The 144,179-nt window shown below is 42.2% G+C and overlaps 2 protein-coding genes across 10 annotated transcripts; one reads left to right on the top strand and one right to left on the bottom strand.

Moving 5' to 3' along the window:
- The first annotated feature begins 7,857 nt into the window (after positions 1–7,857).
- ATF7IP2 (activating transcription factor 7 interacting protein 2) lies at positions 7,858–65,765 on the top strand. Of its 8 annotated transcripts, XM_087449616.1 has the most exons (14): positions 7,994–8,590; positions 9,110–9,139; positions 9,321–9,471; positions 9,553–9,668; positions 24,904–25,754; positions 27,032–27,156; positions 31,402–31,536; positions 32,112–32,210; positions 37,185–37,345; positions 53,280–53,353; positions 54,462–54,523; positions 54,969–55,038; positions 63,518–63,603; positions 64,224–65,765. In XM_087449616.1, exons 5-14 carry the CDS (start codon positions 24,914–24,916, stop codon positions 64,635–64,637), a joined length of 2,067 nt encoding a protein of 688 aa, XP_087305742.1. In that variant the 5' UTR covers positions 7,994–8,590; positions 9,110–9,139; positions 9,321–9,471; positions 9,553–9,668; positions 24,904–24,913; the 3' UTR covers positions 64,638–65,765. The 8 variants fall into 8 exon arrangements, with proteins under 8 accessions (XP_087305743.1, XP_087305745.1, XP_087305739.1 ...); XM_087449617.1 differs by lacking the exons at positions 7,994–8,590; positions 9,110–9,139 and adding an exon at positions 7,858–7,926; XM_087449613.1 differs by adding an exon at positions 7,868–7,926 and having other exon boundaries at positions 8,457–9,471.
- Positions 65,766–100,601: 34,836 nt separating this feature from the next.
- Positions 100,602–136,577, bottom strand: EMP2 (epithelial membrane protein 2). 2 transcript variants are annotated; one of them, XM_087449621.1, is made up of 5 exons: positions 136,353–136,577; positions 113,346–113,480; positions 111,115–111,205; positions 106,586–106,732; positions 100,602–104,051 (listed from the first exon to the last, which is right to left on the bottom strand). In XM_087449621.1, exons 2-5 carry the CDS (start codon positions 113,421–113,423, stop codon positions 103,864–103,866), a joined length of 504 nt encoding a protein of 167 aa, XP_087305747.1. In that variant the 5' UTR covers positions 113,424–113,480; positions 136,353–136,577; the 3' UTR covers positions 100,602–103,863. The 2 variants fall into 2 exon arrangements, with proteins under 2 accessions (XP_087305747.1, XP_087305748.1); XM_087449622.1 differs by lacking the exon at positions 136,353–136,577 and adding an exon at positions 113,604–113,623.
- Positions 136,578–144,179: the final 7,602 nt, after the last annotated feature.

Genomic DNA, 144,179 nt, shown 5'->3' on the forward strand with positions numbered 1-144,179 from the left:
CATCAACGTACTGGAGACCAGAGACTTATGACAGCATCTGGTAAATGGGCAGATATATAAACCAAGTCTTCCCTCTAGTGAGAAGGAATAACTGTATAAAGACTCGCTCAAATCAGGAGAGGGAAAAGCTTCTGTAGCCTGGCAGAATCCTCACTCAAGTTGGACCTTATCATCAATAGCCATACACCCACTGGGGAAGTCCAGGGAACCGGAACCTGGCATCTTCACCTGTTTGCATAGTTATCACCCTGTGGATGTTCCCATAAACTTTGCCCTCAAAGACACCTTATATGCTGTAACACTATCTGTAGACATCTTTTAACCACATCACTCTCCCCAACTCTGATACCCACGTGTTGTGAATCCCCAAAAGCTAAACCTTTGATGAGAATGGAATAATTTCAGAGTTGGCAGGCTAAGTGCATTCTAAACATATATAAGCTCTATTTTAGTTGCTAAACAGACAGAGAATCCTTTATCAAGTTTAGACTTGAAATATGTATGCTTCATTGTCTGCAAATTCAGTAGAAAAGCATAAAGTAGGACAATCTCATGGTCCTAATAGCCTTCACCAGCTTCTATTTTCTCACAATTCTGGAGGCTGGGAAGTCCCAGATCAAGGCACCGGAAGATTTGGTGTCTGGTGAAGGCCTGCTTCCTGGTTCTTAGATGGCTATCTTCTCGCTGTGTCCTTACATGGCAGAAAGAACGAGACAGTTCCCTGGGGATTGTTTTATAAATATCCTTTATCATGTTGAGGGTTTTGCCTTCTATTCCTAGTTTGTAAGGGTTTTTATGAGGAGAGGATGATGATTTTGTCAAATGTCTTTTCTGCATCAGTTGAGGTGATCATGTGGTTGGCTGGTTGTTTTTTCTTCATTCTATTAATGTGATGTATTATCTTCATTGATTTTCTTATGTTGAACCACCTTTGCATTCCTGGGATAAATGCCAACTGGTTATGGTGTATCATCCCTTTAATATGCTGCTAGATGCTGATATTTTATTGAGGATTTTAGCACTTATATTGATAAGGGATATTGGCCTGTAGTTTTCTTTTCTTATGATGCCATATCTGACTTTCATATCAGAGTAATTCTGGCTTAGAATGAATTAGGACATAATCCTACACGTTCTTTTTTTTTTTGGAAGAGTTTAAGAAGGATTGGTGTTAGTTCTTTGAATGACTGGTAGAATTCATCATCGAAGCTATCTGATCCTGGTCTTTTCTTTGTTGGGAGGTTTTTTATTACTGATTCAATTTTTTTACTTCTTGTAGGCCTGTTCAAATTTTCTATTTCTTGTTGAGTCAGTTTTGGTAGTTTGTGAGTTTCTATGAAGTTGTGCATTTTATCTAGGTTATCTAATTTGTTGGCATACAATTTTTCATAGTGTTCTCTTATAATCCTTTTTATTTCTATAAGGGCAGTAGTAATGTCCCCACAATCATTCCTGATGTTAGTAATTTGAGTCTTCTCTGTTTTTTCCTTGGTTAGTCTAGCTAAAGATTTGTCAATGTGGTTGATCTTTTCAAAGAACTAAGTTTTTGTTCTGTTTATTTTCTCTATTCTCGTTTTCTATTTCATCTATCTCTTCTCCAATTTTTATTATTTCTTTCCTTCTGCTGTCTTTTGGTTTCATTTAGGAACTTTCTCTAGTTCCTTAAGGTGTAAAGTTTGGTTATTTTTTTGAGATCTTTCTTCTCTTTTTTTTTTTTTTTAAAGATTTTATTTATTTATTTTTTCCCCCCAAAGTCCCAGTAGATAGTTGTATGTCATAGCTGCACATCCTTCTAGTTGCTGTATGTGGGACTCGGCCTCAGGATGGACGGAGAAGTGGTGCCTCGGTGAGCGCCCGGGATCCGAACCCGGGCCACCAGCATCGGAGTGCATGCACTTAACCACCAAGCCACGGGTCCGGCCCTCTTCTCTTTTAATGTAGGCATTTACAGCTATAGATGTCTCTCAGAGCACTGTTTTTGCTGCATCCCATAATCTTTGATATATTGCATTTTCATTTTCATTTGTCTCAAAGTATTTTCTGATTTCCCTTGTGATTTCTTCTTTGGCTCATTGGTTGTTTAAGAACATGTTGTTTAAGCTCCACATATGAATGAATATCCCAGTTTTCCTTCTGTTATTGATTTCTAATTTTATTCCATTGTGGCCAGAGTAGACACTTTGTGTGATTTCAATCTTTTCAAATGTTTTGAGACTTGTATTTTGGCCTAACATATGGTCTATCCTGGAGAATTTTTCCTTGTGCACTTCAGAAAAGTGTCTATTTTGCTATTTTGGTGTGGAATGTCCTACATATTTGTGTTAGGTCTGGTCGGTTTATACTGTTCTTCAGGTCTTCCCTTTCCTTATTAATCTTCTGTTTACTTGCTCCAAGCATTGTTGAAAGTGGGGTGTTAAAGTCTCCAATGATTATTGTAGAATTATCTATTTCTCCCTCAATACTGACCATTTATGCTTCATATATTTTTTAGCTCTGTTGTTAGGTGTGACTATGTTTACAATTGTTATACCTTCTCCAGTTATCCTGGATATCAGGATATCAGGATATCAGTTATCCTGATAAAAGGATTGACCCTTTTATCAATACACAATGTCCTTCTTTGCCTCTTGCAACAGTTTTTGACTAATGATCTATTTTGTCTGATATTAGTATAGCCACCCCACCTCTCTTTTGGTTACTATTTGCATGGAATATCTTTTTTAGTATTTTTATTTTCAACCTACTTTTGTCTTTGAATCTAAAATGAGCCTTTTATAGACAGCATATAGTGATATCATTTTTTTTAATCTATTCTGTTAATCTGTCTCTGCTTTTAATTGGAGAGTTTATCCATTTACATTTAAAGCAGTTACTGATAAGAAAGGCCTTATTCTGTCTTTTTGCTGTTTTCTCTTTTTTTTTTTTTTTTTTTTTTTGGCTAGGAAGATTCACCATGAGCTAACATCCACTGCCAATCTTCCTCTTTTTGTATGTGAGCTGCCACCACAGCATGGCCACTGACAGACGAGTGGTGTAGGTCCACATCTGGGAACTGAACCTGGGTCACCGATGCACAGAGCACCGGACTTAACCACCCTACTCTGTATTTTTTTTTTCTGGTTGTTCTTCAACTGTTCCATAACTTCCTTCTTCTGTGTTTACATCTTTTTTTGTAATAGTGTATCATTTTTACTCCTTTCTCATTTCCTCTTCTGTGAAAATTTTAAAAGCTATTTTCTTAGTGGTTACTCAGGGGGGTTACAATTAGACTCGTAAACTTGTAACAATCTATTTTGTATTAATACCACCTTAACTTCAATAGTGTATAGAAACCTTGCTCTTATACAGCTCCTTCCCTCCTCCTCTATGTTGTTATTACAAATTTCATCTTTACACATTGACTGTATTTAAACTCAACTGATTTGTAGCTTTAATCACATCTACAAAATACCTTCACAGCAACATGTAGAATATTGTTTGACTAAATAACTATGTACCATAGCCTTGCCAAGTTGACACATAAAATTTCCCATCACAATAATCATACCAAAAGAAATCTTCAAGATAATACTTTTATCCTATAATTTAATGTTGCATTCATAGTCAGCAATTATGTTGTTGTCTGTAATTTTCCCTTAAATAATATCCAGTTGTTCTATTTTGATATATGCTAGTGGAAATGATACCATAAATGACATATGTTGTAAAACTCTTTCTGAATGAAATCATTCATTCACTTTCATTTTATGAACTTTTATTGAACACTTATTATGTATCAGATAATGAAGGGAAATAACGATAATGAGAGGTGGCAATGATGATTTTATTAGTAATAAACTTTTATTAGTTACACACTACTTACTATCAAATTAGTTATAAACTTTTATTAAGCACTTACTATGGGTCAGGAACACCTTATTTAATATAATACATACAAGATGAGTCACTGCTCTCAAGATGCTCATAATCAGTGGGAAGAGACACACGAGAAAAGAGGCAACACAGTATAATAAGCATTATGCTGTGGGTAAAGGTAGAGTCACTTGACTTAAAGTGTGAGTAAACATTAGCCAGGTGAAGAAGAAGAAAAAGATTTTCCCAAATAGTTGGAGCAACAAATGCAAATTCCCTAGTCTTGATATAATATGGTATTACTATATCAGTAATAACATAGCTCTGGAGAGGCTGGAGACCAAGGGACTAGAAATGAGAATGGTAAGCTAGGCAGGGGTGATTTTCCAGAAAGTTACCATGAAAGTATTTTTGCTCTCTGCAATTGCTGTATTTCCAGATTTCTCATATGGCTTTTGAAAAAGATCCAATAAAGACTAGTATAAAATAAACTGCCTAACCCCAGAGTTGTTTTTCACAGTTGACAGTGCTGAGAACTGTATATAATCATGACTTCTTACGTTATAAAGTATTTTGTGGCTGCTAAAACTCCCCAATAGTAGTAACAATGTGTATGTGTTTTCAAGGTAGGAATGTCGATGATAGGTTAAGAAAAATGTAGAATGAACTGGCATTTGGTAGCGCCAATTTGTTAATCACATGAATATAGCCCTTTAGAAAAAATAGTAACAAACATTTATTGAGCACCTGCTGTGTGTTAAATACTCTATTAAGCACTGTACATGGATTTAATCCCTGTAACTTAATCCATGCAATAATTCTAAGAGGTTACTTTTTACTCTGTGTCATGCATCATTGGTAATTTCACTTTACAGATGAGGAAACTGAGGCATGGAGAAGTCTATCAGTTAGGATGCAGTCATGAAAAATAGAAACCACTCCAGATATTTCAAGCATAATGGTATTTAGTACAGAGAATTAAGTGCTTAAAAGCCTTTGGCAGGGTTGGAGGAGCTACTGTCACGTTGGTTTTCTTTTGTGCCACTGCTTCTGTGGTCCAGAGAATAGGGAAGATGATGATGATGGTGACGATGACGATGATGATGATGACAATGTCACCACTCAGAGGCCAGAAAAGTTCAGAGAAGCATTGTGGATTGTCACAGCAGCCTTATATCCTGAGGCAGGGACTGACAGGGAAGAATGCCAAAGCCCAAGCAAAAAACACAGAACAATAATTTATGTCTTTCTTCCACTTTTCAGATCTCAGAATGTGCAGCCCACTTGGCAAAATGTAAATGAATTCAGAACACTGGCCATAAAGGCACCCGGGAAATTTGGTCCCCAGGATTCCATCCTGCCTTAGGGATAGCTGAGAAGAGCATGAGAATGAATGCTAGTATTAGTTTTCTATTCTTGCCATAACCAAGTCCACAAACTTAGTGGCTTAAAACAACACCTACTTACTATCTCACACTACTTACTATCAACACCTACTTACTATCTCTTATTATCTTATCTTCTATAAGTCAGAAGCCCAGTGGACTCAGCTGTGAATTCTGTTTAGGGTCTCAGAAGGCTGGAATCAAGATGTCAGCCAGCCAAGGCTCTGAGGAAGAATTTGCTTGCAGGTTTGTTCAGGTTGTGGGCAGAATTCATTTCTTTAGTTTGTTTCCCACGTGGTCCCTTCCAGCTTCAAGCCGGCACCCATGGGTTGAGTCCTTCTCATGCTTCAAATCTCTATGAATTTCCTTTCTGCTGTATCTCTCTGACCTGCTATTTTGCCTTAAGGAATGCATGTGATTACACTGCGATCACCTGGAAAATCCAGGCTAATCTCTCTATCTTAAGGTCAGCTGCTTGGAAACCTGAACTACATTTGCAAAGCTGTTTTTGCCACGTAACATAACATAACCATGAGAGGCATACCAGGGGACAAAGATCATGGGGGGGGTCAAAATTCTGCCTACCACAATCCTCATTGGAAGAAAACAAGAAACAAAAAACATTCCAACACAAAAGGCTAAGAGATTTGCTCAAGATCGTTCATGTTACTCAGCTTTATCAATTTTAATAATAGTTACCATATACCAAGTGTTTACTATAAGGCTGGAAATATACAGGGAATTGTATCTCTGGTATCTCTTCTATTTCCTTTAAAAAAATCAAATAGAAAATGGAGAGACTTCGTAGTAATTCATGTAGTATGTTAAGAGAATTAATTTATATAATATGGATAAATGCTTAGTGCGGTGCCTGAGACAATTAAAAACTCAATAAATCATATATTGTTGTTATTACGATTTTAGATATAAGATCATTGTGGCTCTGAGAGGTGACCTAACTTGCCCAAGACCACATGGCTAATAAGGGGCCTAACATGGCTCCCAATACAGATTGTCCAACTTCAAATGTGGAAATAAATAGAAAATATTGCATGCAATGAAAGTGGTTAACACAATGCCCAGTAAATATCATTATTATTGTTAATATTAAAATTACACACAAGATATCCTGTTACCCTAAATAGACATGACATTTCTAAAAGCTACTTACTCGTTGACTGAATTAAGCCCAAATCCCTTATCTGGCTCCAATTTACTTGCCTCCCACACCATCTCTCTCTCAGCAACCCTTATATACCGATCAATTATAATCAAAATTATTTTCCAAAACAAAACAAAAAATGTGTGTAAAGATTGTCATTACTTTACATTTTTACTAATTTCCTTAGTGTTTGACTTAAGACAGCTGTATACTCATATCTGTTTTTGCATTCAATCTGTTGCAATATCACATGTCAATTTTCCAGAAGCTTCTGGAAAATTCCATTGAACACTCCTGAAACTATGAGAATGAAAAAGTCAAACAACATCTTCCTATTATTATGAAAATAGTACTGACCTCCCAGACTCCAGGGATCCTTGGACCATATTTTGGGTACCTACTAGGTTAGAGTATGTTATTCTGTTAATGACCTAGACTTCTGGATTGTACTCTTTGTCTCAGTTTTCTCGTAGCCAGTAGTTACCAACACAAAGCAGGCAGCTCTACCCTCCGTGATGAGGAGGGGTTCGATGAACTAGTTGACGGTTATATTTCCTGTGCCTAGTACAGAGGAGGCACTCAAAAACTATTGAGTGAATGCACGATAATCACCAAGAGGGCGACTATCTGGCACCAGGGTAGGTCTCATAAAATCTGACCCAGCCTAGGGTGGCAAGTAACTGGGACGATTTAGGAAACTCAAGAAAACACAACTGGGCCAGGACCACTTGCCTGTGGAGCAAAATTTGAGGAGCTGTCAAAAATACTCTTTAATCAAGATAAATGATATTTTCAGGAAATATTTTAAAAATTCAAATGGGGACCACCTGTTTTTGTAAATAATTTTGTGTGTGTGTGAGGAAGATCAGCCCTGAGCTAACATCCATGCTAATCCTCCTCTTTTTGCTGAGGAAGAGCAGCTCTGAGCTAACATCTATTGCCAATCCTCCTCCTTTTTTTCCCCAAAGCCCCACTAGATAGTTGTATGTCATAGTTGCACATCCTAGTTGCTGTATGTGGGACGCCGCCTCAGCATGGCTGAAGAAGCGGTGCCTCCGTGCAGGCCGGCGATCACAACGCAGGCTGCCAGTAGCAGAGGGTGCGCACTTAACCACTAAGCCACTAGCCGGCCCAATAAAATTTTATTAATGATGATTTTCGAAAATTTTCCAAATCTTTACACGAGTCCCTCAAAAGAAAAGCCTAGCTCAGGCTCTTGGTGGCGCGACCTGGCGGGAAAGCCCAAGAGGCTGACGGGAAGAAGCGCCCAGGGAGGCGAACTCTCGGTGTCCCTCAGTTAACTTCCATTTCCTTGCCGCCCTTCTCCCCGCCCACTTCACCCGCTCGTCTCTGATTGGCTGGGCTGCCGCACGTTCGTGCTGCCATTGGCCCGGAATCCGTCGGGGGTGGACGCAGGGCGACTTACCCCCGCGGGTCCTCCCGGGAACGTTAGTGTGCGCAGCGGCCGCGGTCTGAGGAGGAAGTGCCGAGAGTGGCCGGGGCCCGGCGCGCGCCGAGCCGCTGTAGGTACGTTGGGCCGGGTGGGAGCCCCACGCGAGCGGCGGTTGGCCGGGTCGGCGGTTGGGCGGGCGCCGCGCGCCGCTCTGAGGGCCAGTCGCGGAAGCCTCGGAGCGCCGCGCGAGCAGGGCGGCTGCGGCGGGGCTGACTGAAAGGCGGCCGCCGAGTCGTTAGCGCTCCGAGCCGGCCGGGAAGACGCCGCTGAGGGCGAGAGGCGCGTCTCCCCCTCTTCGCTGGCGGGCCGCGGGCGAGGCGGGCTGCGCAGGGACGTCGCCTCAGGGTTTGTGTGGGCCGGGGGAGGAGATGCTTCGGGCCGGCCCGACGACGTTTACAAGGTAACGGGTGAAACGGAGTCCGCAGCCCCGACTTGGGGATTCCGTTGCCACTTTTCCTTGAGTGGTTTTAGTCATTATCTCTGAAGAAACCAGGTGCCACAACAGTTAAGCGCGTTTCGCCAGGCGGCGGGGAGGCTTTCCTTGATATCTATGGTCTAGAGCATCGGGGGTAATATGAAGTGGAGTAATACGTCAATTTTACAGTTTTTAATGAAGGGACCTGGAGCGCAGACGTGTAATGCACACTTGTTGAGCTTACCGGTACAGGGATGCTGTAAGTTAACGTGACAGCCGTGTGCAGAGAGCGAGTCCTTGAACGTAGAAGTTCCATTTTAAGAGTAAGTTTAAAAAAGAAAGAAAGAAAAAAATTTCCTTCCCATCGCCCCTCCCCGTTCCTCTTTCTCCGATTTTGGCGAATTCAAGAACGCCGCCAGTACAGAAGAGGTAATTATTTTTGCTTCGTCTCTGACTAAAGCCGTGCTGTACTTGAAAAGTTGACTTCCGCCTCTCCCTGTGACTGTGTTGAAGATGGAGTTGCTAGCGTTATCAGCCAGCACGTGTGGCTCGCTCATGATAAGCTAGCTTTACTGCTCTGAAGACTTATGTAGTCGTCCCTGGTTGTCCTCAGGGGGTTGGTGCCAGGACCCCGGCAGATACCAAAATCCGCGCGTGTTCAAGTCCCTCGTATAACACGGCGTGGTATGCGCTTATGACCTCTGCGTGTTCTCCCGCATACTTGGTCAGCTCTTGATTTCTGATGACATGTAATACAATGTGTATGCTACGTAAAGAGTTGCTATATTGTAGTGTTTAGCGAATGACGACAAGAAACAGTGGTATGTACATTTTCTCTACAGGCGCAACCTTGGTGGGCCTTCCGATTCGAGGTGGGTTGAATCCACCCAGCAGATACGGGGTTCCAAGTGTATATGGGCAAGATGATTGTGTGACTAATTCCTTAGAAATGAAACATTAGAAGAATTATGTCATATCAGTTTAAACAGACGTATTCTAGTTTGGGATTTAATACTCTTTTCGTTTTTGATTTTGTCATATATTTACTTGTAGCCAGTAAATGCTCCGCGACATAACTATTTGCCAAACAAATGGGGAAGAACATTCAAGATAAAGATAATTTATGTCACAGGAAAGCTATTGAAAATACAAAAATGAAGCATCTGTGTGAAGGACTAATTACATTGAATTCAGCTTTTGTGAAGTATGCCGCCTTTGTTTATCTTTCAATTCGCTTTTAGAAATGTTGTCTGACCCTAATCAAATTAATCTACTTAACTCTCAGTCTTATCTGCAGATTTGCACAGACCACATCCTAAGATTGACTTCTGCCTCAACAGAAATGCATGAACAGTGTTTTATTGGAAATGATTTGCATCTTTTAAGAACTGGTATATCTAGGTACATCTTGAATTTTCTGCTCTGCTTATCTTATTGACTTTTGTACTTCCCCTCAGCCTTCAATTCCGCTGTATTTCGTTGCTACTTAGTATCTTGAATTCTGGTATGAAAATACGGCATGTTCCCTGCATCTTTGTCACTGCACATCATGTGGTTCTCTTGTAGTGGGCATGTACAAGATGTATTCATTTGATGTAATCAAATTTTAAATAACATATTGGATAGTTGTTAAAAATAAACTATAACTTTAAATACACAAGAGTATTAGTTCTCATTAAGTTGAATGAGATTATATTAAATATAAAATACAAAGAACCATATTCTATCATATTCCATCTCATATTCTTGCATTATTTAGATACTTACAGTCATGCACCGCATAACGACGTTTCAGTCAACGACAGACCACATATAGGATAGTGGTCCCATAAGATTAGTACCTATAGCCTAGGTGTGTAGTAGGCTATACTATCTAGGTTTGTGTAAGTTCACTCTGTAATGTTTGCACAAACAACAAAATTGCTTAACGATGCATTTCTCAGAAGGTATCTTCATTGTTAAGTGACGCATGACTGTATTCTGTTCTCTGAGGCTTAGTTAAACCTTGACTGATACCTTTAAAATGCATTACCATAGACTCAGGTAACTTCTTATCGTCTTTTAGCTTTACGAATCTAAGTAGGACAGAAAGACTGTAGTCAGGCAATATCTAGAGAGAAATAACCATGTCTTTCTGGGTAGGGGAGATGATAGGATATAATTTGAATTTTTAAACTCCTGATTAAATTTCTAGGGATGTAAGGGATGTTTATAAACAGATCTTACTAAATTTAACCATTAATTATGTAGAGTCACTATATGTATCTGCTCAATGTGGTGCCATTTGTATACCTCTGAGGCTCTACTGTGTATAGCGCTGCTGATGTGAAATAGCTTATGGGATAGCTGTGGCAAAAGTTGCCGAGGCCTGTTCTGGTATAAGGAAAGAATAACCCTGAGTGGTTTTCCAGGGGTTCATTTTTATAAATTGGTTATCCATATAAGCAGCATTTTTTTTTTTTAAAGATTTTATTTATTCATTTTTTTCCCCCCAAAGCCCCAGCAGATAGTTGTATGTCATAGGTTCACATCCTTCTAGTTGCTGTACGTGGGACTCGGCCTCGCGCTGGACGGAGAAGTGGTGCCCTGGGGCGCGCCCGGGATCCGAACCCGGGCCGCCAGCATCAGAGCGCGCGCACTTAACCGCCAAGCCACGGAGCCGGCCCTAAGCAGCATTTAATAAAACTTCTATATGAAAGGCATCTTGCTGAGGATATAAAAGTGAATAAGACATATCTCTGCCCTCAAAGCTCATGACTAAAAATAATATATTTCTAATGGGAAATTCAGATAAGGAAGTAGTTCTCTTGGGGGAAGGCTTTCTTGAAGAGGTGATCTTTAAACGTGACCTTGAAGGAGTGGAGAATAAGGGAAAATGTTGATATGTGACAGTTCTGATGAATTTGAAAAAGAATGAAGGATAGGTTTATAGGAAATTAGAAGATAAAATTTGATAGCGTCAAGAAAAAATATAACCAGATACTCTGTATCTCATTATATAGAGAGTATTTGCCTGTAACAACTTAAGTATTGATTTAACTACAAATGTGATGAAAAGGCATATAGGATATAGAAAAGAGCTAAATCCTCATCTGTGAGTATAAGAACTTGATAGATAATGGCTAAAATTTGTAACTCAAGAGAGAGTAGTGAGAACATATTGTTTTAAAGTACTGAGATTTAAAAAAAAGTTATTTTAATTAGTTAAAACTGATTGCCACTTGGCATTAAGGAGTGCTGACAAGCAGCTACTTTATTATGAGCATTTTATACTGCTTTGTTTTATGCTATTACATTGATAGTTTTTTAAAGTAAAGGCAAAATTCTGCCAGCACTTAGAAGATGCTGATGCTGCTGGTCCATGGACTACAACTTGAGTAGTAGGATTAGTTCATGCTCATTATGAGATTGTCACCTGGCACAAGTTGGTCACATTTTTTCATTTTATTGACCACTATATACCCCTTAAGGTTATCCTATCTCTTCATAATACCTTATCCAATTTGTACTTGTAATGTGAGATTTCTTTGAGTCTTAAGATCTTGGGTTTAAATACTGGCTCTGAACTGCGTTTCCTCGAACAAGTTAAATAACTTAGCGTAGATTCTTTTTTTTTTTGTTTTTACTTTTTAGAAAAAGTAGAGGTAAAAAAAAGATTTGCTTCAGTGGATTTTAAAAATATATAACAAGAATTGCCCATGAGTGTTTATAATGTATTAAGATACTGTCTCAGCAAGAAGCATTGCTAGAAATAGAGATGTTTTGTAAGGAGGAAAACCAGTCCACTCTCAGAAATAGAGAAACTCAATCAGTATGTACTCATAGCTTCAAACTATGTAAGAGGAAAAAACAATTAAAAGAAGTAGACAAATCTACAATCATAGTAATCATACACTCTTAACACTGCTGTTTTAATAGCTGGAAGATTGTGAACAGCACGACTAAGAAATTTGAACTAGCTAGTACTGACATATAATAACACTGCACCCAACAGTGTTCGAATACATGTTCTGCTCAAGTACACATGGAGCTTTTGGCAAAATTGACCATGAAGCTGGCCTCAACAAATATTACAGTATTGAAATCGTTTAGAGGATATTCTGATCACACTGGTTTTAAACTAACATTCAGCAACAGAAATATAACTAGATCTGCAATTGCCTGGAAATCAATCAATATATTTGTAAATAATCTATAGATCATGGAAGGAATTACAATGGAAATTTAAAAATATTTTGAACCAAATGATAATCAAGATAGCGTTTATCAAAATTTGTGGAACTCAACTAAAGGAGAACTTAGAGGAAAATTTATAACTTTAAATACAAGTTAGGGAAAAAACAGACTGAAAATTATCATCTGAGTTTTCATCTCAAGCTGGAACAAGAACAACAAATCAAGCCTAAAGAAAATGGAATTATAATATAACAAAAAATGGTGCAATGGACCACTACATACAATAGCAAGTCAGCAAAGCCAAGTCAGTGCTTTGAAAGGATTGATTAAATGGATAAATTTCTAGTAAGAATGATCAAGACAAAAGAGAAAAACATGTCAGTAATATCAAGAATAAATAGAGACAGCACATATCTTGTAGATATTACAAATACAATTTTAAAGAACCTTTTAAATTTAAAATTGTATTGAAATGGAGAAACAGCTAAAATTAACAGAAAAAGATATGGAAAATATGAATGGTCCTATATCTTTTTAAAAATTCATTAATTATGGGGAAAACCTTTATCACTAAGTTAACTCCAAGCTCAGATGGCATTGTGGTGAATTATTTCTAACATTTAATGAAGAAGTGATACCATTTGCAAACACAAACTCTTCAGAGAGAAGAAAAAGACTTTCTGGTTTTATGAGGCCAGCATAACCTTGATCTCAAAACCTGTTAAAGGAAAATTACAGACTCGTCTCTCTCATAATATTGATACAAAAGTCTTGAACAAAATATTGGCAAATTGAATCCAGAACCATGAAAAAGAAAGGCATGTTATCACTAAGTGAGGTTTATTCTAGGAATGAGCTAGATTTAATATTCCCAAAGATGAACCAATATGATACAAATTAATTGGAAAAAGTGAGATTATATGATCATCTAAATAGATATGAAAAGGCATTTGAAAAAATTGAAAACACATTCATGATAAAATCTTTAGCTAGCAATAGAATGGTAATTCATTAATCCAGTACAGGGTATCTACAAAAAAGTATAGCAAAAATCATATTTAGTGGTGAAATAGTGAAACCTTACACCAAATCCAAGATTGGTAATGAGAGAAGGATACCCACTAACAGCATACCTATTCGTATCATACTGGAGGTTCTAGCTAATGCAATAAGACAAGAAAAAGAAATGAAATAAAGATTAGCAAGGAAAAAATTACGACATTATCTACATGGAAAGCTCAAAAGAATCTATAATTTATTAGATTTAAGTGAATTTAATAAATTCCTAGTTGGAGATGTGCTCCATAAAAAAGCACTGATTATATTTCTATATAATAGACAGGAAAATGAAATTTTAAAATGATGCCATTTACAAAGCATTAAAAAACTAATACCTATGGCAGTAAGAATAGAGGAACAAAGACATGAAACATATCAAATAAAAAGTAAAATGGCAGACGTAAAGCCAACTATATCAATATTAATGTCAAATTTGAATTGATTAAACAATCCAGTCAAATAGCAGAGATTGTCAGACTGAAGGAAAATCAGCATCCAAGTATATGCTGTCTCCAGGAGACACACTTTAGTCTGAAAGATACAAACATGTTGAAAGTAAAAGGATAGAAAAAGATATATCATGCAAACAGGAACCATAAGAAAACTAGGCTGGCTGTAGTGATTTCAGACAAAATAGACTTTAAAACAAAAAATATTAGAGGTAAAGAGGGATGTTTTATAATATAAGGGCCAGTCCCTCAGGAAGTTATAACAATTGTAAACATATATGCACTTAATAACAGCACCAAAATGTATGACACAGATATTGACAAGAATTGGGAGAAATAGATAATTCAACAATGATAGTTGGAGACTTATTCTAGTACTTTCATATTGGATAGAAAACTAGGTGGAAGATCAATTTTAAAAGACTTGAATAACACTACGAACCAACTAGACCTAAGAGACATCTTTCAAATACTCAATCAAACAACAGCAGAATATACATTCTTCTGAAGTGTACATAGAACATTCTCTAATATAGACATGCTAGGCCATAAAATAAACCTCACCAAACTTAAAATGATTGAAATCATAACAGTACATTCTCTGACTACAGTGAAATGAAATAGAATTCAATACCACAAAGAAATTTGAGAAATTCACAACTATGTGAAATTAACATACTCTTCAATAATCAGTGGGTCAAAGAAGAAATCACGAGGGAAGTTAGAAAATACTTCAAGATGACTGAAAATGGAGACATAACATACCGAAATTTTCGGGTGCAATTAAAGCAGTTCTGAGGAAATAGGTAGTGATAAATGCCTATATAGTCATGTGTCACTTAACAATAAAGATATGTTCTGAGAAATGCAGCGTTGGGCAATTTTGTTGTGCGAACATCATAGAGTGTACTTATACAAACCTACATGGTATAGCCTACTACGCACCTAGGCTATGTCGTATCGCCTAGGCTACAAACCTGTATAGCATATTACTATACAGAATACTGTAGGCAATTATAACACGATAAGTATTTGTGTATCTAAACATATCTAAACATGGAAAAGGTACAGTAAACATACAGTATAAGATAGAGAAAAAATGGTACACCTGTATACGGCACTTAACATGAATGGAGCTTTCAGGACTGGAAGTTGCTCTGGGTGAGTCAGTGAGTGAGTGGTGAGTGAATGTGAAGGCCTAGGACATTACTAGACACTACTGTAGACTTTTTAAGTACTGCACACTTAGGCTACACTAAATTTATAAGAAAAAGTCTTTCTTCAATGATAAACCTTAGCATACTGAAACTTTTTTACTTTATAAACTTAAATTTTTTTAACTTTTGACTCTCGTAATAACACTTAGCTTAAACACAAACACATTGTACAGCTATACAGAAAAATTTTCTTTATATCCTGATTCTATAAGCCTTTTTCTATTTTAAAATTTTTAATTTTTTTTGCTTTTTCAGCTTTTTTGTTAAAAACTAAGACACACACATTAGCCTAGGCCTACACAAGGTCATGATCATCAATATCACTATCTTCCACCTCCACATCTTGTCCCACTGGAGGGTCTTCAGGGACAGTAACATGCATGGAGCTGTCATCTCCTATGATAAAAATGCCTTCTTCTGAAATACCTTCTGAAGGACTTGCCTGAGGCTCTTCTTGAGGAGGTGTCACTCTTTTCAGAAGTATGTCCTTGGTGGTTTGCTTGGTTTGTTTCTTTTTTCCATCATAGATTTGCTTGTAAGCAGATAATGTACCGTGAACTTTCCTCTCTGTTAATGAAAACCTTTCAGTGTTGGAGTCCATCTTTTCAAACTTTTTAAGGAGCTTGTCGAGGTCTGCAAAAGCTTCTGCTAAAGACTTCACTGTGAATTTTCTTGGGGGTTCTTTTTTTCTTCTCTTGCAATTTCCTTTTTCCTAGCCTCTATTTTAGCTATGCGTTCCTGTTCCAGTTCCAACAATTCCTCATTAGTCAATTCCTCAGGAACCAACTCTAGGAGCTCCTTAATGTCATCCTTATCCACACCCAGGTACAAGTTTGCTGTTTCAACCACAATCTTGTTGATTTTTACAATCTCCTCACCCTTGGCAAATCCTTTGAAGTCACGGATGAACCTCTTGATTGGATTCTTCCAGGTGCCATTCATACACTCCTTGGTGACATTACCCTAAGCAGGCTTGTTGATGCAGTCATAGACGTTGTAATTGTTCCAGGTTTACATCAGTCCTTGCAGGTCTTCTCAGTGTCATCCTCAGTTGAAGCAATAGCCTGGGCAAAGGTCCTCCTCAGGTAGTAGGCCTTAAAAGCTGCTATAACTCCTTGATCCATTGGTTGGGTCAAAGAAGTGGTATTTTGAGGGAGAACATGGCTTTGATATTGGAGTGAAGATTACCAGTAAAGGGTGGATGTCCAGGAGCATTATCAACAATAAGCAAAATCTTGAAAGGTATGTTATTCTCCAAACAGTACTTCTCTGTTTTGTTGGCGTAGCAATTCAGGAGGGCATCTTGGAAGAGGAGCTGGGTCATCTGTGACTTCTTATTGCTCCTGTAGTACACTGGCGGTGTGTGCTTATTGATATGCTTGAAGGCCCTGGGGTTCTCACTGTGCCAGATCACAAAGCATTTCAGTTTGTAGCCTGCAACATTGCCCCCAAGCAAGATTGTTATTCTGTCCTTAAAAACCTTGAAGTGTGACATTGACTTGCCTCCTTATGGATGAAAGTCATTTCAGGCATTCGTTTCCAGCATAGGGAGGTTTCATCCGTATTGAATATTTGCTCTGGCAAGTAATTTTCCTCCACAATCAGCTTATCTAGAGTTTCCAAAAATTCTCCAGCCACTGTCACATCAGCACTCACAGATTCACCACTCACTTCCACATTATGTAATGAATAATGATTCTTGAATCATTTAAACCACCCAGAGCTAGCAGTAAATTCAATATCATAGTCGAGTCCAGGCTTTTCTTTCAACATTGTAAACAGACTTTTTGCTTTGGCCTTGATTGTCGTGGTGCTGAGAGGGATACGCTACTGTGTGTGGTCTTCAGTCCAGGTCATTAGAAGTTTCTCCATGTCTGATATAGGCCCTTCTCGAATTTTTGTTAGTCTCATTGCCTTAAGTGAAGCAGATCCTTTAACAGCTTCCTTCACTTGGTTCTTGTTCTTCAAGATCATAGCTATGGTGGAATGGGGCATGTCTAACTGGTGAGCAATAACCATCACTGATTTTCCACCTTCATAGTCCTTAATCACTTTTAATTTTGTCTCCACATCAGTCACTTGGTGTAGCCTCTTACTGGCAATATTAGCAGTGGGTTTTGTATACTTAGGGTCCATAATAAACAAAACAACATGAGATTAAGTAAAGCACCAGAGAAAATGATGCAATCAAGAGATGTGGTAAACATGAGATGTTTGAGGCTGCTGCCAGTGTAACGCAGCACACTTTTTTACAGTAAACTTTTTTTATATATAAGTAAAAAGAGTACGTTCTAACAATAAAAAGTATAGTATGTTAAATACATAAAACAGTAACATAGTTGTTTATTATCAAGTATTATGTACTGTACATAATTATATATACTATACTGTTATACGACGGGCAGTGCAGTAGGTTTGTTTACACCAGCATCACACAAACATGTGAGTAATGCGTTGTGCTACAGTGTTGTGATGTCTAGGACATCACTAGGTGATAGGAATTTTTCATCTCTATTATAATCTTATGGGACTATCTAGTATATGTGGTCCATTGTTGACTGAAATGTCATTATGTGGCACATGAGTGTATTAAAAAAGATCTCAAATCAATAACTTTTAGCCTTAATACAAAAAGAAGAGTAAAGTAAATCTAAGCAAAATGAAGGAAATAATAAAGATTAGAGTAAAAGTTAATAAAATTGAGAAAGAAAAAAATAAAGTCAGGGGAGCAAAAAGTTGTTTTTTAAAAAGATCAACAACGGGGCTGGCCCGCTGGCATAGCGGTTGGGTTCACGCACTCCGTTTCAGTGGCCTGGAGTTCATGGGTTCGGATCCCAGGCGTGGACCTATGCACTGCTTATCAAGCCATGCTGTGGCAGGTGTCCCACATATAAAAGTAGAGGAAGATGGGCACAGATGTTAGCCCAGCGCCAATCTTCCTCAGCAAAAAGAAGAGGATTGGCAACAGATGTTAGCTCAGGGCTAATCTTCCTCACACAAAAAAAAAATCAACAAAATTGACAAACCTTTACTTAGACTGACCATGAAGAGACTCAAAGTACTGAAATCCAGAATGAAAGAGCATTTCTACCAACCTTCCAGAAGGTAAAAAGATAAGAGAATACCGTAGAACAATTGACTGTATACCAATCAATTAAATAGATGAAATAGTTAAATTCCTAAAAAGCCCTAAATGAACAAAATTGACTCAAGAAGAAATAGAAAATCTGAACAGGCCTATAACAAATAAAGAGATTGAATTAGAATGCAAAGAAAAGCCCAGTATCAGATGGTTTTATTGTTGAGTTCTATCAAACATTTAAAGATACCAATTCTTTACAAATTCTTCCAAGAAATAGAAGAGGAAGGAACACCTCCCAAATCTTCTGTGAGGCCGGTATTATTTTGATAACAAAATCAGACAAAGACATGACAAAAAAAGACAAGGAAAAAAGTACAGAACAATGTCTCTTATGAATATAGGTACAAAAATCGTCAACAAAATACTAGCAAATTGAATCCAGCAACATATAGAAAGGATTATACACCATGACTAAGGGGGATTTATCGCAGGACTGCAAAGTTGATTTCACATCCAAAAATATATTAATGTAATGTACCATATCCATGGAATAGAGAACAAAACCATATGATTATGTTAATAGATGCTGAAAAAGCATTTTCTGACAAAATCCAATGTTCCTTCATGATAAAAACATTCAACAAAGTAGAGATATTTGGGAAATTCCTTAACCTGATAAAGGGCACCTGTGAAAAATCCACAGCTAACATCATACATAGTGGTTGAAGACTGAAGGTTTTCCCTCTAAATCAGGAACAAGACAAGAGTGACAAGGATGTTCACTCTTGCCACTTGAATTCTATATTTTACTGGAGGTTCTAGTCAGGGCAATTAGGTAAGAAAATGAAATAGAAGGCATAAAGATTTGAAAGGAAGGAATAAAACAATATTGACAGAGGACATGATACTTGTATGTAGAAGAGCCCAAGGAATCCACAGAAAAACTATTTAGAAATAAAAGTCAACAATGTTGCAGGATGAATATACAAGATAAATATACAAAATTCTATTATATTTCCATATACTTGCAATGAACAATTCAAAATTGAAATTAAGAAAAAGTTTCATTTACAGTAGCATCAAAAAGAAGTGAAAAAGTTAAACTCTGACAACTACAAAACATTACTGAAAGAAATTAAAGACCAAAATAAATGAAAAGACATCACATGTTCATGAATCAGAATATTTGATAGATTTAAGGTAGCCATACTCCTTAAATTGATCTACGGATTCAACACAATCCCTATCAAAGTCCCAGCTGGCTTTTTTGCAGAAATTGTTAATCTGATTCTGACATTCATATAGATATTCAAGGAACTTAGAATAGCCAAAACAATTGTCAAAAAGAACAAAGTTGGAGGACTCACACATCCTGAATTCAAAACTTACCAGAGAGTTACAGTAATCAAGACAATGTGGTACTGGCATAAGGACAGACCTATATATCAGTGGGATAAAATTGAAAATCCAGAAATAAACCTTCACATTTATAGTCTGTTTTTGACAAGAGTGCCAGAACAATTCAATGGGGGAAAGAAGGGCCTTTTCAAATGGTGCTGGAACAACTGTATGTTCACATGCAAAAGAATAAATGTGGACCTCCTACCTCACACTATATAAAAATTAACTCAAAATGGATCAGAGAGGTAAAACTTTTAAGTAGGGGTAAATCTTCATGACCTTGGATTAGGCAGTGATTTCTTGGATATGACATCAAAAGCACAAACAACAAAGAAAGAAATAAATTGGACTTTATCAAAATTAAAAATTTGAGTTTTCCAAAGCATGCCATCAAGAAATTGGAAAGATACCCACAGAGTGTGAGAAAAAGTTTGCAGATCATATCTGATAAGGGACTTAAATCTAGAATATATAAAGAACTCTTACAAGTAAGTAATAAAAAGGCAAATAACCCAGTTTTAAAGTGGGCAAATGATCTGAATAGACATCTCTCCAAGAAGATGTACAAATGGCCAATAACCACATGAAAAGATGCTCAACATCATTAGCCAAGGAAATGCAAATTAAAATGACAATGAGGTACCACATTACTTGAACCAAGATGGCTATACTAAAAAAGATAATGAGTGTTGATGAAGAGGTGTTAAAATTGGATCCCTCGTATACTCCTATTGTGAATGTAAATTGGTCCAGGCCCTTTGGAAAACAGTTTTAACTGTTCCTCAAAAGATTAAATATAGAGTTACCATATGACTAAGCAATACCATCCTTAGGCATATACCCAAGAGAAATGAAAACGTGTGCACACAAAAACTTGTACATGAATGTTCATAGCAGCATTATTCATAATAGCCAAATTTTTCTCTATAGCAGAATGTAAATATCCAAAATTATTCTTGAAAGTGTATATAATGTAAAAGTAGGGTAAAATCTGGAATGTAAAATTCTGAATTCAGTGAAAAAAGACACTAAAAGGGGTAAAGATGAAAGTAAGGAAAAAACTCTTTAGATAAGGTATACTCAATATTGTTTCACTCTTGACCTCAGTGGTTAATGAAATGTTGGCTGAAGAATACTTTTAGAAAATCTTTAAATATTCTAGAATCCATGGAATTGTGAAGCATATGTTGTCCTTAAAAAATAAAAAGGACATTTTCATATTAAAGTAATATGGAGATAACATAACAAAAAGTTAAACATAACAGCAACAAAGTGTAAAAATCAGAAAGCATAAAACCAAATGTAAATTAAAGCTTTAATATGTCATTTATAATAAATGTAATTGGATTAAATTCTATTAAAAGACATTCATTAGGTTAAAATATTTTAAATAAACTTTACAAGAGACATCAAATAAATTGATGAGATAGACAACAGTATATATCAGCAGGAGTCTAATCTAAAGGACAGATTAGATTTTTTTTTTTAATTTTTTTGTTTATTGCAGTAACATTGGTTTATAACATTGTAAAAATTTCAGGTGTACATCATTGTACTTCTATTTCTGCATAGATTACATCATGTTCAGATTAGATTTTTAAAGTTTAAAATTAACAAGATACTGTCAAACAATTATACAAACAAAATTAGATCCCTTCTCACTATAGGCTAAAATCAATTCTAGGTGGATTAAGGACTTAGATGATAAAAGACATCTTTACAACTTGAGAAAATATAGATGACTTATCTTTCTGACTTTGTGCTGCAGGACAGTACCATGATTCCAAGATCTCTGTGAAATGTGGCTTGACAGCAAAGGATTCAAGCTGGTTGAAGAGAGTCAAGAGTTCTGGTGGTACTGGGGATCCCCCAATTAGACTGAGCTGTTGCTTTTTATATTTCAAGTAATAAATTTCACTAAACCTCTCTACAACACATAAACTATCCCTGAGACTTTTAGGCAGTTACTAGTACTTAACTTCCCTGAGCCTTTTACTGGCAGTTTTACTTGCTTTGCCTAAGCATTCCAATGCAGAGGTTTTCCAGGTGAAGTACCTCTCTTCAGTGCCCTTAGTTTTATCAACTAGCAAGTTGCACAGTTATGACCAATTATCTCATGTTGTTTTTAAACTTTAAGAATAATTCACTCTGAGCAAGCATTTACTCTGATTTCTGCATTTCTATTATATATTTTTATCATTGCCCAACCATGGTACAGCTCCATGTCCTCAGATAATCTAGATCAGAAGAAGGCTTCTCTACTACCAGTAGGCCTCACTATTTCACACATTACCATGGGATTAGGGAAGGATTTCTCAAGACAGATTAAGCTTTAGCTGTAAAAGTAAAACAATGGATAAATTTGTCTGTATTAAAATTAGGAGAAGACAAGGCACAGAATGAGAGAAGATACCAGTAACTCATATAACAAAGGATTGACAAAGAATTATTCTTCATAATACGTTTTTCTCTTAAGAAATGAGAAAAGACAACACAATAGAAAAAATGAGCAAGATATAATCAGGAATTTTGCAGACAAGGAAACATGTATAGCCAGTAAACATGAAAAGATGCTAGTAATTAAGGAAATGCTAATTAAGATAGTGAGATATACATCTATATCCAGGTAGATTGGTAAAAATTAAGTCTGGCAATACCAAGGGCTCAAGAAGATGTGGCTAACAGTAACTCATTCACATTGCCCATAGGGATATAAATTGGTACAACTGCTTTGGAAAATAATTTGGCTATCCTGAAAAGTTGAACATTTGTGTACCTTATTGCTACCCCACAAACCCACTCAAGAAATGTTTACAGATAGGGACCTTGAAACAAAAATATTTACAGCAGCAACGTTAGTAAGAAAAAGAAAAAGAAAATTGGAAATGACTCAAATATACTTCATAGATAACTGCATAATCAAGTTTTGTTATATTGACCCAATGGATTATGAATATGCCATGGATTATGAACATAATGCCATGAAAATGTATGAACTATTACTATACACAACCACATGGATGAATTTTGAGAATATGAGTGAAAAAACAAGTATTAGAAAACTGTATAGTTTGCTCAAAAACAAGCAAAATTAAATCGTATATTGTTTACATATGACAATATAATAAACACTATAATTTACAAAAGGCAATGGAAGTGTAAACTCAAAATTTAGGATACAGATTACCTCAGGACAGGGGAGAGGAGGAGGGGGTGTGGTATGTGGAAACATAGGTAAATGCAAGTTTCCGGTAGTATCTGGTTGAATGGTGGGTGGTTCAAAGATAATCAGTATTTTTAGTATGTTGTTAAACTCATGATGAATGGATATTACATGTCTTTTATATGCATCAAATGTAGAGGCATATTAACCCTAAAGTTTTCAGGGCCTTTCATTAGTTTAGGCCTTTTCCAAAGGCCCCGAGAAGGACTATAGCAATGTGCTCACATGGTTGGATGTTTTTCTAAGATTCACAAAAGTAAGATATTTTAACTGTAATCATTTAAGACTGCTGTCTCTCTTCATGTTGATTTCTCCTTACCTTTGTGTCACCTGGTGGTAGAATGGCTTCAGGCATTTTGTGATTGGAGATATACTTAGTGTAGGTTTAATAGGATACATTTGTGGTTCACAGTCACTTTTGAGTGTAGCAATTATTGCCTATCAGCCTGATTGTGATGGGAATGTGGTTTGCAGTGCCTGGCACCTGAAATGTGTGAGTAGTGAAAAGGCCAAGGATTAAAATTTATGAAGCCGGAAGGTAGTCAGGAAAAAATTTTCCGATTATCTGTGTTAAAAATTGTTAGAGGATTTAGTTCTCATGATTTCAGTCAAAAGAGAATTTTTCTCTTGTTAGAAATACTCAATAGCACATTCAATTAGAAATTCACCCTACATTTTTTTTGATAGGAATTCTGTCTTTGGAATAAAATAAGAATTTTTATGTTTATAGGGCACAAAGCTGTAACAGTACCAAGAAGTGTGTCTTTAGGTGAAGCTGATTGTTTTATGCATCCTGATTATCAATTTTAAAAAATTAATGAACCATGGTAGAGGAAAGACTTGGTTTGTCCATTCTCTCTATGGGAAATATTACAAAAATTTTACTCATGAAGAGGCAGTCAAAATATGCAGTCATATAGGAAAAGTAGAATTCTGTATTGTATGGGAGCCCTTAATGAAAGTATGCCATTTTTCTGGATTTTGTGATGTTTATATATAAATGACAGATTTTTAAAATTTGAAGTTGATTTCTTGTTCTAAATAAATATTCAACTCAACCTTCAGGTCTCACAAATTCTGGAACTGTTCCTGCAAATGATATATTGAATCAAAAGAATATAGTAAACGAAAGCTTCAAGTAAGGAAATAGATAATGATAAATGAAAAAATTATTCAGGTAGCTTTGACTGGGTTATTTGTGCCTTAAAAGATCCTACTTTCTGTCTGACCTTGAGTTTAATAAGTGCTCTATAGTTTATTAGGTAACTGGTCTATCATGTCACTATAATTCTTTTTTTTGCTCATATTATGCCTTTGCCTTGTAATCCATCAGTATTCTTTTCTTTTAAACCATTTACCTACCTACAGTTCAGATCAAACCTGATGTGGATACTGAGGGATGAATACTGAAATATTTTTCTTTGCAATCCTATAGATTCTTCTTAAATTATGAGAAATAATTAAGTGTTAAGTATTATAATGCCTAAATTGGCTTTCTCACTTGAACTGGCATTATGTGTTTCTTAGTGCTCATTTTATACTCATGACTATTGGGAATTACTCCTGCAGTACCATTTATTTTGGAAATTTGAACACTAGGAAAGCTTTAGAAAGCTACCACTATGTGTAGAAAATAGAATGTTCTATACAAAACATTGTTTTTTGTTTTTATGAAGAAATGAAATTTAATTTTTAGATTATCTAAAGTATAGCTTGTTTGGATGATTTAAACCAGAAGTTAATGGTTATAGCAGTGAGGTGATATAACAAAAAGTGGCCAGATAGATTATCAGGCTTAGTATCAAGTAGAGGCTCACTGGCAATATAAATTTTGAATTCATATAGTTTAAGTTTATAGAAAAGAAATAAAATTATTTGTACATTTTCAGTGACAGATGAAAATGGATGTAATTTTCAAAAAAAAATATCTAAATCTGGAAAGATAGTCTCAAGATTATTTTAATATTGGAAATAAGTTAGCTTTTGTCTGCTGGAGAAATGCATTTAAATATGGTATCTTAAATTCTAGGATATGAAAGATGGCAAGTCCAGATAGAAGTAAACGGAAGATACTAAAAGCCAAAAAAACAATGCCTGCAAGTTGCCGCAAGCAGATAGAGATCCTGAATAAGTCAAAGAATGTTGAAGCACTAAAAACAGCTGCAATTGGGAATAATGTGTTAAATGGTAATCAGAATTCAAGTACTGGTGTCATAAGTAGCAAATGTAAACATTCTGAAAATGATGCTTCCTCATTGGATGCTAACAAAAATTCAGTATGCTCACAGAAAAGTAAAATATTTTCTCAGAATTTAATAAAACCACTAGAAATTGTGGATTCGGAAACAAGGTTGGACTACATTGAAGAACAAGTTGTGTGCCCTTACCAAAAGCCAAGTACAACAATAGAGTCTTCCAGGAAACTCTTTACACAGGAGGTAAAAGATTCACAAAATGCTTGTGAAAACCATCTTGAATGTCAGGCAAATATAACAAGATCCTTTTTTGAACAACATGAAGAGAATTGTAATCTGACATCCATTTGCCATCCATCCGGTGTATTGAGTGGTATAGTTCAAACATCAAAGTTTACAGTGATCAATACCTTGGATGATAAGAGAATCAACAAGATCATTTCCTATTTAGAAACGAACTCCAATTTTGAGTCAAATGATAAAAGGCAAAATGACATTTTAACTTCAGACACCTGTACTGTGCCTCTTGATAAAATACCTAAAGTGCTGAATTCAGTCATTTCCAGTAACTGTGCTGCTGACATTTTGAAAAGTGAAGAATCCTGTGGAACCTGTCATTCCAGCATTGATTGTGAAAGTACAGGCTTAACGTGCTTGTCCTCACTTGATACTGATTGTGATAACAGTAAGTGTATACGCATCTTTTGGAGAAATTAAAATAGTCACTTTCCTTTGGAGGATTTTATAGTCTCAGATATAGAAACAGTAGAGTACATATAGACAGGAGAAAAGTAAGTGATGACAATAATTATTTCAGAGTATCTTGTTTCTGAACCATTCTTGGTGGGGAGGGGGAACAGAATCACCATTTGCAAAGGGAAGTAAATTCTGGCAAAGAAGGGATCAATCACTTTCCCCTGAGAGTACAAAAAAATCAAAAGGTGGTTTATGGCAATTATTTGGTTTATTTCATCTATATTTCTTCTTATTTTGGAGTTTTGTTTATTAGATTAATAAGGAGGCTAGTTGAAAGTGGGTTTTTTTAATTGTTGGTGAACCCATTTCTTTCCAAAGAATTGACCCATAAGTCACATGACGAGTATAAGCTGATAGATAATAAGAATATATATACATATACATACATACATGTGTGTGTAGAGTGAAAAAGAAACACATCAAATAATTAACCAATGAAATTCTGGGGTTATAAGATCTTTAAAATAGCAAAAGTGAATTTTATTAAAAGTGGGTATCAGTTAATGAAATCTAAGAAAAAACTGATTTCATAGGATAAATTTTATTTGTGTTCTTGTCTAGGCTACAGAGTGATCATTTAACAAGATGAATTTAAAATTGCTTAAAAATAGGGGGCCGGCCTGGTGGCATAGTGGTTAAGTTCGCGTGCTCCTCTTTGGCGGCCCAGGGTTCGCGGGTTTGGATCCCGAGCGTGGACCTACACACTGCTCATTAAGCCACGCTGTGGTGGCATCCCACATACAAAATAGAGGAAGATGGGCACAGATGTTAGCTCAGGGCCAATCTTCCTCACAAAAAAAAAAAAGATTGCTTAAAAATAATAATAGGATCACCTATTAAAAATGTGGAGGACTGCCTAAGTAACTGTTTATAAAAATGATGTAAGACTACTTAACTAACTGTAAATAGAGGATTAAATGCTATTATTTATTCAGTTTTTGTTGCTATGAAATAGGTATTAAATGTGTATTAAATAAGATGGAAGGGAAAGTGATTCTGAGACCAGAATCCTACCTAAAATATACAATATACATTGTTTTTTAAGGTTTAGTTGTTGGGATTTTTTTAAACTACATTTTCTAAAAAATGCTGCCATTGTCACATTTTAGGTTTTCCATTGGCTTAGAGGGTCCCTATATTAGAGAATTCCCCTGTTTCCTTCATTAGAAGGAATATTTTTATGTCTGATCTTTTCGTCTCCCCAAGGCCATAATGAAAAGAAGAGGATGTTTTCAGAAAACAAAGAAAATGTTAAGCGCATGAAAACGTCAGAGCAAATTAATGAAAATATTTGTGTAGCTCTGGAAAAGCAAACAGCATTGCTGGAACAGGTAAAATATTGGGGCTTAAACATTCGCTTCAGAAACTTACTTTTGATAAATAAAAAATGGTAAAAGTTAATTGATCTCCACAATGACTTAGTACAGATAACTTTGACTTGATGCAAAGCTGGTATATGAAAACTGAATTAGCAGATGGGCATATTAGGGAAAGGTAATTATTTACATTACCAAAACATCTCTAGTTTCTTGAAAATGATCCTATGCAGAGTAACCTAGAGAATCATGTGTCGGTAGAGTGCTGTGGTAGAAAGAGAATGGGCTTTTCAGTTGATATTATGCTCAAATCTCTTAGTGAGTCAGACGCTGCATGACCTTGAGCTTTGCAGAGCAATCCGGTCTCTTGAACTGGTCATGGGGTTCTTTGATCTGCAGCTATAGCTGTTTGTAGACCTCATCACAATTGACCACTACATCATAGACTCAGACAACCCAGAAGTCTATTGCAAAGTCCTGCTGCATTCAGGTTTACTTGCCCTAATTTCCAATGGGGCCAGCCTGGTGGTGTAGTAGTCAATTTTGCACGCTCTGCTTCGGCACCCCGGGGTTCGCAGGTTTGGATCCTGGGTGCGGACCTATGCACCGTTTATCAAGCCATGCTGTGGTGGCGTCCCACATATAAAGTAGAGGAAGATGGGCATGGATGTTAGCCTAGGGCTAATCTTCCTCAGCAAAAAGAGGAGGATTGGTAACAGCTGTTAGCTCAGAGCTGCTCTTCCTCACACACACAAAGATTTACACAGATATGCTGCATTTTCTGATATTTTGCTTTATAGCATCTTAAATGCATGTTTTGCTTTCATTTTTGCCCTATTTTCATCTCCTTGTACTAGAGTTTCCCTACATGTTTGATCAACTCTGAGTTTGTGTAATGAGCTTCAATTTTAGTAGGTCCTGTAATCAGGACCTATTTTGATGATCATATTTTGTTATTTTATTATCACTAGAATGCCACAACCAAAAGTCATTATGTGATAGATTAATGTCTGTCAGCTGTAATGGACCAAAATGTCCCAATCCAAGCTATCATGCTATTTCAGAAACAAAAACACTACTGTTTTCTAAAACAGACCGTTACAATTATATAGTTACATATTACATGAATGTGTACTCACATAATAAATGGAAACCTTTTTGAAAGACTCATGCAGAACCAGCTTAAAAGGTGAGTCAACAGTTTTCCCCTTTCTATCTCGTTTCCTTCCAGGAAGACCAAAGGAGACACTAATAAAAATTATGTAAATGTTCTGTTGTTTGCAGGGAAGGGGTAGCAGAATTATGGTAAGCATGGATGTAGCTTAAGAAAAAAGTTGGAGATTCCACCTGTGTCTTATTCCCAATAATTAGTAGCTGAGTTCAGAAATAAGTTCTGATATAGACATATAAAGACAAAATTTAATCTTTGAACATTTTGATTTCACTGGCATGGAAAAATCAGGGTTTTCATTTACTACGTTTATCTACCTCACAAAATACTTGGTCCAAGTTAACACAGAAAGTGGTCCTTTAATAGGAGCCTTTAAATAGGAGGTTTACGGAATGCAGTTTATTTTGTTATTCCTCCCCACCACTGGAAGTGTCTTGCACATTCTCCAGAGACAACTTGGGTTTTACCTAATTCTTATCTTTTTACCTATCTCTAAATAGCTAGCTTTCCCTCACTTGATGTTTTAGTTCTTGTTCAGTTAGTTAACTCTCTCCGTTTGTTTTTCTTGTTTGAATCCCAGTGGAATGGGGCTTCCCATTCTGAAGTTGTTCTTTCCTACTGAGAGAGTCCCAGAGCTGTTGACTCTTATCTTTTGAGGTTTCATAAGGATTTTGGCCTAGCTGATTCCAACTAAGTTACTCAAGTAGAGGGGCTTTTCTTCCAAAGTCCAAGTTATTCACTTACCCATCGTCTTAGAAAGTTGAGGCAAATTGGGGATATGTAATTGCCCATCTTTTTCCAATCTGTAGGCCACTTTGGCTGCCATCTGTAAATCACAGCTAGGATTTACATCTGGTTGCATAAATTTGCACACGTTACCATCAGCAGAAGATATTTATGAGGTATTTGGTGGAAGTTACCATGTCTTCCTTCTGTATGAGAGACATCACCACTAAGTGAGAACAAATGTTGACTCTAACCAAGAGGAATCACCCATTGGTGGGCGTTTAATCCAAAATAATCAAGCTTTAAGAGTCTGCCTCTATCTGAATCACCAGGAGTACTTGTTTAAATTATGGTTTCTTGAACTCACTAATAGTTGATGACTGTTGTTTTAGGCTAGTCTTTTCTCAAACTCACCTGATAAGACTCATTTGTGGTGCTTGTTAATTATACAACTTTCCAGGAAATTCTGTTTTGTGAATCCATGGTAGGGCCTAGGAATTTGCGATTTTAACAAGTATCTCATGTGATTCTTCCTCACCAGGGAAGTTTGACAAACACTGTGTGGCCTTTGCTTGTTAGTAAAACAGTATTTCCATTTTCAAAACACTTAGATATCTTTCTCCAGGCTTCATCTGGCTATGAGCTTCGCATATTGACCCCAGCCAGTGAACTAGCAAACATGCAATAATCCTTAAAAACCGCACATGGGTGGCAGATAATGGCTGTCAGTAAAAACAGTATGTGTTTCTGAGCATATATTTACATAATCTATTTTGAGCACATATTAATTTAATTGAATATTTAAAAGTTGTGAAAGTAAAAATGACAGTCATGTTTAATGTTGAGAAACCACTGAAGAAATGTTAGTTAAGCATTACAGAAGAAATGAGGTAGATGGTAATGCTGCAGAGCAAGAACAATTGGAAATGAGAAGGAAAAACCTTGGGAATGATCAGATAAAATTACTGAATATGGCTAATCATCCAGATGATATTAGTATAAAAGAGTTTAACATAGAAACTATGTGTTCCAATTTTGAGCACCAAGAAGCGAGATATTAGAGGAAAGATATAAATATCACTAATAAATACTTTAAATGTATCATGAAAGGTTTCGTTATTAAGAGAGACCACCTACTCTGTTACACAAGTTGCTTACAGGAGGATACACATTGAGTAGAAAACTGGAGGATGTTTCTGAATGTATGGCTCAGCAGAGCTCTTCATATTAGTGGGCACTGAGATTCATTATGCTCTCTGCAAATAGGCCAGTCTATTTTCAAAAAAACAGCAGATAATGAAATGCATTAATGTTTTATGTGATAGCTACTACAGTCTGTTAGAATAGCATGCATTAAGCCAGGTAGCCATTAGTCGCTACATAATTGTCCTTTGCTTCTTTCAATTTTAACAATATGAAAGTCACCCCCTAAAAAAACTATGCAAGTAAAGGAGATTATCTTGCATATTTATTTCCGTCATATCAATTCAGTGTTTTCCATTTTGTGGAGCTCTTTCACATGTTATCTTTTTATGTTCTTTTTTGTGTGTGTGTGAGGAAGATCAGCCCTGAGCTAACATCCATGCCAATCCTCCTCTTTTTGCTGAGGAAGACTGACCCTGAGCTAACATCCATGCCGATCTTCCTCCACTTTATGTGGGACGCCACCACAGCATGGCCTGACAGGCGGTGTGTCGGTGTGCGCCCAGGATCTGAACCCGGGCCTCCAGCAGCAGAGCGCGCTCACTTAACCGCTACACCACAGGGCCAGCCCCATCTTTTTATGTTCTTATAAAAATCCTATGAGCATCAGTTTTCAACATTGTATCACCCATTTGTGGACAAGGGAAATGAAGCTCAGAGATGTGACTTCCCAAAGGTCATACAGCTTGTTATTGACCAAGTCAGGGCTCAAACTTGCATAATTTGTTCCATATCTACTACAGACTAACCATTTTCATTGAGCTCTGGTTTTCAGATAAGCAGAGTTCCTTTTTATGGAATACTAGGTTTCAGTTATGGTCATTGAAAAATATAAATGGGATATAGGCTTTTATTGTTCTTTTATATATATGTCTTATGGAATTCAGTTGAAACTATAGGAAACTAAAATTAGCACTAGGAGAATAAATTTAATTTCTAAGATTTGTATAATTAAATATTAGGTGTGTTCTGCTGAATTTAATATTCAACTTTTATAAAACTTACCGGTACAGTAATATAAACATAGACATATAAGTAAAGTATATTTTATTAGTTACAATAAACCCAGAAAAGAGCAAAGCTATTTTTAAGAAGTAGAAAATAAAATTGCTTTTAAATTTGAAACGTGGGGTGTTTTGGTTTTTATTTTAAAATTCTAGGTCAAACATTTGATTCGACAGGAGATCTGTAGTATAAATTACAAACTATTTGATAACAAACTGAAAGAGTTGACTGAACGCATTGGGAAGACACAGTGCAGGAATAAACATGAAGCAATAGCTGATGAACTCTTCGTAAGTTTCTAATTTCATTTAATTTCATTTGAGTCCTCTTAAAAAGTAGAATTTGGTGATATTTTACATATTAGGAAAGGAAAACAAAGGCAGACCCAAATCTGATCCCTGTCCACAAGCCTGATATACTATATAATAGGTAATAAAATTCATTACATCTCAGCAATATTGGCCTTTGAGAAATACTTTTAGAAATATCAGCCATTCTGTGTCAATTGACAAACTTAGTACATAGGAAGTTTCTTTTAATTCAAAATATATTCTGTATTAGAGCTTGTACAACCTGTCTCAAGCTTTTTGGGGTTTTTTCTTTTCTAGGGTTACTTACTGGTTGGTGTTTCTACCAACAGTTTTATTGTGGACCAATTGAAAGTTTGATGTTGCTATTGTCCATTCTTGAATGTCATACTAGCATCAAATGTGATTTATATCTTTGGCTTATTTAAGAATTTCTTATTTATTTGGACGGATGCCTAAGTCTCACAAAACTACTTTGCGAATAGTTTTCCCTCCATCTCTATATGATATTTAGTACCCTGGTTTCGTATGTATTTGTTTTTCTCTTTTTCTTCTAGGCAAAAATAGCAAAACTTCAAAGACGTATTAAAAGAGTATTGTTATCTCAAAGGAATTGTTTGGAACCAAACGTGTTATCCAGTAATATAGCCTGTAAGGTTGGTATAAACACACAGGAGTTTTAATAACTTAGTTGACCCCCATTATAAGTAGTTAGATTGTAAGAAATGAATATATTTCCAAACTAAGACAGAAGGCTTAAAAGACAGTAAATTTATGTTTAGAATGTTCCTGTGACTGTGTCTCTGGAGAAGACACCCTTAGGTAGCCAAAAGTAAATGCCACTTGCATTTCTTTCATAAAGTAAGTATAGAGAGGTGACTTGTGATTACCTCCCCACCATTGTGTCATGATGAAAAGTTTCAAACATGCAGCAAAGTGGAAAGAATTTTACAGTGAACACTTGTATACTCAGCACCTAAATTCTGCCTTTACTATTGTAATATATTTATTTTTGTCATATATCTGTCAATCTACTTATCTCCTAAGCCATCTTTATATTTGATACATTCATAAGTACTAATATATTGTGTATCAAAATACACTTTGCAATGCACACTTCCAAAATATTTCAGCATGGGTATCATTAAGTATCTGTTTATATTTTTTATATAAAATTTAAGTATAATCTTCAGTATACGTTCACTGAATTTTTTTCTTGTAGTGTCTTTATTCACTTTGGTATCCTATTTATGCTAGCCTCAATAAATGAATTGGGAAGGATTCCCTCCCATTTTCTGAAAGTTTGTGTACAATTTTTATTACTTCCTTAAAAATTTGATAGAATCCACCTCTGAAAACTATCTGGGCAAGGAGCTTTCTTTGTAGGAAGACTTTTTCTTGAAAATTAAATTCTTTAATAGGTATAGGGCAATTAAGATTTTTCTATTTCATCTTGTATCAGTTTTGTAAGTTATCTTTGCAAGGAATTTGTTCATTTTATCTAAGTTGAATTTGTTGGCATAAAGTTATTGATAAAATTCCCTTGTCCTTTTAATATTTGTAGTTCTGTAGTGATATACTCTATTTCATTTCTGATACAGATTTCTGGTAATCTATGTTTTCTTTTTTTCTTGATCAGTCTTGCTAGGGTTTTTAAAATATTGTTAGTTTTGTATTACTTGTCTCTTTTATATTGATTTCTCTTTTTTATTATTTCCTTTCTTTTACTTACTTTGGATATAATTTGTTCTTTTTTTCCCAGCTTCTTAAGAGAAGGAGCATTAATTTTTAACCTTTTCTACTAGAAAACATTTAAAGCTATAAATTTCCTTCCAAGCACTGCTTTTTCTAAGCACCTTCTCTGTGCTTAGGTTATGCACTTCTTTTAAAGATTATTTTATAAAAATCTTTGATATATTGCATTTTTGTTTTCCATCAGTTCAAAATAATTTCTAATTTCCTTTGCAGTATTGTTATTTTGACCCATGGGTTATTTAGATGTGAGTGTTTAATTTCCAAGCATTTAGAACTTTTTAAGTATCTTATTTTTATTGATATTGAATTTAATTTTATTTTAGTCGGAGAACATACTGTGTAAAATTTCAATCTTGAGAGTTGTTGACACTTATTTTATACAAGCATATACAAGATATGCTTTTCCTTGGCAAAGATTCCATGTCCACTTGGAAAGAATGTTGGGTGTAATGTTCTGTAAATGTTACTTGTGCCAACATGATTGACAGTTGTAAATAATGACCTCCAAAAGATGTCTGTGACCTAATCCCCAGAACCTGTAAATATGTTACTTTACATGGTAAAAAGAAGCTTGTAGATGGGGAGATTATCCTGGTGGGCTCAATGTAATCACAAGGGTCCTTATAAAAAGGAGTCAAGAAGGTCAAAGGCAGAAGGAGAGGGGACAATGGAAGCAGAGGTTGGAATGATTGCAGTGAAGGTGGAGGAAGGGGCTATAAGCCAAGAAATGCTAGTAGCTTCTAGAAGCTGGAAAAAAAGGAACAAGATTCTCCCCTGAAGCCTCCAGAAGGGATGCAGCCCTGCCAACAACTTGATCTTGGCTTAGTGAAACTGATTTCAAACCCCTGGCATCCAGGACTGTGATAGAATAAATTTCTGTTGTTTTAAAGTACCCAGTTTGTGACAATTTGTAATAGCAGCCTTAGGAAACTAATACAGAATGTGGTACCAGGAAGTGTGAGGTGCTGCTGTAACAAATACCTAAAAAATGTGGAAGTGGATTTGGAATGGGGTAATGGGTAGAGGCTGGAAGAATATTGAGGAGCAAGATTTTTAAAAGCCTGGGTTGAGTGGAACAGACTTTTAGAAATATAGATGTTAAAGACTGCAAGTGAGGGCTCAGAAGGGAATGAGGAAAACCTTAGAGAAAACCTATATAGTCCAAGAGAATATCCAAATCTTCATAAACAGACCGTTGATAGAAATGTGGGCATTTAAAAGCACTGTTGGTGAGGACTCAAAAGGAAATGAGGAATATGTTAGTAGAAATTGGAGGAAAGGGCATTCTTGTTACCTAGTGGCAGGAAGCTTAGCTGAATTGTATCCTACAGTGATACAGAAAGCAGAACTTGTGATGACTGGGATTTTTATAGGCTGACGAGATTTTTGAACAAAGTGTTGAAGGTTTGGCTTGGTTTCTTGCTGTGAGAGGGAAGAGAGAAATTGAAGGAGGAACTGTTTAGCAAAAAGGAACCACGACTTGATTTGTGGAAATTCTGAACCTATCCAGATTGCAGATGATCTTAAAATTAGGAGGTTCGTTGTCAGAAAAGCATGCTCTGGAGAGAAAGCCAATGGTGTGTCTGGGCAACCTTTTACTTGTGCCTTGGAAGGGTCAAAAGATCACAGTATTCATTCACACAGAGGGCTCTTTGAAGAGATTCTGCAGTTGATACTTTTTCAGCAGGCAGTTACCCTGTTTAGATTTAGTGTGTAGGTCTTGGACTCCTTTTGCAAGCTGTAGTTCCAATGACAGTTTACTTTTCAAAGCCCTCGCAGTGTTGTTCTGGTTGGCTTCATTCTTCTGGCTTCGCTGGATCTCCTGTTCAGTCCCTGCAGGTGCTGCCTGGGCTCCCTAGTGATATGAGTGGGAAGTTCAGGAAATGTTGGCCTAGGGTTGCTGCCACTGCAGTGGATTGGGCCTGCCACTGCCCCAGGTGTGGAGCACAGACATTGCTGATTCTTCGGTCGTCCACACCCACTGCCATCCCAACTGTGGGATGGTAGCCCCACTGACACTGCACTGGATTTGGCCCACTGCTGTTCCAGGTGTGGAGTCCTGGGGTTTGGTTCCTGACGGGGCTGTGCTAACACTGCTGCTGCAGCCGGTTAGGAGCACTGCTGCCTCAGGTGTCAGGTGGGGACCCATCTGACACTTCTCCTGCGGGGAATCTGGCTGCTGATTCTGCAGATGTGGAGTGGGGAATTAGTCACACCTGCTCTAGGCTTAGGAAGAAAGATGGGTCCCTGGCCTTCCTGGTGCCGCGTGCAGGATATATGGATAATAAAAAAAATCTCAGGGAACTCACTGTGGTGTTGCTCCTTAATCTTGAGGTCCCCAGGTCTGCCCTCTTCTTTTCACCTTTCAGAGGCGTTTTATGATTATCTGTTGAATTATTTCCAGGATATTTTGTTGTGCTTACAAGGGAGAAGGGAAAAGTGAGTCTATGCCACCTTATCCTGGAACTGAAAGGACACCAAATATATTTTGCTATTGTTTTCCAATGTTGTTTAAACCTATTTCTACATATAAAATCTGTACCCTTAACATAATAACATTTCAGAATTCTGCCTTTGTGTACCTGCATTTTTGTTCATGCTATCTGTTGTAAGAGGTTCGATGGATTCGATCGGAGACGTAAAAGGAACTTTCCAACCCAAACGAATGGACTGTTTGCACACTTTATTATATAGGGAAGGGTAAAGGCGAAAGTTAACAAATAGATATGGAGAATACAGGAAATAACTATATACAAAGAAACATCAGACTGGGTACTTATAACATCCAAATAAGTCAAAAAAAAGAGGAAACAATATCAGATTGATCGAAAAAGAAAAACATCAGATCGGGTACTTACAACATCCATGCTCTTACACTGGGGAGAGTCCCTTTAACTGACACGGCTAGGTGGGAGTGCCGATGGAAAGAAGTCCTGGGCAAGGCGTCCCCCCCACAGGCAAGACTCTCACTAGGCCTCAGTTTCCAGCAGCTTATATAGTATGAGTGATCTCCAGAGTAAGCATTTGGTGTTTTCATGTACCAGTGATTATCAGTTGTGTACATGCATTGAGCTCCTTGGTTGTACATGCATTGAGCTCCTTGGTTATCATCCCAGCCTGGCACTGATGGCCAGTCCGTCCCAGGCTTGACGCCCAAAGAGTCTCGTAATCTTACAAATTGCAACTATCTCTGTGGGAGAAGGGCCAGTTCCCACCACACAGAAATCTGCTTTATATTTCTTTGTCTGCTGGTGGCTGTAGGTTCATGGACCAGCCAGACATGGCTGTACTCATGTCAAGACACTACCCATCAGAAAAGCCCATGGGTTAGGCAATCAGTTGATCCTTTTGTATTGATTAATATACACATGTATTTTCAATACTGCAAGTTCTCAACTGAAGCATGGACTAAATGTTTCAGCTCCAAGTTTTAAACAAAACTCATTAAGTGAAAGAGCAAGTTGGAAATTTGATTTATTTCTGGTCTTCACTCATCATTAGAAGTATAACAAAAGTAGGAAGTCTCCTCATTAAGGCCTGATGTTTAATAGTTCCTAAAACTTAGTCTAATAGAAATAGAATGTTGTGTAAGTACTTAGATATTTGTTTTTCCTTCCTTTCATCTAAGCTAAGAAGTTGATTTGTACTATCATTATTTTTATTTCTTTGAAGTATTTTTTTAATTCATTTTGGCAGAGTAACTACAATCATAGGCTTCAGCCATTGAAATACATACAATTTAATATATGTTTTGCCACATATATGCGAGAATATTTTGAGAACATTTTCAAGTGAAATTTTACCTATCAATTTTGTGTGGAAGAACACAATTGGTAACCCTCTCCTCAACTACTTTTTCCTCACCTAATTAACAGGTTGCAAATTCAGAGACCATGAATTTGGATAAGAATCCAGTGTCAGTTAATAGTCCAGATGAAAGAAAAACTTCAGTGAACTCTGAACCTTCTAATCCTTCAGAAAAAGCAAGTGAAAAGATTAATTTATCACGGGAACATGATGAGGCGGTTTCTGAAAGGTAGGCATTTCTATAAAAATGCATAAATTTATTTAACTGAATTTATGCTTGTAAACATATACCCTTTTCTCAATTAAGCATAAAATAGTTTAGGGTTGGGCTGGTGGTGTAGCGGTTAAGTTCACACATTGCACTTCGGCAGCCCGGGGTTTGCCAATTCGGATCCTGGGTGCAGACCTACGCACTGCTCATCAAGCCATGCTTAGGCGGTGTCCCACATAGAGCAACTAGAAGGATGTACAACTATGACATACAACTTTCTACTGGGGCTTTGGGGAGAAAAAAGGAAAAAAAAAAAGGAGGAAGATTGGCAACAGATGTTAGCTCAGGGCCAATCTTCCTCAAAACAAAAAAAATTAAAGCTTCACATTCATATGAACACTATTTATGTCTGTTATGAAGGAATGGGGTTGGTTCTCAAAGCTTTTATCATTGTTGTTTTAACAGTACTAAATAAAATTTTGAATTGGTTAGGTGATCAGGTTTTTCATTGTGATGCTTTCTGCCTTTGGTATGGTGACTGGAGTGATCAACTCCAGTCAAGCTGATCACTCCAGTAGTTTTCCAGCTCTACACATGGCAAAATCAAGGCCCTGTGAAACAGTGGTTTAAAAAATTACACAGAAGAGGAAGACTATGAAAGTAAGTAAGATTAGGAAGAAAGTGCCTTAAATTAGTTCCCTGCATGTTGCATGTAATATGATAACTTCAGATTAGAGTGAATAGGTTAACTTATTTGTCCCATTGAGGCACAAAGCAGCTGAGACACCTCATCTCCGATCTAGGCTAAAAGATTTGGGTCTGGTAGGGAAGAAGTAGTTTAGTTTAACAAAGAAACACGATTAGTGATTCCTGGCCTGGATTGATGTTCAAGGTGGAGGGGGACACTGAAATGAATTCTTTTCTCATCACTAGTGATTCTCAACAGTTTTGGAGCTTTATAATATTATTTATTTATTCTTAACATGCACTCCTTAAAATGTTGTCTAGTTCTACTTTTACATGTTAAATTATACCTGAGCTTTTAAAAAGAGGAAAATACACAACCAAAAATAAGTGAATTGAAGGATGGCCATTGTTTGAAGAACAACACTGTTGCCCCGAAATAACTTTGCATACTCAAGGATGCTATAAAACAAAGGAGAAACAATCACATCTACACCATTTACAGTAAATTCTTGGTATTTGGGAATTTACATGCAGTTTTGATTCTTCAGAAAAATTCCCTAATATTCCAGGATATTGAAGCCCACATTTTAGTTTTGAGCCAGGAAGCTGCTATGAAGAAGGCATTTATTTAGTTGGTGAAGGGCAAGAGTCAAATTTCACTGAGTCTTTGGTGTTAACACTTGTTCATGCGTGTTCTGAAATTCATAAAGTGACAAAAAAAAAATAAAATGCTGGTGATGGAAGTGAAAAAGTGAAGATACCATTAAAATAACATTTTATAGACTAATATGTCAAATTTGTCAGTGGCTTGTATCTATGATATGTACAATCCACCTTATGCTCTATAATGAAGGAAGAACCTGCAATTTATGAAACTGTTTCAAGCAGTACTCTCAGCCCATGGTAAGTGTGAGAATAGGTGTAAAAAATGTGTAATGTGACCCTGATGGGAGGGTTCAATGGTGAGTTTTATAAAACATTTAAGGATGAAACAACACCAATTTTAAAGAAATTCTTCCAAAGAATTAAAAAAGAGGGAATATTCTTTAGTCTTCATTTTATGAGAGTAAATGCTAAATCTAGTATAATTCTGATACTAAAATCAATTTAAAAATTTTACAGAAATGGAAAATTACAGTCCACTTTTACTCATGAAATAGATGCAGCTATCCTAAACAAGATGCTAGTAAACCAAGTTCAACAATCTATAATAGTTGAGTTTGTCCAAGGAATGCTGCAAGGTTGGTTCAATACTAATAAATCAATTAATGTAATTTTCCAGGAGAAGAATCATTATCAGCTCACAATAGATGTAGGATTTATAAAATATCTGTTTATAATTAAAAACAAATTTGTGGCAAACTTGGAATAGGAGGTAACTTCCTTAATTTGATAGAGTATCTACAGAAACCCTAAAACAAATTTGACAGTGAAATATTGGAAGTATTCCCTTTGAGATACAAAATAGAATGATACCTGCTGTCACCACTTTAACATTATACTGGATATGTTGGCTAATGCAAAAATTCAAGAAAATGAAAGAAAAGTAAAAATATAAAGGATCCAAAAAAAGGAACCATAAATAATATTACTGTTCTTGGATGCTTGGGGTGTATATGTAGGAAATCCAAAGGAACTTACAGATAAATTATTAGGATTAACAAGAGTTTAGCAAGATTGCCAGACTCAAATATATAAGAAATCAATTGTATTCCTATATGCCAGATATAAACAATTAGGAACTGAAAATTTTAAAAAGATATAATACCGTTGCAATAGCACCAAACATATCAAGTACCTAGGAATACAATTAACAAGACATGTAATAACTCTGAAGAAAATTATAAAACTTTGAAAAATATTAAAGAAGAATTCAATGGAGAAATATACTATGTTTATGGTTTAGACAATGCAGTATCATAAAATGTTTTCACTTGTATTCAGATTATATAGTACAATTTCAGTTTCCCAGTGTGTAATTTTATGGAACTTGACAAGCTGAAGTTAAATGCAATGAGTTAAGAGGCCAAGATATCCTTTAAGTAGAGAAACAAAATGGAAGAAATTTGTCATCAGATGTCAGGACGTTACAGCAGTAATTAGGATAATGTCATATTGGCAAGTGCTATACAAATAGAGCAGTGTAAGAGAGTCCAGAAACCTCTGCATATGTGTATATGTGATATGTGATGGAGATTGTATGGCAGATCATTTGGGAAATGATTGACTTTTAGTAAATGGTATTCTTAATTTGCTATTCATGTTGGGAGAAATATGAAAGAAATTGTATGCCTATGAAAGTCTATATATAAAAATCAATCTCATGTGGATTAAGGAACTAAGTATCTAAAGGAAAATTATCAAGCTTTTAGAAGGTAATATAGAATGTTTTCATGAACTTCGGATAAGGAAAGATTTCTTAAGACACAAATACCCTTGCCATAAAAGAAAAAATTGATCAATTGTACCACATTAAACTTAGAAACTTCTTTTCTTAAAAGGCACTATAAAGATAGTGAGAAGACAGGCCATCGAGTGGGAGAAGATACTCGCAGCATATATAACCTGTAGAGGACTAGTACCCAGAATATATATAAAAAGAACTTCAACAAATCAATGAGTAAAAGCCAGATAATATAAAAGAAAAATGGGCAAAAGACTTGTACTTCTGCTTCACAAAAGAGGAATTCCAAATGGCCAGTAAACATATGAAAAGGTGCTCATTCTCATTAGTAATCAGGGAAATGCAAATTAAAACCCCAATGAGATACCATTTCTTATCAGGTAAGGAAAAGTAAAACATTTTAAAATCTGACAATACCAGGTATTGGTGAGGTTTTGAAATAAAGAGAATTGGTTTTATTTAATATTTTGTTGTTGGGTGAGTAAATTGGTATAGTACTTCAGAAAAAATTTGGCATTATCTAGAAATATTGAAGATCTGAATATTCTTTGACCTAGCAGTCCCATCCCTTGATATATACCCTAGCTAGAGACATGTACACATGTGCAATAGGATATATGTATAGGAATGTTTATTACCAGCATTTTCCATGATAGCCAACAACTGGAAGGAAAAAAATGTCCATCTGCTGTTGAAAAGAAAAATAAATTGCAGTAAATCCATACAATGGAATTCTGTACATTAATGAAAATGAAGGAACTGCAGTCACAGGCAACAGTATGAGTTACTTCCACAAAAACATCATTGAAAAGCAGACACGAGCTGACCCAGTGGCATAGTGGTTGAGTTTGTGTGCTCTGCTTCAGTGGCCCAGGGTTCACAGGTTTGGATCCTGGGCGTGGACCTATGCACTGCTTATCAAGCCACACTGTGGCAGGCATCCCACATATAAAGTAGAGGAAGATGGGCATGGATGTTAGCCCAGGGCCAATCTTCCTCAGCAAAAAAAAAGAGGAAGATTGGCAACAGATGTTAGCTCAGGGCTAATCTTCCTCACCAAAAATAAAAAAAAAAAAGCAGACATAAGAGTATGATTCCATTCAAATGAAGATCAAAAATAGCCAGAAGAAAAAGTATATTATTTAGGAATTCAAAGCTAGATGGTAGATCTAAAGAGTATAACAAGGAAGTTAGTACCACAAATGTTATTTATGGAGGAGATTTATAATATAGTATAGAAGCATATGAGTTTCTGAAGTGCTGATAGTTTAAAATATGTTTACCTGATTGGTGGCTATGTGGTACTAGCTTTGTAATTATTTATTAAACTGAACATGTACTTTTAATTCAGTTTGAAAATTATCTATTAGAAAATTTAGGTTGTTTATGTTTAATGTAATCTTACTGATATATTTGGGTTCATAACTATAATCTTATTTCTTGTTTTCTATTTGTCCCATCTGTTTTTTTGGTCCTTTTTGCCTATCTATCTGTGTCTGTTCATCTGTCTCTTTATTTTAGCCTTCTTTTGGGTTAATCCTTTCTTTTCCATTCCCTATTACCTTGTTAATTATACATCTTTCATTGTTCCTTTATAAGTTATTCTAAAGATCATGATATGGATTCTTGACTCTAATATTAGAATCTAATATGAACTGCTACTTTTACCATTTTATAGGCAATGCCTGATGTTGGAACACTTTAACTCTATTTACTGCCCCCCCCATCTTTTGTGTTTTCATGCATTTTAATTTTATGTTATTTTAAATCTCACAAGGTAATATCACTATTTTGTACAGTCATTATTCATTTAGAGTTACCCACATGTTTAACCTTTCTTTTGCTCTTTATTTCTTCCTGTATTTTCATCTTTCCATCTGGGATAATTTTTCTTCTGCCTAGAGAACTCCATTTATTATTTCTCTTTTTACTTCTGCTCAGGATTAATTCTGTCAGTTTTCATTTGTCTGGAAATAATTTCATTTTGTCTTTATTTTTAAAGGATATTTTAAATGGGGATTGAATTGTAGGTGGGCAGTTCTTTTCTGTCAGCACTTTCAAGGTGTCATTACATTGTCTTCTGACTTCTATAACCTCTGTTGAAAAGTTAGACATCAGTCTTATTGTTGCTTCTTTGAAGAAAATGTCTGTATTTCTCTAGCTGCTTTTAAGATATCTACTTTGGTTTTCATCAGTATACTATATGATGCTAGTTTTTTGGGAGGAGGTTGTTTTTTTTTTTTAATTTTTCCTGATTGATGCTCTTAGTCTTTCTTGAATCTGTAATTTGATGTCTTTCCTTATGTTTGGAAAATTCTTGGCCATTATCTTTTCAGATATTGCTTCTATGCCATTCTGTCTGTTCTCCTCTTCTGGTATTTCAATTACATGCTTCTCTGTACACTCCATATTTTTTGTTCTCCTTGCTTCTGTCTGGATATTTTCTTCTAACATATTTTCCAGTATATTAATCCTCTCTTCAGCTGGATCCAAGTGGCTGTTAAACCCATATATTGAGTTCCTAATTTTAGTTTGTTTAATTTTCAGTTCTCCCCTTTCCATTGGATTCCTTTTTATAGATTCAAGTTCTCTTGTGAAATTCTTCATCTTGTCATCCATGTGTTGAACATTTTAATCACTGTTATTTTCTGATCCATTTCTTATGACTCTTATATCTGGGTTACTTTGAGCTCTGTTTCTATTTGCTATTTTTCATCCTTGTCCTGTTTCTTATTACACCGTTAATTTTTGTTTGAATCTTGGACGTTATGTATTGAAAATTGTAGAGGCTTTAGATGATGTTATCTTCCATCGAGTAGATTCACCCTATACTGTGTCAGGCAGCAGAGAGAGGGACACAGCCTCTGTTGATGGTTTTTAAATATGCCCACAAATTATTTGATACTCCCTTTAAAAGGCGGAGCTAATTCCTGTCTTGAGCTGTACTTAGTGACAGCAAATAAAATACGACAAAAGTGATAGTATATAACTAGATCATAAAGGACATCGCAGCTTTCTTGCTTTCTCTTGGGTTGCTTACTCTGGGGCAAATTAACTGCCATGATTACATGGCAACAAGCATGGGTAACTTGAGGATATCAAGAAACCTATGTAGAGTCCCACATAGTGAGGCACCCTGCCAACAGCCATGTGAGTAAGCAATTTTGGAAGTAGAACCTCCAGCCCTAGTCATGCCTTCAAATGACTACAGCCACTGCCAACATCCTGACTGAAACCTCATGAGAGATCCTGAGCTGAAACCCCCCAACTATACTGCTCCCAACTATTTTACCCACAGAAATTGTGACATAGTAAATGTTTATTTTTTTAAGCTATTATGTTTTAGGGTAAATTGTTAGCAATAGGTAAACAATACAACATTTCAATCCAATTGGGAATTGAACAGAACTGGGGCTGATTTGCAGTCTTTATAAGACTCAGTCTATTCAGATTTTCTCCCAGTCCTATGGTGTAGCCCTCCAAAGTTCCACTGGAAAGTCAGAGGTGTTTCCTATGGCTCCCCCTCTATTGCTGGTTTTGTATTCCAATTTTTGTCTCCCCAGTGCAGTCCACTGTGATTTCAGCCACTTTCTACTTGGCTTCTTAGTATTCCTGAGTGGCATAGTTGATAAAGGCCTTGAGAGGAACACCAATGGCAAGTGTCTAGCCCGCTTCTCTATATTTTCCTCATTTCTGGGATCTTAGTTCCTTAAGTCCTGGCTTCCACCACAGCTTTCTAATGTCTTCAAACACATATTTTTATTTTTTCTTTCTTAAAAAAAATTTTTTAATATACTTTCTCAAATTGTTCAAGTGCAGGGGGCTCCATCATAGTTATTTTACATAGCAATTTATGTACTTTTCTATACATAGAATTTATTAAAAATTTTTTTGAATATTAAGAAATAAAGGAACTTTTTAAGAAAGAAACATGTTGTTCCCCCTGTTATTGTAACTCTGGAGAAAGCCAGGAGGTTTTATAATTGTTTTTTCTGATATCCCAGTACTGAAGGTATTAGTGCCTCTACTTTGTTTGGATTTAGAAGTTTAAGCATTTTTCTTTTTAGAATGTGAAGAAAATGGGAAGGCAGTAACAGCTGAGCTGAAGAAGCTCGTAGAAGAGGTTTATGGACCAGAACACATATTTGATGAAGAAGGAACTTATTTAAACAGGAAGAAAATGCCTTTATGTGCAGTCATTTCCAAAGATGAAAAGTAAGCCTCAAGGTCTAAGGCAACCAAGAACAGACCGCTTCACTAGTGTTGATTGAACAAAACACTAATATTGTCTAAAAAATAAGTCTTGCATTGAATTTCACGTGAAGAAATGTTTAGAGAGATATAGAGGATAAAAAATAGTTACCAGCCACAGTATTTTAAGAAATTTTCTAGTGTTTTGCATGTGCCCCTTCCTACTCAGTCTTTATTAACATTCATTTAATTTTAATAATAAACTTATCCCTCTTTTAAAGATGAGGAAACTGAGAAAGAGTTTCTTGCCCCAAAACACTCAACTAGTAAATGGCAGAGCCAGGATTTAGACCCAGACAATTTGGTCTCCAGAACCCATGTTCTTAAATTACTATATTATAATATTACCTGGAGAATTTTAATTACTAATTTTAGACAAGAAATTCTTCTCCAAAGTAAACTGCAAGTAGAAAACATATGTTAAATGATCCAGATGACCATGAAAATTATCATTGTCCTCAGTTTTCCTCACAGATATGGTGCATTAAAAAAAGCCATCATTTGTAGGCAGTCAGTGGAACAGTTTCATGAAACTTACATATCATTAAATGTTCATGGAATTCCAATCTTTAGTTTGCAGATTTATAGATGAATTTCTCAGGATAAGCAATAAAAGCTTTACACACACACACACACACACAATTTTTAAAATGAAGTTAATTGACATATAATACCTACTGAAAACTGTACAAACAAGTGTATAGCTTGGTTAACTTTGACACAGTAAACACATTGTGTAAATATCACCGAGATCAAAAAACAAAGCCAACAGCATCCAGTCTGCCTCATACTTCACACTCAGTCACCAATCCCACCTCTACCACACTGACCTAAATAACCATCATCCTAACTTCTAACACCATAAGTTGTTTTTGTTTGCTTTTAACGTTTATATAAATGGAATCATACTCAATGAACTCTTTGGTGGCTTGCTTCTTTTGCCCACCATTATGTGTTGTGAGATTCAGCCATGCTGTTGCTTAGCAGCAATAATTTGTTCATTCTCATTGCTATATAATGTCCATCATATGAATATACCACAGTTTACCCATTCATAATTGTTGACGGGCATCTGGGTTGCTTGCAGATTGGGGAAATTATGAATAGTGCTGCTATGAACATTCCTTTACATGTCTTTTGGTGAATGTGCATATGTACATTTCTGTTGGACATTTGCATGGAAATGGAATTGGTAGGTCATAGGATATGTGTATTTTCAGGATTAATGGATACTACCAAACATTTTAACAAAGAAGTTGTACCACGTTACACTCCCACTGAAAGTACATGAGGTTTTTGTTATTGCCTATCCGTGGCAACACTTGGTATTATCTGCTTTTTTCATTTTAGCCATGCTGATATGGTTATAACATTATGTGTTGGTTTTAATTTGTATTTACTTTTAATAATGAAGTTAAGCACAATTGTATGTTTGTTGGCCACTTGGATATCTTCTTTTGTGAAGTTTCTCTAAGACTTTTGCATGTTTTCCTTTTCAGTTGCCTGTCTTTTCTCAAGTTTTTTGTCAGATATATTTATTATACATATCTTTTTCCACTTCAGGTCTTTCTGCTTCTGTAATAGTGTCTTTATATGAATTGACTCTTCTTAATTTCAGTGTAGTCTTTTTTCCATAGATTCTACTTTTCTGATGAATGTTCCATCTGGTTTTAACTATTTTCTCCATCTTTCCACAATATTCTTAAAACTATTAATTAGAGTTTTTTTTAATGCCCTTGTTTTATAACACCAGTATCTGGATCATCTAAGCTGTTTCTTTTGTTTTTCTGTCAGTTTCTGGTGTTTCTATCTGTTGGCATGCCTGATAATTTCTGAAAAATTGGTGAGGCTCTGAATGAGAACGTCTTCCTATAGACAAGGTTCATTCTCTCTTATGGCAGATAGAGTAGGTCCTGATCATCTGGTCTACTCAGGGAATGGTATAAATTGAGGCTTATTGCTATTTTAGTAAGGTTCCTTCTACCTCTAGTTCATCTGGCTCTTAAGATGTAGCCCTCCATGAATTCCAGCTAAAAGCTTGGAGTGTTTACCAGGGCCCCTCTACCATCTCAAATCTTAATCCTTACCTCCTCAGCCCAGTGAGATTGCCAGAAATTTCACTCTACTTTTTAAAGTGTTTCTGCTTAGTTTCTTAGACTCCTAAATAACAATATATTTGATATACTATAGCAGCAAATTAAAATATTAAAAACATTAGAAATATAGAAATATTCAATGAAGAATTTTGAGATTGATAAGAGATTTTGACTATAGTGTAATAAACATTTGAAGAATTGCTTGTGGTTTTCCTGTAGGTAAATGACAAAATATAGCTGTCAGTCTTTCATCCATATGATGACTATTACTAATAGAAAAAATATAGATAAAATAAACTTTTTGAGTTTTGTTAGAGGCCAAGAATGGACAGGAGAATAAAATATTCTTGATAAAATTTAGATCTGAACATTTGTTTTTCTTTATTGAACTTAGAAATATGGCTATTGTCAGAATCTCTTGTTGATAAATTTGATATGGGAAAAATATTGAATTAAATCTGTCTTTAAAAATGTACATTTAAAACAGTTGATTCACAAAATGAATATGAATGTGTAGAAAATGTCTCCTTCTGCCCTTGGAATATTAACTGCTACAGGAATTGTTCTTTTGCTGTAAACAACTAGAAAACCAGACTAAAAAAGAAAAAGAATTGTGGTCAGATGTTGTTCAACAGAGAGCACAAGACTATGATTTCTGGGAGAAGGGAAACAAATGCACCCTACCATTGTCCCAGCTTACAGCGTGGAGGCATTTCCCGGGTTGAAGAGCAGAGGCAGAAGGAGCCCAAAGAGCCTAGTGGTCTTGCTGCATTTAGACCAGATCAGAGATTGGGGATTCTGAGTTGGCTAGAATTTGTGAGGCAGGACAATGAAGAGAGGAAATTGTATAAAGATAGAGCTCCAAAGATCCACAAAAGAAACCCCTTGAATCATTGGCTGAATACAGATCTATACATGCAAAGGGTGAAACTACAAGAGGCTAGGGAAAGAACCATTGAAAAGAAGGCCAAACATTTCCTGGAGGTTGCACAGGGCTGGGAACATTTTGCTTTCTCACTGGCTATAATGAAGAGACTTATAATATTATATCATGGAACAACAAGTAGAGTCCTTAGGAGGGTATAGCTGTAGTGGGGCTAAATCAGTCCTAAAGACTGCAATGGACCTACCCCAAAAATCTAAAAAGAGTCAAAGGAATCAAACTAATCCTAAGTAATATAACTGCATGCCAGAACAAAGTCCAACACTCTTGGAAGGAATGAAACATCATCCATCATCCAACAGTGTAAATTTTGTAATGTCTGACATCTAATCAAAAATGACCAGGCATGTAAAGTAGCAAAAAATATCACTCATAACAAGGAAAAAATTGAAATGATAGAAAACAGAAATAATATCATTGATGGACTTAGCAGACAACAACATAAAATAACTATTATCAATATACTCTTAATGTCCAGGAATGTAGAAGAAAATGTAATCATCATGAGAGAAATGCAAGATGTAAAAAAAAGACCCAGATTGAACTTCTAGAGATGAAAAAGACAATAACTAAAGTGAAAACTACATTGGATAGGATTAACAACAGAATAGATAATTATTGATTTTTGTTTAAAAAAAAATCAGTGAATTAGCAATAAAATCTGTTCAAACAAAAGCATGGGGGGAAAAAGACTAATAAAAAAATGAATAGAGCATCAGAGACCTGTGACATAGTATCAAGCAGTCTAATATATATGTCATTGGGGTATCACTAGGTAGGGGAGAGGGGGCCAGAAAAATATAATGTCTAAAAATTTTTCCAAATTTGGTGAAAATCCTAAACCTGTAAGTGTAAAAAAAAAAAAAAAAAAAAGGTTAACAAACCTAAGCAGAAAAAGCATAAAGAAAACCATGTTATAATCAGATTGCTGAAAGTCAGTAGTGACAAGAAAATCTTAAAAGCAGCCAGGGAGGAAAGACACATTACATAGAAAGGAACAAAAAATAAGATCAGGAGACTTCTTGCTGTCAACTGTGCAAACTAGAGGACATCTCTAAAGCATTGAAATGGAGAAACATCTCTAAAACATTGAAAGAAAAACTGTCCATTCAAATTTCTACACTCAGTGAAAATATCTTTCAAACGTGTAGGGGAAAACAGACTTTCACACTAAAAGAAAAGTGAAAGAATACATCAGCAGCAGACCTGCACTATAAAAAATGTTAAAAGAAGTTCTTCAGGCAGAAGAAAAATAATACCAGATGGAAATTTGGATCTATGCAAAGGTAAGATAATGAAGAGTGCTGGAAATTATAAATATATGGATAAATATAAAATACTTTTCTGTGTTCCTATATGGGGTATGTATCATACTGTTCCTCTATACTATGTGGTGGGTGTGTATATGTCTATATTATATATTTCTTACTATTTTTCTGTAGTATTTTTATGTACCGGCAACAAACAGTTGGAATTTGAAATTTAAAATCAATACCATTTACATAATATCAAAGAACATGATATACGTAGGGACAAAATTACCAAAATATCTATAAGACGTACTTCAAAACTACAAAGTAGGTTTCTTATTTCTGGTTCAGCCTGTAGAGAGTTGTTACTCCAGTCTAACAATAAATAAAAAGCTGAACAAACTGAAAAAATCAATGACTCTTCTTAGATCCATTAGAGAAGTAAGCCACAGAGTAAACTACTGCCCCCAAAATTGGAGAGATAAACAGGCAGAAACAGAGAATCACAACATACCGGAACTGGAGCGGAAACCACTTGTGAGCAGAAACCTCCATGGGAGCCAGGGCTGGGGTAGGAAAACCTAAGCTGTGATTGCTGGAGGCTCAGATAAATCTGAGAGTTAAAAACTCCAGGGGGCCCAATTACGGGGGTGGGGGGGTACAGTTTTGTGAGTTTTATCTCCAGAAGCTCTATCAGATCCTCACAGTGAATATTGGAGAAAAATCCCCTCATGCTTCCAGCGGGGGAAGGTAAAAGGAACCTTTTGAACAAAGAACACCACAGCACTCTGTTTTTAACAAGGCCTGCCCTCAAGGGAAACTATTGCCAGAGCTTAACCTACCTGGGGGAAAGGAAATACCAAATTCCTGCTCCCTTTAGCCTTCCACATGGAAGGAGGGAGATACCTAACTCTAGCCCCCTCTAGCCATCGTGTTCCACCTGAGTGAGGTGGGGGGAATGAGAAGCACTAGTGAAATTCACACTCCAAGGGCACAGGCTCACTAAAAGCCTGAGACCTAATCATAGGACTAGTAGAATGCTTCCCCTCCCCCACATCTTACCATTACTTTACTAAAGGCCTGTATACCATAGTTCCTTTTACTCAGTACATGTCCACCTTTCAACAAAATATTACAAGACATACTAAAGGCAACAAACACAATTTGAAGAGACTGAACAAGCATCAGAACCAGAGTCAGATATGGCAGGAATGTTTGAATTATCCCACACCAGGAATTTTGAAAAACTATGATTAATATGCTAAGGTCTCTAATGGAAGAAGTAGACGAAATGCAAGGTCAGGTGGATAATGTAAGCAGAGAGATGGAAATGCTAAGAAAAGAAATGCTTGTGATAAAAAACACTAACAAAATTGAAGACTGCCTTTGATCGGCTCATTAGTAGAATAGACACGGCTGAGGAAAGAATCCCTGAGCTTGAGAATATGGCAGTAGACCCTTCCAAAACAGAAAATCAAAGACAGAAAAAGATAAAAAAAGAAAACAACCCAGAATGTCTGAAAACTTGGGACAGCTACAAAGGGAATAACATATGCATACTAGGAATACCAGAAGGAAATAAAAGAAAGGAACAAAAGCAATATTGGAAGCAAAATGTCTAAGAATTTCCCCCCAAATAAATATTAGACACCAAGTCACAGATCCAGGAAGCTCAGAGAACACCAAGCAGGATAAATTCTAAGAAAACTACACCGAAGCATATCACATTTAAACTTCAGAAAATTAAAGATAAAATCTTGAAAGAAGCCAGAAGAAAAAAACACCTTAACTAGAGAGGAGGAAAGATAATAATTACGTCTGACTTCTCCTTAGAAACTATACAAGCAAGAAGAGAGTGGAGTGAAATATTTAGAAGTGTTGAGAGAACAAAACCACCAACCTAAAATTCTGTACTCGGTGAAATTATCCTTCAAAAGTGAAGGAGAAATACTTTCTCAGACAAACAGAAATTTAGGGTATTTGTTGCCAGTAGATCTGCCTTGCAAGAAATGTTAAGAATTCTTCACAGAAAAAGAAACTGATATATCAGAAAATCAGATCTACATAAAGAAAAGATGATCAGAGAAGGAATGAGTGAAGATAAAATAGAAACTTTTATTTTTCTTATTCTTAATTGGTTTAACAGAAAAGAGTTTATTCAAAATAATAGCAACAATGTATTTGATTATATATGCTTGTGTGTGTGTGCACACGCTTGTATATAAGTGAAGTGAATGACAGCAATGATACAAGGAACAGGAAGGAGGATTAGAAATATTTTATCATTATAAGGTACTTGCACTACTTGTGAAGCAGTTATAGTGTTATTTCAAAGTGGACTTGGATTAGTTGTAAATGTATGTTGCAAACTCAAGGGCAACTGCTAAAAACGAAGTACAATTGATATGCTAAGAAAGGAGAGAAGATGGAATCATATAAAGTGCAATTTCATTCATAATTGCCAAAAACTTGGAGGCAACCAAGATGTCCTTCAGTAGATGAATGGATAAATAAACTGTGGTGCATTCAGACAATGGAATATTGTTCAGTGCTATAAAAGAAATGAGCTATGAAACAACATGGAGGAAGCTTAAAAGCAACATGGAGGAAGCTTAAAAGCATATTACTAAGTGAAAGAAGCCAATCTGAGAAGGCTAAATACTGTATGATTCTAGCTATAAGACATTCTAGAAAAGGCAAAACTATGAGGACAGCAAAAAGATCAAATATTGTCAGGAGTTAGTGGGGAGGGATGAATAGGTGGAGCACAGGGGATTTTTAGGGCAGTGAAACTGTTCTATATGATACTGTAATGGTGGATACATATTATACATTTGTCAAAACCCACAGAATGTACAACACTAAAAGTGAACCCTATTGTAAATTATGGACTTTGGGTGATAATGGTATGTCAGTGTAGGTTCATCAGTTGTAACAAGCATACCAGTAGGGTACAGGATTTTGATAGTGGGGGAGGTTGTGTGGGGGCAGAGTGTATATAGGAACTCTGTACTTGCCACTCAATTTTTCTATAAACCTACAACTGCTCTAAAAAAAATAAGTTAATTAAAAAGCACAAAAGTAAAAAGAAATTAAAGGAGACCTAAATATATGATGAGATATGCCATGTTCACAAATCAGAAAATTCATTATTAATGCCACTTCAACCAAATTGTTCTGTACATTTGATGCAATCTCAGTCAAACTCCTGGTGGCCTTTTTTGTAGAAAGTAACAAGCTGATCGAAAATTTATGTGATATGCAAAAGACCTAGAAGATGAAAACAATGTTATAAAAGAAGAACAAAGTTGGAATATTTACACTACTGCGTTCAAGACTTATTATAAAGCTATAGTAATTAAGACAACGGTGTTGGCATAAGGATAGACATATAAATCAATGGACAGGTTAGAGAGCATACATGTAGTCCATTTGTTTTCAACAAAGATGCCAAGGTAATTTAATGGGGAAAAGATAGTCTTTTCAACAAAGGTTACTGGAATAACCAGAGGGGAAAAGTGAACCTCAACTGTTACCTCACACCATATGCAAAAATACCTTGAAATGGATCATAGACCTAAATACAAAAGCTAAATATTAAAAACATCTATAAGAAAATGGTATAACCCTGTGTATAGAAAATTCATCTAGCAATTTTATGGGCTTAATGAAATTTGTACCAATATTTTCTTAACAAAAATTCTGATTAAATGTCATACTCATAAAAGTGGAGTCAGGGTCAAATGGAAACCGAAGGCAATCTTCTGACTCAGGATATTCTGTAACCATAATCAGCATCATGTACCATCATTGCCTCAGTTTAGTAAATGTCTGGTAAATACTGAGACTATAGTGATATAATGTAGATAGTGGCCGAAATAATTTTTTAATAGCTTTGTTTGTTATAGTCCTGTATTTGTAAGAGTCAAAGTGTCTTAGTGGATTTCTTTCAGTTAAATGTTTTTTCATTTTTGTGAAGGCAAGTATATGTGCTAGAGTGACTTTTGTATATTTTGTACATTTATGTATATTGTATACTTATAGATTGTATATTTGGGTTCATTGTAAATGCATCTCTCCTAAGTTTTAAGGGTCCCTTATTATTGGATATCCATGAACTTTTGGTCATATCATTAATTGGTAATACATGGGGTTTCTTGGGTATTTGGTTTTATCATCTCCATTCCACCTCCCACAATTGTTAGATTAAAACATGTCAGGTATAAAATGTTAAATTAGAATAATTCTAACCATTGTTTGCTTGTTTAAGCTTAATATGCATGTTTAGTTTATTTTTGTTTTTAATTTTTTATCATTTTAGTAACAATGATGATGTTATGTTGATTTCTGTGGAAAGTCCTAATTTGACAACTCCAATTACATCAAATCCAACAGGTATCTTAAGTTGATTAAAATATGATCTATCAAATTAGAAAGCCTCAAATCAGTATTTTTTTAAAATAGAGAATTGAATATTATCTTTTAATAAAATGAAATTTTAATTCTGTTCTCAAAAATGTTTTAATTTATATCTGTGATTAATATTACCTGAATAAATAAATGATTCCTTAATATAAATGAAGGTTTCTTTTTAACCTTGTGTTTATCAGTTTATGGCCTTTTGTTTCCTTACTGTGTTTGTTTAATGACTTTGTAAGTAATAAAACTGCTTACTTTTCATATGCATTATTTTTGCTTGTTTGCTCTGGCCTGTGTTGGTGGTAGTGTTGGGGTTTTTTGTTTGTCTTTTTGTTTTATCTGTTATAATCTGCTTAAGATGTAAAGTTTCGCTATTCGTTAGTATCTTTGATTTTTTAACTTTTGGCTTTTTTAATAATACTTTGTTGCTCTTTAGAGTTTCTGTCTTATTATGTTTCTGTAAAAATCTTTAACAGATTTCCAATAAATTTCCTCTCTATTGAAATAGCTGTCTTGTTGGTCCATAATTTCTCATTCAAAATTCCTCATTTTCTTTTCATTTTTTACTATATTAGAATATTTGCATCTTAATTTCAGAAAGCTTTGCCTCTATTTATATAGCTACTTAATTGCCTCCATGGTGTGGGCTATTAAGATTGTAAATCAAATAGTTACATTTATCTGAGGCTTTCTACTGGTTCTAGGAAGAATGCTACTTAGTCATCTCAGGTAGTTTAGTCTAAAGGTACTGTGAATAAAAAATGTATAGATTTCCAGGTTTATTTCTTCAAATGCTCTATTAATTTACAGATAGAGTTTCAAAAAAGAGTTACTAATATAGTTGTAAAGTTACAGAAGGACGAAATGTCTTGAACCAAAATTAGATTTTGTTTTTTTTGAACTGGTTCATCAGTCTTTGGAATAGGTAAAGTCAATTGAGTTACTTTTTATGATTATATAATAAACGCTTAATTAGCGTCCCCATTATTTTTGTGTTTCAGCATTCATATATTAAGAAAGTCCATAAATATTTAATAGTTTAATAAACTTGTCAAATGTTCATATTTGAATAACTTTCTTTCAGATAGTGGAAAAATTACATCAGGAAATTTTAACTGTTCACCTGATACTGAAACTAAAGTTATGGTAGGTAATAAATACTGTCTCTGAATGCTACTTATTTGAATGTGTTAGTTCTAAGAACTTTAGTGTTGCTGCATGTTGGAGGACTCAACTTTGTCATTCGTTCTTTGGGAGATTCACTCTCTGAGAAATTAATGTCTGACTAGGTAGCATAACCAGGCTCTAGTCCAGCTTAAACATTAAAAAGCAAACAGCTAATGATAAACATATTTCACAACCATATTTATTTACCAAATTAACTCATTTAGACTCTGCTTAGTCATATTTTCAGAAACCATACAGTATTTCATAAGCTTCTCTTTCATAGTAGAGTTAAACTAAACCATAAAGACTTATAGAATGTTCAGTCTCTAGCTTCTAAATGGTCATTTAAAATATGTGTTTTATTTTTTAAAAATATTTTCTGCTATTGAAGCAAAATCTTATTTTTTTAACAACAACTTTTCAGGCTGTAGAGAAGAAGAAACTTGATACTGTGATTGATCTGACGACAGAAGGCCTATCAAACTGCAACACAGGTAAAGGATTTATCTTTCTTTTTTAAGAAAGAGGAAAGGATGACGACTCAAAATGCATTTGACCCTTGTATGAAGTTTGTTTTAGTGTATTAGTGTGTGCGTGTAGTTAGCTCTATGCAATTTTATCACATGTTGATTTGTGTAACTGCCACCACAATCAAATTACACAACAGTTCTGTCACTACAAGGCTCCCTCATGCTAACCCATTGTAGCCACACCTACTTCCTGTCCCCAATCCCTAAACCCTGGCAACCACTAATCTGATCCTCACCACTATAATTATGTTATTTCATGGATGTTATATAAATGTAATAATACAATATGTATCCTTCTGAAATTGGCTTCTTTCACTTAGCATAATTCCCCCTGAGGGTCATCCAAGTTGTTGTGTGTATCAGTAATATTCCTTTTTATTGCTTAGTAGTATTCCATGGTATGGAAGTATAACAGTTTATCTGTTCACTCGATGAAAGTCATCTGGGTTGTTTGGGGCTATTATGAATCTCTTTTCTACCTGTGGTACCTTTTGTCCTTAACTATAACAATAGTGGCTGTGAGAGGACACTAGGGCGTAACATGAAAATGTAGAAGGCGAGTGACAGCAGTGCTCTCTTTCTCAGACTTAAACAAAAAGAAGTAAAATACAGTTCTCTGGGGCTGGTAATCAGTTATAGGGTTTCATCTCTTAATAACTGCACTTGAATGTCTATAGTACTCTTTTGATAAAACATTTGAATTCCACTTATTAGCATTAGTAAAAAAAATGTAATATTTTAAAAAACGGAGATTAGTATAGGAAATATATAGTCCAATTCCTTCTCCCCTTTTAACTGGATCCAAACAAAGGTTGGAAGCTTTAGAATCTCCAGGTACATCATGATAGAATTAAAAAACCCATCAGTTTCCAGTTTCATGATGAAGATTAGAAATATAAATTTGAAAAATGAATTGGAGTCCATAATGAAGTAATCAGTTACTTCTTAATGATTAAGATTACTAAATTGTTTCTAAACTACATGATACAGGATTTTAGATACAGTAAATTAAAAAGTAAGAACACAGATTCATTCAGTGCTTAACGAAATAAGTCATACCTCTAACTTGAGGGGCTTCAGTTTGAAATCCAGCCATTGGAAAGATAGATTATGCTAATTCATGATGCTAACTCATGATAATGTGAGTCTATCTTGTAGAATGTCCAGTTCTGAATAAGAGTATAGTTAATCAGATCAAAAGTTGGGCTATTTCCCATGTTCACAGGCTTGAATGATATCACCAGCTCACCCAATTTCCCAAGCCAGTTGTGGAAAAGTTACTGTTGACTCTTCAATCAGCCTCATTCCACTATCTAGTCAGTTTTCAAGCCCGTCAGTTCTGTCTCCTGAAAAGCTAATGTTACTGAGCAAGGGGTCAATCTGCTCACCACAAGACAAAAACCAATCAGTCAAGAGGCAAGGTGGTGGTAGAGAAAGAACTTTATTAAGCAATGAGCTAGCTGATCAGAAGATGGCAGACTGTCGTCCAAAGAAAACCATCTTAAAGGGAACTGATTTGGCAGCAACTTATATAAGGCAAATAGGGGTTGAGGAGGGGGCTCAGGAATGTCAGGTGATAGATGACTGCAGACTGTTGAGCACCTCTCCATAGACAAAGAGTTTCAGATCTGCTGACAGATGATGAATATGACATTCCTGAGGAATCTAAGAAAAGATCAGTTACTTCCTTATCTTAGACAGAAGTTATAGTTCTGGGCAGGGGTCATAAATTTTCTAACAAGTTATTCTTTCTACTGGTTGCTGATTTGCTTGCCTACATGCAATTCTAAGTGTTTCTACAAAGCACATTATGAGAATAAGACAGGATCAGAAAAAGTTCAAAGCATGGAGTCCTGCATGCTAACATGGAGACTCAGTCTCACTAACAGATCTGGTCCATAGATTTCCTTATTTTAGAATTCCATCTCCTTTAGCCTGGTCTATTGCCATAATTTAGTAACTAATATTTCTGCCCTAACTTATTGCTTTTAATGAATCTTCCAAACTGCCTCTAAAATATTATTTCCTATATACAAGTCTGGTTATGTTTTTGTCTTCAGGATACAATCAAAACTCCTTAGGGCCGGCCTGGTGGTGTAGTGGTTGAGTTCCTGCTCTCTGCTTCGGCAGCCTGGGGTTTGCAGGTTCAGATCCCAGGCGCAGAACTACATACTACTCATCAGGCCCTGCTGTGGCAGCATCCCATGTACAAAATAGAGGAAGACGAGCACAGATGTTAGCTCAGGGCTAATCTTCCTCAGCAAAAAAGAGGAAGATTGGCAGTGGATGTGAGCTTAGGGCCAATCTTCCTCACCAAAAAAAAATATCAAAATTTCTTAGCAAGATATACAGAATCCTTAATGACTTAAACCCTGGAAACTTTTCTAGCTTTATCTTCTACAAACTCCTTGCCTGCACCTTAATAGCTTCTCAATAGGTGGTACTTCTTTCTCTACCATCTCTCCATATGTGGTTCTCTTTGCCAGGAATGCTCTCCCCTCTGTACCTCCTCAGGCTTGTCTGATGACCCCACTTCTCATCCTTTAATATTCAGTTTAGACACTTGTGCTGAACTGTTCCTTCCAGGCAGCAATTGGCATTCCTTGCTCTGCTTACCCTTGGTATTTTGTGCATACCTATATCATAGCTTTATTACATTGTTCTGTAATTGTTTCTTTACGTATCTTTCTTCCTAAAAAAACTTGAAATTCTTTTCAGCAGCATTGCTATCTTTATTAACCTGTATATTTCCATCCTTTTAGCATAGTGTGTGGCGCATAGTGTGTGGCACATAGTATACTTTCCAAAAAAATGTTGAATTAATGCAGCAGATTTTCCACTAATGAGTTTTAGAGGAAATGTACCTTTCTATACTGTGAACGGGAGTATAAATCTTTCTGGAAAACATTTTGTCAATATCAAAAACTTTACAAATATGTAAGCCTTTTGACCTAAAAATTCTTTGAATAGTTACCTGAAGAAACTAAAGTCAAGTGTATAGGGAAGTATGCCGATGTTCATTACAGTGCTATTTGTGAAAATAAAACTTTGGAAAACCTCAATTTTCTAGAAATAAGGGATTACTCGCACAAATTTGGTTTATATGGCATAGCAATATTCAGCTATTAAAAATAATGTTGGAGAAGAAGTACATGTATTGATGTAAACATGTTAATAACATAACAAGAGAAAAAAGTTATGAAAGTATGTATGTAGAGTCATGATGGAATAAATGGGACCACACTTAACTTTTCTGCAGTAAACAACTAGAAAACTAAACAAGATATAAGAAAAAATTTTTCAGATATTACAGTACAGGACTGCAATCACAGAAAGAAGGGAGATGAATGAAATGAGCCCTACTGATTCCTCCAGCTTTCTTCCTAGACTGTGGTGCAGTGAAGGAGATCCCAAGTAGAGGATGGCTGTCTTGCTGAGGTGAGGAGACACAGATAGGCGTTCAGAGAGGCTGAGGCAACTGGAATGAAGGGAAGAGGACTATCAGAACGAGGAAGCCACTCAGAGAAAGAGCTCCAGGATGTTAGCATAGTAGTCCTCATGAGTCTTTGCCAAAATATTAAGCCACACATGCATAGAGTGAAACTCCATGAATCTAGGTAAAGAATGACCAAGGAACTTTATGCTGAACAATTTCCAGAGCTCAAACAGAGATGGGAAATGTTTCAATTCTGACCAGCCATAGTGGCAGATTCTTATTGCATATCTGGGTGTGAACTCATCTTAGAGCAAAGGCAACTCCAGCCTTGCCCTAATAAAACCTAAAAACAAGCTTTGAAAGGATCACGCTGAACTGCAAGTAACTCACTGGCTTATCACACAAAGCCCACTGTCTGTTAAAAGAGGACAAAAGAATTCAACACACAACCATGTAAAATTCGTAATATCCATCATCTGATTTAAAAAATCACTGGAGATATGAAGAAGAAAAAATGGAACCATAACCAAGAGAAAAATTAGTCAATAGAAACAAACTTATAAATGACAGAGATGACAGTATTAATAGACAAGGACTTTAAAAGAGCTGATAGAAATATGCTTAAAGATTTAGAGGGAAACAGGAACAAAAGAAGAGAAATAAAAGATACAAAATAGAACCAAATGAAAAAAAAGAAAATACTTAAAGTTCAGTGGATGGAGTAAACAGCATATTAGACACCAAAGAAGGAAAACAAATTGGTGTACTGGAGGAAGTAGTACCTGATCCAAAGAGTCTGGAAAGAAACTATCCAAAGTAAAGAAAGATTAAGAAAAGAAAAAAATGGTCTAAGGGGAAAGCAATCAGACCTCTAGTGAACTGTGGGACAATATCAAGTGGTCTAACATACATGTATGGTCAGAAGCTTTCCAGTTTAATGAAAAGTACAGACCCACGTAACCAAAAACTTCAGTAAACTCCAAGCAGGATAAATACAAAGAAAACCATATCAAGGCAAATCATAATCAATTCCTGAAAAGCAATGATAAAGGAGAAGAATCTGAAAAACAATGAGAAAAACAAGATAAATAGAGAATATATAGAGAAGAACAAAGAATTCACAGTTTTCTCAATTGGAACTATGCAAATCAAATGACATCATTAAAAAGCTCAGGGAAAATGATCGTCAACCTAGAATTCTATATCCAGGAAATATAGCTTTCAAAAATGAAAGCAAAATTAAGACTTTTTCAGATAAACACAATTTGCTGCCCGCAGACCTTCACTATCAAAAATAAATGAAGTTCTTCAAGCAAAAGGAAAGCAGTATCAGATGGAAAGTGGATCTACACAAAGGAATATCACACCATATTGTGGAGTTTATAATATATGTACTGTGTTAACGTATGACAATAGTGCAAGAGATGATCAGAGGAATGGAAGTATGCTGTTGTTAAGGTCTTACGTTATACGAGTAGTATAATGTTATTTGAAGATAGACTATAATAAGCTATTAAAGATACATATGATAATGCCCAGAGCAGTAATTTTTTTTAAGTGGAAGTATAGCTAATAGACCAATAGAGGAGATAAAATGGAATTTTTTGTGTGTGTGTGAGGAAGATCGGCCCTGAGCTAACATCTGCCAATCCTCCTCTTTTGTTGCTGAGGAAGACTGGCCCTGGGCTAACATCCATGCCCATATTCCCCCACTTTATATGGGACGCTGCCACAGCATGGCTTGACAAGCGGTGCATCGGTGCACGGCTGGGATCTGAACCGGCAAACCCTGGGCCACCGCAGCAGAGCATGTGCACCCAACTGCTTGCGCCACTGGGGTGGCCCCTGGAATTTTTTAAATAGTCAAAGAGAAGCCACAAAAAAGCAAAGAACAAACAAGACTAATAGAGAACAAAAGGCAAGATGATAGATTTAAATCTGACCATATTGATAATTTGCATAAGTGTAAATGGTCTAAACACTCCATTAAAAAGCAGACATTATTGGACGGGATAACAAAAGACCCAAATATATGATAACTATATGGTGCACTTTAGATCTAAATATGTGGATAGGTTAACATTAAGAGGATGGAAGAAGATAATGCAAAAACATGCAAACACTAATCATAAGGAAGCTGGAGTGACTATTATCAGACAAATAGACTTCAGAACAAGGAATATAACCAGGGATAAGGGCTGTTTCATAATGATAAAGCACTCTTTTCATCAGGAAGACATAGTAAACCTACATGTATATGCAATTAATAGTAGAACTTTAAAATTCCTGATGCAAAAACCAATGGGACTGAAATGATAAACAGAAAATTATAATTGGAGGTTCCAATACTCCCTTCTCAGTAATTGATACAATATGTAGACAGAAAGTCAGTAAAGTTATAGAAGCTTGAGCAACACTATCAACCAACTTAACCTAATTGTCATTTATGGAACACTCAATCCAACCACAGCAGAATACACGTTCCTTTTAAGTGCATATGAAGCATGCAATGAGATAGATCAGGTTCTGGACCATAAAGCTAGTCTCAGTATATGTAAAAGGATTGTAATCATTCAGAGTATGTTCTCTGACACAGCATAATTAAATTAGTCATCAATAACAGAAAGATAGCTGGAAAACCCTAGATATTTATAAACTAAACACGTTTCTAAGTAACCCATGAGTCGAAGAAATTGAAAGGGAAATTTAAAAATATTTTGAACTGAGTGAGGATGAAAACGCAGCATATCAAAATTTGACCGATGCAACTAAAGCAGTGCTGAGAGGGAAATTACTAGCATTAAGTGTTTATATTAGTAAAAACAGAAAGTCTAAAATGAATAGTCTAAGCCTCTACCTTAAGATGCTAGGAAAAAAAGAATAAGTTAAACCCAAAGTAAGTAGATGATACTTCACTAGAGAAGATAGGGGGAGGACAAATAAGCACAAGAAGACATCCTCAACATCATTATTCATTAGGGAAATTAAGACCATAATGAGATACCACAACATATCCACTAGAATGGCTAGAATAAAAACAACTGAAAATATGCAAAGTGTTGGCAAGGATATGGAGCAACATGGAATTCTCATACTGTGCTGGTAGGAATGGGAAAACCACCTTGGAAGTAGTTTGGCAGCTTCTCAAAACATTAACTATAGTCTAACCATGTGACACTATTCCACTCGTATGTATTTACCCAAGAGAAATGAAAACCTACATCTACACAGAGACTTGTACATAAATGGTCATGGTAACTTTATTCATAAAAGCCCCAAATGAGAAACAGCCCAAATATCCATCAACAGACAAATGTATAAATAGGTTGTGGCATATCTCTACAGCCAAATACTACTTCACAATAAAAATGAATAAAATATTGTTTTATGCAACAACATGGATGAATCTCAGACACATTATACTGGGCAAAAGAATTCTACACACTGTGTGATTTGATTTACATGAAATTCTAGAAAAAGCAAATCTAATCTTCAGTGACACCAGACCTGTGATTTCATGGGTCCAGAGGTGAGAGAGGGATTGACTGAGATGGGGTACTAAAGAACTTTGGGGATAATAAAAATATTCTGCATCTTGATTTTGGTGATGGTTTCACAAGTGTACATTTGTCAAAACTCAAAGAATTGCACATTTAAAATGGGTACATTTTATTGTATGTAAATTATATCTGAATAGTTCATTTAAAAATTCAAACTCTAAAAGTCATTTTTATAATATTAATATTTACATGGGTGAATATGTGTGTTTACATGTTTATATTCATGCAGCAAAGGATCCATAAGGTCAAACACCAAAGGGTTTAGTTGAAACAAGTGGCCACAGTTCTCACCTAGAGATTTAATGAGGAACCTTAAAATAATGATGTACTGGCTCTATTGCTTTGAGAATACAAAGCACTGAAGTAATCATTACTCATTTTTATATAGATAAGGATAAAGGCTGGTGAGTATTTACAAGACACTGGCGTTGGTAACACAAAGGATGTAAACACTAACTGGTTTAGGATAAAAGTCCTATTTTGTCTCTTCTTATCATCATAAAATTGAGTTTCTCTCCTAGCCTATTTTAATTTGCCAGGGGCCTGTTGACTTATTACCTTGAAAGATGGAATGTTAGTTATGGGAAGTTATATTTGTTAGATTTTTTTTTTTGGTATGAAATTGTTCACTTGAAAATTTAAAGAGGTTATTTGTATTACCTCTTGTATGATGATTAACCTGCAGATTATGATTTCACAAATCTAGTTCTAACTAATTAAACCAGTTAAAAAGGCTGTACAGACTCTCTTACAATTAAAAATATAAAGTCATTACCTCTTCTAAAAAACTGTTTTAACACCAGTAAATAAAGTTAGTCATAAATTAACTTTGAAACACAATGCAAAATCTTGATTATCCTCATCAGTCAAAAGAAAAATACAAGTAAAAGAAGTTTCATTTGGGGACATTCACAAACTAGATTAAACAGTTATATCACTTCACACACAATGGATCTAAAATGGTTTTTACTACTTACTAGATATGTTTAAACTTCTGAAACTTTTGGCTACCAGACCTACTACTTCACAACATGAAGTCCCCTTTCTTACCATCGCCATCTATATTCTCCCCATTTGTTTTCAAACCATTCTTGTAAATGGCTCTATGTTTACAAACATCCTTGTTAACCTAACAGAGCAGAATCTACCTCTAAGACCACTGAGTGGGGATCCCTCTTCCATGTGTAACTTTTCCTAGTTTCCAGTTGCATAATGACTTAAATGTTTACCTTAAGAGGGGAATTTTTGTCACATTAAAGGAAAATTCTCTATACTTGGTACCTTTGGGTCTTAAACTTTTATCACAAGTTTTTCTTCTCATTTCACAGTTTGGTAATTTTAGTTCACATTTAATTACCACCCAAGACGAAAACTATTCTTTGTTTAAAGGCTGTAGGGTTGATTATTGCAGATACATTTTACTTCTTAAACCTTGTGTTCTTCACAGGAAGTCCAGTATCCACCCTGGAGTCACCTATGAAAGCTGTTTCAATCTCAAAAGAGAGAACTCCAGTGGCACAAAATGCAGCCCAGGTACTGATTGAAATGCTCTGTAAGGGATATTCATTCCAAATTGAGTAGAAGTACCCATGTTAGCCATGAAGAAACATTTGGGTCACATTTCAGCTTAGAAAGCACTTTAATGTGCCTTTTTAAATGTGCTATTGTGAGTCTACTTATTTACACAATTAAAATAATTTAACTTAATTTTCCAGAAACTACAGAAATTAAAACAAATACATTTTTTAACCCAACAGATTCAAAAAGATTTTTGTTTTAAGAGTGATAACCATTGTTGATGAAGGTGGAGGGAAATGGATGTTCTCGTTCACTCACACTTTTCATGTAAATTAGCACAGTGTTTGGGAACACAATTTTGAAATGAGTTGGAATATGTATCCAGAATGTCTAGGACCTAACACGCTGTGGATTAGTGATATTCCAGAGTGCAGAAATCTTAACTCTAAAACAAGCTTATGCTTGAAAAGACTGGATCTAGCCTCACAAGTTCTTGAAGCATCCTTCTGTTCTTATAATTTTGAGAACTGGATTGAGGAATGGGAAATACACATTGTAGAACTGAGGTTGATCACTTTAAAATAATCAGAACCCACCAATCCAACTCGCTAAACTTTTTATAAATGTGTTTTTAGGTTCTTGAGTCCTTTGAGCACCTGCCACCTCTTCCAGAACCACCACCACTCCTGCCTGAATTGGTAGACAAAATCCGGGATACACTTCCTCCTCAGAAGCCTGAGCTCAAAGTGAAACGGGTGCTGAGACCCAGGGGCATTGCCCTGACTTGGAACATCACCAAAATCAATCCCAAGTGTGCTCCTGTGGAAAGCTACCACCTCTTCCTGTGCCATGAGAACCCTAGTAATAAGTTGATTTGGAAGAAAATTGGAGAAATTAAAGCATTACCACTCCCAATGGCCTGTACTTTATCTCAGTTTTTGGCTTCCAACAAATATTATTTTACTGTCCAGTCAAAAGACATTTTTGGGCGATATGGACCATTTTGTGATATAAAGTCTATCCCTGGGTTTTCTGAAAATCTTACCTGAAAGAAAAATCTTCAATAATTATATATTGTACTACATTTTGTTTTGTTTTTCCGTATTTGAGTTGTTTACAATAGTCCTCTAACACTATTTGCCATCTTAAAGGGCCGGTACAGATTGTGAACCCTTTGTATAGGGACAGTCCCTGTGTTGTGTAAGTGGCCTCTAGTTTCATGAATTTCTGATTTGCATTCAATAAGTGCTTCCAATGGGTATATTCTAAAACATACACTCCCGTGGACCCATATCGCTAAGCTGTGTGTGTACAATACCTTTGGTGACTGTGGAGCTGCTGCTTAGATCAGAAACCCAGGATACAAGCAGTCACCATTTCCTCTGTTGACAGTCGGCTTTCGGTGACCTGCCTGCGGTCAGTATAGCTACCGGAAAAATCTGCTTTTCACTGAGGCCAGGTCATCCCTGGAGTGTGTCTCCACCAAGACTTTATGAAAATAAATGTCTTCCCATTCTGTTCAAATTCTAAGGGCTATTAATTTGTGCCCCCCCCCCTTTTTTGGCTATGTCAATCATTTGGGGGAAATAGTCTGCAGGTTTTCCCTAAATCTGTTTGTATACTTATATATATATAATAAAATTAACATTGTGTGCTGTATACACAACGCATATGGTATTGCTTAGGAAAGCATTATCCAACCCACTATTTCAGTTGAGGAAAATGGAGTTGTCTGCCTTATATTTAAGGCTTTAATTTTCTGATTCCCTAATGCAACCCTTTGCTCATTTCCTGGCTGCCATCATTACTCAGGGAAAGATCATAAACTCTGAGGGACTCCAGTAGCTGTGTCCTATGCATACCTGCATCTGAGGGAGCACTGAAGGGAAACTGTGGCCAGCACAAGGAGCCCAAGAAATTCAACAAGTGGACAGACGTGATAAGTATAAGTCAGGGCCCAATGGGACAAACTGGGTAACTAATACTGAGATGTTGAGAAAAACAGAAAAATAACTGTAGTATAAAAGATACTATGTTCAAGAGAAGCATTCTTTCCTGGTACATAGTAAAAGTTCAGGCTTCAGAGGCTCTAAAAAAATGAACAGGAAATGGTTTTCCTTGGCATTTTGTGAATGCCTTCACTTCTTCAGTCATAAATAAAGCTGTTATTTTTTGGTCTCCTGTGTCTTTACTTCCTAAAAACATTACAACTGAAAGAGCCAGATTTGAACTGAAGGTGATGAGCTGAGCTGCCCTCTGTGAGGTCCCATTCAAGCTCAGGGCAGTGGAGGGCATCCTGCAGCACAGAACAGATGGGCTTCACTCGGGAGAGGACGGCACCCTTGGGTTGACGTAGACTAGACATTTACTCGCTAAGCGAAGCCCAAAGACTTGACCCCATAGGCAAGATTTTGGTGTGCATCTCCAAAGTGAAACTGGATCCCCAACCAGCAGGTCTTCTGGACTATCTATAGGTACACAAGTCTTAAGGAAAAGAGCTTTCATGATAATGGGAAGAGGGAGGAAGGCTGATATTAGGCATCTTGGAGGTGATGGCTAAAAAAGCATTAATGTTTCTTGCCATCTGGAGGGGCATGGGGCAAGATTCTCAACTGTCATCTATCAGTGACACCAGAAGAGAGCCAGCCTAAGAACAAGAAAGATCCAGTCCTGCTAGACACAGTACAACTATCTAGTACAGAGAGCAAACACCCCTCCCCCACCCCATGAAAGGCTTCATGTGCTTTTGTTGGGAAATCTTTATGCCTCCTTTAAGCAACAGAACCAAACTGACGAGCTAAAATTGCATTTATTGAGAAAAGACTATCGGGTAGCTCATGGAATCACCAGGAAGCAAAAAGATTCAGGCTTGGAAAACAGGCAGGAAAAAAAGATACCTTGCAATAAATCCATGAGGTTTCAAACCTGAGGCAGTTTATGCAATTCATATTCTACCATGTGATATAAGACATTTTCTGCCCATTTTAAAGATGAGGAAACAGGCCCAGAGAGCTTAGCTGGCTTGCCCAAGTCACATAGACCCAGCCCATTCAAACCTAGCATCCTGGTCCTGGGTTCCCGCTGTATGCCTCGTGGGAACTGGGCAGACCGCACGGAAAGAATTCACCACTGACTTGCCGCCTTGTGGCTCCAGACCCACATCTGATTGACTTATCCTAGGACGTGTGCAAGGTGACCTAGGAAAGCAAACCTCTGGCATTTTTGGTCAATGAGAGGTGCACTTGGCCACTCTTGAGACTCATAAGGTGGGCGTGGTGGCTTTGGATCGTGTCCGTGTGGCTCAGCTGGAACTACTTTTCCCAGGATATTCTTCCCTGGCTGGCTAAAGGTTAGCGCTGGTCATGAGACGTTGCCTGAGATTCAGAAACAAGTGAAAATAGCAGTCATGTTTTACCTTCTGAGGATGGATACAGGGCAACAGAGCATGGTGGCTCCTGCATGCTGTTGCTGATCTGTTGGCTCACGGACTTGCAGCTCCTGCAGCTTCTGCCAGAGCCCTCCTTCAGCCTCTCCAAGCACAGGGCACGTGTGTGCCGCTCTGTGCCTTTCCGACAGGCCCCTGATTCCCACAGCTCCAAGGGTGGAGGTGGTGACATGCAGATGCACTTCCAGTTTGTGCTTGGTCTTGTCCACATCCATCCTTCCTCCCTAACTGCTACCTGGCTGACCTCTGGTGACTCCAAGCTCAACACTAGACCCAGAGGGAGCAGTTGGCATAGCTTTCTCCACCAGCTCTCCCAACGTTGGACCAAGTCTTGCCCCTATAATAAATTCCTTGTTCTATAGCATCGATGCCTCCCTCACTGAGACTGTGGGGAAACCCCAGACAGAGGAGGGGCATCCTCGCTCTGGGCAGTTGAGTAGGGCAGTAGCTTGTCAGACTGTCCTGGAAAGCAGCACGTCTCATACGTTGTTCTCATAGAATGTGGACATCGAACAGACCCTCGGGTCTGAAAGCCAGTTGCAACACTTACTGTGATTTGGGCAACCCATTTCATCTCTCTGAGCCTCCTTTTTCTCAATGTGTAAAATGAAGGCAGCTGACTCCTACATTTTGTAATAGCCTCCCTCCCTCCCTCCCTCTTCCCCTCCCCCTCCACCTCTTTCTTATTTAACTGGTTCCCCTGCAGGAGACCAAGAACCCTGACAGATAGGGCCATTGTAAAGAATTAAGGAGATAACATAAAATACCTAGGACAAAGCAAGTCCTTATTAGTAAATGGTAGAAAGAAAAAAATAAAACCTTTGCTAGGGAACAGGGGCATTAGAAATATCTTGCTTCCCAGCATAAAGAGAAATTAAGAATACAATCCCATTTACAATTGCAACAAAAAGAATAAAATACCTAGGAATAAACTTAACCAAAGAGGTGAAAGATCTGTACACTGAAAACTATAAAACATTGCTGAAAGAAATTGAAGAAGACACAAAGAAATGGAAAGATATTCCGTGCTCTTGGATTGGAAGAATTAACATAGTTAAGATGTCCATGCTTCATAAAGCAATCTATAGATTCAATGCAATCCCTGTCAAAGTTCCAACAACATTTTTCACAGAAATAGAACAAAGAATCCTAAAATTTATGTGGAAGAACAAAAGACCGTGCATAGGCAAAGGAATCCTGAGAAAAAAGAACAAAGCTGGAGGTATCACACTTCCTGATTTCAAAATATACAACAAATCTATAGTAACCAAAACAGCATGATACTGGCACAAAAACAGACACACAGATCAATGGAACAGAATCGAGAGCCCAGAAATAAACCCACACATCTATGGACAGCTAATTTTCAACAAAGGAGCCAAGAACATGCAATGGAGAAAAGAAAGTCTCTTCAACAAATGGTGTTGGGAAAACTGGACAGCCATATGCAAAAAAATGAAAATAGGCCATTATCTTACACCATACACAAAAGTTAACTCAAAATGGATTAAAGACTTGAATGTAAGACCTGAAACCATGAAACTTCTAGAAGAAAACATAGGAAGTACGCTCTTCGACATCAGTCTTAGCAACATGTTTTCAAGCACCATGTCTGACCAGGCAAGAGAAACAATAGAAAAAATAAACAAATGGGACTACATCAAACTGAAAAGCTTCTGCACAGCAAAGGAAACCATCAACAAAATGAAAAGACAACCTAACTGGGGGAAATTTGCAAACCATATATCTGATAAGGGGTTAATCTCCAAAATATATAAAGAACTCATACATCTCAACAACAAAAAATCTAACAACCCAATTAAAAAATGGGCAAAAGACCTGAACAGACATTTCTCCAAAGAAGATATACAAATGGCCAACAGACACATGAAAAGATGTTCAACATCATTAACTATCAGGGAAATGCAAATCAAAACTACAATGAGATATCACCTCACGCCTGTCAGAATGGCTATAATTAACAAGACAGGAAACAAGTGTTGGAGAGGATGTGGAGAGAAGGAAACTCTCATACACGGTTGGTGGGAGTGCAAACTGGTGCAGCCACTATGGAAAACAGTATGGAGATTCCTCAAAAAATAAAGGACAGAAGTACCATACGATCCAACTATTCCACTGCTGGATATTTATCCAAAGGACATGAAAACACCAATGCATAAAGATACATGCACCCCTGTGTTCACTGCAGCATTATTCACAACAGCCAAGACTTGGAAGCAACCTAAGTGCCCATCAAGGGATGAATGGATGGATGAAGAAGACGTGGTATATATACACAATGGAATACTACTCAGCCATAAGAAACAATGAAATCCAGCCATTTGTGACAACATGGATGGACGCTGGAGGGTATTATGCTAAGCGAAATAAGTCAGAGGGAGAAAGTCAAATATCGTATGATCTCACTCATAAGTAGAGGATAAAAACAACAACAATCACAATCAGACAGATATTGGATTGGTGGTTACCACAGGGGAAGAGGGGAGGGAACAGGGCGAAAGGGATGATTGGGCACGTGTGTGTGGTGATGGACTGTAATTAGTCTTTGGGTGGTGAACATGATGTAATCTATGCAGAATAGAAGTATAATGGTGTACACCTGAAATTTATACAATGTTATAAACAAATGTTACCACAATAAAAAAGAAAGGAAGGAAGGAGGGAGGGAGAGAAGGAAGGAAGGAAGAAAAGAAAAGAAATACCTTGCTTCCTGGGTAACTACTAATTTACTGGGGCAAGAGCATCAGCAGGAGAGGGCATGTCACTCAGTGGTGGCCATGGAGATAGAAGAAAATCCTTTTTAAAAAAATCACCATATGACAGCCTGCCTGGTATCCCAGTGGTTAAGTTCACACACTACACTTCGGCGGCCCAGGGTTCATGGGTTCAGACCCCAGGCACAGACCTATGCATTGCTCATCAAGCCATGCTGTGGCAGGCGTCCCACATATAAAATAGAGGAAGATGGGCACAGATGTTAGCTCAGGGCTAATCTTCCTCAGCAAAACATAAAAACAAAAAAAATCACCATATGTGAACACGTTCCCAACATGAAGACAGAAACAGAAACTGGAGTGATGCAGCCACAAATCAAGGAAAACCCAGAACCACCTTCCAGAAGCTCGAAGGGGCAGGAAGGATTCTCCCCTAGAGATTTTGGAGGGAGCACAGCACTGCCAACATCTACATTCAGACTTCTAGCCTCTAGAGCTGTGAGAAAATACATTTCTGTTGTTTTAAGCCACCAAGTTTGTGGTAATTTGTTACAGCAGCCCTTGGAAACTGATACAGTCACTCTTCACTGGGGACCACAATTTGTTCAAAACAATGATCCCAGGCCCTCACACAATATGCCATGGAGGTGGGTCCTCCTGGGCTCTCCTAGACACATTGGCTGGGAGGTGGCTTTATCCACCAATGAGGAAGATGCAAAGCCCCCATCAATCACCTCCAAGGATCTTCCCTCAGGGAGATGTGCCCAACATCACGAGTCAGATCCAGGCCTTTCTTTAACTTCCAGATGGCAGCTGACCTGGCAAAAGCACTTACATAGTACCCATTACACAAATCCAGGGGGTGAAGTGAAAGAACCTAATTGAAAAAAAAAAAAAGCCCTATAATGCAGACAAATCCAATTCAGTCAGTTCCTACCTTTCAGCCTCATGAGATTTTTGGGGAAAAGGGATACAGCTACTTAATTTTCTACCCATGTTGAGGAGGATCAGAATACGCCACCCCAAACATCCCACTTTGGCATACGGATCACGTTGAGCTGAAGGCAATTAAGAAATGGCTGACACCGGAAGAGTTCTCTGCCCTCTCCCTTTCTGCCTAAAAGCAGGGCATAAATTTCCCTTTGTAAAGGTGTTCCCCTCTCCCATACCAGGAAGATGGCACTGAGATGAGTCTGCATAACAAACCCTACTAAACAACCCTTATCTACCAGACATTTCCTAGTCACCTTCCCATAACTTACAGCCCCCAGGAGCCCAAACTCCCTTTCCTTTTTCTCATCACTTCTCCATAATTTATCACCCTTTGTTAAAATGGTACATAAGCCCCAAGTCTAACCACTTCTTTGGGGTTTCACTTATTTTCTGTGAAGCCACTGTATATGTAAAAATATTAAAATTTGTGTTCCTTTTCTCCTGTTAATCTGTCTTCTGTCAGTTTAATTCACAGGCTCCAGCCACAAAATCTAAGAGGAAAGAGGAAAAGTTTTTCCTCCCCTACACTGTGAACTACGGATGGGAAAACTATATCAGGGTGAAGAGCCCCACCTACTGGGATCTAAGCATCCAAATGCACCGGCAAGGTCTAAGAAGACAGTGACTACAGGAATTACAATGGATGGTAGGAGATCTTAACAGATTAGTTGAAAAGGACAAAAATTAGTTAAAACTCAAACTGTCACTGGTCAACAAGCAAGACCCTTCCAAATAGATAATGAAATAATAATCCATACAACGGGATACAATATTTTTCTCAAATCTCTTTGAAAGGAATGTTTTCTCATAATTTTAGAATTCAAGCCAGGGGGTTTACAGGTTGGACAATCATTTGTCAGTGCCAGTGAAATAAAATTCTTTAAAGATTACAGTAAGTTGGATCAATAAGGCTCGTATCAAGGAACATATGTATGTTACTGCACAAAGGGCATGATCTGCTTGCCACAAGACTAAAGCCAATCATCAAGAGGCAAGATGGTAGCAGAGAGGAAGGGCAGTTTATTACAGCTTGCTAGCAAGGGGGAAGATGGCTGACTAATGTCCAAGAGAACCATCTTACAGAACAAAGACTACAGACCAGTTATATAGGGGGCTGGTTTCCCGATGAGGGGGGCATCTGATCTCAGGATGGGGGCATCCATCTGATCTCCGGGTAGAGGCAGACATTTAGTCTCAGGGTGGAGGCAGATATCTAGTCTTAGGGTGGGGCATCTATCTGATCTCCAAGTGGAGGCAGACATCTGGTCTTAGTTCCTGAGAGTCTTTTGTTTTACTGGATATGCATCAGAGACCAGAGCAATACCCTATACCCTGATCTTTCAGTTGTCACGGATGATGGCTATCAGCATAGACTCTCTGCCCAGGGGTCACCACATTCCTAAGGAACTCAAAAGAATAAAGTTATCGACTTATTGCAGCTGAGAGGGGCTGTAAAATCCACAGAGCGTGTATATCTCCTGGAGGGTGCATACCCAGCTGGCTAGTTAATCAGAGGTCATTCAAAGTTACAATATGGTTTCTTTTCTACAATATGGCTTCCCTTATGTCAACCTTGTGTTGATCCAGTATCCATTCCCCCCTTTTGTTTTTCATCCTCCATCTTAAGGGATATCTTGTTGATGAGGGGCTTAGGTTCTTCCATCTCATTGAACCAGTCTCTTAGTAAGTAAGACAGTGGTGCAGGTGGGCTCCCAAAGTTAGGCCTATATTGTGGAAGCAAGCAAACAGGTATTTAATAAGACCAAAAAGAAAAACAAAGTTAATGGTGGGAGAAAATTATAAACCATATAAAGTTTCTGAGGATAGGGCACAGCCAGTCCAAAAGATTTCTAGATGTCAGAGTCAAAGCATCCTTTTCAGTTTGAAATGTCTCTGATAATGTCAGGTGTTCAGGTACCTTTCTGAGTGGCTTACATGGCAACAGACATGGATCTCTCTTAAGTTTATATCAAGTCCTCCAGCTTCAGTTTGCAAGGCTTCAGGAAAAAGGGCAGGTTCTGTTCTCAGTGATTCCAAGTGAAAATGATGGAAAAAATTGGAAATGTTAGTTTGGAGATTTGCAGCCAGATATTTCAGGAGGCTACAAGAATTCAGGATCCAGTCCAGTTAACAGATATAAAACAAAAACCTCAAAGACAATTAACAGAACTCGAGTCTAATATCCATGAATGTGTTCTATAGTTTCTATTGAAACACAATTTTTCTTTCTAAAATCACAAATTTTTTATCAAAGATAACCAAATTAAGACTAACTAGTTTGTAAAATGTCTAGTTTCAATAAATTTGGCCCAATTATTTACATAAGTACAGCAAGAATAGCAACTGATCACATAGGCTCTTTTAAATCTGCTTTGCTGCAACTTTTTATTAGGAATCTCAGATTGAACTTTAAAGGCCTCTTGAGGCCAGGAAAGCCAAGCCAAGGACTTTGTCATTAGACTTGCCTGTAATACCTGCATATTTGGGTGAATTCCTCTCTTTTAGAGGTTTCCCAAAATATTTTGATGTTCTTGCACCTGCCAGATAAGTGACATTCCTTACTTACCCGGGTAAGATTGCTTGGAAATCCATAAACAAGATATCATGCCAATATTTCCAAGTGGTTTTATTCCAGAAAGTCAACCTTTATTCCTCAAAAGCTGTCTTGTCATATCTGAGTCTGTATGTTTCTCTCAAAATATGACATTCTAGTCAAAGCCTTGGTAATATAACCAGTGTTTCCAATCGTGTCCTGTTATAAGGAGAACAGATTCTTATTGGACTTTTACAAATAACTCTATTGCCACGAAAACAATACTCATTCACAAAGAGTTTCCAAATTCTGGAGGGATCAAGTAGGGAGAAAAAATACTTTTCAATTCTGTTTACAATGGTATAATTTACCAAATTGCTATAAATCGTAGTTAACTTGAGAGAAAAGAGATAAAGATTTCCTTAAATCTGAAAAAACAAAACATTAAAAAATCAGGAATATTTCGAACAAAAGTCATAAAAATTATAATCATCCTCATCGGTTCATTCAGTCCTGTGTAATTGATTCTTGATCTTAATCTTCTGTTAGCAGTTTTATTGGGCCATCAGTTTCTCTGTTAGAGTTCTGTAATTTCTTACCCAGTTCAGTTTTATAATCTGAAAGTTTATCAGAAATCTGCATTCCAGAGTAAATGTCAGAGCCCTTTCCATGAATCTCTCTGAAGATGAAAACATTTGCAAAAGCATCAGAGTAAAACAATTAACTGTCTGTAAACAACAAAAGACTTAAAAATGACAATTGACAAAGAAATTTTGTTAATTTCTGTGACATACAACACTTTAAACTAGAATTATGACTGATAACCAGGACAGATCAGAATTCCAAGAATGTTATATAATTTGTAAAACACTTATATCAATAACATTTAACCACATAATACCATCTAAGAAGGTTTAGCATCACTTATTTGACAATGTTTCCCATGTAATTTAACATACCAAATAAGCCTAATAAGTTTAGTATCTTCTTCCTTATAGGAAGAGAGCAAATTTCTTTGAGAAGTCCCAGGGGCCCTCTGAAAATCCTCAAAGGAAAAAAAATTTCTTTTTTTTTTTCTTCTTCTTCCAGGTCAAAAGAAAGACTTCACTCAGGATTTGAATAATTTTTAGGGGGGAAGCTTGTCAAAAATATTAAAAGGCTTTAAAACACTTTATCAGGTAGGAAACAACGCTCACTGTGAAACAATGCTCAGTTATCCATTCAATCAAAGTGACAACAGAAACAGGCAAGGGCAAACAGAGAGTTAAAACAGTCCAAAAAATCGTAAAAGAGAGACCTCAGTCTTTTTGAACATAGGAAATTTTTTTAACAAAACATAATTTTTCTGTCTTTTAGGTAGACTTACTCAAAGGTAAAGAAAATCCTTTTATCTCTTTATCAAGAGCAAATGAAAATTTCAAGAAAATTATCCTTTTAAGAGAAAGATGACAAAATTTTAATTTTGCACCAGCTTACTTTTGACATTAAAACCCATTTACTTACCTGGATTTAGTTTAATCTTAGCCAACTTGACCATGCATAAAACTCCTCAGGGTTTTACTTTCACAAACTTTCTGTCACTTACTTTTTTACATTCAGAATTTGTCCCATGCCTTCCTTTCTTCCCTTGTAGTACTTTAGGACAAATTTATCTTTCTTAATAAAACAAACAAAAATATTTCCATTCTTTATACCTTCTTTACTGAAAACATATATCTTACCTTCCTTGAATACAAAGATGTTTTCCTCATTAATTTTTAGTAGCTTTAATCATATATTAGAATTTTTAAACCTTAGAAACCTTAATTTTTAAGTAAAAACTAATTGTAAGTAATTTTAAACTGTTTTTTACATTAGCATTTTAAACACTTTTAATATTTTTTTTAGAAACACGCTACTTCATACAATTTTTTAATAAAACATGACATGTTTACTAATAGACTCAAACGCTTTTTAGTTTCTCTGTAGTAAGAAGCCAAAAGTAGATAAGTTTAGAGATGTTTAGCAATCATATTTCAGTATTTTATTTTATTTGAAAATGACCCAGACACTCAATAAATTTTTATCATTTAACTTAATTTAGCAAAACTCTAAATCTAAAGTTCTAAGTCACCAAAAAGAATTTGGAAGCTGTTTTTTTCAGGTATACAGACCATAAAACATAATTATTGTACCCAAAAACTCTTACTCATTTTCATCTATCTAAATCATTTGTTTCCAACAATTGTGTTTTGATCACTCAAGAAAACTTCACAAGACATTAGATAAAATTAGCTATTACTTAAAGCTATTTTTGCCGACAAACTCCTAACGTGAGCTTATTTAACTAGTAAACCCGGGCTGAATCTTTGCATCATATCCAATGCCGATAACTCTGAGGACATGTCTATTTTAATCAAACCAACAAACTTAAACCAGCTTTGATTTACCAAAGACTATTTCATATCACGTTAACTTGAAAGACATATAAGTGCTTACTTTAAGCTAATTAAACAGAGCTCTTAATTTTGGCTATACCATCTGGGGTGGAGTATCACACACATATAGACACACATACACAGAGATTCCACAGCAATTGTTTTAAAATTACTGTCATGAATTAGGTACAGTAACACAAAGCTCCCTAGTTCTAAATCCAAATTTTGTTTTTAGCCCTTTTTTACTATTATTTGTGGAGAAGACACTCAAGATGCTAGATTTTTGGCAAGGGCACTCTTATGGCCATTTTTTTTCTGGCCTGTTTACTTTTTTTTTTTTCCTTCAGTCCTAGGAATTAGTGATGGGCTAGATAGCGGTTCCTGGAGAGGCGAGATGATAGTCCTTTTCAAGATAAAGGAACTGGGTGGAATCTCCCCTGCCTCTAGAGCTGCTTTTCCAGTCTTGCTGGGAATCTTTCTAAGGACAACTACATCACAAAGGCACAGAGGAACCACACAAATTTTCTCCGAGATGGAGTTCCTGGGGTATATCTGCCTTAACTGTTTCTAATGTCTCAATCTTTTGTCTCAGTCAATATCTAGGAGCATTTTGAAGAATGGGGGAGGCTTTGGAATTGACAAAAGACAGGTGAACTTTGAGCAGCTTTCTAGAGCCATACTTCTGGCCTTGCAGAGATTTGTAGGACAAAGATGGTTGCTTCCAGCTCCCCCAAAGATCCACCCTTCTGGCTACATTTTTTTTCCAATTGCTTTTTTTATATCAGGGAAATCTTTGACTTAAGAGGTAAATCAAAAGATTTGTATGTTCTAAAGCTTCAGGACAATGCATCACCACCAATGAGGTGGTGAGTGCCCTAATGGCTCTTAATTTCTTGAGCCATGCCCACCAATATTAGGGCTCTTTTGACTTCCAAGATGCCCTTAGCAATAGCTTCCACCTTATGTGCATACTCCATAGGCGGGCCTGGAGAAGGGTACAGAGTCCGACTGAGGGCATCAATATAGTTATAAGATTTAGTCAAGTCCCTCTCAGCCTGGGCACTTTGTTCCTGAGCCAGCACAAGGCAAGCCAGAGGGGCAAGAGGCAAAGGCCTGGAGTGGGCCAGGCACCAGAGATCCCAACACCAGAGTTGAGAGTTAAGTCCCTGGCAAAAGGTTTTCAAGTTTTCAACTGGTTTTTCTCAGGTCCAGCCTGAACTTAACCCCGACCTGGTGACAACAGAGGAGGTGACGAATGAGACAGACAAAGAGAAAGAGGGGATCAGGTCTCACCCTCATGGCCTCTTCCCAAGGGTTATCAAGATAAGGGTCACACAGACAACAGTTCCCGTGCCGGGGCACACAACCCCAGCAGGACAGTTTACAGAATAAATTATAGGTCTCTTGCCTCCATAACTGACTCAGTAGGCACCTAAAATACTCAATGCATTCTTGACAGGAGACAAAATAGGGTTCCAGATTGTCAGTCAAGTGACTGACCCAGGGGCCAACCTGGAATCACCTCAGGTACCCAAAAACCAGAGGAGAGCTCCCAGGGGTGGAGCCTTTGACTCTTTTAAAGATTTCTTTGTTTCTCGGTTCAAAAGCTCAAAAGGAGCCCAAAGTGCCCACTGTAACTTTAAATTATCCCAGGTTATCTTGCCAGCTGGTTACAGTTGTCTCCATTTTACGGAAATTTTCCCAAGGTGGCCATAACAAAGAAGGTAATTTCTAAAGAGAGTTTTCTATGATCACCAAGAAACTCAGTCTCCAAACAGCCAGTTTTAACAAATAAAACAGTCAGACATAGACAAACATGAACAGACACCAAAATCCAATACTCTGGGACTCCAATCCAGAGCTCGGACTCTAACCCAACCCTTTTGAGTGCCCCAGTGGCTGTAACCCTTTTATATTGTCTCCCACAATCCTAGCCTTGGGACTTTAACCCAGCAACCAAATCTCGCCAGTGGGGCCTCTAACCCACTATCCTGATGAGATATTAGGCAATTTTAGGCACAGGTGCATTTCAACAAGGTCACTCGCCCAAACCCAAAAGACGTCTGATCCTAGAGCTCTTTACAGACACAGACACAGACAAACCAGACACCGCTGAACTGGTTCCTGGATTCCAGGTGAAGTCCTATTCCTCTTCCCACTCTGGCAGGGCACCCTATTAACCAGATGGTCCCCCTTCTCAAACAGGGGACTGCAGATGGAGGGGAAGGAAAGTTCTCAGTGGTGTACCCCTGAGGCAACTTACCCTACTCCAGATGTGAGCCCATTGGCCCACCAGAAGTAGCCGTTTCTCTTTCCACCATAGGGAGCGTTAGGAGGCAGCCAGTGTTGGCATGGGAGAGCAGGTAGGGCACATCCCCGAGACAAACAGAGCCTCAGCAGCCAGAAAGCTAGGGACTCACTCTACAGGTCGCCTGTCTGAGGTCAACTGGCCATGAGCAGGAACCCCACCAGCGTCACCAGATTTCTGTTACTGCACAAAGGGCATGATCTGCTCACCGCGAGACAAAAGCCAATCATCAAAAGGCAAGACGGTGGCAGAGAGGAAGGGCAGTTTATTACAGCTTGCTAGCAACGGGGAAGATGGCCGACTAATGTCCAAAAGAACCATCTTACAGAACAAAGACTACAGGCCAGTTATATAGTGGGCTGGTCTCCAGGTCGGGGAGGCATCTGGTCTCAGGGTGGGGGCATCCATCTGATTACTGGGTGGAGGCAGACATCTAGTCTCAGGGTGGAGGCAGACATTTAGCCTTAGTTCCTGGTAGTCTTTTGTTTTACTGGATATGCATCAGAGACTGGAGCAAAGCCCTATACCTTGATCCTTCAGTTGTCATTGATGATGGCTATCAGCATAGACTTTCTGCCCCAGGGGTCATCACATTCCTAAGGAACTCAAAAGAACAAAGATATTGACTTATTGTGGCTGGGAGGGGCCATAAAATCTACAGAGCATGTATATCTCCTGGAGGGTGCATATCCAGCTGGACTAGTTAATCAGAGGTCATTCAAAGTTACAATATGGTTTCTTTTCTACAATATGGCTTCCCTTATGTCAACCTTGTGTTGATCTGGTATCATTTATAGATGCTGTGACTGATCACTGGGGCAAGGACACACCTGGAAGTTCTTTTCTTTACTTTGATGGAGGTAAATGATGTCTGATCTCTGAAGACAATATTTCTACACTCAAGATTTATTTGAAACTATTTCTAATCCAATTATATTCCCCTGGATTTTGGCTCTAGGGGAATACAGTAAATGCAATTGGACAAGTTGGGGTGGAATGGATTTAGCCAAGATAATACAAGAGGCAGATTATATCTGATTTTTGCAATTCAGAGCTTTAACTATTCACATTCAAGAAAGTATTGAATTTGGGGGTGTTCCTAATGATATGAGTAGTCTGTGGGATTGATGTCCAGAGTGCCTGTGAAGGAAGGGCACAGACACAGCACAGGTGGTTCTGCCATGGAAGCAAATGATCAAATCAAACCCACCCTGTCACCGTGGAAACCACACATGGTGTAATTATTTAGGATCATGGGGAATTTCTTGGACTACCCACAAATTACCCTGATCATCACCACAGCTTGCAGTCAGTTCCCTTTGGGCTAATAATACTTATCTCTCCATGAAAAAGAAATTGTCATGTAAGCCAGGGACGCCCACCCATCTCTTGCTTACAGATTGGGACCCATGTGTAGCAAGCAGATATTTGGGGTAGTCTAGTAGTAGCATTGGAAGCCTTATTTCAGGCCAAGTGGGCTCTGTATCAATCCAATTTGGTAAATTTATGGGCAGCGGTTATTCCTCTGCACAAAATAGAGGCCAAGCTTGGGTAGGCTGGATTGCAGCCCAAGACACATACAGTTGTACTGAGAGGTTTATGACATGGTAAAGGCTTGGGACATGCAGCCCAGGCAACCCAAAACTATTTTCACCCATTTGTTAAATGTCCCCGGTGAAATGTTCATGTATTCATTTGTCAAGGAATTATTGAACATCTACGCAAGGCCAGACACCATGCCAGGTGCTAACACAGAGAACAGGACTAGACACTGGGTCTGCCCTCTTGGAGCTGACCTAGTGGAGGACACAGGAGATTAACAAGTAAAAAGTATACACATGGGATTTTCAGAGAGCAATGCAATGTGGTCCAAGAGGAAGATGAGCAGGGAGATATGGTGAAGTGTGATGGGGGCAGGAGGAGGCTATATGAGACAGGCTGGTCAAGGAGAGCTTCTTGGAGGTGGAGGCACAAACTGAGGCCTGAAGGATGAGAAGGAGCAAGGCATGAGAATCTGGGAGAAGGGCTTGTGCCAGACCAAGGGGGTTATCACACATCGGGACAGTCCTCTGAAGGAAAAGGATTTGAATGTGCGAGGGGATCCCGGGGAAAATGCAATGCGTACATGATCCTCAGCAGACCCTTTTATTTTTTTTATTGTGAAATTTTTGTTGTACATTATTGTTTATCAGTCACCATATAAGTGCATCCCTCCACCCCTTGTGCCCATCTCCCACCACCCTAGCCCCTGGTAACCACCAAACAGTTCTATCTGTGCGTGTGTTGGTTTATCTTCCACAAATGAGTGAAATGATGCCCTGTTTGTCTTTCTCTTTCTGGCTTATTTCACTTACCATAATACCCTCCAGGTCCATCCATGTTGTTTCAAATGGGACGATTTTTTCTTTCTTTATGGCTGAGTAGTATTCCATGGTATATATATACCACGTCTTCTTTATCCATTCTTCAGTCGAGGGACGCTTGGGTTGCTTCCGTGTCTTGGCTATAGTGAATAATGCTGCAATGAACATAGGGGTGCATAAGCCTCTTTGGATTGTTGATTTCAGGTTCGTTGGGTAGATACCCAGTAGTGGGATAGCTGGATCATAAGGTATTTCTATTTTTAATTTTTTGAGGACTCTCCATACTGTTTTCCACAGAGGCTGCACCAGTTTTCATTCCCACCAGCAGTGGATTAGGGTTCCCATTTCTCCACAGTCTCTCCAGCATTTGTTGCTTTTTGTCTTGGTGATTATAGCCATTCTAATGGGTGTAAGGTGATATCTTAGTGTGGTTTTGATTTGCATTTCCCTGATGACTAGTGATGTTGAGCATCTTTTCATGTGCCTATTGGCCATCTGTATATCTTCTTTGGAGAAGTGTCTGTTCATTTCTTCTGCCCGTTTTTTGATTTGGTTGTTTGTTTTTTTGTTACTCAGTTGTGTGAGTTCTTTATATATTATGGAGATTAATCCCTTGTCAGATATACGGTTTGCAAATATTTTTTCCCAGCTGGTGAGTTGCCTATTCATTTTGATCCTGGTTTCATTTGCCTTGTAGAAGCTCTTTAATCTGATGAAGTCCCACTTGTTTATTTTTTCTTTTGTCTCCCTTGTCTGAGTAGACATGGAATTCAAGAAGATCCCTTTACAGCTGATGGCGAGTAGTGTACTGCCTATATTTTCCTCCAGGAGTTTTATAGTTTCAGGTCTCACCTTCAGGTCTTTGATCCATTTTGAGTTAATTTTTGTGTATGGCGAAAGAAGAGGGTCTACTTGCATTCTTTTGCAAGTGGCTGTCCAGTTTTCCCAGCACCATTTATTGAAGAGACTTTCCTTTCTCCACTGTATGTCCTTAGCTCCTTTGTCAAAGATTAGCTGCCCATAGACATGAGGTTTTATTTCGGGACTTTCAATTATGTTCCATTGATCTGTGTGTCTCTTTTTGTACCAGTACCATGCTGTTTTAATTACTATCGCTTTGTAGTATGTTTTGAAGTCAGGGATTATGATGTCTCCAGCCTTGTTCTTCTTTTTCAGGATTGCTTTAGCTATACGGGGTCTTTTGTTGTCCCATATGAATGTTAGTATTCTTTGTTCTATTACTGTGAAGAATGTCCTTGGGATTCTGATTGGGATTGCATTGAATCTGTAGATTGCTTTAGGTAGTATGGACATTTTAACAATGTTTATTCTTCCAATCCAAGTGCATGGAATATTTTTCCATTTCTTTATGTCATCATTGATTTCACTCAATAATGTCTTATAGTTTTCATTGTATAGGTCTTTCGCTTCCTTGGTTAAATTTACTCCTAGATATTTTATTCTTTTTGTTGCAATTGTAAATGGGATTGTCTTCTTGAGTTCTCTTTATGTTAGTTCGTTGTTGGCATATAGAAATGCAACTGATTTCTGTAAGTTGATTTTGTACCCTGCCACTTGGCTGTAGTTGTTGATTATTTCTAATAGTTTTCCAATGGATTCTTTAGGGTTTTCTATATATAAGATCATGTCATCTGCAAACAGCGAGAGTTTCACTTCTTTCTTGCCTATTTGGATTCCTTTTATTCCTTTTTCTTGCCTAATTGCTCTGGCCAGAACCTCCAGTACTGTGTTGAATAAGAGTGGTGAGAGTGGGCACCGTTGTCTTGTCCCTGTATTCAGAGGGATGGCTTTCAGTTTTTCCCCATTGAGTATGATGTTGGCTGTGGGTTTGTCATATATGGCCTTTATTATGTTAAGGTAATTTCCTTCTATACCCATTTTGTTGAGAGTTTTTATCATAAATGGATGTTGGATCTTGTCAAAAGCCTTCTCTGCATCTATTGAGATGATCATATGGTTTTTATTTCTCGTTTTGTTAATGTGGTGTATCACATTGATTGATTTGCGCATGTTGAACCATCCCTCTGTCCCTGGGATAAATCCCACTTGATCATGGTGTATGATCTTTTTAATGTATTGCTGTATTCGGTTTGCCAATATTTTGTTGAGGATTTTTGCATCTATGTTCATCAGGGATATTAGTCTGTAGTTTTCCTTCTTAGTATTGTCTTTGCCTGGCTTTCGTATCAGGGTGATGTTGGCCTCGTAGAATGTGTTGGGAAGTGTTCCATCTTCCTCTATTTTTTGGAAGAGTTTGAGAAGGATAGGTATTAAGTCTTCTTTGAATGTTTGGTAAAATTCTCCAGAGAAGCCATCTAGTCCTGGGCTTTCATTTTTTGGGAGGTTTTTGACTACTGTTTCAATCTCTTTACTTGTAATTGGTGTATTCAGGTTCTCTATTTCTTCTTGATTCAGTTTTGGGAGGTTGTATGAGGCTAGGAATTTATCCATTTCTTCTAGATTGTCCAATTTGTTGGAATATAGTTTTTCATAGTATTCTCTTATAATCTTTTGTATTTATGTGGTATCTGTTGTAATTTCTCCTTTTTCATTTCTAATTTTATTTATTTGAGCCTTCTCTTTTTTTCTTGGTGAGTCTGGCTAAGGGTTTGTCAATTTTTGTTATCTTCTCAAAGAACCAGCTCTTTGTTTCATTGATCCTTTCTACTGTTTTTTTAATTTCAATTTCATTTATTTCTGCTCTGATTTTTATTATTTCCCTCCTTCTGCTGACTTTAGGCTTTGTTCTTTTTCTAATTCCATTAGGCGTAGTTTGAGGTTGCTTATTTGGGCTTTTTCTTGTTTGTTAAGGTGGGCCTGTATTCCTATGAGTTTCCCTCTCAGGACTGCTTTTGCTGCATCCCATATGAGTTGGTACAGTGTATTTTCATTTTCATTTGTCTCCAGATATGCTTTGATTTCTCCTTTAATTTCATCAATGATCCATTGGTGGTTTAGTAGCATGTTGTTGAGTCTCCACAGCTTTGTCACTTTTCCGGTTTTTTCCTTGTAGTTGATTTCTAACTTCATGGCATTATGGTCTGAAAAGATGCTTGTTATGATTTCAATCTTCTTAAATTTATATAAGCATGCCTTGTTTCCCAACATATGGTCTATTCTTGAGAATATTCCATGCGCGCTTGAGAATAATGTGTAATCTGCTGTGTTTGGATGGAGTGCTCTGTATATGTCTATTAAGTCCATCTCATCTAGTTTTTCATTTAGGTCCATTATTTCCTTATTTATTTTCTGTCTGGATGATCTGTCCATTGATAAGAGTGGGGTGTTAAGATCCCCTACTATTATTGTGTTGTTGTTAATATCTCCTTTTAGGTTTGTTAATAGTTGCTTTATGTACCTTGGTGCTCCTGTATTGGGTGCATATATATATATTTTTTTTAATTTTTTGTTTATTGCAGTAACATTGGTTTATAACATTGCAAAAATTTCAGGTGTACATCATTGTACTTCTATTTCTGCATGGACTACATCATGTTCACCACCAAAATACTAATTACAACCCATCACCACACACATGTACCGAATTATCCCTTTCACCCTCCTCCCTCCCCCCTTCCCCTCTGGTAACCACCAATCCAATCTCTGTCCCTATGTGTTTGTTTATTGTTGTTATTATCTACTACTTAATGAAGGAAATCATACGGTATTTGGCCTTCTCCCTCTGACTTATTTCACTTTGCATTATACCCTCAATGTCCATCCATGTTGTCACAAATGGCTGGATTTCGTCATTTCTTATGGCTGAGTAGTATTCCATTGTGTATATGGGTGCATATATATTTAAAAGTGATATGTCTTCTTGGTGGAGTGTCCCTTTTATCATTATATAATGCCCCTCTTTGTCTCTCATTACCTGTTTTATCTTGAAGTTAACTTTGTCTGATATAAGTATGGCAACACCTGCTTTCTTTTGTTTGCTATTAGCTTGGAGTATTGTCTTCCCTCCTTTCACCCTGAGCCTGTGTTTGTCTTTAGAGCTGAGATGTGTTTCCTGGAGGCAGCATATTGTTGGGTCTTGTTTTTTTAATCCATCCTGCCACTCTCTGTCTTTTGATTGGAGAGTTCAGTCCATTTACGTTTAGGGTAATTATTGATATATGGGGGCTTGTTGTTATTTTATAGCTCTTTTTCCGGTTCTTTTGCATTTCTTTTGTTTCTTGTCCCATGTGTTTTGGACTACCAATTCAGTTTGGTAGTTCTGTATGGGCGTTCTCTTAGTTTTCTCTTTCTTTATCATGTGTGATTCTGTTCTGATTATTTGGTTAGTGGTTACCAAGAGGTTTGTATAAAATATCTCATGGATATGATAGTCCATTTTTTGATGGCCTCTTATTCCCTTAGACTAAGTCGATTTGACCCCTTTCCTCTTCCCCTTCTAAGTTATTGTTGTCACATCTTATTCCTTCTTGTGTTGTGAGTTTGTTTGTAACATGATGAGATTATATTTATGCTTGGTGCTTACCTTCCCTTGATCTTTGGTTTTATAATTAAGTGTTTGCTAATCTATTCTGATAGAGGACTGCAATTTTTCTGGTTTTGATGACTATTTTCCTCCTTGTTCAAAACTTTGAATCCCCTTTCTCTTTTTTTCTTCAGGGATGAGGGCTTTCTTGAGCACTTCTTGTAGTGGGGGTCTTGTGGCAATGCACTCCCTTAGCTTTTGTTTATCTGGGGTAGTTATTATTTCTCCATCATATCTGAAGGATATTTTTGCTGGATAGAGTATTCTTGGCTGAAAGTTTTTGTCCTTTAGAATTTTGAATATATCGTTCCACTCTCCTAGCCTGTAAAGTTTCTGTGGAGAAATCAGCTGAGAGCCTGATAGGAAATCCTTTGTATATTACTTTTTTTTGTCTAGCTGCCCTTAATATTTTTTCTTTGTCATTGACTTTTGCCAGCTTTACTACTATATGCCTTGGAGAGGGTCTTTTCATGTTGATATATTTAGGAGATCTATTGATATCATTCACTGGTATTTCCAGCTCCTTCCCCAGGTTTGGGAAGTTCTCAGATATTATTTCTTTGAACAAGTTCTCTGCTCCTTTTTCCCTCTCTTCTCCTGCTAGAATACCTATAATCCTTTTGTTGGATTTCCTAATTGAGTCAGATATTTCTCGGAGAGTTTCTTCATTTCTTTTTAGTCTTAGTTCTCTTTCCTCCTCCATCTGGAGCATTTCTGCATTGCTGTCCTCAATATTGCTAACTCTTTCCTCCATACTGTCAGCTCTGGTGTTTAAGGCTTCCAGATTTGTCTTTATCTTCTCTATTGTATTTTTCATCTCTAAGATTTCTGATTGGTTTTTTTTTATAGTTTCAATCTCTTTTGTGAAGAAACTCCTAATTTCACTGAATTGTCTGTCTGTGTTTTCTTGTATTTCATTAAGCTTTTTTATGATGGCTATTTTGAATTCTCTGTTGTTAAGGTTATACATTTCTGTGCTTTCTGGGTTGACTCCTGGGTGCTTGTCATTTTCCTTTTGGTCTGGAGATTTAATATATTTTTGCATGGGACCTGTCGGTGTTGGCTTACTTTTCCTCATAGTGAAAATATATGGTTGCAGTTTCCTCTTGCTGCCACTGGGTGGGGGTCAAGGGCTGTGTATTCTGGCCCACCTCAATCCATGGGCACTCTTGTCAGCCCCTGGCTGATCTGCAATGTGGCTGAGTGGAGGCTGCTGGCGGGGAAGCGTGGGAACAGCTGGAGCACAGCTAGGCCGAAGCAGCTGGGGCTTGGGTGCGAGTGGGTTGAAGCAGCTGCAGCTGAAGTGCCGCTGGGCCAAAGAAGGGAGAGCTAGAGTGTGCTGGGCCAAAGTCGCTGGCCCCAAGTCAGCTGGAGCCTCCTTCCACTTGCTCTGGAGATTCCAGCACCTCAGTCCTCTGGTGTACGGCTGCCTGGGTGCCTCAGATGTCCCCTGTGTTGTATGAATAGCTTCTATTAGAATATGAATGTGCTTTTTGTTGTGTCTTGGAGGGGGAGAGTTCAATGGGGGAAGCTCACTCTGCCATGATGCTGATGTCACTCCTCCTCAGCAGATCCTTTTAGAAAAACAGCTCTAGAGGAGAGCATTTGGACAACTGGTGAAGTCCAACTACGGACTGTATGAATAATAGTGCTGTGTCCACCTTAAATCACCTGAAAATGACCATTGCATTGGGCTTACGTAGGAGGGTGCCCTGGCTCTTTAGAGATACCACGGAAGTCCTGGAAGGCAAAGTGCCTTGATGTCTGCAACTAACTCACGAATGGTTCATAAAATACTTACACACACACAGAAAGATAAAAGCCAATGTGACAAAAATGTTAATAGTTGGTGAATCTAAGTGGAAAGAATACAGGTGTTCATTATATTATTCTTGCAATGTTTCTGTAAGTTGAAATTTTTCAAAATAAAAAGTTGAGAGACAAAACATTGGAACATAGACTCGGAGTCCATGATGGGTCAGGTAAGACTATCCTCTGGAAATCCTGATTCAGCTGAAATCTGCAGAACGGGTAGAGGTCCCCAGGGTAAGAGCACAGGGAGGAACGTTTGCAAGAGGCAGGTGGTTCAGGATGGGCTGTGGTGCGGGGGGCCGGCAGGGGTAGGCAGGGGCAGGACTGTGGAGTCTCTGCTGTGCCACCTGCTCTTCTGCAGTGTGGCCTTGCCTCACTCTGCCATCTAGAGGTGGAGTCTCTCTCTCCACCTCCTTGACTCTGCGAGCTGGCTATGCTGTTACCAAGTGGAAGCGATGCTGTGCCAGCTCTTGGAGCTAGCCAGGTGGCTTCCACTTCCTGCCTCTCAGAAGCCAGCCATCACGTAAGAAGTGCAACTAACCCTGAGATCACCTGGGCAAGAAGCCCAGGCCATGAGACCCTGGAGGACCAGATGCCACATGGAGAGAGAGAGAGGCCAAGGAGCACCAAGGTGCCAGACCTGAGGAAGCCATCTTTGAAGCAGACCCTGGGCTTTAAATGCCCCAGCTGAAGCCACGTGGAGCAGAGGGGCAGCTCTACCCTACCCAAATTCCAGACCTACAAAACTGTGAGCAAAATAAAAGTTATTTTAAGCCACTAGGTTTGGGGCTTGTTTATGAGGCAGCAACAGCGCCTGGGACACTGTTAGAGACTGCTAGTCTGTGTTAAGAAGTTTGGTCGTTATCTTGGGAGTAATGGGGAGCCGTTGAAGGTTTCAGTCCAGATGGGCAATAGGACCAGACGAGGTTGAGGAGATCAGTCCAGTTGCCATGTAGAAAATAGGCTGGTGAATGGGTTGGGGGTAGTGAGTGGGTAGACGGGGGACCAAGGTGACTAGTTACAAGTCTATTGCAACAGTCAGGGCAAGATGACAGCAGCTGGGACTGGACTCATGGAAGTGACGTCCGGGGGCAGGAGAACTGAAGAATAAATACTTTCCAGGGAACCATCAATGCATGTGCCAGGCCCAGACCCCAGGGTCCAGTTATTCTGCCCCAAGGCCACTAAGGAGGACAGAATAAACGTGCACACCCTTCTTCCTCCACGAAAAATAACATGGCAGAAGAAAATGTAGAATGATCTTAAAAGGAACCACTGGAGTCATTTCTCTTCTTTGGGGAATATCTGATTTTTAAAAATAAATAAAAGAGGGGACCAGCCCATTGGCACAAGCGGTTAAGTGTGCACACTCTGCTGCAGCAGCCCGGGGTTCGCCGGTTCGGATCCAGGTGCGCACCGACCATGCTGTGGTGGCGTCTCATATAAAGTGGAGGAAGATGGGCATGGATGTTAGCCCAGGGCCAGTCTTCCTCAGCAAAAAGAGGAGGATTGGCAGATGTTAGCTCAGGGCCAATCTTTCTCACAAACAAATAAATAAATAAAAAGAGGAACTTTTATCTGACCAAATCAAACCAAATTGTTTTGGTTTATAATCGAGATGTTAATTGAATATAGAAATGTCTATAGCCCAGGTCCATAGCCAAATGTTAAGGGCGCTGGAATGTTGGCGTTTAAGCTCCTGGGCTCAAAGTCACCAATATCATCCTTAAGAGATCAGAATCAACAATTTGGATAAATGGCCACCAGGTGGCAGTAATGCCTCCTCACATTTCTGAAATTGAAATTAAACCTGCTTTTTGTCCTTTTTGGTGGTGAAACCAACTCATTGTCACAATGCTACTAAATAACATATTTGAAACATGGTGCCAATGCAGCAAGTCTTTTAGCTAATATCTAGGGACAACATGGTGCTCTCCTCCCAGACATTGATTCTCAGTTGATTTTCATTCTTAATTTGATTCACAAATTTTAACTGGAATTGCCTTAGGAGTTAGTTGGTTTTTCTAACTTAGGGTCAAAAGTTCTTCCCCAACTGTGTTCTCTATCCCAGAGCTTCAGTTCTTAGGAACAAAAGCCCTTGCAGGCGGGTTTTATCATCAGGCAAAACGTCCCCTCTCTTCATTCATTCTTCCACACTTGCATCGAATTGGAATTGAATGACGTAGATTAAAAGCAATGAGTTTAAGCTAAAAATTCAATGCAAGTGGGAAAAGCCCCAGATGTCAATGAGTCTATGGAAGCAACTCACTCTATGTTGTCTTGTGATGAAAATGTAAAGCTTTTCTGATGCACTAAGTTGAATTTGGCAAAATGAAAGGCACAGAAATAACACATCATCATCCCCACCTCAGCTCTTCCCCTCTCCCCATGACACATAAAGCAGGACGAAGCTTTCTAGAACACTGCAGCAGCATGCAGACATAGACAGACAGAGAACCGTCAGAGCTGTTGAGTGGGCCAGAACTTAAGCAGCAGGGGGATTTACAGGAGGGACGTAGGGTGGCTCACAGAATTGTGGTGTAGACTAGAGAAGGCTCAGAAACAAGCAAAGAGAATCAAAGGGACAGTGGCTGATGGGGACTTGACAGATGCAGCTGCTCAAGGGAACAAATGCCAACAGGGTTTTCTATCCTTTCCGAGCCTAGGAGAGAAACGCTGATGGTCTGGCTTGGGTCACCTGTCACAAGACACCCTGACTGACCTGCCCATCAGACTGCCCACAGGGAGGGAGAGGTGACTCTCCAAAAGGAATTTGGAGTGTTGTTACTAAAGCAAGGGGGACTGCATATTAGACGGCCAAAAAACGCAATAAATATCCATATGATTAACAGGCATTCTGAAAACCTGTGGACCATGAATAGGAGGTGAGATTTCCTTTGTTTTTTAAATTTATCATTTGGGGTTGGACCATACCGAAGTCAGGTCATTGCGTTTTCAAGCCGCCTCTGGGGTCTGCTCTGTGTTTCTCGTGCTCAATGGGGCAAAGAAGAGAACCAGCAGAGAAGGAAGTTCACCCCCTCCTAATGTGGGCTGTCTGGCCTAGTTTATAGGATTAAGCATCCCAGGAAATATTCCCAGTTGTGATCCACCGACACCCTTCAGTCCAAATCCCCAGAGAGCTTGTTAAAATGGCAGATTCCAGGGCCCCACCCCTTGAGGGTCCCGCTTAACGTGTTTGGGGTACAGCCCAGGAATCTGTATCCTCAACATGCTCCCAGGGAATTCCAAGGCAGCACATCCATGGACCACACTTTAAGAAACCCCTTTTCTCCAGCCAGCAAATTACAAAGACTTTTTCACCGACGATGAGACAGAACTGCAGGTGAAATCTGAAACCAGTTGAGCTGCTGGCGAAATCTGGCAAGATGCGCATTTTGCCCCATCTTGCCCGCTGGTTCTCTGCCTCTTGTGCCAGAAAACAAGCCGAGCAAGATGGAGGCTGGGGCTGGAGGCTGAGTCATCTGTCCCTTAATAGGCACTCTGGTTACTGTGTCAACTCACCCCGGGGCGGGGAGGCAGGAGTGGGGAGCCACACCTTGTTAATGAGCAGGAGGCAACTCTCAGAGGCTGGATGTCCGCAGTTCCTGCTGAAGGCCCCAGATCGGGGCTGGGAGCTCCCAGCAGCCTGACTGTCCCCTTGATCCCCTAGGAAGGAACTTCCTTCCACTCCTACAGCTGCTCCACGCGCTGGCTCCACGCTTTCCTGCTCTCTCTGGCGCCTCTCCTCCCAGAAAGTCCGTCTCCTTGGTGAGCACAGCCACCACCTCCTCCAGGAAGCCCCTTCTGATTCAGTCCCGCTGTTTGTGGCCTCTGCCCACTCTGGAGCCTTCAGCACTTCCCCGAACCTCCTCTTTGACTCTGACTCATTTTTTTTTAATTGTGGTAAAAAATAAAACACGTGAGATCTACCTCTTACCAAAGTTAAGTGTACAGTATTGTTAACTATAAGCACTGCATTGAACAGCGGCTCTAGAACCTTTTCATCTTCATGACTGAAACTCTACCCACTGAACAGCAACTCCCCATCTCCCCTCCCCCAGCCTCTGACAACCACCATTCTACTTTCTGTTCCTATGGATTTGACTACTTTAGATACCTCACGTAAGGGATATCAAGAGATGGGAACAATTCAATGTCCATCAACAGATGAATGGATAAAGAAAATGTGGTATGTACACCCAATGGAATATTATTCAGGCGTGAAAAAGAAGGAAATCCCGTCACCTGCTACAACATGGATGCATCTGGAGGACGTTGTGCTAAGTGAAATAGGCCAGTCACAGGAGGTTGGATACTGCACGATCTTGGCTGTCATTTGATTGCACCTGAGTATAACATGGAGGGGAGACAGGGTCTCCACCGGGGCTGCACAGTAGAATCACCTGGAGAACTTTACTTTCTACATGCAGGCTGTTCCCCAGACCAACTAAAGGGCAACCTCCGTGGAATCTGGGCTTCAGAAGCTTCCCAAGTGGTTCCAGCACGTGGCAAGGTTGAGGACCCAGGATTTGGAGTCAGAAAATCTAATTTCAAGCCTTAAATCTGCCACTGACTTGGTAGGTGGCCTCAGCCCAGTGACTTGATGACAATAAGAGATTAATAGCCCTCACTGAGCACTGGCTGTCTGCCCCCTGCCGTTGCTGCCACGCTGTTCCCTTTCTGCTGGAAGCAGAGGCTCAGAGAAATCAAGCACTTGGCCCGAGGTCACACAGCATGGAAACGCTGCGACCAGATTTGAATGCAGGCAGCCAGCTCAGCTGGGTACTGTTAGCCCTGGCGCAGCACAGCTCATTGGTCCTAGTGGGATATTTCCTCACCACCCAGATATCACACCTTATTCTGAGAAGGTCTGGGGGGCTTTCAGGATGCTTTTTTCAGGACAAAAGACCATCCATCCCAGGCTGTGTAGGATGACAGAAGATGACAAAGAGGAAAAGCAGACTTCTGGAAGATGCAAACCTCAGCACAGCTAAGAGGACAGAGGGGTGGCAGCCACACCCCCGTCCCGCACCTCCATCTCGATTCAGACCAGGAATGTGGATGTCCTCCTGGCTCGCATCTCTCCAGCAGTTCCCTGACCCATCATTCCTTTCTGGACGACGCAGCACCACATCACAGCAATTTAACTTCCCCTCCCGGCCAAACAGAACTCCGTTATTTAAGGCAGTCCTGTGCCAAGGTCAAGTCACGCCTCTCTTTCCTCGCCTGTGTCCAAGCCCCTGGTGAAACCACACTACTGTCCTTCCACAGACACGGAGAAGCCGTTTCTTCCTGCTTGCTCAGGTCTCTGTTCTTGTTGATGATAGATATTGAGCAAATGTAGTTTAAACTTTGGGACCAGGAACATCCTGTGCTGCCCTCCCGCGTGTTCAGAGACCTGCCAAGGGCCACGGTGGGCTGTGCTGTCATTGGCTTTGCCCTGTGTCTCTCCCATCTGTGTGAGCTGCTCTGGGCCAGCCACCTTTGCTAGCAATTTCCAACAGCCCCCTCGCAGCCTCTGCACGGTTGCTTATCACCATATTTCCTGTGGTTCAGTAGTGGTTCCCAACTCGGGGCAATTTTGCCTTCCCAACCCAGGGGACATTTGGCCGTGTCTGGAGACATTTTTGGTTGTCACAATTCGGAGGTGGGAAGGCTGCTACTGGCATCTAGTGGGTGAGGCCAGGGATGCGGCTAAATATCTGATGTGCACGGGACAGTCCCAGCACAGCAGAGAATTATCTGGCCCCAAATGTCAATTGTGCAAATGCTGAGAAACGTTGGTATGTAATATGGAGCTCCTACAGGGAAAAATTTTTAAAGAAAACATTCACAAATACTTTTCATAATACAGTTATTTTACATGATTTCAAAGTGGTTTTGTACCGAAAAAATATTCTTTTCCTCATGTAAGAATCGGCAATTCTACACTGACATCCAGCTGCAGACTGTAAATCTGTCTCAATGTAGTAATATTCTCCTAACCGAAAACAGTAATACAAAAATGACATGGCTAAAATTAATAAATTGAGCTCAGTGAAAATCAGTACACAGCAGTGTTCTGGCAGTAATAGACTTAACTCTAGAGTAATGAGGAATAACTCAACATTAGCTTTTATTCTCTGTGTCGGACTTGGCTAAATTGGATGTGAATGTGTCTTTGCTATGGTGCGTTGTTGCTATGCTGTGTTGCTACATAAAACACCACTAGGGGGCGGTGGTATTGCCTGCTCTTTCACTCTCTGGCCACCAGGCCTTCGGACGTCCATCAGCACATGCATTGGAAGCAGGATAATTTTTGGAGGGACGAATAGAGATTCTTATACATGTCTCTATATAAAATACTTCTTGTTTCGGTGTTTACCTCCAAATGTAAAATGAAAACCCATCTGACTTACGTACATAGGTCGGATCCCTTAAAATGATAGTTTGCAAACTTTTGCAATCCTCAGGATAACTTGAAAGGCTTAAAGAATTCAGATTCTGGGTTATGCCCTTAGAGACTTAACAAGTCTGGAATCTGCATTTTCACAAGTATTCCATCTGTGCCCTAAAGGGTTCAATTGCTTCACACACATGTGCGCGCGCACACACACACACACACACGCACGCACCATTCTCTGTTTTATGGCCCTAAATGGAAGCCTGCAGGCATAGATTACATTAATGGCCTCAATTCATTGCTCTTGCCCTCACCTCCTCCTGCCTCCCTCCCCCATCTTCTATAAAGTGACTTTGGATTCCTCTTACTGACGGAAGGGGTCGATTTCCCCTCCCTTGAAACTGGGTGAGATCTGTAACCTGTTAGGCCAACGGAAAGCAGCAGAAGTGATGGTGTCTCAATTCCAAGCCTTTAAGAATCCTTCTGGGTTTCCACCTGCTCTCCTCCATCTCTGCCATCGCCATGAGACTGTACCTGAGTCAATCTGATACAGGACAAGAGACATATGGAACGAGGTTGAGTTGCCTCAGCCATCTCAGCCAAGGCCAGCCTCTCTCAGCCAACACCCAGACTTGTGAACATGTCCTGCCGAGATCAGCAGAGCCCCGCCAACCTCCAGCTGAACCCAGACATATGAGCAATAAACACTTATTATTGTAAAGCACCGTGCATTGTGGCTGTTTGTTATGCAGCAGTAGCTAACTCATCCACTGCCATCTTGCAAGTGTCCACCATCCATCAAAGGAGGCAGCTTTTTGGGAGGAGAGAGTCCAAAAGCAATGGCTTTGCCTCCTTGCTGTACTTAACTGCTCCTCTCATCACTTTCCCACCAATAAAATGGGCACACCAGTGTTTGCCCTCTTGGCTTGATGGGTTGTCATGAGAATCAAATTCAATGATACCATCCATATGAAGGTGCTTTGTAGACCGGAGTCCTGGGTATCTCTGGAAGCACTCGGTGTCCCCTGCATGGTGCCAAGTCCTATATATGCATTATCTCATTTAATCTCACAACCTTGTGTACTAGCTGGTTCTGCTACCCGATCCTTTCTGCCCTCAGCTCTCCTAATACAGGTCTTAGCTTAAATGTCATCTCATCGACGAGTCCTTCTCACCCACCTGAAGTTGCTGTCTTCACATCACACTATTTCCTTCACAGATTATGTCCCAATCTGTAACTTGATTTATCTTTTTTCCTTGCTTGTTGTCTGTCTCTCCCCCACTGTAATGTAAGCTCCATGAGTGCCTGGGACTTTTCTATCTGGTACATCCTGTGTCCCCAGTGCCAGCCCAATGAGTGGCCCAGAGTAGGTACTCAACAAACATCCGGCGAACGGGAGACCAAATGGACCACCCTCAGAGCTAAACATTACCCCGTTTCGTAGATAAGGACACAAGGCTTAAAGTAGCTCACTCAGGCCTCTCAGCTCCTAACCGCAGAGCTGGATCGGAACTCGGGCCTGTCTGGTTCTGAGGCACGTGCATTTTACATCGCATGGCCCTGCCTCCCAGGGAGGGTTTGCTTGGTTGCGGAAGTACTGGGCCGCAGCCTTGGGTGGAAGCAAGAAGTGCAGCGATCAGAACAGAAAAAGACAAATCAAAGCTCCTGCCCCACGGGCAACGAGTCAGAAACCTCAGCTCCTTAAAGCCAGGCACGGTCTGTAATTAGCGCACTCCAGACACCCGGCAGAGACGCTGCCCTCTGTGAGGGGCTGCACAGCGCCCCCTCCAGCCCCTTCCTCCTTCGATTCTTGGGACACTGCAATTCCAGAAGCTCAGTGGGAATTGTGGTTGGAAGAGGGTGAGAGTATGGAGCGTGATAGGCTTTCTTGGAGGCTGGAAGCATCTGATCATACAGCCAGCTGTGACTAAACCAAAATAGGTATTTCTAATCTCCTGTCACATTGGGATGTATGACAAGGCCAGCTTGAGAGAGGGGACTCAGGAAATCTGACAAGGGGGGAACAAAGCACACATGGGAATTCTCTCATCAGTGAAGACATCAGAGTTGACGCTTTTTTATATTACTTACATCCTCCCCAAACGGACCCATATAAGAAAGACGAGATGAGAGGGGGTCCTAGTAGATGGAATCATGGCCCCCCCAAAGATGTCCACATTCTAATCCCCGGAAGCTGTGAATATGTTGCCTTACATGGCAAAGGGACTTTGCAGGTGTGGTATGATTACGTTAAGAACCTTGAAATGGGAAGATGATCCTGTATTATCAGGGTGAGCCCAGTGTAATCACAGGGTCCTTGTAACAGGGAGGCAGGAGGTCAGAGAGAAAAGAAGACCCTATGCTGCCAGCTTTGAAGAGGGACGGAGGGGCTGTGCTCCAAGAAGAGTGGGTATCCTCGAGAAGTCGGAAAAGGCACATGCTCCCAAATGGAAACAACAGACTCTCCCCCTAGAGACTCCAGAAGGAACCAGTCCTGCTGACACCCAGGGAAACTGACTTGAGACTTCAGCCCTGCAGAAATGTGAGATATAAATTCAGTTGTTTTAAGCCACTGTGTTTGTGATCTCTTAGAGCAGCCATAGGACACGACAACAGGGTTGAAAGTAAACTACAAAGCAAATACCCACAGTGGTACCCAACTGATTTAGGTGGTACCCGAAGTCACATCACATAGGAGGACGTTACCGTCTCCTCCGTTTCCTTACTAGCGTTCTGATTATGTCAAGCAGGTATGGTCCTAATCCTTTTTTAACGTCTGTACAGTCTGTTACTCACCCCCTTTCTTAACTGGGAAAGAGCAGGCCTCAGGCTCACCACCTCCTGCCGACAACAACAGTTTGTCATATGCATTTAATAGCATCCTTGTTTGTAATCATATCCAGTTTTTAACTGGGTCGCTTAGGACTGCTAATGCTGATTTTCAACTTACTTTATAGTTTCTTCTTCTTTTTTTTTTTTTTTTTTTTGGTGAGGAAGATTAGCCCTGAGCTAACATCTGTTGCCAATCCTCCTCTTTTTGCTGAGGAAGATTTCCCCGGGGCTAACATCCACGCCCATCTTCCTCTACTTTATATGTGGGACGCCTGCCACAGCATGGCTTGATAAGCAGTATGTCAGTCCACACTCAAGATCCAAACCTGCAAACCCTGGGCTGACGAAGTGGAGCATGCCAACTTAACGACTATGCCACCGGGATAGCCTTATAGTTTCTTTTTGAATAAATGTATTTATATAAAAAAGAGTTGAGGGGCCAGCCCAGTGGTGTAGTGGTTAGGTTTGCGCACTCCGCTCCGGTGGCTGAGGGTTTGGAGGTTCAGATCCCCGGCACAGACCAAGCCACGCTTATCAAGCCTCCCACATATAAAGTAGAGGAGGGTGGGCACGGATGTTAACCCAGGGCCAATCTTCCTCAGCAAAAGGAGGAGGATTGGCATCGGATGTTAGCTCAGGGTTGATCTTCCTCATCAAAAAAAAAAAAGAGTTGATTTAACAAAAAATGTTCAGTGAACAATAATGCAGGTTATACACACCTACGAGCAGAGAGCATGTAGGTGGGACACAGACAAATGAAGTGTGGGAGCACCAGCTTAGCCGTGGCTCAATAAGGAACTGGCCTCAGGTGGGACTTAGCAGGCATCTGCCATTCTGTTTGACTGCCCGGTATCTAAGCTTCCTTCCTGTGTTGGGGAATCCCTTCCTTCTGTGTCTTGGTGGGTTGCAGAACCAACCTCCCACTTAGAAACTGAAAAGGCCTGCTAATTACTGCCAGCCTCCCTTGCAGCTCGGGCATGGTCATGTGACCAGGCTTCACCAATCAGACGCACCATGCCAGGCTCCAAATCTGAAGGAGGAGGAATAGAGCACAGATGCTTTCCGGAAGAGGTATTGGCTGCGCAATATCAAGTTCCTGGTGCAAGTGGTACCATCCTGTGATGGCAGGTTTCCTACCAGACTGTGTTCTGTGGAACAATCTGAGGCAGTCAGTGGGGTTTGGCTGCGTACTTCCAAGCCGGTGCACTACCTAATTTCCTTTTAATGAATTTCTTTTCTGTGTAAATTGGCTGGAGTCACTGTCGCTTGCAACTAAGAACCCTGACTAATAATACTAAATCTGGGTGCTACAAGCAACAGAATCTCTGATGTGGAACTGGCCGCATGGAGGTGTCAGAGCAGAGGGCAGCGAGGACCCACTATCCCCGGCTGGGAAGCAGCGGCCCTCGCATTGCTATTGCAAGACACTCGATCAACTTTTTCTGTAAAGGGCTAGATAGGAAATGCTTTAGACTTTGTGGTCCATATGGTCAACTACTCAACTCTGCCTTTGAAAGCAGCCGTGAACAGTATGTGAATTAGTGGGTGCGGCTGTGTGCCAATAAAATTTTGTTTACAAAAGCGGGTAGTGGGCTGGATGTGGCCCACAGGCCAGAGTTTAACCCCAATTTAACTTGTTACCTATTTTACACCAACCATGTACCTGTGGATGATGTAGTCTCAGGAGAAGCTGTAGAAACACAGCAGGATGTTGCCCTGTTCAGCTTCTCAGAGCCTTCAGTCAGCTCCTACAAGAAAGAAGTCAGTCTCGGGCCAAATATGGTCTATCTAATGGCAGAAATAGAAGAAAATACAGCTTTCCTGAGATTCTTTCTGCCTGAGGCCTGCAATCTAAAATGGTGGAGAAGCCAATGATTCGGAGACTTGTCGGGATGGGCAAGTTCCATGCTAAACCAGAGGTCGGCAAACTTTATCTGTAAAGGGCCAGATGGTAAATATTTTAAGTGTTACAGGCCACATCAGGTCTTTGTTGCATATTTTTCTTTGCATTGTTTTTACAACTTCTTAAAAACAAAGAACATTCTTAGCTCTTGGGCCATATAAAAGCAGGCCTCGGCCAGCAGGCAGGGCTTAGCTGAGCCCCGCTCTAAACTAAGGATCAGTGGGGTGGAGACAAAGAGCTGAGCAGAGGAGATGTACGCGATTCAGAAAAAGACATGCCCACTCCTCTAGCCTTCTTCACAAGGGACCAGCCCAGGGACATGGCGTGGATTACGAGGGCTTGAAGTTATCGCCTCAAGCGACAGAGGCTTGGGGCTAGGAGACAGGAATTCTCAGGCTGAGAGATTAAGTCCACCTCATCAAACACCATAAAGCAGAACCACCCAGCTATGCCACTACTGGATTCCTGTCAAAATTTGTGTGATAATATTTTTTTTTTTTTAAAGATCCAGATAAGATCTCTGGCTAGCTTAGCCTTGATGGCCAAAGGAACCGAGACCAGCCTGGGACTATCCAACTCTGAGGTACTTCTGAGACCCTAGGCCTTCACACCCACAGGAAGGAGGAAGGGCCTCCTCCCCACTGCCCATCTTAGACACGGCCTTGGAGGACTGTGGACTAGGCAGGTCGTCCCCTTGAGTAGAACCAAGGGCCATGCATTGACCAACCGCTGATCTCACTCCCCACCAGGGAAAGGAATTCTTGATATTCATGACCAACAGTGACCCTTTGGCCACTGGGCATTGATTCTGATCCTGCTCATCTGTTTTCCAAAGGAGATCGTTTATTGTAGGCATCCTGTTCCTTTCCTCCATTACATATTGGGTACGTTTGGGAGTATATGACTAAACTTTTAGTCATAGGTTGCCGGGCCATGAGGAGCCACACCCAGACCTAATAAAGAGGATAATAATACAACACTAAGAGACCCTGCGGTGGGAGCTGGAAGTGTAAGTGCTTGTGACTTTGGGGTGTGAACCTCTTAGGATGGGGTTAGTTCATTTCAAGAATGTATAAGGTACATGCATGGATGTTAGGCAGCAAAGAGATGAACTCTAGCAGACACTGTTGGCTGCCTCCCTAATAGTCAATCTCTTCTTCCTTTCGCCAACAGTGTGGTTCATAAGTATATCCCTCACTGAGGGAATCATCCTTAGCTCGGAGGTCAACGCTAAGCGTGGTAATTTAATTACCCCAGCCAGTGATTGGGTGAAGCATGAAATTTGGAATCCTCAGGGCAATGACATCAGGAAGAGTTTGCTAAATGGCTTCTGAGGAAGCTCTTCTTGTTTCTAAAAAAAGACCCAGAAAAAAATAGTGGCCTTTGTACTTGATTAGACCAGGAGATGGCAAACCTTTTCTATAACGGGCCAGATGGCACCATAGGCTTCACAGGCCACGCAAGTTCTGTGGCAACTCTGCCATTGTCCTGTGAAGGCAGTCACATACAATATCTAAACAATGAGTGTGGCTGTGTGCCAAGAAAACCTTATTTATGGACACTGAAATTTCAATTTCATATAATTTTCACGTGACACCAAGTATTATTCTTTTTTTCACTTTTTTTTGAAATTGGGACTAAAATTGTCTAGATCAGGGCAGGGACTAAGTTTATTGTGATGTACCTGACCACTAGCACAATGCTTACACCATAATTTGCACACAAATAGTTGGTGAATAAATATCTACAATATTCTCACGATGAATTGACTCCTTTATCATTATAAATATGTATGCACCCAATATCGGAGCCCCTAAATATATAAAGCAAACATTAGCGGTCTAAAGGGAGAAATAGACAGCAATATAATAATAGTAGGAACTTCAACACCCTACTTTCAACAATGGACAGATCATCCAGACAGAAAATCAATAAGAAAATATTGAACTTGAACTATGCTTTAGACCAAACGTACCTGACAGACAGATACAGAGCATTCCATCCAACAGCAGCAGAATACACATCCTTCTCGAGCGCACGTAGAACGTTCTCCAGGATAAATCATGTTAGGCCACAAATATTTGGTGAATGACTGACTGAATGACTGAAAGAGAGGTTAATTTCCTGAACGGAAGAAATACAAAATTGATGCTCTAGGGTGACCACCATCTACCTGCCACATGGACAGAACCAAAAACAACCCAGAAACACAAAGAAAAGGGACAGCAGCCCTTGGAGGTTTTAGGTTGCAACCCCTGTGTGGAGAGAAGTGTGTGTTCCCTAGATAGACAGCTTTTACTACTTTTGGTGTTCTTTAGGTTAAAAATTAAAGATCTCTCATTCTGGCTGAATTTCTTTTTCTAGTGGAGTGCACTGTAAAGACAGTCTTATTTTCGTCATCACCCAACCCTCTAAAGCAGGTCTTTATTAAATACAAACCGAAGAACAGGCCTGGCTACATAATTTGCAGGGACCGTTGCAAAATCAAAATGCGGGCTGTTTGCTCAAATATCATTAGGAATTTTAAGACAGTGCTAGCAGATCATTAACCAAGCGTGGAGCCCTTGGCACTTGCAAGCTCATTCATCCGGGAAGCTGGCCCCAGTAAAGGAGCAGAGGGAGTGGGGGACTGTCCCATGAATTATGAGACATCTACTGCTCGCTGTAAAAATGGCCCATTATCATCTTGAGGAGAAATCGGGTGACCCCCCGCCACTCCAGATAGCAGCATTTTACTCTCGACGTTGGCACAGTTGGGAACATCAGAGTCTGTCGCTCCGGGAAATTTGGTTTTAAACTTTATTTTTCATGTACAGTTTCAGATTATACAAAACATAGAAAATGGACTATTTTAAAGGCACATCAAGTAGAAGGTATCTAACTACCCTAAAATCACCTTTGTCCCCAAACCAAGATTCAGACTTAACCTCTAGGCCTTTCCCGAGCATCTCCCCGTCACCACTGCCCCCCAATATATAAAACTGTCCAACATGCTGTATTGTAAGTAACCGTTCCACTATTAGCGAGTTTAGTAATGCCCCACCCATCCAGGCAGATTGTAAACGACGCTTCTGTCTAAGCTTCTGTGTTTAGTGTGTTTACATACGGGCTTCGGGCTCCGGGTTTCTTTATCATCAGTTAATACAGAGCGTCCTAGGACTGCAGCCTGTGATTAGGGATGCGCACAGGCACACACCCTGCATCCGAGAGTGTGCGGGAGGGGGCAAGTCTCCAATTTGCCTGTATCCAGGCGTGAGTATATACATTCACGCAGAGCCACAAACCAAGCATTCGCCAAACTCATTTGAACAGAGACCCAAAGTAATTTTAATGCGAATAACAAAATGAGTTAGTCTGTCCTCCATCCACAGCCCCTCAATGAAAGAATTACAGTACTTTATAAAAATGTCCTAAAATGCGCAAACTACGGTTCCTTCAAATACAGGTGTTACCAGGAATATATTTGGTCCTGAGATTTGCTTTTTGAATGTCTCAGCTAATTTTCTTTGCTGTTGCTCTTGAATAACTGACCATAAGCACCAGGTGAGGGCTGCTCTACCTACAGGCAAGAAGGTCAGATCTTCTCCCTCATGCCATCCCTCCTTCCCGCCTCCCAGCGCATGTCACACAGCCGGGAAAAGGCAGCTTTCCTGTTTCACAAAACCTTGGCATCACAGACGGACGTGGGCACTGAATGTTACACAGTAGTGGCAACCAGCCAGGAAAACCCATGGGCTCATTTCAGATACATACCCCTGAAGCTTTTCGTGAAGGAGATTCATGCATTGCTTGGGGATTAGGTTTTCCAAATTTCCGGTTTCTAAGGGTTTTTGTTTGTTTCGTTGTGGCTACCAGGAAATTATAGAAAAGCCACCTGGGTAGAAAGCTGGAGGCACCTAGACCCACTGTCCTCCACGAGGCTCTCGTAGCATCCTGCAAATCCCAGGGGTGTGACCCACAGTGCTACCCACAACATGACAGTTTTCTGTCGAGGCAGGAGGTGGCAGCTTGTCTTGTCACTGGCCCTGTGTCACCCTGCACGGTGCTGGTGGCCTCTTCACGGGGAGGGGGTCCTGTCTCGGGGAGGATGTCTGGATTTGCTTGCCCCTCTTTCCAGAGCCTCACACAGTGCCCAGAACGCAGCAAGCATTTCATATTCAGCTGCAAATGAACCAACGATGAAGAACGTACAAGTGAGTAGATGGAGAGAAAACCCAATCTTCCACTGAAGAGGTTTCCATGGTGGCCCTGGAACTACTCAAACCAGACGTCCCCCCAGCTCCGGTGCAACGGGGCCGACAGCAAATCACCCTCTGCTTGGCGGGCAGGCGGACGGGCCTCACCCCGGCCACGGGCACCCCTCCCACGGGAGGGAGGACAGCGAGGCCCACACTGGCGCTCCCCCGGGCCTCCTGCGTTCCCACACCTACCGCGCTTTTACACCTAAAGACCCCCTCCCCAAAGCTGCATCTCTCAGTGCCGGCTCCCGACCGCCTGGGGCGCGCGATCGCCCAGACCCGGCTCGGCAGATCCCCGGCGGCCCCTGTGCCAGGAAAGCTTGAGAACCACGGCAATCTGGGACCCTCTCATGGTGTCATCTCGGGGACCCTGGGCCCCTGCACGGGAGTAAGTGTTCTCTGGGTGTCACGCAGACAGGCACTGCTTCATAAATCCCACTGCAGGGCCGAGGGGAGTGACAGGCGGGCAGATCTATGCGCCTCCAGGAGCATTTAAAGGTCGGCAGGCAGAACGCAGTGCCCCCGCCCCCCCGCCCCAGGGGCCTCTCTTTTGAATCCTTGGTTGTGTTCTTTGCGGCCTTCATCACACTTTGTAATTAGTTTTCCTAATTGGCTGTTCATCTGTCTCCTCCATTAGACTATGAGCCCCCTGAGGAGAGACTGTCTCCACATGGTGCCTGGCACGAAACAAGGTTCCATAATTAACGTTGATGGACGAATGAACGAATGAATGAATGGTGACGGGGCCTCCGAGGCCCTGGAAATGGGGATTAGTAGAGGTCAGCCAGCCTTAGGAGGCGGGGCAGGAAGACAAGGGAGAGGCCTCTGTGTTAGAGCAGGCAGGAGGCTGCCCCAGGGCGTCTGGCTGTCGGGATGCCTGGCCTGGGACTGGAGTTTGGGTGGTCCAGATGTAAACAGCTGTGGAAGACCGTGAAGCATCAAGAGCTGATGGAGGCCAAGGTTTGAGCCTGCGGGGGGGTCTAGACCCACCCGCCCCCTCGACAGAGATCTTTCCTATTTTTGAGGCAGCTCTGCTCGCCTAGCCCTGGGACTGTGGTCTTCAATTTTAATGCACCGAAGCATCGCTGCAGGTTCCTGGGCCTCCCCCTGAAGACCCTGATTCTGTAGGTCTAGGCAGGGACCCTGAGAGTCTGCATTTTTCAAGGGGCCCCGGGGATCACATGTTGAGACGAGGGTGAGCCTGACTCTGACCCCCAGGTTAAAGATGACCTTCCCTAAGGCGAGCAGCTGCCGTTCTCAGGAAATCTGAGTGGCGCTTTCTGAACCCAGCCCATCACAGGAGGGTTGGGGCTCTGGCCTGGATATAGACAGAACACCAGGGGCGATACCTGTTTCTCACATGGAATTTGGAGATGTCATCCCTCACCTGGACCCCTCACCCCACCTTCCACCACCAACACAGAGAGACTCAGGAAGGAAGGCTGAGGTGAGGGGGGCTTGGTGTGGCCCAAACCTAGAAGATGTCCCCTGAGACCTGGCTTTCTCAGTCTCTCGTCACATCACATCACATCCCCGCGGTTAGGAAACACCCTGCTGGACATTTTTGGATTTGAGCACTGCCGGATTTTTGGCTTTGTCGAGTTGAGACTCTCGGACAGGCAGGAGTTCTGAATTCCAGCCTCCATAGTCTGTTCTCTGATCTCAAGAATGCAAAAACTCTTCTCTTCTTTTGGCTTTTAAAGGAAACAATATGTTTGCTAGAAAAACCACAAAAAAATGATTATATACAAAACGGTTATCTGAGTGTGAATTCTGTACTGCAGTGAAAGCGCCCTAGCTCCTAGTGTTCTATTTGCGCTTCCTCAATATCAGGTACATGAGGCCACTGACGAAGGTGAAGGCGAAGGCCACCCACGCCAGGATGAAGGAGTAGCCGTATTTGCCCTCCGAGGTCAGCAAATAGACATTCGAGTTGTGTTGGTGAAAGTCTTCACGCCGGTCCGTGTAAATGGAAGCTGCAATCATGACACACAGGCCTGTCGGAAGACAGCAAGGATACAAGTCAATCACAGACTAGTGTGTACCAGGGACCTGAGCGGACTACGTTTTACGGCCAGAGCTGAGGACAAACGTCAGCTTTTATTAGTAGCAGGTATTTATTTTAGTCAATTGGAAAGATTACAACTAATATTTTGTGGCAGAATATTGCTACCTACCCTGTAGCCATTTTGCTTCCAATTCTTGCCAGCTGAATGCAATTTTGTTTGGGCAGCCACATCCCCAGCCCAGAGGATAAGTCATAATTGGTCTAAGCCACGGGTCAGCCAGACAGTAAATAGTTTAGGCTCTGTGGGCCCCATATGGTCTCTGTCGCAACTACTCAAGTCTGCCCCATAGACCACCCATAAATGAGTGGGTGGGGCTGTGATGCAATAAAAGTTTATTTACAAAAACAGACAGTGGGCCAGATTTGGCCTCTAGGCCATAGTCTGCCAACTTCCCCTGGCGATCTTGTTCCTGTTTACTTGTTATAGTTTATGGATCTGTATGTGCCCCATTTCTGGCCAAGGAAAATCCTTCAGTGAAAAATATTACTCCCTGAAAAGAGCGAGATGAAGGAGGAGAAAGCATTTCTTTGTTGCCGTACTTTCCCTTGCTTACTGCTTTAGATATTGTTAGGTCAAGATGAATGTCTGGAGCTGTGGCAGCCTTTTTGGGGCCATGAGGAGGTCATCACTGATACTCTGAAGATGATAGTGTAGAAGAATGAAAAAAGTGGGGGTTCTTGATGACGCTGCTGAGATGCCAAATCAACTCTGGCACCTTCCACTTCCAAGCTATTTGTTATGTAAAAAAAATAAAGGTCTTTGTGGCTGAAGTCATTGTTAATTGGATTTTCTCTTGCAGCCAAAAGCAGCCCGAGTGAACCACCTGCAGTCCCCACATTCACAGACATTGGTGCCAGGATGAGGTTAAGGACCCTGACTTTCCTTGTGGGACCTACTGTCTCTCCTGGCCAGGCAGTTTTCAGACGACTGTCCATCACGATGCCCAGCCCTTCTCTGGCTGGGGGCTGAGTGCATGAGACAATCTCAGCCCATCAGACTCTTGCCCCTGGAGACTCGAATCCAGAGGAAAGTCACACTGTCCAAGCTCCTCGATTCCGGCAGCATCTTCCTGCAGCAACTGCCTGTCAGTTCCTGCTGCCTGGATCCTCTTCCCAAGACCTGATTTTCAGCTTTTCCTTCGATTCTTACAAGCTACCCCAGCATCCCATCTCTTACGTATGTTAGAGTACCTGTGGCTCACACCTGAAAATCCCTGGCTGGTACGGCATCAACCCACTCTGCAAACTTGGGGCAGACGGAAGAGGGGATGGTCCTTGGACCAGAAAATGGCCAAAGGGGCTGCTGTGGAAGGAAAGGGAGGTACGGCTCTCATATCAAATTACGGGGAATTTCCCTAAATTTATATCAAGGCCGTGGGTTTTGACTAACTGGCCTTACAGACAAATAGACAGATGGAGACAGTGACGGAAAATAAACTTCAACTGGTAACTCCCCCAGTCCCCTCTCTGCATGCCAGGTGACAGGAGTCAATCGCCTTTGATGGGTGAGTAGCGGGGTGTCCGTGCCTCTAACTGGGAGACACAGAGAAAGCACAGGAAGGGCAGAGAAGACGCCCCTCACCACCTGCTGGGGCCCTTGGGCAAGTCGTGTTCCTCTTTTGGCCTCGTGGGAAGTACAAATCCCCAGGCTCTAACCCGGCAGATTCTGGTTCAAAAGGTCAGGATGGGGCCTGGGGGTCTGCACTTCAGAAAGGTCCCCAGAGGGACGAAATGCGATGGGAGGGGCTTCAAGTTTTTGTCACCAGACAACTTTAACTCTTCACTGACAAACAAGAACAAATGACCAGGTTGTGAAACAAGGATTCTTCACCCAATTTCAGCCTCGCTAAAATTCAAAAGTAGAAAAAAGTGCTCTGAGACTTCCTTTTTCTCTAAGTTCCTCCAGGATCGAGGCCGTGTCTCGTTCGTCTCTCTCTCTCCAGCAGCCCACACAGGCCTGCCCCAAAACGGGCACTTCTGACGCCAAACAGCCTAAAACCTGCCGGTGGCTTCCCACCAGCTTTGGATAAAGACCCCCAAATCCGACAAGGCTTACAAGACCCCGTGGAGTCCAGCCCCCGCTGCCTCTCTGCCGCAGCTCCCACCATGCTCCAGCCTCATTCCGTCTCTACATTCCAGCCTCACTGGCCGTCTCGCAGTCTCTCCGGTCACAGGGCTCCAGTCATGCTGTTCCCTCTGCCTGGCACACCGTTCCCTCCCCTCTGTATCAAGACAGCACATTCTAGACAACTCCTGCTCACCCCACATCCCAGCTCAGGCTTCACGTCTTCAGAACGCCTTCCCCGACCCCCTAACGAAATCCAAACTCCAAAATATAAAATGTCCCACCGCAGCAGGGCAGCCAGCTTCCTTCCAGATCCTCACCCGCCACACTCCTCCCGGCTTCGACTCGGGGGTGGCTGGGAAGGGATGCTAATTCCGGGGAGCCGTCGTTCTACTTACACGCCATGAGCTGGATGATGGAGGTTAAAACGAATCTCTCTCCCTGCTTGAGACGGAAGAGCTGCAGCACGAAGATGAGGAAGGCGACACAGCAGAGGATGGTGGCCAGGATCATGGTGGCCTGCACCGCCTGCACCGTGGAGTACTCTGTGGGGAAGGGCGGGGCGCACGGCTGAGGACCACCGACCCCCGGGCCCCAGGTGACAGTGATGGTGGCAGCCCCGAGTGGGGATGACAGGAGGCACCAGTGCAGGGCGTGGGGCTGCCATCTGCAGAGGGAGAGCACAGGCAGCCCGGAGTCCTCCTCCCCGCCCCCCACGTGCCCATCTGTGCCCTGGAGGGACCACCCCCCACGTCCTTATCTGGAAAACGGAGCAAGAACCACGTGCTCTGCGTTCTTTCTGGTCTGGGTCACTGCCCCCAAATGTGTGGCTCATGGTTGGGGGGTTTTTTCAAGTACAAACCCTCAGGGTCCAACCTGGAGGATTCCGGTTTAAAGAAGCCAGGATGGGACGGGTCGGGATTGGGGGTCTGCACTGTAGAAAGACCTCCACGGGGATTCTCGGGGACTTGAGGCTCACAGACCCAGTGACCTTCTAACGTGCTCTGTGGACTACGTAAAACCCTCTAAGTGTAAGAGAGTGACCCTCGATCGCTACCTAGGAAAACGGAAAGTGAGGTTTTTTCAGATTAGCCTCAGAGAGTGGGCGGGGGAGCCTGGGGCTCAGTACAGGGACGTTTCAGCGGAGAAAGGAGTGGGTCTTGGGTGGAGGGTACTGCGTGCGGGAAGGACACAGCTGGAGCACGGCAGATGTACAGAAGGGGTCGAGTGCACAGACTGGGGCACCTGCGTGGGCCTCAGTTTCCTCACCTGTAAAATGGGGAGAGTAACAGCTCCCACCTCATCAGGCAGGGATGGTGGAATAGATTTACCCACATACAGATTTTAGGGGGTGCTGGCAAAAAGGGAGTCCTGTGGAAGGGCTGGATGTTATCACCAGGACACAGCTAAGGCAGGTGAGGGGACAGTGCCCAAAGCTGCAGAGGAAAACCTAAGGACACACCTTCCTTTTTTTTTTGGCAATTTTGCAATTCTGCCTGAAACTGACTAGAGGGAAGCATAATTCGTAAGCACTTATAATAAATGTTTAGAGCAATGGATCTTGGTTCACTCTGGCTGCACATTAGAATCACCCAGAGAGCAGCCAGCCCCCTCCCCTCATTCCTTATGGTGAGGAAAGAAGCCAGACCCACACACACAAATACACACTGTGTGACCCCATTCGTGTGAAGTCCAGAGCAGGCAAAAGGAAACCTCAGTGACAGAAATTGGGAGTGGGTGCCCCGGGGCAGGGGTGGTGGGAACTGAGTGGGAAGGGGCTGAGGGAACTTTCTGGGGTGACAGGAATGTTCTCTATCTTGCTTTGGATGGTGGTCACATGGGTGTACGTATAATTGTTAAAACTCTTTGAACTGAGCCCTTAAGAAGTGTGCATTTTCTTGTTTGCAAATTAGAGCTCCATTAAAAATATAAATCCAGCAGGCTGGATTTGAATATTTCATCAATATTTCATTCAAATTGAATATTTCAATTTTCATTGAAAAATATTTCATCCAGCACGCTGGGATGAAATAAATCAGAATCTCTGGTGTTGGGACCAGGCTTGGTGGGGGGGCATGTAAAGTCCCCTAGGGAATTCCAGTGTGGGGCCAAGTTGTGACCCTCTGGCTTAGAGCAGAGCTTCCCAAATTTGCCCAATCCCAGGAATCACCTGGGGGCTTGTTAGCAACACAGATTCCTGGGCCTCCCTCCCTGAGATTTTGACACAGTTGTTCTGGGGTGGGCACCAGGAATCTGCATTTTTAGCAAGTACCCCAGGTGAGGGGGCAAATACAGTCAGGCACCACATAACGACGTTTTGGACAAGGATGGACCACACAGATGACAGTGGTCCCTAGGATCAGTACCATACAGCCTAGGTGGGCAGTGGGCTACACCATCTAGGTTTGTGTGAGTACACTCTGTGATGTGCACACAGTGACGAAATCACCTAATGACGCATTTCTCAGAACATATCCCCATCGCTAATTGACGCATGACTGTATGGAAAACACATCTGCTGTGGACCGCACGTTTGTGTCCTCCCGCCCCAAATTCGTATGTTGACATCCTAACCCGCAAGGTGTGGGGGGGCCTTTGGGAGGTGATTAGGTCATGAGGGTGGGGCCCTCAGAAACGGGATTAGTGCCTTTACAAGCAAAGACACAACAGCTTGCTCTCGCTCACTGCTCTCCATCATGTGAGGACATGAGAACCAGGCTGTCTGCAGACCAGGAACAGTGTCCTCACCAGACCCTGGATCTGCCGGCATCTTCAGGGAAATAAATTTGTTGTTTAAGCCAACCAGACCACGGCATTCTGTTATAGCAGCCCAAGCAGACCAAGACAGTGGCTTTAGGGAAAAAGACGGATGCGTGTTTTCAGAACACGGTTTCTCACAGTGGGGGGTGGGTGCAGAATGTACCCCTGGTGGCCGACGAGACTGGCGTAGGTGGAACCACATCAGGGCACCGAACAAGAAAACTCCCCTAGTGAGAGGGAGAGTCACTCTGCTCCTGGTTCCCTTCGTCTCAGGACCTCAAGGAGGCCTTCTCCCCTGGACGCTTCAGCACTTCTATAGCACCTGCTCATATCTGGGTTTTGGTCGTTTTGTTTTTTAACAAAGAAAGAACCGGAAACAGGCTTAGGGCCTTCAGGGGGCAAGCACGTCCAGTCAGAATTAATAACATCATTTGGTTTTCAATGTAGCTTTTTTTTTAAGTTTTCTTTCTTTTATGACAAGTGATATCAGTTTATCCTTTATGGAGGGAGAGAAAGTTCCCTTGAAAATAAATTTATCTAAGGAAAAAGGGAAGTGTTTTAAAGTAGGGGTCGGCATGTGTTTTCTGTAAAGGCCAGACAGCAAATATTTGAGGCTTTGTGGCCACACAGTCCCTTACTGCATGTCTTATTGGTTTTGTGTTTTGCTTTTTTTTTTTTCCACAACTCTTTAAAAATGTAAAAACTGTCTTAGCTCATTGGACTGAATTTGGCTGGTAGTTTGCTGACCTCTTATTTTAAAGAAAAATAACAGGTGAATAATTGCACATAGGGGTTATGGAATGCAACCCAGAGAGGCTTGGAAACGTTGCCGCGAGCACAGCCAGCTCTCCTGGCCGACCACGCACACCTGTTGGGGTTTGCTGAGCAGGGAAGAACGGCTGTTTCTAGGGTCACAGGTTAGCATGACAGATGAACAGACCCGAGAGGGGCAGAGGCACAAAATGCAGAATGTGGTCGAGAGCACAGGCTTCAGAGATGCTCACTTCTAGATCGGAATCCTGGCTCCATCATTTTCTCCTGGCTGTGTGACCTCGGCTCTGTGCCTCAGTTTCCCCATCTTAAAATGGGGCCAATGGTCCCTGCCTGATAGGGCTCTGAGATCACTTATGTAAAGGCCTCAGCCCAGCGCCTCATAGTAAACCTGCAGTAAATGATGCCTCCCGTTGGTATTTTGCTGCTGTGATTATGAATGTTGATATTGTCATTGAGGGAATGGTGAGACTTTACAGCCCAGTGAGCAGGGTCCCCTGCTCCCTAACATGGATCGCCAGATTTGGCAAACAAAAACCAACACAAAAATGGGATACCCATTAAATTTGAACAACAGATAAATCACAAATTATTTTTTAGTATAAGTATGTCTCATATAATATCCGGGACATACTTATACTAAGTTATTTGTTGTTGATCTGAGATTCCAACTGAACTGGACTTCCCGTATTTTATCAGGCTCCAGGCCTCCACATGGCCTCTTCCATCAGTTCTACAACAAAAAAACAGAACCACTCGCTCCACAGTGAAGGAGAGTGGGTGCCACATTTTTTAAGTGGGGTTTTCTGTATTTACAAAGCTTTTTTGTGTACTTTAGCTCACACACAGAGGCAGCACTGCAGGTGCATTGCTACAACCTCCATTTTACAGCTAAGGATACTGAGGCTCTGAGAGCTCAAATGACCCACCCAAGGTGAGGTCACGCAGCTCATCAAGGAGCCCGCTCTCGGATTTCTGCCACAGCAGCCTGCTGAGATGGGGGAACTGATCCAAATATAAATTATAGTCTCTGAGCCGATTTAGAGGTGAGGCTTGGATAAAAGAGGAGCAGGAAAAGAGTCTAGATGAGAATCTTCTAGAATCTTCTAGACTCTAGATGAGGGCTGAAGCTGAGAAAGGGTGAGGAAGGGAAGCTCTGCCTGGCCAAGACACAGAAAAGAGAAGGGTGGGGCCCAACTTTGGTGGGCTTGGTGTCCCCTCCAGCCTCTGGCCTGTCCACATGCCTCCTGTCTCCAATTTGTCCCCTGCGCCGACACGCACCGGGCACTCGGCCAGGCCCGTCTAAGAGTGCTGTGAGTGAGGAATCAGAGTCGGGAAGCCTTTCTCCTGAGCATCCTTTTTGCACTCACTGCTTCTCAGCCAGCTTCACACTCACCTTTAAAGGAGTCAGTGATTTCCGTACAATTCGTGTTGTTGACGCACACTCTCCAGATATCTGCAAAATACTCTTCTCCTACCCACCAGGCCTGTAACACAAAATGGAAACACAGGGAAAGGCTGTGCGTCAACGATGAAAACACTGACCCCTAATTAGGGTTTGGCACAGCAGTACAGAAACATTTGGGACCAGCACTTCTCCATCTGCAGTGTGCAGGTGAGCCCCCTGGGCATCTGGTTAAAATGCAGATTCTGATTCGAGAGATATGGGGTGGGGCCTGGGATTCTGCATTTCTATCAGGCTCCCAGTGATGCCAAAGCTGCCGGCCTGCTGAAAGGAAAGAGAAGGTCCAGCCCTCACCAGGCGTAGGAGAGGAGATGAGGCTCCGTTGGCAGTAATAAGAGCAGACAGCGGTAAATTCCACCAGAACCACAGGGGCAATGTCAGCGAGTGGTTAGAAGAGGATGGATCTGGGGGGGAAAGCCTGTTATGGATGAAATGATCAGATAAGACTCTCCTGCCTTCCGTCCAAACGCTCTCCTTTCTCTCTGTGCTTCTGCTGCTCTCTGCCCCCAGCTGGCCCTCCTTCTGCTTTCCATCCATCTAAAGACTGGAATCTCCCCCACCCACGCATCCCGTCAACAAACGGTCACTGAGCTCCCATTACATGACCAGCTACAGTGCCAGCACAATTCCTAACTCACAATGAACACCACATGACTCCCTGATTGGCAAAAATGCCCATCCGGGTCTTCTCAGTAAGTGCCACAGTCATAGAAATACCCAGGGGTCCACCATGGGATTAAGTGGGCCGTGGCTGATGGCTTTGTTGCCCCTAACGTCTGTCTATCCCTTTCACTATGTCTGGGACCTTTTGAGAATCCCAAAGGATTAGATGCAAGAAATAGAAAAAGGAGATTTTAAGAGCACACTCAATACCATTTATTCCACAGCATGTGGGCCCTTTGGATAATGATCGGTCCAAATACTTTAACCCACAGCATCCATGGGATCCCTGGCCTGGCCACTCTCGGCAGCTCTTCAAGGACCTCCAGGAACCCAAACCCGACCACTGGACTCATCGCCCCTTACAGGATCTATGGTCAGAAGCCTCTGGAAGGGTTGAAATCCCAGGTCTGCCACTCCTTGTGGTATAAACTCCAGCAGGCGTCCACCTGCCCTGAGGCTCCGTTCCCTGATCATAAAACAGCACCAGGAGGAGACCTATCTCAGAGACTTGCGGTGAGGATCAAATGACATGATGCACATAAAGGCTTCGCCCAGGCCCCGGCCAGAAGAAGCTCTCGAAGTGACAGGTGTCGGGTTGGCCTGTGCTATTATTATGATGCCTGATCAATAGGAGGCTACATGTAGGCAGAGCTGGTGGCCACGTGTAGGGTGCACTTTTTGGCTTTCTGGGCAGCGTTTCTGACTCTAAATGTCTCTGCAGTCTGAAATTATCAGGATCGAAGCCAGGCCTTCGGACCAGGGTGGGGGCCACAGAGGACCCCTGGTACAAAGCTTCATTTCCTGATACAAAGGACATTAATCTATGCCAATAGGTCACTGATCAAATGCATTCCTACCATGTGGCTGTGAGCTGGATGCTAAAGGGTACTGGTGGGAGGTGTGGCCCGGTGGACAAGCAACAACGGATCCCGTTGGTAAGGAGATGTTGGAGGCAGGAGGGGCACAGACCACCTGCAATGGGTCACCTGCAGGATCTAGGGCAATGGTTCTCAACTGAGGATGATTCTGCCCCCCACAGGACATTTGGCAATGTCTGAAGACATTTTTGGTTGTCACAACTAGGGGTGAGTGCTGCTGGCATCCCGTGGGTAGAGACCAAGGCGAAGTACAAGACAGCCCCTTGCAACAAAGAAGGATCCAGCCCAAAATGACAATAGTGCTAAAGTTGAGAGACCGACCTGAGGAAGGCTGAATTTAAGCCACATCCTCAAACAGCTTCCTATACCCAAAACATTACACCAGGCTCCGTGTGGGAATCAGGGATGAGAGGACCAAGGTCCTTGCCCATCCAGACCTAAACATGGGATGCTCCAAAGCCCCACTTGCGCCGAGTCCTCAGACCCAGGCTGAGGAGATGGGCGTGCCTTGGTAGGAAGCACAACCCCCAATCATAATCACCCTGGGGGGGTTCTCAATCCTGCTTCTACTGACGCTAGGATCCAGGGGGTGTGGGATGGTCAGAAGCAAAGGGAACTTACATTGTCGATGGTGGCAACGAAAAGCAACGCAGCGGAGGTGATGTGGAAGACGATGATGAAAGCCAGAAGCACCAACATTTTCGCAGGGCACCGTGGGGTGAGGGGTCGCGTGTAAGGCCCAGAGAGAGAGATGTGCTAAAGAAAGTGAGAGAGAGAAATTTAAATTTGTCAACGACAAAGCAAAAGTAAAATGAAAAATAAGCAACTTGTAACCGGGTTTCAGAAGATCAACAAAAAGCTCTTCTCATCTTTCCTCACCTGCAGACTTTACTGGGCAAAGTCTGGCATGAGGAACTGTTCCATGTTGCATCCAGACGCCAAATATCCCTTGTGAGGAGGAGGGGTGAGGACCAATTAAAATCACAAAATCAGAAGAGTGTCACACCTCTTGGAAGCAGCACACGGTGGGCACTGGGGCAGGAAAGAGTAGCTCTGTGTGAGCTACAATGCTATTCCCGATCCCCCACCCACCAGGCAATGCTAGGGGGATTTCACAGAGCCAGAGGACGCTCACTGTCCCAGTATCCTGTATCACAGTCCCTGCTGCGTAACAAGGCAAGGTGATCACAATACGGAAATGTTTCCTAATGATCTGACCATTTATAAAATTAATCCCCACTCACCAACACCCTACCTCTTAATATCTATCCCCATTAGAACAACATCTGATCAAAAATTCAAAGACAGGGCTGGCCCCGTGGCTTAGTGGTTAAGTGCGCGCACTCCGATGCTGGCGGCCGGGGTTCAGATCCTGGGTTCGGATCCCGGGTGCGCACCGATGCACCGCTTCTCAGGCCATGCTGGGGCTGTGTCCCGCATACAGCAGCTGGAGGTATGTGCATCTATGACATACAACTGTCTACTGGGGCTTTGGGGGAAAAATAAATTAAAAAAAAAATGTTTAAAAAAAAAAATTCAAAGACAATGTATGGCCAACCATCATTGGTTCATTTTGCTCTCTCTGGGCACAGGAAGGCTGCATTTCCCAGCCTCCCTTGCAGTTAGGTTGCAGCCTCGTGACTAATTCTGGCCAATGAGCTGTAAGCAACACTGGCACATGTCACTTCCAGGCGAAGAGCATGCTCCCTCCCCCAGTGAAGCAGCTGGGATGGTCCAGCCATGGTACGTTGAAGCCTCACTCTTTGGACAGATACTGTGATTGAGAAATAAGCTTTTGGATATGAAACCACTGAGATTTCAGAGTAAATTTTTTATTATGGCTGGACACTCAATAATATACAGCAGGAGGTGACTGCAATGTGAAATTGGAAATCTTGCAAAAAAAACTAGGGTTGTACCAAGTTGTTGAAAGTGGTACTGGATGAAAGTGATACTCAAAAGGCACCAAAGACATTAATACATGAGGACTTGTCCTCTCTACGCACACTCTCACTCACGGGACTCATTATTGGGACTGATCAAGGCGCCTGGGCTCACACAGGGGTCGCTCCTGAGACGCAGGACTCACTAACGATGAGCCTTGAGCCATGAGGCTGCAGAGCTCAGCCTGGGCGGTCCCAGCTGCGACTCTGTGCATCACTACTTGGAAGAACCTAATGAACCAGCTCAGAGATTCTTCCAATTCTTTTAAAAAGGACAAATCCCCCTTTGTTTAGGCCTGCGTCATTCCTAGCTACCATCGTACATACGCTGCCTCCAAAGAAATGTTTCTGACCCTCGGGAGAAAAGGCTCATGTGCCACACTGAATGCCATGTTACTTTAATATCAGCTGGAATGCCAAAAATGCCAGTCTCTTGGGGCGGGACCAGAAACTCCAGGCTTCACATATTATCATATACGATAATGGCTTCATATGTTGTCCAGCTCAGATGATACAAATGCATACGGACACACAACTAAAACTTTCCAGAAAAGGAAAAAGAAGCTTTAACTCAGTCTTTCCCAAAGTGCGGAACACAAATGTTATAGGGTGTGATTTTGGATGGTGCACTGATATGGCATTAAATGACCCCGAACCACGCAGTGAGAAAGTCCTCATTCTAACCAAGGAAAAAGAGCCAGTCTGTGCTAGCCTGTCTAACATGTGCCAATTTTTTTTTAAACAAAAAGAAAAAGCAGAACTTTGGGGAGGCCACAGAGTGTAGTTAGAATTTAACAACGTTGTTTAGATTTTATTATATTTATTTTTAAGGTTCTTTCTTTTTTTAAGAAGTAATACTGTTTATAGCAGTGATATAAAGTATCCTTTTAAAACAAATCTATTGAAATTTTAGAAGTGAGTCATTTAAGAAAAATATTGTGTAAATAAAAGAACAGGTGGTCTTCGGCATCGGCAAAAATCCCGAGGGTGGTTCTCAAATGCCTAATGTCTGGAAGGCGCTGCTGTGACACCCAGGAATGATTTCAGTTGGAATTCCAGACATTAGGAATAAGCTCCTGCAGAGAAAAGGGGAGGTTTTTACAAGAAGTCAAGTAACAGCTTGAGTCCAGGGTAAAAGAAAGGCCCAGAATGTTCTAGGGTGACGAGACAGATTGGTTTGAACTGTTGGGCATCCAGGAAAGTTAGGGAATAGAGAATTAAATGTCACCGGTCAGTCCTCTCCCGTGATGCTGTCTGGAATTCAGAACTCCAGTGAAAAACAAAATGGGGTAAATCAAGGATAGAACTTGTGGACCTAAGACACTGCTAGTGGCCTCACTGGAGGCGCTGGAGGAAAGTATCCATAAATAGAGGAGAGCCCACGAACCTTCAGAAGGGACTAAAAACGACCCTTTACTCCTGCATCTCTATACCAAAAGAATCTCCGTTCATCACTATCCCTGACACCAGTCACCCAGTTCCTTTCCCACAGGGAACCACTCTTCCCAGTTTCCAGGGCATCCTTCCAAAGATATTTGCTAGATGGGAAGCCCTATTCCCCACTCCTCAGCTTTCCACGTGGAGGGAGCTGCACTAGAGTAACACTTCTGGCCTCATGCCCGGCCCCTCACTCCTTCACTCCTGACTGGAGGGGCACCCAGTGTCCACTTCTGCATTGGTGGAGCTCAGCTATTCAGGGGCCACGGTGCAGTTTGCCCTTCCCCACACCTCCTCCCTGGACTGGGGAGTGGGTGTGTCTGCTCTCCCAGAGCCCCAGTTCCCTTGGCTGGGTGGGCCCAGGGCTAGTGGGGAGCAGGGGTGTGGAGCTGGGACTCCAACCTAATAATATCTCTCAAGAGATCATTCTTTTCCAGCAGATGTGAATCCACCTCATTCCTGGAATGGCTGCCTGGTGTTCCCTTGGGTGGCTCTGCCACAATCTACTCAACTAGTTCCCTACTGATGGCCATTAGGTCGCTTCCAGACTTTCTGCTTCTCCATACTACACTGGTAATAAACATCCTTGCACTTTGCACATTGCGTTAGTCTATCTGAAGGACACATTCCTAGAAGTGGGAGTGCTGGGTCAAAGGATATGTACATTTAATTTATTTCACTTTTAATTTTTTAATTCAATTCAATTCAATTTAAATTGAATTTACTGCAAAGCATACCGGACACTGTTAGTGCTGTACCAGCCGTGATCTTCAGAGGGTGAATGTACTGGACCAACTCTTACTGGTAGGGCTGGGTGGGTGGAGAAGCCTTGATGTCACGTCTTTGACTTAGTAACATCCCTTACTTCCCCTGGAAATACAATTCTGGCCTCTGTAGACCAGCCTCTGACGTTCCCAGGGCTCTTCCAAGTGGTGCTTTCTCTTTTCCACACCACACACGCATGTTTTCCTTCTGCCCAGGGACTCTTGGACCCTCTCTGGAGATACTGAAGAACAGACAAGCCCTTGGGCTACATGTTGGATGAAGGCCGGCCCACCAAACCCAGGGTGGCATCAAATTTATCCTTGCCATTCACAGAAAGTTATTTTCCCTTCAAAACTGTCATACTGACTGCTGATCCCTCTTGCCTCCCCTTGTCCTGGCGGGCTGCTCTGCTCTGCGGGACTGGCCTGGTCTCAGGTCCCTGGGGCACTCTCTCCGTTTCTGCCTCAGCTGGCTCTCTCGTGCACTGTCTAGTCTTGATTCAAACATCCCCTCCTCAGAGAAGCATCCCGACATAAAGGGCCCTCGGCCCCTCCAGCACAGTCTGTCCCATCCCCTGGCTCATTTTCTTCAGAGGATCTTCACTGTCTGAAAGGATCGTATTTGTTCACTTGTTTATTATCTGTCTCCCCCTCTGTGTCCTGCTATGCCCAGTGCACAGAAAGCTATTTCCTGTCATTTCTAGTTCTAGAAGTGTAGGACTGTAAAGGCCCTCGGAAAGCTCAAAGCTCTGATTGTCTGGAGGTGGAACTGAGGCCGGGGAGGGCCATGACTCACTCAGTCCTACAGCAAAGCAGGAGCAAAGCCAGGACAAGGGGGTCTCCTGGCCCCCACTCCAACCGCCCCTTCGACCTCAGTGGGAGACCCGTCAGAGGGCACACGACAGTCCTTCAATTGTCAGTGACGGTTTCGCTAAGGCCTCTGTGGCTTTCAAGCACAAGTTGTGTCAGGCAGTACAAACCACGTTGTTTTCCCTTTGACGTTCCCTCCAGGGGCTGAGCAGGACGTTCTGGAAGGCCACCTCGGTTTGGGCATTTACCTGTCTGAAGGTGGGAGACCGCACTAGGTGAGCTCTTCAAGTTCCTGTCTAGAAATCAACGTCTTAAGAACTTCTCTTTTAAAAATATGTTTTGATCTACATAATACATGTGATTAAGAAAAAAAACAAAAGATAATTGGATGAAAAACCACAGCCTCTGCCCTCCCCCAGTCCTGATCCCCGGAAGCAATCACTTTGAACCCTATCAGCTGTTTTTCTCCCCATAGTTCCATACTTCCAAACAATATGCACGCACTTCTAGATCCTCATTCATCTATTGTAAACATTATGGACTTCCCGCCTAGGAAGTCATCTTTCACCATCATCTCAATACAGCCTTGTCGTCCTCACGTCAATAATTGTCATTACATGATGACCATGTCATGTACACTGCAGAGCCAAATAGTGTACTATGATTGCCTTTTTTTCTGGAAAAACTCTTCTTTTCCCTAGCATTACTAGTTCCCACCCGCCTCCCGCCCCCCACTGTGCCTCCATCTATTTTCCACATTTCTTCAGTTCTTTCCAAATTTTTTATCATTCCAAGTCTTCTGCTGCCGAACCCCAGATGCAAAGCAAATGTACGGTTTCAGTTACGAGCCTGCGGTTAGACTCATCTTTCACAGGGTACTTGATCCGGCCAGTCCCTCGCTCCCAACTCTGTCCTCCTCTGCTGGCTGCCATGTGCAGCCTCAGCAGCTGCTGCTGTCACAGGGCTAGGAAGACAAGCATTCTCCAGGGAAGACTCGCAAACTCGCCTCTGACCGCGGCCAGGGCACAGGATGCCCTCACAACCCCAACACGCACAGGGGATAAAGCAGATCCCTGGAAGTGTGGGACGGGGGGGGTTGCCCAGAAGGCTCATCCCACGTGAAATGAAACTCCTCGTGATTACAGGTCGAGTTGCGGTTTACACAGCGTGTCTTGTGTTGGATCTTCATGTCAACCCTGTGAAGCTGGCAGAGCAAGGTATCATTATCCCCACTTTACAGATGAAAGACTGAGGCTCCCAAAGGCTTCGGGTCATGTGCCAAAGTTCGCAGAGCTGGGGCTCCAACCCCTGCTTCTCCGACTCCAAATCCAGGACGGTTTTCTACCACCCTCGTTCCTGCTCACATGCTTAGGGCCTGATGAAACTCACACAGCAGCCTAATGAAGATTAGGCGAGAGGGCGCAGGCAGCGTCCAGTTACCTCTGTATCCTTCACCTTTGGCTGGGTTTCCCTCCAGCTTCACACGAGGCAGGAGGGATCTGGGAAGGCGGCATCTCTCGGCACTGGCCCATCAGCTAAAGCTGAGATATGGCTGTGCTAATTAAGAGAGAGCCTGATTAAGAACTACGCTTTAGTCTGCATTTGTACTAAAAATAGAGTCTCCCGAGTTTTTCATCCTGTTAGCTCACTGGCCCAGCCGACGCATGGGTTGTCTTTACAGGTCTACTGTGAGATTGGCTTGGACTTTGGATAGAGCTTTTCCTTGATCACCCGAAGGATTCATCCAGACACAGTCGAATGCACTCAGTTCTGTTTTCCAAATTTATCACAGTGCGCCTCCTTTCCACTCGGGTGGATCTCACAGAGCCTAACACCTGGACCCCCCAACCTTGACTTAGGTGCATTGTCGGAACCATGGTAAAGTATCTTCAGACTGAAGCCCTAAATACTCCCTATTCCATAATATACTCGTAAAAATAACCACATAAAATAATATAGAACACAGGATATTAGAACTTAAGATTTAACTTTTTTTTTTCTGAAGGAAAAAGAATCAATTACTGGAACAGGAGGAACAGCAAATGGGTTTCCGGGAGCAGGAGCAGGCGTCCTCTGGGCCTCAGAACTGGAGCGAGTAAGGGTGAGGAGGAGAAGGGAGAGGGAGGAGGGGTGAGGCATGGGGGGGTGTGGGCGAGGCTGTGGAAATTCTGTACACAGAGTGGAGTATCTGCGGCTCAGCAAATTTCAAGTCCTAAAGGCTGATGGTTGACGGGATGAGGGACGGTACTGCCAGAAAAGTCCATCTAGACTTCAGATAACAAGCAAGATACACCAAGAACTGGCATCTCCTCGCCGCCTCTTAAGTAGGGGTGCTGTCCTGCTATGCCTTGGTCCAATGTTGGCTGGAAGTGTGTGTGCGCACGTGTGTGTGTGTGCGTGCCGCACGTCTACCCCTGGGTGTGGACAAAGTCCTGCTAGTGAGTCACTGGCCCTCCCTCCCCCAGAAGCAACACTTGATTTGCCACTGATGGTGAGACATCACCATCAGGGTCTTAACGTGAAGAGAAGGCATGGGACCTGCCCACGGGCAGTGTAAGGGTCCCCACCTCTCCCTCCCTTCGTAAAAACCCAAAACCCCGCCGCAGGGAGCCCCAGCCCCTGCCTGCTGTGGCTCAAAGGAAGCTGCCTTGGCATCTGCTCCGCTACGTGCGAGGGAAGAGGAGGGGAGCCAGCCGGCTTCCCGCGGGGAGAGAACATGATGTCAAGATGGCCACTCGGCCCACCCGATTCTATTTGGTTCTATTCCCACCCTCGGGAGTTCTTCCTACAATTTAAACCACGGCCCATTCCCAGCCTGAGTTGGAGCCTTTTCCCGGAATTGTAGGCGAAAGGACAATCCTGAGGTGTGGAGCCTTTCCAAACAGACCTGAGATATTTGGCGTCTGGAGGCCCAGGGTAGTTCCCCCAACCCAGAAGGGCTCCACCCCCAGCTCGCACTCAAAAGGCCAGGGAGCCTCAGGGCACTGAACCCCCAGCAGAGCGCCTGGTGCAGCCGCCCAGGCCACACTGCCAGAGGGACTCCAAGGCCCACCCTGGAGCTGGCGGTTCAACCCCAGGCTGGCTGGAACCCAGACCCCTCGCACCGCCCACAGCGCTCGGAGGGGACAGTGGCTTGGCCTCTGTTTTCAGGAAGGCAGAGGTCAGCTCAGCCTCCTGCCCTGGTATCTGGACAGCAGCCAGCCCAGAATATCCAGGCGTCCAAGATGCCCTGGGGATGGCGGAAGCCCCTCTGCCCTGGGCGGCCCAGCTTTGCACTCACTGTGGCTGGGGCTTCTGGGCGCAAAGCCAATACTTGGCCCTGTCCAGAAATGACAACAGACAGGACACTGGGCTTCAGGGCAGAAGCCACTAAGGATGATTCTGCCTGTGCAGGCCTGAGTCTTCCATCCACTGGAATAACCACAACATCAGCGGTAACCATAGCCAACATTTATTGCCTGGTGTGTGTCAGGCACTCTGTGAGCTCTTTACACGTATTAACTTATTCATTCCTCACAAAAACACTCTGATGTAGGTGCTATAATTAGCCTCATTTTACAGGTAAAGAAAATAAGGCTCAGAGAGATTAAGCAACGTCCCCAAGGTCACACAGCTAGCAAAGGCTGGAGCGGGGATTTGAACGCAGGCAAGCTGCCACCAGAGACACCACCATGTTGCCCACCCTAAGTCTCAGTTTCTCTTCCCTTTTGAGGTCCTGTTACTTTAAAGCCTAATCAGGAGGTCAGTCCAAAGTCCTGGGGCCACATGTGGCCTCAGATGCTGGCCATTGCTACATGTCATTACGGCCCACAAGGTGGGACACACTTGGCGAAGCAAGGTGGGAACAAGGGAAGCAGAGAACAAAAAGTCACCCACGAGTCCTCCAGGCTGAAAGCGCCTCCCTTCACTGCACGCAGGGCAAACACCTACGGATGGATGTCCTAGGGCAAGGACTGTGATCCACTTGGCAGGTGAGAAGTCAAAGGATTTGTCCACATCATCCAAGTAGCAGGTGGCAGAACCAGGGCTCAGATCCCAGTCTTTTGATTTCTAGCCTATGGTTCATTGTTTTAAAATGGAGCAACCGTTCACTCAATGAGCATTCGCTGAGCGCCCACCGTGCACCGGGCCCTGGTGATACACTGTTGAGTAGGGCAGGCTCTGTGTCCCCTGGGAGCTGCCAGGGACATAAAGAACAAGGCCGCATAAATAAATAAACATGACGTGATGACGCGTGTGCTGTGAGAACACAGAGGAAGGTGCGCCTAGCCCCGTGTTGGGGTGGGGGCAGCATTAGAGGCTTCACGGAGGAAGTGACATCTGAGCTGGGTCTCAAAAGATGGGCAGTTTCCCGGGCAGAGCCGTGGGGATAGTGCATTGCAGACAATGGGTGCAGGACGCTCCGAGGCACAGAACCATTACAAGTGTGAGGAGGGCGTGTGCTGGGCAGAGCCTAGAGCTGAGCCAGAACTCCACACTGAGAAGTGTAATGGGCCTTAGAAGTGTGAATATTATCCTGGAGGCAGTGGGGAGATGGGGAAGGCTTTTAAGCAGGAAAGTAATAAGATCTGTCTCTAGAAGAGAAAAACCATTCTGTTCCGGGCTAAGGCAGGAACAGGGAAGTGGGCAGCAGGGAGTGAGATGGAGAGCTCTGCGGGAAGTGGAATCCACAGGACCTGCCGATGGGCTCAGGGATCAGGCAAAGGATTCTGGGGGCCGTCCACCAGCCAGAGTGGACGGTGTTTCCACAAACACGTGTAGGTTGGAGGAGGAGGCGCACACTCGAAGGAAGAGGCAAACAGTTCATTTGGTTTTGGAAATGTCTGGTTTACGATGGCGGAAATGTGTCCAGGCAGCTGGAAACATGGGCGGGCCTGTCACTCAGAAGACAGGAGCTGGGAACGGAAATGCCGGTGTCCTGGGTGTGTGGCTGGGAAACAAGCCACTGGCCTTCCTCCTTTCACAGGGAGAAAGTGCGGGGAGAGAGGAGGCCAGCAAAGGAGGCCGAGGAGTGGGCACAGCGGTGGGAAGAAACCCAGAGCGGACAGTGCGAGCAGAAGCAGAAGCCGAGAGAGGAGAGACCTGAAAAAAGGCATCAGGATGGAAAAATAGCTCAAACGGCAAACTTGGTAATAACAACGTTAGTGAAATAAACTAAAGCCCTTCATTTTCCTCCCGGTGGCACCTCTCGCGACCTGATGCTCTACTGTATTGGGTGTCATTTCTCTCTCCTGCTACGGTGGAGGGACCCTGCATGTGCCTGCAGGATGGTTCTCCCAGCACTGAGGACAGTGCCTAGTCTACAGATGGGGCTCAACAGAGATGTGTCGAATGAACACCTGAAGGAGCCAGAGTTCAAGGAGCTAAAGAGCTAAGAAGTCCAGGAATGGGGCTGGACTTTTCTTTCAAGTTTGGCAACAAAAGGAGAAAGAAATACTTATCAAGGGCCTGGGGTCTCTTCCCAAAGAGAAAACTTCACTAGTGAGTTCTGCCAAACGTTTAAGGAAGAATACTCCCAACTCGACACAAATTCTTCCAGAAAACTGAAGAGGAGGGAACACCCCCCACGCATTCTATGAGGCCTGCATTACCCCAGTCTCCAAACCAGGCACGACACTACAAGAGAAGAAAAATGCAGATCAATATCCCTCATGTTCCTGAACACAAAAGGTTTTAAGGAAATTTTAGCATATCGAGGAATAGCATTCCTCCTATTAAGAGGTGAAATCAACTTCCCCACCCACTGAAGCGGGCTGCCCTTGTGATTCATCATAAAAGGCAGCAGACGTGACTGTGTAAATTCTGAGCCAAGGCCTCACTTGGCTTCGTGCACTTCCGCTCTCTCTGCTCAGGTTCCACAGGGACAAGCCCAGCCTGGCCTGCTGGAGGGTAGGCGACCACATGGAGCAGAGATGAGCTTTTCCAGCAGAGGCCACCCAAGACCAGCCAGCTCCCAGAGGACCCACCAGCTGACCACAGACTGAGAGAGCCCAGCCGAGCCTAGCCCATAGTGCCACCTGCAGAATCACAACCTAAATCAATGTTTTCCATTTGAAGCCATTGCATTTCAGGACGGTTTGTTACACAGCAAGAGCTAGCTGATACAGGGGAAACCCTGCTTTGTTAGAGTCAGAGTTCTTCAAGGACAGAAACCATGTCTTATCAATCTTCATATCCCCAGTGCCCAGGCTATCTGGCAAATACCTGTTGAACGTCTGCTAGTTTGGGCAGCTTTTGCTGAACAGCTAGTAACTGCCATTCTGCCAAAGACTGCCGCCTGACCCCGTCAATTAAAGAGCTCCCTGCTGGCTGCTCTCTTCCAAGGAGCTCCCTGTAATTATGCCGCCCAGCAAACCCACACCCCAGCCCAGAGAGGGTTGGTAGTATACCTGCAGGCAGGCAACATGTGAGCGTGGGGGTGAGACGGATTCAGATTAGGTGGCTGGGGTGAGGCAAGTGCCAGACTCAGGGTGTTCCCCACCCTCACAGCCATTAGGTCAGGAATGTCCTTTCCCTCACAGAGCACCTGGCATTAGTGACTTTCAAGAAATCCCCAGGAGATCAGTGGCACTCACTGTAACAGCCTTCACATCTTTCCTAAGTGACAAGAGCTGTCACTTCTGTGGATGGATTTTGCCAGTAAGTTAAGAACCAGGAATCTCTGCCTACGATTCAGCCAGGCCCAAGAAGCCCCAAGACCAGGAGGCTAGGCCTCACCTCCATGTAAGGGAACACCTGGAGGGGTTGAAGGGGAGAAGACCAGCAGGAAGCAATGCATGCAAAACGCAGCGAGAGCCCAGGCAGAGCCAGGCCGACCGGACTGCAGCCTAGCAGCTTAACCGCCCAGTGCCTCAGTTTCCTCATCTGTAAAATGGGGATGACAAATGGTACGCCTGCCTCCCAGGACTGTGGGAAGATGATGGAGCCAAAGTGCTTAGAACAGCATGTGGTACATGGCAGGTGCTGTGTACGTGTGCCAATCACGACCAGCATCATGGTCCAGGTATTTCTTAGAACCCACCTCCACGCCTCTCCCCTCTCCACAGAGCCAGGGTTCTCTCCTCCTGTCCACCACCACCACTCTCAGGTGGTCACCAAGTGGAAATAAGCCCCTGAGCTGTCTCCAAGGGACAAAGAAGTGCAAGCAGACACCAGGCAGCTCAGGGCACGTGGACAATTTAGGGGACATTTCAGACACCGTCCCCACTAGGCTTATGCGGATGTGTCCCCAAATCAGCAATTCCTGCCCCACCTTCAGAATGTCAGGTATACCCATGTACCACCCGTGTCACTAGTAGCTTACGCACTTTTTAAACTTACATCTTTATAAAAGGAAACCTTGTATCATGACTGAAATGGAAAGTCAGCCTTGCCTGCCATAAATAGAGGGTGCTGGGAACAAGAAATACAATGAAAACAAAACATGATTAGATTCCAGCTAGAAACTTGCTGCTGAAAGCTGAGTCCAAGCCCAGCTTTATTCTCCTTGCTGAAACAGGATGTCACACGTGTTGGGGAAGTCTTAAAGACACATTAGCACAAAACTGAGATTTTCTCCTTGAAGGGTTGGAAGGGAATTTAAAAGGGAATGATTTAAAAGGGATTCTATTTTATTTAGTGCTGTGTGTTTGGTCCATCTAAAGCATCTGTGATCATTAACTTTGTGTCAACCTGACTGGGCCACCGTGTTTCTGTGGGTGTTTTGGGATGAGATTAACATTTAAATTGGTGGGATGGGAAAAACTGATTGTCCCATCCAATCAGTTGAAGGCCTGAATAGAACAAAAAGGCGGGCTTTCACCGAGCAAGAAGGAATCCAGCCTGTAGATGGCCTTCGGACTCGAACTGCAACATCAGCTCCTCCCCGGGTGTCCAGGCGGCCAGCCCACTCTGCAGATTTTGGACCAGCCAGCCTCCATAACTATATGTGCCAATTCCTTAGTATAAATCTTTCTCTATATACACCTCCTATTGGTTCTGTTTCTTGGAGCAGCTTGACTAACACAGCATCGCTCCATGGGGGTACCCAACCTACAGAGACCCACTAACCTGAGAGCTGGCAGGTGGTGCCCTTAACTGGGGGTTAGGGGAAACTGACAGGAAGGGATTCCCTCCGTGAAACACTCAAGACCAGGGCAGATGCTGAGCCAGCTGGGAAGCCATGAAACACTCAAGACCAGGACAGATGCTGAGCCAGCTGGGAAGCCATCCCCATGAACTTGGAATCACACTGTAACATTTTCCCACCAGCATGCCTGGGGGCTGTGAGATCGCCCTGCTGGAAAGAAAGGCAGCCCCCCAACACCTCAACCTCCCGACTGGGGCACCTATGATGATGTTGTGTCTGCAGCTATGACACTGTCTAGCCGTGGAATTGGGAAACTGACCCCACACAATGAGAATCGCGGACTCAGGCAGGCTCAGCTGAAAGGGGCTGTGTGATCATGCAGAAGCAACCCTCCCCGCAGCCTCTGCCTGGATCATTTTTATAGCCTCCAGTCTCCACTCGTCTGTGCCCCAGGACTGGGGACCTCGCCGCTTCCTGACACTGCATCTGATTATTGGGGCCTAAACTTGAGAACAAGGTTTTCCAAACTGCAGTCATTTGCCTGCCACCTTCTCCGGTACCACGCTAGGATTTTACTTTATATATGTCTTTCAATAAACCCACTCTCTAACAGAAATGCCCATATTTTAAAAAGAAATATTTTGGCTCCCTGGAAATGGAAAATTAGCATCACCTGCCACAAATAGAGATTGACTGTGAAAATAAATAACCCCCCAAAACAGTTCACAAGTTCTGGCTCAATGCTGTCGTCTGCCGAAGGGCTTAGCTGAAGCCCTGCTTTGTCTGGTTAGAGAAGGAAATTAGAGTCGGATGGAATCAGAAGAGTTGAAAGAGACGTGAAAAGGAAACCACTTTCTCACTGAGTGATTTAAACGTCGTCATTTAATGTGTCCACTCCCACCTACAATCACCCAGCACCGTGACCCACCCTGCAGTAAACAGCCCAGAGAGGGCTCTCTCCTCCGCTGATTCCGAGTCTGTCTTCAGTGGTCCCCACCCGGGCTTCCACGCCCCCAGCCCACTCAGCTGGGCCCAGCCTGTCCCAGAACCTTTGGCGGGGCCATGCTTGGACCCGGCAGCCCTGACCTCCAGCAGACCTATAGGAATCTCAGCAGTGGAAGCTTCTTGGGAGCCAGAAGCTAGGACAGGACAGGGCATTGAATTAAACCTGGGGAAGCAGAGAAATTGGAGCCCTCATACACTGACGGTGGGAGTGTAAAATGGTGCAGCCACTTGGGAAAACAGTCTGGCTGTTCCTCAAACGATGAAACACAGAGTTACCACAGGACCCAGCAATTCCACTTCTAGGTTTATACCCAAGAGAAATGAAAACACATGTCCAACAAAAACTTGTACATGAATATTCATAGCAGCATTATTCACAATAGCCAAAAGATGGAAACAACCCAGGTGTCCATCAACGCATGAATGGATAAACAAAATGGGTTGTATCCACATAACGGAGTATTATCAGGCCATTAAAAGGGATGAAGTACTGACAGATGCTAGGACAGGGAGGAACCTTGAAGACATTATGTGAAGGGAAAGAAGCCAGACCCAAGAAGCCACATAGTGTATGATTCTATTTATATGAAATGTCCAGAATAGGCAAATCTATAAAGGCAGAGAGTATTCCTGGTTGATTAGGGCTGAGGGGATTGGGAAAAAGGGGAGTGCTTTCTAAAGGATACAGCGTTTCTTTTTGAGGAGATGAAGATGTTCCAAAATTGACTGTGGTGATGGCTGCGCATACCTGTGGATGTACTAAAATACACTGAATTGTACACTTTTAAAAACTCATTTAAAAAGAGACTTTAAAAAATTAAACAGGGGAGCTCTAAGTTCATTGGGGGCCGGTATTTCAACACTTCCATCCCCCCAGGTCTGACACCACAAGGACATCTAAGAGCCCCCTGCGGCCCCTGATGTAGGAGGGAAGGTAGAAACCATGGCTCATGAACCTGGGCCTTGAGCTGGTCTGAGGGAGGAGCCCTCCCAGCCCCCTACAGGGCCCAGAGGAGACCAAGCTGCAGTTACAACCGACCACCCACCGCCAGGGCTGGGGCTGGGCCAGCTCCTCCCTTTCCAGGATGCCCAAAAGGTGGAGAGCACCTGACCCCATTTCCCAGCCATCTGTCTCAAGTCATCAGAGTATACAGTAGGCACTACTTGAGGACTAACAACATGGAGCACTTGGTTCCCGCCCTTACCCAGTGCCCAAAAGAACTGCCAGGCATGGGTCACCCCAAACCAGCATCCTTCCTTCTCCCCAACAGACCGAGCTTGCTCTTGATTCAGGGCAAGACGAGGTTTACATAAGCCGTTCCCTCTTTCTGGAAAGTTCTTAGATCTTGGAGAGACTGGCTCCTTCCCTTCCTTCAACCTCAACTACAAAGTCCCCTCCTCAAAGAAGCCTTCCCAGACCACCCAATCTAAGTGAGCCCCATTTTATTTTCTTCAAATCACTAAATATCATCAGCTGTTTTCTTAGTGATCTCCATCCGCTTCGTTTTTCTGTCTTGTCCCCCCTGAATAGAAACTCTCTGTGGGCAGGATTTATGTCCCTCTGGTCACTGCTGTGTCCCTGATGCCCAGCACAGTGCCTGGCACACAGTGGAGTGAAGGATGGTACCCTTCAGGGGCTCTCCCCCACCCACTCCAGGCCTCACGAGGAAGGACCCCGGAGGCAGGGAGGAGGTGAAGACCGGGGGAATCTCCAGTGAGAGGGTCTCGGGGGGAAGGCTCAGTGTCCTCCTCTTCCTCCTCTCCCTCAGAATCCCATGGCCTCCAGCTCTCCGAGGATGGGCTGGCCTCTGAGTGCAGGAAGCATGAATATTCTGAGGCTCACCATCTCCTGCCTGGAAATTAGCACCTGGGACGGACCTGGGAGAGGGTGGGGGGGCTCAGGCCAGGCTCCGGGACACACCTGGGTGGGTGCACCAGGGGGCGGTCTGCAAGCCTGGGGCACGGGGAGTATAACTTCCCAGGCATCTCCAGGTGAGGGGCTTCTCCAAATTCTCCAGAGAAGGGAAAGCTGTGACAGCCAACACTCACCTCAACTGTGGGGGCAGGGAGGGGCACATGACCCAGTAAAGGGGACCTGGGTGGGACGCCAACAGTGTCCACAACACCGCCATTATCATTTCTGCCCTGTCTGTGTACCACCTGTACTACTCATTACCCATAATTGTCTTTAAAATACATTAGCTCGACTCGATTAATTTTTAAATGTGCATTACTCCATGAACGGAAAATCTGTATCACTTGCCAAGTGATTGACATTTTAGTAACACACTAGAATAAATGTGAGTGTATTACAGTTTGTTACACGTCTGTATGCTACAGAAATCATCTCCCAAGGCCTGTGGGTGTGCAGACCACACTCTGGGCGTGTCGATGATTAAGCCTCTCTTGGGCTCCAGCCTAGAAGAATGTGACCCCGTGTCACACTGATATAAACGGATGCTGACCGTGTCACTTGGGCCTGACGCGGCTCCAGGCAGAGCCAACCGCACGGTGGAGAGGGAGCAGCTGCCGCGCCCGAGTTCTCTCTCGTGTCCCCAGAACCCCTCTCCCCTCCCCTGCCCACCCCCTGCAGCCTCCAGCTGGCTCCCCACCCAAGGCATGGGCCCCCCTCTTCTGACTCCTCCTCTGGGGTCCGCTGAAAAGCAGGACGCTGAAGACCCCAGGGGACTCCTTCTCCCAGCTCTTCATCAACAGAGATTTATCGAGCACTTCCTGCACACCTAGCCCTGTGTGCGATGTTGGGGACACCCCGGGGAACTCAAGAGAACCAGCCCCTGCTCTGGCAGCCCCCGCCTCGCTCAAACAAAGACCATCAGAAATGATGGAACTGATTACCATTTAGACAGGGGGGTCCTGTCTGAGGCAGGATTCCCAGAATGCCCTTCTCCATGCCACACACACCTGACATCTGCCCATCAAGGTGGCTCTGCCAGGGTGGGGGTGGGCGTGGAGGTCTGTTCTCTGTGACCAGCTGTTGAGGGAAAAGCTCGTGTCGTCCAGAACCCTCAGGGCTGAGACGGCTGACTTTAGAGGAAAACACTGGCGTCCAGGACCCACCAGAACATCTGCAGCAAAGGAACTTTCTCGGCCCCAAGGACCAGAATTGTTTCCAGAGGAGGATGCAGATGTCTGCATTTAAAAAGAGCAACGTGATGGGGAGACATCAAATGAGCAGGGTGTGTGGGGTCTGCGTGACTTAGATTCAAATCCTAACATAGCCGCTGTGTGATTTTAAGCTAAATTTTTGACTCCATTTTTTCATCTATAGAACAGGGATAATAGTTCCTACCTCATAGGGTTAATGTTCATTTTAAATGAGATAAGGATGTAAAGCATTTGGCCTGGTAAACTGCTTTGCACCCTCCAAATGCTACAATAATAGCAATGGTAAATTATTATTATTGCTATTGAGAACACAGGCAAAACCTAAGTCATTTTCTCCTACTTGCAAACACCAACCTCACACACAGTTCCAGACCAAGGTCTTTATGTGTCTCTCTGAATTCTCTCCAGAGCCACAGACTCCCATCCCCAATGGTCTCCTGGACACCTTTCCAGGGATCTCCCAATGGCCGTATTAACACACCTCAAATGTACTCACTGTTGCCCCCTCTTCTCCAAACCACCACTGGTCTGTTAACAGCACCCAGGGGGGAAACCCATTATGCCCACGAGGGGTCCACAATAGGCCGTTCCAAGGGGAATGTTCCGTGGGTGCTGGATGGCACCTCCTGAGTGAAGTCCCCATTACTTTGTCCTGGATTACTGCACAGCCCCTACCTACCCATCTCCTAAAGCCCTCCCACCCCAAAATCTGCAAAGCTCCCACTGTTTATCGAATTCAGGGAAGACGACTTTATTGTTACTGAACTCCAGGTACACAGGTAACTCGTGAATATACTCTCTCTGTTATAGAGAAGACTGGAGGCCCTGTGCTCGTCCCTTCCACTCCAGTCCCCCCCACTTCACCAGAGGCAACTGCATTGGTCCATTTTGATATATCCTTCCAGACAGTTTTCCTTTTATACACGATACGTACGAGGGCAGAGGAAAACAGCTAGCTTTTGTTGGTTTTTATGTAAATAGCATAGTTTTCCACATATTGCTTTGCTACTTGCTCTTTTTAAATTCAACAATGTCTTACAGATCTTTCTACACATAGATGAACCTCGTTGTTTTTAACTTCTGTAAAATATTCTGTAATATGATGGATGGATATCTAGTTCGCTTTTAGGTGATTTCCACTTTTTTCCTTTCTCTTTTTTTCGTTCCAGAATGGCCGTGTGAATATCATCACGCCTTCGGGATGTGGAGGGAAGCCCCCTTCACCCATGGCCTCCCTCTTCCCTCCCTCCATGTGCCCTGCACGGCAGGCACACTGGACACTCGCCGCTCCTCAGGCAGGGTCTCTGCCTGCAACCTGTCTCTTCTCTTGCTGTTCCCTTCTGCACACCTGGAACCATCGCTGCTTGGGGAAATTCTAGGGACTCTTCTGAGCCCATCTCCAGTCCTACAGCCTTAAGGAAACCCTTGCACACCACAACTGAGGGCTTCCCTGAAATCGCATCTCGTGACCCCAGTCTTGGCGCATACACTCTTGGACTCGTCATCCCCGTCACTAGATTGTAACTTCCTTTGAAGAGAGGGAAATCCCCCTTTGCCTGTAGCAGCTCACTGCACAGAGTCACTTAATTATACCCATCAAGATGAAAGTGGGCAAGCCAGCCTCTCCCTCGGTCTTCCTTTGGTTCAAGCAAGCCACAAACATCTCAAGCCACTTCCACGTACATCCATATACCAACACCTCCGATCCTCAGAACCACCACCCAAGGTCATCCAGGCGGCACAATGACCCTCATTAAAGACGGGGAGACTTCCTCGGAAACTGAGTGCAAGGTCTAGGTCTGAAGCTGAACATCGGGGCCTCTTTGCAGAAGAGGAGCTTGGCAGGGAGCTCACAGATACTTCAGGATTAGCCGTGCTGTCAAAACCATGAGCCGTGTCCATCCCAGCCCCGGTTACGCCACCTCCCAAAAGGCAGTCACTCCAGGGCTAAGATTTTTGCCAAACTCAAGGATCACCTGTACTTACGAATTCAATCCTTTGATTATTTAAAAGACATTTTAAAGTTTAAAACATCAACTTTAGTTTCACTCTATGCAGTAGTATCTGTGAAACTCTGGGCTTGTGTGCTGTTTATGTTCTTTTCAAATACCAATTGAGAAAAAGACATAATTACCCTTCTTTGTTTTACCATCAGGTGCAACATGTAAAAATTATCTTGCGTTCCACCAGTGATAACACCCCTTGGGAAACATTCATTAAAATAAGATTAATGAGACAACTTTGGGTCATATTTATTCGCTGCAAGTTTTTTTTATTAACTTCGATTTAAGGAAAGACAGCTCACCAAAGAAGTTTATAATCAGAAGCGTCAAAAAGAGAAATCTTAAGCTACTTCTCCATTGAGAAAACTTATTTCATCTTAGACTATGAGCAGTTTGCACTGAGGGACTTGTCCATCTCTCTACATCCTGCATGGTGATAGCTATTTCACATCCAAATTTCTCAGGACAATCTTGATGCCAAATATCACCCTGGTGACCATTCCTCCAGCTCTCAACCCAGAAGACAGAGGAATTCGGGCAATCTCTTTGCCCTCAGCTCCCTTTTAGATCAACAGAAGCCCAGCTTCCCAATCGAAGGGGAGGGCCCTGGGAATTCAGTTATACAGGTCAACATCCACTCATTAAGCACTGCAGATCCATGTGAACAAAACCAACAGCGCGTTCAAAAGGGAAGACGGTTCTTCTCCAGCCCCTCTCCTCTCTAAATCCCGCCCCAGGATGGACTAGCATCCCCAGAGCCCAAGAGCGACCCAATGCCCAATGGGAAGTGATGCACGGCCTGAACACAGCTCCCTGCCCCCAATCCCCCGTCAGTGTGTGAGCACAGAAACTCAGCACCCTGGACGGATGACACATGGAATCCCACTGACCACTCCCCACTCACTGAGCTCCTGGCAGTGAGTCCCTAGACCCAGACCCAGGCCTGGTTCTGCCACCAACTTGCTGGGTGACCTCGAGGGAGTCGCTCCACCTCTCTGAGTGTCCCTGGCTGTCAAACTGGGACTTTCTAAGGGCCTTATGCCCCTGAAATTCTCCGATCTTAGCCCACGGCTGCCCTGAATGCAGAGAGCTCTCACCCATTCCAGGCGTCAGCTCAGGACGAGCCCAACTGACTCTGGAACAGAGCCATGCTAACGCTGGTGCTGTCGTCACTATCACCGCCAAGAGCCCTGGCCTGGGTATTGGGTTACCCGCCTGGCACTCTCGCTGGGTGGCAGGTCTGCCTCTGATATTTTTAGACTGCCCCTTGGCCTGTCCCTAACAAGAGCCAGACGCCTCTGATGATTCCTGCCCTGGTCGGTCCTGCCCAAATCACACTATTTGAGTAATTCCTGCAGGAAGCCAGACTGTACCACTCCGGGGGCAGAAGGGGAGCCTCCTCTTCCCACCACCCTCACCCCTACCCGCATTCCTCCACCAGACAAGCTGAAGCCAACATTCAGGAGTCAGCCCTCCAGTCCGTCTATGTTGCCAGCTGCCGTCTTTCCTCGTTCCCACTGTTGCTGCCAATCGCTTGCTTTCTAAACCCAGGAAGACGTCCCCTGAGCCCACTGTCCCGCACAGGAGTCCCATCGCCGACCTCTAACTGCCTCTGCTGGAAGGGCTCTGCTCCCCAGTCCCAGGACCCACCTCACCTTTAGGTGATGCCTGCCACCACCCCTGCTCTGGAGCTCCCTGTGGCTGGGGAGCCCACTCCCACCCCACCTTAGCCCCTGGAGCCTGCGTCTGAGGCCCCGCTTGTCTACAGAGCTGGGCAGCAGCCACATATTGCAACACAACCATCTGCCCCCCCAGGAGGGTGGCTGGACTCCCGCTTCCCAAACAAACCCTGCCAGGCAGCCATCGATCCAGCGCCATCCCATCTGGCCTGGAAAGGCATTCCTATATTTTTGTCTCCACAGACTTCCCTTCCAGGTCACATCTGGCGGAGTTGACTAGGACAGAGAGCTGGCCTTCGCTCTGCCCCCCATCAACCAGGAAGGCCACCGAGGACAAGGGCATCAGCACTCGCCTGGGATGAAAAATCATCCAGCTGAGCCTTCAGGTGAACCAGCTGTTGCTGGAAAATTGAGTCTGTATGCATATGCCCCCGGTTTTAGCTCCTGCGCTGCAGGTATTATGCGCCAGGCAGAGAAAGGAAATGTAGGTGAAATATTCACTTTCACTTCAGGAAGAAAGGGCCTTATAAATCGCTTGTGTGTGTAGTGTGTAGGGGGTGGCGGGGAGGACTAAATGGCTGTGCCCGGTATTGACAGATGTCCCAGAGCCCCACTAGCCCCTCGTAAGCTGTACCCTAATCTGGGGCTGTGCCAGCCAGAGAGGGCATGGCCCCTCCCCTCTGCGTGGGGCAGTGTAGTGTCAGCCCCGGAGCCTTAGGGCCTGGCCCTGCCTTGCCCACCCTGCTGGCTTCCAACACAAACACCTGTCTCCAGATTTCAAGCGAATCTTAGTTTCCCCACTGGAGAGACAGAGGAGGCTCCAGGCTATGTGGCCTGCTCTCCAGCTCCCACCCCGACGCCCCAATTCTGGGGCCGGGAGAGGAGGCAGATCCAAAAAGCTTCAGTGGGAAAACAGGTTCCACACCTTCCTGCCACCCACACACCCCTCCCTCGGCTGTGGGCTTGGCATCTGCCAAGGCCCCCGTGGGCATCTGGGCCCCGATTTCCCCAAAAGTGGTCTCCCCCCATACCCCACAACCCACCAGGGCATCTCCAGATGGGAAAAAGGGGAGGGCTGGGGGGGAAGCACATGGAGGTTCAAAGTCTGGCTCTCCTCACTTACTAGCTCAGCGACCTTGAGAAACTGACTTAACCGTCTCTGGCCTGGCTTTTTCCACCTGCAAGCCGGGAGTGGGGATGGAAACGGCACAGTGTGAGGCTTCCCGGAGAACTGGAGGGCGTAGGCTGCAAATGCTCCATCAGCCTGGGTTCCCATCCTCATCGCTTCCGGACTCCTGGGGAAAGCATGTTCTCGTCCCTTCCTCATCCTCTTTCTGCTTCCTTATCCCGGGGCCAAATTCCCGGAAGAGGGCCAGCAACGGTGAGTGGCCTCTGGGATTTCTAACTGATTCAGACTGAAGCATACAGGCGGCTGGAGACCGTTCTTTTTAAGTGGTAAAATGTACATAACAAAATATTGATCATTTTAACCACTTGTAAGTGTAGAATTCAGTGGTATTAAATATGTTCATCACATCGTGTGACCATCGCCACTACCTATACCCAAAATGTCATCCTACCCCCAAAAGCTCTGTACCCATTAAGCAATAACCCCCTCCCCTCCCCCTCCCCTCCCCTCCCCTTCCCTCCCTCTCCCCCAGACCTGGTAACCTCTCCTCTACTTGCTGTCCCTACGAATTTGCCTATTCTGGCTCCCTCACATCAGTGGAATCACAGTATTTGGGCTGCAGGCTTCTTAAGCCTCTTACCTTTCCTCTGCCTGTCACTTTGCAGGCTGGGCTCTGGGTTTGACACAGCGAAGTCAAAGATCACCCCCCACCCCACTGCCCACACACACACACATCTTCGGAGCTTAGGAGGGGGCTGCACCCCTTCCCCAAACCTGAAACTGCACTGTCAGCCTTGGTCCAAAGTAAGGGGTGGGTTCTGTGGCCTGGAGGGAGGGCTTTGCTCTGTGGGGTCTCCCTCAGGTCCAGGCGCCACCGCCTAATCCCCATTTATGAGGTCTCCACGTCAGCCCCAAATTAGGACCCCCCTGGAGGGTATCTAGGACCCCGGATTCGGGGAGAGGGTATGGTCTCTCTATACATGAGCTCTAGCCTCCTCTTTCTCTGGAATCCACGAGCGGGGCCCTCAAAGCCCCCCCAAGCCCCATCAGAGGGGGGAAGGGGAGACGCGCCATCCAAGCAGAGCCTCCAGGCTCCTCCGCCGCTCCGGACCTGAGGAAGTTGCTCCTCGCCGCTACGGGGCGCAACGGAGCCGCAGCCGGGGCCGCGAGGGCTGCGCTGCCCGGGACCCAGTGACCCAGGCTGGGCACAGCCCGTCCCGCCCGCTCGATGAGGCGGGGGACGGTGAGCCGAGGCGCCAAGGACCTCCACGCGACGAGGGGGCCTGCCCTGGCCTCCGAGAGCCCCGGGAGTGAAGCTGGAGGGGGCGAAGGGAGCCGCCCTGACTCCTCCCCAAACTTTTCCCGCCCGCCTCGGCGCAAAAGGCGCAGGAGGCTGTCCCGGGGTGGGGAGGTGGAATTCGGGGTCCCGAGCGAGCTCGGCGCAGGCGGGAAGTCTGCGCCCTGGTCATCTGGCGGAGGAAGAGTGGATTTTGGGCATAGATTGGCCTCGGCCCCTCCCTGGCCCCCACCAATTGCAGGGAGCCTCTCTCGGTCCAGGACATGTGGGAGGCTCGCGCCCGCGCTGTCCCCTGCGCACGCGGCTCGGCGCCCCCCGACATGGCCCCGCGTCCCGTGCGCGGCCCCCTGGCGGGATCCCAACTCACCGGGCGCTGGCGGCTGGACCGACCGACGGGCTGGGGCGCGAGACGAGGCCGCCGGGCTGTTTTGAAGCTCTGGGCTGGGACTGCGCGCCCTCCCTCCTCCCTCTCGGTGGTGCGGAGCCTCCTCCCCACGTCCCCCTCCTTCCCCGATCCCGCCTCCCGGGGCGTGATGTCAGGAGCCGGGAGAGCGGAGTGGGAGGGCCCGCAGGGGCGGGTGGGAGACACTGGAGGGAAAGGGGAGCCCGAGGAGCGCCCGCAGCCCCCGCCCGCCTCCCCGCGCAACTTAGCCAAGTTTGGGGCGGAGTCGGTAGCGCAGTCGGGGAAAGAGCGAGCAGTGGGAGGCTCCTCGGAGCCAGAAGTCTGTCTTCGCCGCGCTCGCCCTTACAGGTTTCAAGCTCCCTCTCCTCTCCTCTTCCCTTGGGTAAGGCTTAAGAACGAAGGTTCTGGAAGCCAACTCTCTGCTTTAGAACCCCTTCTCTGGCACTTTTCTTAACTTTGTGATCTTGTCCTTAATCTTCACTGCCTCAGTTTCCTTTTCTGGAAATGGGAATCACAATAGGACCGCTTTCCTTGGCGATTGTAAGACCTGAGAGTGATAATTCGTGCACAGTGCCTGGCTTATGGTAACTGCTCAACAAATGTTGGCTACTGTTGTTTTTATTATCTGACATAGAGTCCTGGCCTTGGGGGGAGGTGGCAGGGCAGCCAGGAACCAAGTCTTAGGACTCCCCCAGAGTCCCGCCATTCGCTGCCTCCCCCACATGCACACCCTCACACAAACCACTACCCATATCCCCTGAACCCACAATCCTGGAATTTATTGTCCCTGGAAATGACATCAGAAGACAAGGAACTACCTCTCTTTCCAGCCTCAGTTTCCCCAGCTGGAAACTGAGAAGGCTAGTCTACCCTGGAGGCTCTTGGGGATGAGGAAGGAGGCCAAAGAGGCCTAAGCCCCATCTCTGTGTCGGGCAGTGGGGGGTTGGAGTGGGGTTGGGTGTACAGAAAAGTTGAAGAAATTCCAAAACAGGGCCACGACATATTACAGTATATTTTTAATTTAACAGGTTAATGTTATTTGCACACATCCCAATATACAAGTCAATAGATTTGTGCCTCTAACAAGAGAATTAGAAATCCTTTTTAAAAATGCTACTTTATTGTGCAGTAGCTGGTGGGGCTGGGACCCCATGTTTGAATTTTCTGATGCCAGTCCTTTTTCAGTTCTGTTGGGGAACTCTGCCAGGGGAGAGCCTCCTTGAGTCTAAATTAGAAATCCTCCAGAGATTTGAGGCCCCCTGCAAAGGGCCACCGCACCCCCCAGGTCTTGAGGTTCCTCAGTTGGTCCAGTGTCTGACCTGTCACATCTCTTTTAATTCTGAAATTCTGTGGCCAGTCAAGACTTTCACATCCCAAGCAAGAGAGTCTTTGTAGGGCTGGAGAGGGGCCAGGAAGGTGCTCATTTGAACAGAGGCCTCATAAAAACGAGGAGGAGTGTGGGGTCTGGCTGGCTGCAGAGGAGGCTAGGCTGGTCCACCCAGCAGGTGGGACAATGGTGCCTGCCTGGTCCCATGGCCACCTGGAGGACAGAGAAAACTCAGAAGGTTCTCCCAGAATGGACAGTCCAGATAGGGTCTGGACCAGGTGAGTTTCTGCCATTTGCTGAGCACTCACTGTTTGCCAGTTACTTTACAAACATCACCTTCAATATTACACAACCGCCTATGAAGAAACTGAGTCTCCGAGGAGCTACCTAAGTAACTTGTGCAAAGACCCTATATAAGGGATGGCACAGGATTTGAACCCAGGCTGACTGCGGCAAACCTCTCTCCTCTTCCCATTATATTGCTACTTACCAAATGCTTACCAGAGTCAAGCCATAACTTCTGCCATATCCACGTGCCACCTGAACTGGTGTTCACTTAATATTTTTCTTTAAAATCAACTCTGTTTATTTAACTATATTTATTTTAAAAGGAAGCCCTATATCATCATGGTAAACAGAAAACTAGTGCCATCCACCAAAAATAGAAGACAAACTTACAAATATAGACATGACCTAGAGAAAACAGTGTTGGTACATTCTGTCCAGAGACTGTTGCCTGAGAGAGTCCTCAAACCTGAGGTTTAGGATCTAGTAAGAAGGGAGAGCAGCCGGTGTAAGAGAGGCGTTAGACACGCGCTAGCACAGAAGGAGACTTTCTCCTTCTTGTAATCAGAACTGTCGCAAGATCGTTGGAAAAGGGAATCGTGTTCTCACTCCGCGATGCAAAGCTAGGTGATGCATCACCCAAAGTCACCTCCATGCGCCTGCTGGTGGCGCATGCCCCACGCTGGGAAGAACCTGGCCAGACACCAGGATGCCTCTCCAGGACCCAGAGAAAGGAATGGATTGATTGCTTCTCTCTCTTGTTTCCAGACCCTCTCAAGAGCCCCACCTACCCATGCCATTGCCTACTACCTGCACCTCTTAGTTTTCGCTCTTTAAATATACACCTGCCTCAGGGGCTGGCCCCGTGGCGTAATGGTTAAGTTCGCATGCTCTGCTTTGGCAGCCAGGGGTTCACAGGTTCGGATCCCGGATGCGGACCAAAGCACCACTCATCAAGCCATGCTGTGACAGCATCCCATATACAAAATGGAGGAAGATGGGCACGGATGTTAGCTCAGGGCTACTCTTCCTCAGCAAAAAGAGGAGGATTGGCAACAGATGTTAGCTCAGAGCCAGTCTTCCTCATACACACAAAAAATACACCTGTCTCTCTAGTGAGGAGGCGGAAACCTGCCCCCGTACCCCGACTCCTGGTGTTTCAATAAGATTGAAACTTCAGCGTGCTGTGGGAGGAAAGTAGAGGTGTGTTCGACTGAGTTCTGGGTCCCAATTCTTCACCCCTCTATATAGCAGTATACATCCACACCCCAGCCATGGCCTCATGGTGAGCGGAGCATAATTCCGCCCTTGACCTTGAGCTAGGCCATGTGACTGGTTTTGGCCAATGAGCTATTAGCAGACATGAAACCCGAAAAGGCTAGGAATGTGCTTGGGCAGTAGGGCTTGCTTTCTTGCTTTTTCCATTTGCATAAGTGAAATATACCTCTGGTAGCCCGTTGTCCCAGAAGGATGAAAGACATGGGGAGCAGAGCTATCCTAGGTGGCCTGCAGAACTTCCCTCTGGGACACAGAGCTGCCCCAGCCAAGCTGCAGATGTGTGAATGAGCGACGCACGTGTATTGTGGCATGTCGCTGAGGCGTCATGGTTTGTTGCTTCACAGCAAAAGATGGTTGATAAAAGGCTCATCTTATGTGGGGAGAGAGAGAACTGTAAGAAGGAGTGGAAGGCCAGGGAGGAGGCTGATGGGTTGGTTCAGGGTTGGAGAGAGAAGGTAATTGAGAATTCAGTGATCTCTTGTGTGTCCTTTCTGGCTTGAATGTTTTAAGGTTCTGCCAGTTTCTTGTAATCTGCCCCTGTTGACTCTTTTTTGTTCTCAGAAGGAACAACTAGGGGTGTCCATGCCTGGAGGCAAATCTGATCCCCAACCTTAAGACAGCCTAACAGAACTTGGAGTGTAGCAGAATAGATAATGGAGGAGAATATGTGAGCTCTTGACAAGAAGGATGGAGAATCTAAAAGAAAATATGATCTAGATCCATAAAGGCACGATGGGAATGGATCAAATATGAATGTGACTCAACCATCGAAGCCTGCTTTTGTTGGGTGGGACAGTTTAATATTGACAGATGTGGGAGGTTTTACTGACTTCCATTCAATAACCATTTCCTTTGAAAACAAACTGGTAGATAGGCTGCTAAAATGGCCTCCATGTGATCCTGCCTCCTGGGTTCACACCCTGTGTGCTCCCCTCCCCTTGAGAGTGGGCTGGACATAATGATTTGCTTTTAATGAATAGGATCAGGCAAAAACGTGGGCTGTCACTGCCATGTATTAGGTTACAAAATTGACTTCTGTCTTGCTAGCAGACCCTGTCTATTGCCTTCTGGGTTTGCATGCTTTTGTGAAGTAAACTGCCATGTTAGAGAGGCCCTTGTGGCAAAGAACTGAGGGAAGCTCTGGCCAGCAACCAGCCAGGAACTGAGGCCTTCAGTTCAACAGCCACCGAGTCAATGACCGTGTTATCTTGGAAGCAGATCCTTCCCCAGTTGAGCCTTCAGATGAGACCTCAGCCCCAGCTGACACCTTGATGGAAGGCTTGTGAGAGGCTCTGAGGCGGAGGACACAGTTAAGCCACGCCCAGCTCCCTGGCCCGAAGAAACTGTGAGTTCAAAAGTGTGTGTTGCTTTAAGCTGCTACATTTGCAGGCAGTTTGTTACGCAGTGATAGATAACTAACACACAAACCAAGAATTAGTCTCTGCTGACTCAGAGCTGGGGGAGCTGGGTTCTAGTTGTAGCCTTTGTATCAGTCAGGGTAGGCTAGATTATGCCGTAATAACAAATGATCCCCAAATCTCTGTGGCTTACAACGCGAGTGTTGCTATATCTTGCTCATGTTATATGTTCATCGTGGATTGATTGTGACCATGTGTTCGTGTCATCGTCAGGATGCGGGCTGATGGAGCAGCCTGTCTATGGACCATTGCTGGTCTCAGGGAAGTGGGAAGATAAGATGATGAACCACACACTGGCTATTAAAAGCTTCTGCACTCTCACATTTCATTGGCAAAGCAAGTCATGAAGCCCAGCGGCAAAAAATCTCCCGCTAGCCATGTTATCTTGGCAAGTCACCTCATCTCTCAGGGTCCAACTCTATCTTTGAATTTGGCTTACAGCTCTAAGTGCTTCTGGATGTAGGAATATAGTAAACACGTTCAAAGGCCTCGCAAGCAACATTTTCTCCCGGCTGCTTTTCCAGATATGGAGCCGAATCCTCAGACGAGGGCTACCCAGGAAGATCCCCAGTGCGAAAGTTAGAGGAAACTGGTGTTGGGTCTAAATTCTCCCTCTGCCAACCAAAGGCCCTGCCGTTAGCACTTCTAGGCGTGGCTCGGCTGGCTGCCCATTTGCCGTACAGGAGACCTCTGGGAAAGCCCCTAGTGCCTACTGTATGAAGAATCAAGAAAGCTGAATTCCTAGAATGGGATCTGAGACATGTGCTCTCTTGAGAGACCATTTCCTCCTTGTCGTCCACCTCCACAGACTGGGTTGGGGGCGGGATGGAGACAATGGTTTCCAGCAGAGAAACCTCCCACTTAAAGCTTGGAGCTCTGGGTCTCATCACTTCTCCTGTCGTAAAACTTCCTGCAAGTACAAGCAGAATTCACAACACAAGTATTGTCCATTTGACTTAGGACTGAGAGGTTTGACTAGTCATCAAAGACAACGGCCACAGAATTTCCAAACCGCTGCTGGAGATACATCCCATAACCGTGCTGTACCAGCATGTCTTTTCAAGACAGCCCATGCAGTGAACGCAAATGGACCGTGAGCAGAACGAGCCTGAGGGGTTTTGTCTGGGTTTTTCCCATTATAGAAGCATTTGGCATCAAGACCCCAAACATCTGGTTACTTGACTGTAGTTCCCCGTTTTCATCAGGAGGTTTGGCACCATAGGGACAGAGCTTCAGAGTGCTCCCAGATTTTAATTTCCTTTAAATACAGTCAGAAAGAGTAACAGGAAGTGGGAGACTTTGCACTCCACCACCAGCTCATTACCACCCAAACGTATGGAGCCCAGGAGGGCCCACGGGAGGTTCTTGGCAAGTCACAGAAGTCCCCAGATGTCTCCCAACATGGGCAGGTAGAGGCCTATGCTCTTGGCTCATCTTCTGAAAAGAATAGAGTGCAGTTTAACGCTGAAAAGGAAAAGGAGAAGAAAAAAAAGTCCCTGTTGTTAATAATGTCCCAGGGTGACCTCTCATTTTCCTGGGAGCTTAAGCACAATCATAAATATTATTCCTTCAGTCTATGAGAGCATCCTTTGTACTTTTCTAAATATTTTTAATTTTTCAAAAAAAAATCCTTTCCTTCCTTCCTTTCTGCCAAACAATTGCTCGGGGAAATAATATTTTTCCAATCATTCTCTTAAACTATACTTGGTGTGAATCTCCCGTGTGCCGGACACTGCCTGAGGCCCTGGGAATTCAGCAGAGAACAAAGGTGTCGGAAAACCCTTGATCTCGTGGAACTTTCTCACCAACACTGGTCAGTTCTACTCATTATCCTGCTTGACATCTATGTGTGTTTTGCTTTGTTTTTCTTTCCAAGATTCCTGGATATCTTTGTGTATGTGGATTGTCTCTTAGGCTGTAAGACCATGGAAACACCCTAGCCTCAGGACTCTGGCCGGAGTCCAAAATCCAGATGAATATCTGGGCTTGGGGAAGTAAGGGTGTCTTCTGTTTCCGGTGAAAGGCAGACAGACAGACACACACACATATACACACACGTCACACTCATGGTCCCACAGTTCAAAATTCAAAGAATGACAGGGCAAGAGGATACCTAGAAATTCTCATCCATTCCTATGCAGGAAGGTATTTGAACCATTTGGGCAAATGAGACTCTTGATCTTAAAGTCCTTATACCTGAACAGTTTAGAATTCCCTCCTTGGGTGGGATGAAAATGCTTTTGGACACAGCGCGTTTCTGTTTGTTCTTGTTCGTTCCTCCCCTGCATGGCATCCCCTGAGAGGACGTGGTCCCGGTTGAGGCAGCCTCGGCCTCCAGCCTCTGGCCTCTGCCTCCAGCAACCAGGGCAGAGTGAGTGCTCAGTAGAGGGGCTTTTCTCCCGTCACACTGTTTACAATCTGTAATTACATATTTTTATTGTATTGATGAGCTTCCTTACTCATTGTCATCACCCCGCAGGAGAACGCAGGCTGCCCGAGAGCAGAAGGCGCGTCCATCGTGCTCGTGGCTCTTCCACGGATATCTGACGCACAGTGAGTGATCAGCCGGGATTCCTGCCGGTCTTTATGGTGACTTCATGAAAACTAGAAAAAGGTGCCCCTTCTGAACGGATGATTTAGAAAAAGGTGTCCTCGCAGTGCACACAGCTTGGCATAAAGACGGCACCTTCGTGCAAAGGAAAAAAAAAAAAAGTCCCTTCTCCGAGCAGACACGAGCCCAAGGCAGGGATATGCCTTGAACGGTCTGCAGCTGGATTTCAGCCCATTACTCGCAGCTAAGAACTCTCGTGCCATGCACGATCTATGCATCAAGGGGCAGGAACACGGGAATTGATAACTATTTGATGAATGAATTATTGGATGAAATGCAAGTCCTTGGGGATGTGTTGTGGTCTTAAAACCTGTCTGCAAATTCTTTAACACTCAGCCCATTGAGAGCTTTGGGGTCATCCATTGGTGTCTGGTTGACAATAGAATATGGTGGAAGGGACGCTCTGTCACTTTCAAGGCTGGGTCATACATAGCCATGCAGGATCTGCCTGGTTCTCTGGAGCCAGGTGCTAGGAAGACAGTGATGGGCAGAAACTCACACAGCTCGTGGGGTCTGGTGGGGTGGACTGTCACTGGGATGGCCATATAATTTATCATCCAGAGTAGGACACTTTGGAGAGTGAAAGGGGTGCTATTAATAATTGCAGTGGGACAATAATCATAAATAGGAACTTCCCCAGGGAGACTGGAGTGCACAATCCCCCTACTAGAATGAATTAATGAACTGAGAAATCACTCGATTAAATGTGAACATATCAGCGTGACAAGTGTGCTATAAAGGAAGAGGAGTCTGCAGTAAGGGGATTTGACGTAGGCAGAGCCATCAGGGAGGGCTTCCCTGAGGAAGTGGTGCTGGAGCTTAGACCTGAGACCTGAAGGATAACTAGGAGTTGGCTTGGCCAAAGGGAAGGG

Source organism: Ceratotherium simum, chromosome 26 (genome assembly GCF_057802395.1).
Source record: "Ceratotherium simum simum isolate JZ-2026a chromosome 26, ASM5780239v1, whole genome shotgun sequence".
Classification (NCBI taxonomy): Eukaryota; Metazoa; Chordata; class Mammalia; order Perissodactyla; family Rhinocerotidae; genus Ceratotherium; species Ceratotherium simum.

What these genes read in the sequence shown, in the direction of transcription:
- ATF7IP2 (XM_087449617.1), top strand. Translation starts at nt 24,914, where the DNA reads ATGGCAAGTCCAGATAGAAGTAAACGGAAGATACTAAAAGCCAAAAAA. An exon ending in GATGAGGCGGTTTCTGAAAG is followed by an intron (nt 37,346 to 53,279) that starts GTAGGCATTTCT and finishes TTATCATTTTAG; the next exon opens with TAACAATGATGATGTTATGT. An exon ending in AATTACATCAAATCCAACAG is followed by an intron (nt 53,354 to 54,461) that starts GTATCTTAAGTT and finishes ACTTTCTTTCAG; the next exon opens with ATAGTGGAAAAATTACATCA.
- EMP2 (XM_087449621.1), bottom strand. Translation starts at nt 113,423, where the DNA reads ATGTTGGTGCTTCTGGCTTTCATCATCGTCTTCCACATCACCTCCGCT. An exon ending in AATCACTGACTCCTTTAAAG is followed by an intron (nt 106,733 to 111,114) that starts GTGAGTGTGAAG and finishes CCTTCCCCACAG; the next exon opens with AGTACTCCACGGTGCAGGCG. An exon ending in CATCATCCAGCTCATGGCGT is followed by an intron (nt 104,052 to 106,585) that starts GTAAGTAGAACG and finishes GTCTTCCGACAG; the next exon opens with GCCTGTGTGTCATGATTGCA.